We start from the raw sequence: 144,179 nt of genomic DNA on the forward strand, positions 1-144,179 counted from the left end.
TCCTACCAAATTAAGAAAAGTGAGGGAAGTGATGTTAGGAGGGTTGAAAAGACAATTGCATTCATTAACTGCTTTGTTGAATGGCAACTCCTTTGTACAACTACTTAAAGATAATAAAAAAAAAACTAGTAAGTTTTTCAAAAAGAAACATTTAGTATTATATAATAAAAGATGTACCTGAAAAAATTGAATGGTTTGTATGTAGGATTAGTCTAACATAAAGCAGGAAAGCAATAATACATGCACACGTGTGGCCTATTATAGAACAGATGGAGTGGGGGCCATGGGTGGTTGTGAGGGAAGATGGAGTGGGAGCCATGGGTGGTTGTGAGGGAAGATGGAGTGGGAGCCATGAGTGGTTGTGAGGGAAGATGGAGTGGGAGCCATGGGTGGTTGTGAGGGAAGATGGGCGGGGGATGAGGTGAAACCCTTGGAGCCCAATTACCTTTTTATTTGATTTTGCAAGTTTGTATTATCATTGTAACTCGGCAAAAATGCTTTTAAAGAACAAAGCTTTAAAATATAGTCTAAGTTTAGAGCTGATATCATCTGCTGTTTTCACACAATGATTCACTACTCCTTTTGCAAGTTTTCTTTTTGCTATTTGTAGATTAAAATAACTTTACATCCCTGTATTTGGGATCTCAGGTAATTAATTTCTTTATCTCTCTGGAACTCAGTTTCCTTTCCTAAGGACCAGGAATAATGCCTGCTCATTGTGAATAAAGATTACAGTGTTAGGTGACATAAGAGTAATTAGTGACTTCTAAGATCTCAATGAACTGTTTTCGGATAAAAACTAAGTAAATTCGGTTCACACCCTCAAAAAAAATAGATGTAAATCATATTGTGTGCCACTATGGACTGAATTCCATTTTCCCAAAACTGATACATTAACACCCCAGTGCCAGGCTTTTAAAGAAGTAATTAAAGCAAATTGGGCTCCAATCCAGTATTAGTGATGCGCTTGTGGGAAGAAGTTAGAATAACTAGACCAACATATTGATTTCACATGTGAAAAGGTGGCCGGAGATGGCCCTTTAGAAGCCAAGGAGAAAGGTTTGGGATGAATCCTTTCTTCCTGCCCACAGAGAAAGGAATCTACTACCTTGATCTTGAACGTTCATACTCCAGAGCTATGAGAAAATAAATCAGCCTGATATTTTGCTATGGTATCTCTGGAAGATTCATACAAGTGCTCACCTGTGCTTGGTATTCAGAGATGAGAAGAACAGGGTGGAGATGTAGAGGATGGAGAAAGTAGGTGGAGGAACACTGGCTGCAGCTTCCATCCTGCACTGTCCTCCCTGGACTAATTCAGACAACACCATCTCCCCTGTGCCTGAGAGGTGTGTGGATCAGTCAGTGAGCAAGGAACAACAGCCACTTGCAGACAGAGGAGGATCAGACCATCCTCATCTCAATCAAAGTATAGATTCAGCGTGGAAGACTGAGCTGCAGTCTTCCACTGAAAAAGGAGCTCTTACTCCCCCAACTAAAAGAAGTGACTGTTCTTTTTGAATATATGAATCAATGCTGTGTTTTCAAAATGCCTTTTTTTTCTTTTGTAAATGTCTGGCCTTCTCTAGGCAAAGAACTTTAGAGTCCAGAGCAAACCCTGGCAAACCAGAATATTACGTATTAGCATCTTTCCATAGAGACCTAATCAGTGCGATCACTGGATACCATGTCATCCTTAAGACTCACACTAGGTAACAGATGCCATGATATGATTTCTTACAAGAGATCCTGACTGCTAATGTGTGCTTTCCCAGTGGGGTTCAGGAGGTACAGGGAGATCGTGGTCAAAGCTCTCTGTCTTCATCGTATCATCTCAACCAGAGCAGCACTAAAAATTCTACAGAGATCCAACAGTGGATGGCTGCCAATCGCTGGATCTCTTTTCTTGCTCATTGTTCTCTTTCTTTTTTGCTTCCAGCATAGCTTTAAAATCACGTAGTGCAGCTTGTGTTTCAAAGAAACTTGATGGTATCTCTTATGTCCTGAGGCCAGACCCCACCAGTGCATCAGTTAGCACTTGCTGGCCATGGGCTTTGTGTATGTGTATTTTAGTGTGAGGCCATGTTGTCTGAGATCCCACATAACAGGGGGTGTGTTGGCTGTTTTCCAGCTGTGCAGTTGTTTTAAATCAGTTATTAACTGTAGACAGACTGTGTAAAGAAGAGAATCCTAGGATTTTAGATGGTGTCTTTGAAACATTCCAGTCTAAAGGTGACAAATAGGTGTTACTTCAATAACTTCTATTTATCTGTTGTTTCTAACGGTGAATAATGTACCCGAGCCGGGTGTGAGATAAACAAGAAACGGTGCCAAGAGTGTTATTGATGGCTGATGTTGGTATTTATGCAGTCCCAAGATTAGGGAGGGGTTGTAAAGTGTTCTAGATCCTTTCCAATTTCTAAGTCTAAACTTAGATGAGAAAACAGAGTTCCAAAAGTATTCATTCATCTGCCATGTGGTTACATACATCCAGATTCGGTTTTCTGTTAAATGCCTAGGACTTGATTTTGCTTTCTAATGGCAATACTGGTCTTCATTCTTTTTTTGTCAGTCATAGGGTTTGAACTCAGGGCCTGGATACTGTCCCTGAGTTCTTCTGCTCAAGGCTAGTGCTCTACCACTTTGTAGTAATATTGTTAGTTTATTAGAGATACAAATATCAAGGGCTTTCCTGCCTTGTCTGGCTTTGAACTGCTATCCTCAGTCTCAGCCACCTGAGTAGCTAGGATTATAAGTATGAGCCACCAGCTTCCAGCTTGGTCTTTGTTCTTGAGTGAAATTGTCATCCAGAAAGTGGTATTTCCAGCCTTCCCTCCTTTAAATAATGTTCGCAAAGGACCTGTTTCCTTTGGGTCCAGTTAGAGACATTTGCTGCTGAGAAGCTATTCTTGTACGAAGAGTTGCCTCTGTGTTAAGGTTTGCTCTCTGGAGTATTAGAGAGAGTCATAGCTAGAATCTGATTCTGCATGTTGAACTTAAGCCTCAAACCTCTTTGAGTTCTTTTATATAAGACATAACTCAATGAAATTTATTTTCTTAATAGTATGTGAAATACAGGTAAGCAAATATTAATGTACAGACGTAACTATAAAACGTTCCACACCTAAATTGGGCAAAGTATGGAGGAGGATGGGAAGTAAAAATGACATTGAACCTTTTTCAAGGAATATGAGCAAGGAGTTAAATTTTAATTCCTTGTAGCAATTATTTTTCCCCCTGAGGGAAGGACATTAAGAACTTTGGCTGGTAAAGCCATCTATTTTTTATTACACTCATGGAGAAGTACAGCTTTCTAAACTGCCACTTTTCATTGCTTTTAAATAAGAACAGATGAGTTTGAAAAGATATGAAGATTCATTAGTCACAGTTCTAAATATTGTAGCTGAAATTATTCTCATCCACTGCAGCCTACCGCAGACTCTGAGGTCAGGCAAATCATGCCCTTGAATATTTCATTTTCTAAGGATTTGTCCCCATTCAGATAAATATGGAGGCAGCAAGACCCAGACACTCTGCTCATTAACCCAACCTATTGTACGTTCCACCAGACAATGAACAGTATTTAATCTGTACAAGCAAGGTCATTCTCTTTTAAGAAACTAGTACATATTAGCTGTACAAAGCAGTTTCATTACGGTACTTCCATACAAGCACATACAGTACTTGCATCAAATTTGCCCCCTCTATTACCTCTTCCTCACAAGACTCTATATATTGATCATATCCAAAATGCCAGAGGAAAGGAAGTTTACTGCTGATATGGCATATTAAGTGTTCTGTAGTCTGTGAGAGTATTATTAACGTACATATTCTCCCAGGCATAGTAACCTTCAGAAGACAATAACTGAGGTGATATCCACTTTGGGGGGGGGGGAAGGTAGGTGAGGAGTCATGACTTCTGAACCCTCCATTGATGATGTACATCGATTCCCGCATTCATTAGAACAACATTCCAAAAGGGTAATTATCATGAGTTATATGTTACACATGGAAATATAGAGACACTCAGAGTTTATATGTCACTTAGAGGATTAGTGGTCAAGTACTTCAGAACTCTGAAACAGAAATAGGAATTAAATTGTCCCCTCCCTCCTTTCCTCCCTCTCTCCCTTCCTTCCTTCCTTCCCTCTTTCTTTCCTTCCTTCCTTCCTTCCTTCTTTCCTTCCTTCCTTCCTTCCTTCCTTCCTTCCTCCCTTTCCTCTAGTATCCACCTCAAAGGTACTCTTTGCATATTTGGTGGCAAAGTACATCTCCAGCTTCCTACACTCTCCCAAATGGCTACATTGGCATGGTCATCTGGCTACCCTATAATATGCCCAACCCCCAGATGAGAGTCCAGATGGGAATATCTAATCTCCTCCTAACTCTAGAAGGAACTAGATGCAGCTTTCCTTGAGGTGATGTTTGGGGAATGCCTAAAATGTGCACAGAAATTAAGACATAATTGAGGAGATATCACAACACATTTATATATAACATTTGTTTCTCCCAGACACACTTCACCACAAGATTGTTATTTCTATGACCAAAGGCAAATTCTACATCATGTAGTTTGAAGCCTCCATAGCCATGTGTCTCACACATAGTAGGTGCTTTAATGTGTGTTAGTAGAGGGAATTCTTAACTGACTGACTCTACTGTCTCTCTTTTCCTCCAGTAGGGTCACCTTTACCATTTAGTCACTTCCCAAATGAAAGTTCAGCTTCCTGTCTCTCCTTCAGCTCATCTGACATTCACGCTCTCAGCTTTGTCACCCTCTGCTAACTGGTCCTAATGCAAGGAGAATGACTCAGCTCAGCATTGCATCTACATTTCCCACGACCTTTTCTCCTTTGCCATTTACCTCACTGCCAACCTGTGTGACTCAGCTCTGAGCCTAATGGAAGTGATGCTTATAGCCTATCGAATATGCCTTGTTCAAAATCTTCCACAGCCACCGTCCCATTTGATTAACCTAGGACCTTGTGGGGCCGCCAGGAGGATAGAGGATAGGGGCACAGAATGGTGGCTTCACTGATGCCCAATAGCTAATTAGCTAAGTAGTGGCAGAGGCCTGGCCCATGTTTTATTCACAATCTCTTCAAGAGCCCATGACCACCTTTCCACCCTCAGGGCAGAGGCTTCACCCCTGCATGCATTCCAATCAGCAAAGAGAATGCCGGCACACTGGACCAGGCCTTCCCAAGCTGGCTCTGGTGCTTTTCATTTCACAAGGTTAAAGATATTTGTGGAAGTATTTTTGTTATGAACAAAAAACAAAAACAAAAATAAAACTGCTGGAGATGTTCAGTGTTTTCAAAATGGTGTCTCATTGAAATTTCACCAAAAAATGGACTTGCTCGAGATGCACTGCATTCGTAAACTGCTTTGTTGAATGGCAATAAATAAATGGCACATTAAAAAATATGGACATGTTTCCATTAGTTTGTGAGGATTCGGGGAAGGAACATGGCATAAAAATACAAGTATTATAGGAGCTTCAAGGGATCTTGTCCCAGTGAGGGGTCTTAGCACAATCCTGCTTGTGTGTGCTACTGGATTGCATTAGACACAAATGGGCAAGAGGCTAGATTTGAAGACAGGAGGGAGGGTGTCTGGGGGATGCTGACTTGCCAGGGCAAGGACCTTAGATTACCGTGTGTCCCTGTAGGGACCATATGAGCCCAAACCAAAAATGCGTGCTGCTTATTCACATTCACTTTATAGCTGCTTGAAAAGTCATTTCTCTTGAGTCCATTTCTTTGTGTGTTCAAGGGTTAACTAATACTCCTTCCTAATTTATGTGACACTGAGAGATTTTTCTCTAAGCCTCTTCTGATTTTGTGGGACAGGAATGACCTGCTGCTGTACAACATGGTTGTGAAGGTAAATAAGAGCATGCTGGCAACAAAGGAAATTGTTGAGACAATGTCACACAGGAAATTATTTTGAGGTGGGTTTTCACATATTCTGGTCTCTAATACCAAACATACACATTTACAGCTGTCTTGATCTCAACATCTTGATGTCTTAGAAATGATTCTATAGTCATTTCATTCCTGGAAGGCACGATATGTTAAAAGATAGAGGATGGATAGGTGGATACATGCATATGCACAGGTGGAGTACGATTGGTAGAGCAATAGAGATATATGACGGTGGAGAACTGGAGATAGGTCTTGGTTCACTCCATCTTATGAGACATTCATTGAATCTTGCTGAAACTAGAACCTAACTATAAATAATGGATTTAGGAATTTCATGGAAGGTCCTAGTTATTTATATTCCTTTATTGTTTCTGAATAATGAGACCTCACAGGAAAATGGACCCCGCAAATAGGAAAGCAAAGGTCATATGCTACTCAGATACTAACATTCTGATCAAATAAAAACTTGATGGCCAAGGAAGTAGACTTTTCTCTCTAATTGTACATGTTCAAGCCTCTAACTCTCTCATGACTTCAATAAGTGCCTTTCTCCTTCACCCCCACGGTTCCTATTCTATTCCAAAAGTACCCATGACCTCAGCTTTTACCATGTAGCTGGGAGGTAATTTAAATCACTGTTTATTAGAGCCCACCAAAATTTTACTAAGTGAAGCATGAAGAGGCTGCAATGGGTGTGGTTGGTGAAAGGAAGAACCGGACAGGGAAGAGGCATCCAGGCTGCATGTCTAGCAGAATGTGCCCGTCTCATAGACCACAAGCAGCTAAGAGCCGCAGACAAAGACATCCTCACCACCATCACAATGTTCAACGGATGTTACAGTTTGGGATTTGGATGTTCCCCAAAGGTGAGCACTGGGGATGGTGATGGGATCCTGAAGGCTCTGATTTCATCAATGGTAATTCACTGATGAATTCATAGCTTAATACACTATTGGATGTGGTAGAAAATTAAGGAGTTGGGGGGTTAGTTAAAGGAAAGAATCACTGGGGGCCTGCCGTTAAAGGTATATTGTACCACTGGCCTGTGGTACTCTGTCTCTGTCTCGGTCTCTTTGTCTCTGTCCTTCTCACTTTCTCACTCTGCTTATGAGGTGAGCAGCCCTGCTCTACACACATTCCCGCGTAATGATTTTGCCTCATCATAGGTTCAGAAACGTCACATCCAAGAAACCACAAACTGAAGCCTCTGTCACTGTGACTCAAAAGAAACCTTTCTTCCTTTAAGTCGATTTCCCAGGTATTTTGTCACAGTGACGGAAAGCTGACTAACACAGGAGCGCCGTGTATGGAATGCAATCAAGAATTTGGAATGCAGTAGGGCACACATGAACTGCCTTGGGCAGTACCCACAGTTACAGGGCTGATGCCCCCTGGTGAAACTGGCTCAGTTCTTCCCAACCGGGCCCCTAGAAACAAAGTTCCATTCCCAACCTTTTCCAGATTCCAAACACATTTTAACCACAAAATATTTTGGACCTCCTTCATCATGATCATCACCATAACTAACTTTTTCGGAAGACCCAGCTTGCACCAAGCCCTGCTGAGGTACTTGCTAGGGTACTGATTCTGTGAATGATCTTTCCACCCCTGTGATGTGAACAGCTCACAGATGAGAGGCCCAAGGTACAGGAATAGGAGTCTCTTTCCCAAAGTCACACAGCCAGTGGAAAGTCTAGATATGGAGCCAGGCAGTTAGACATTAAAGTTCCTGTCCCTAACAGGTATGCTATGCTTCTTCTTGAAGAATTCACCAAGCATCTATCAGCCATTGCAGGTCAGACTTTCAGTGTCTCATAGTAAGAAATGCTTGCTGAGTAGAAAGAAATCAACAGAAGACACTTGCCCAGCCTGTGGGAGATGTCAGGGTCTGGGTAATAGTAAGTTGCTTCATCTACAGTGCACAAAATCACCCAATGTGAGACTGGCTGGGTATAGAATAGCACTAGATTCATCTATGCTCAATTGAATGAATAAAACAAGACATAGAGCAATGTGAAGTTCAGGGTTATGGATAATGGAAACTACCTGATGGGAGGAAATACTTTTTCCTGGTGCTTTAGAAAACCACCTCATATGATATCTGGTCCAGTATTTATGCCCTGAAATCTGCAACTAATAAGACCCGAAGATCTTGCTAATAAACCACGTTCCACTAAACACAGGTGGAAGGAGCCTTAATGGTTCTAACTGGGAAGAATGAGTACGTTTTGTTTCCTTTGAAGAATGGAACATTGAGCCTGAACAAGTGCTCACACTGACTGATGTTCTGAACACTTCTGGTGTGAGGGCCAGAGAATCTGCCTCATTATTGACCATTTTATTTGTCACTCGCAGTGCTTTCTTTCTCTGCTGTATTCAAAAAGAAATAAACCACTAGGCAAATGCAAGGCAGAAACAATTGGGGAGCTAAAGATAAGGAAACCAGATAGGCAAGACAAATCAAAGATGGAATCTTTTGTGGGGGTTCTAAATGTGGGACCATCTCCCCTCCCCCGCCCTCCCACCACAACTTTCCAGCCATGAGTAAGACTAGAGAGTTATTTTCATCTTAACTCTCTTTTCAGGACTGGAGTGTTCCAAAGAGAGGAAGAGTTTTGCTGAGCATTTTAAACAATTGATTCCAGATGGATTTTCTCTGTATCATTTTGGGAATTGTTTTCTCTAAATGTGTTCTAAAGATAGAATGCACATTCTTGCTAAAGGCTGATGGATGTGGAAAGACTAAGCAACTAGGAAAGCAAATCTTGTTGCATTTTGGTCTCACTAGGATAAATGATGTTAATTTTTACATTAATGTGTGAGTGTGTGTGTGTGTGTGTGTCTCCATCTATGTTATCTAGGTGTGTGACTGTATGTGTTCATAGCCGTGTTTGTGTAAATGTGTGTACATGTGTGCTTGTGTGCCTGTGTGTGAATGTGTCTCCTTGAATCATTATGTGTCTGTGTGTATACTGTGCATTGTGCATATGTCTCTGTTTGTGTGTGTATGCAAGTATATGTGCATCCATGTCTCTATGTATCTGTCCATGTCTGTGTGTATATGTATATGTGTGTAAGTGCGTGAATGGGATGTGTGTGTGTTCATATGAGACACTAACTCTAACAAGCTTAGGGAATACAGATCAATGTGTAGAAGCAATTGTGCTCAGACATAGACTTTGAGAATTTTTTGCAATATTAATGCATGACTTTTATTCCAAATTAGTTCTCAGAGTGATGAAATGAGAAATCTATGCATGTATGTTATACAAATATGAGAGGGAGAGGCTTTGCTGAAGAACCAAGATTAAAGTGAGAATCGGATATGACCTTTATTCTACTGCATTGAATTTTTCTCCTGAGTGGTTGCCATCCAATAATCTCCACACAAAGGTGATATTTAAAACAATTGTTGGATTCCTGGACCGGTGTCCATGTGTCAAGCTGAATATCAGTCACAAACTGATATCCCAGAGACTCCGTTCCCTTCCTTTACCCTTAGCACAGCCTAAGTGTACTTGTTGTCTTGCTCTGTGTCATAAGGAACTGGAGTTTTGGCTATGATTGAATGAATATGAGATCTGCTTCTCTACTAAATCTACATGATAAATCCTATAGCCCAATGGACCACAATGTGGCTAAGTGACAAATAAGTGTCATTCTTATTTGGAAGAACAGCCAACAAGAGCCCTTCTCTGGAGGAGACGCACAAGCAGCGGTAATGGGGATGAATGTGTTACCTTGTATGTATGTATGTATGGGAAGGTCACAATGAAAATCCTTGTACAATTCACATAAAAAGAAATAAAGGGAATAAATATAAACAGGGTAGTCACAGAAAGAACTCAAGAATAGTGGGAGAAATGGCCTAGGATAGAAGCTGAATGCTGAAAATGAGAGGAAAGGACATAGGATATCTTTCAGAGTTACTGTGGATCAGACACTATCTTCCATTTCTTCATGACTCTTGGCAGGATAGTCAAGGAGGTTTCCTGAGCCTCGTTTCCCCAAGTGTTCTTTGTTGAATCTCCATCACCAGGTTGGTCAAAAAACTTGTCTTTTCTCCATAGGACACAAAGTAGTAACAGTAAAATCTACACTGGCAAAATGCTTACTTATAAGCAGAATATTTTAAGTAAATTTAGTTACTTAAAAATCCTATAAATTATAGGTCATGATTATGACATTCATTTTACAAATGAGAAAACAGTGTTTGCGGAGGAAGAACAATGGAAACTTTCTTATGAAACGCAATGCAGGACAATAATCTTGATTTTGAATGCCAGGTGAAATAATGAATTTTCAAAAACTGGGTAATGCATTCCATACCTGAAATGTTACATTGTCTTTAAACCATGCAAAGGACTTTTCTTTCCGAAGAAGGTCTACTTATTGGAATCAATTCAGCACTACTCTTCTGGCAGACACTCTGCATGTTAAGTGTGCTGCATGTGTTCCAGTTTTAGTTCCTTGCATGGGAAACGAACCCAGAGACACATGTCAGACACCTGGTGTGGAAGCGTCCCAGGCGCTCTGTTTTACTGCTCTCTAATCCTCAGAGTTGTTTGTAGTGTAGCTCATTCATTTGGTCTCCTTTCATAGCATTCTGCCAATTTTTGCGTGGGAAAATCATCATTGTTTCGCCATCGGATTTCATCACTAATTTATATTTACTTAAGTGGTATGATGACAACTGATATTACAAGGTTTAAGAGCTAAGACTTAGCTTACCTTAGAACTGTGTGGCCCTACCATAGAGCATTCATATTCTTCAGTGTAAGCGTACTTCCTCGGGGGCTTCCCTCAGTTACGGCTCGAGCCTCTGCTCTTCCTGTGAAGTCTGTAAGGGCCTTGATGGCTGCCTTGGCTGATGATGGTGAAAATGACGCCACATGCCTCCCAAACTTTAGTCCTAAAAACGCTCTTCTGCCTTGTTTTGAAAACCCAGCTACCTGCCGGGAGGAAGCCCAGGAAGACTGAGATGCCCGCATGGACAGGGCATGGAGAGGCATCCCTGAGCGCCCACCACCTGCCATCCTGGCTGGGCCCAGCTGACACCCGCACACTCTTGCCCGCCATGTGAGTGAAGGAACATTAAAGCCAGCGCTCCAGGTCCCAGCCAAGCTCCTCTACCTCAAGGAGGGAGAAACTTCTTACTGCTGGTGTCCTTCTTACTCCACTTGGAGTAAGAGGAGATACCCTGTCAGTTGAGACCTTCACAATTACGCCTTCGTGAGGTAAAAGTAGTCACTTTCTTTTAAACCACCCATTTCTATGATTTTTCATGTAGATAACTAAATGAAGGATCTAAAACATCATTGGACATGTTCCCCAGGCAGACTGGAAAGCAGTATTGATTAGTGGGTATGTTGAGTAAACTTCTACTATGACTTCCCAAGTTTTCAAATCAGAGGTCTGCTAGAATTGCGTTATAACATCACTGAAAAAAAAGGCAAAAGGTCCTTCTAAATGCAGTGGCTCTTGTCACTTGGATGGAAGAAATCTGGAAATTTCTATTCGTGGTCAGCCTGGGCATAGAAGTTCACAAGACTTCATCCCAAGTAATGGCTAAACATGCTAGGCTATGACTACCATCCAAACTATGAAGGACACACACAATCTGGGTTCAGTGGCGCATGCGCTCACCTCCAGTGATGTAGCACAGGTTGAATAGGAGAATCACAGCTCAGGCATAAATAAGACCTTACCTCAAACATAACTAATCTAAAAAGAGATGAGAGATTTTGTATCCAGTGGCAAAGCACCTGACTAGAAAGTTCAAGGCCCCAAATTCAAACCACGGTACTATGAAAAAGAAAAAAAAATTAAAGGATCCCTACAGAGAAATGCAAATTGAGGAATGTATAACAATGTGGTTTAATTTCTTAAGGCCATGGTTATAGATATATTGCTAATGCTTAACAAGACAAGAGTGCAAATTAATACAAGATGACTAACAGCTAAGAGTGAAAGATCAAATTAAAATGAATTAAATAAAATTAGCTTTATCCTCTTTACTTTAAACATACCTTTATAAACTGGAATGCCCAGATCTGCGTTTTGAATATCTGGACTTCAACCAAGAGTCTTTCTACCTTTGTATCCTTCCCGTATGGCCTCCAGCCCTTATGCCTTATGTCTAAGAGTCATTCACCCATCAACTGTTCTTGGCCAGACCCCCGATCCTGTGGAATTCCAGGCTTTGGATAGTGGGCCGCAGACAAGAAACCACACACACTTAGGAGGAAGACTTGAGCCATAGCCATAGAAAATTCTGGGATTGGCTGCCTGAGGAAAGATGAGTGCTGGTAGGGCTCCAGGTAGCTCTAAGCCTCTAACCCGAGTGCCCTGTGTCATCAGAAGAGAGTGGCTGAGAGGGGCGGAGCAGCACCATGGAAGGGGGCCACTGAGGCACCTCTTGTCACTCCTCCCAGCTGAACATTTCCTCCAGATCCTCTCCTCAGCTCTCTTCCAGGGATGTTTGGCACATGAATAGGAATCAATAATAAAATAGTCTGACACAGTCATCATGGGAAAAGAGTAGAGGCTTTTCTAAAAGTAGAGCTATCATGATACAATGATCCTGCTTCAGAGCATCTATCCAAAGGAAATGAATTCAACATATGAGACGCCCACACGCCTATATTGTTGTAGCATAGTTGGAATAAGCAAAATATGGAATCAACCAAGTTGTCCATTGGAAAATAAATGGATGAGAATGTGGTATAACAGAATATTATGGGGCTTCACAAAGAAGACATTTCTTCCCGTTATGATAACATGGATGGAACTGGAGGACATAGTAAGTGAAAAAAGCCAGGCACAGAAACACAAATGCTGCACATCTCCATTTATGGGCAGACGTTTACAATGTTAAGCTCACAGACACTGAGAATAGAATAGAATAATGCTACAGGTTTATAAAGACAGGAAACTGGGGTAAAAGAACAAAAATGCAGTTAGACAGCATCAATAAATTCTAGTGTTCTACCACCCAGCAGACAAAAGATAGCAACGATTTATTATACATTTTATGAAAAACTAGAAGGAGTTTGAAGTCTCCTAATGCAAAGAAGCGATCAATGTTTAAGAAGATGGAAACATTAATTACCCAATCCATCATCGCCTATTACACACACGTATCCAATTAGCACACTATACACCATAAATTGTGTATCATTGTTTATTATGTGTTGTTTAAAATTAATAGCAATGGTAAAGTCTCTTTTCAGTGCTGGCACTGTTGGAGTGTGAGACCACACGCCCTTAATGAGGTCAGAAAGCCAGAGAGGAGTCAGACGTCCAGCTCACCTCTGAGCACAGCTAGAATTAATCCTAAGTGGCTGCAGACAGTAAGCACACTGGATGAGAATTAGATTTGTCTCCATGGCTGGAGGCACACAGCAAACACCAGACCTTTGGAAAAGGAACCTGGAGCACCGCCCCTACCTTTTACCCTGTTGATGACTTTTTTACTGACCTCAACAAACAGTTACAATCTCAGCCCCACTGGCCTGTGCAATCTCCCTGCCCGGTAGCTCAAGTCCTCCAGCCATGACAGTCCCATGAAGGGGAAATGATCCGGGTGAATGATTCCTTTGTCATTCCGTAGAATGTTGAACTTAAACATTTAGGCGAGTTATTTTAAAGGAACTTGATTGTATCATCGGATGAGCCTCTGGGAATTTCCAGAGGCTATGTTCAACACCAAATGTAGGAACTGTCCCTTTGTAATATATGCTATTATTCACTAAAACTTTAAGTCAAGGGCTGTCTAAGTTTGTACCTATTGTAGGTACAGATTGTACTTACTTGGTTTTCATGCTATCTCAAGCATATTCTCTGCTATGTCTAGAAAATCAATGCCCAGGAGAAAGGCATTTTAATATTATGTTAGTCTAGACAGAAAGGACTTGAGTCATAAAATCAGACAGTAAGTGTTCACCTGTCATTTTCATTAAACTTAGCTCTACTAGCTGCAGAAAGAAAAATAAACAGTATTCTTGTAGTCTAAGGAAATGTAAGCAAACGTGAAAGAATAGAAAAAGATTATTGTCATCCTGCCCTTCTGTTGGTAATTTACTTTCATTTGGAAAGGGGTTGAGGCAAATTTTTCAGTCATGATCCTGTGAAGATCCCTGCTGGCCGTATGCTACTGAAGCATTGTTCCCCAGGGGGAAAAGAAGGGAACAGTTGAATTCTGCTTCTCTAAGGCTACCAGATCTAGTCAGCCAACAAAGATTAAACCTGTGATGAATGAAAGCTGCATTCTCTCCCTGCACATTTCCTCCTACCATCCAAAACTCCCCTTAACTCAGAGGATATCTATCTCTTTCTAAATTCATGATGGGTGTTCTGGGCACAGACATGGATGCTAAATTCTATAATTTGATGTTCTGCATGATACTTCTCTCTGGAAACACCTTGAAGAAGGTTATTGAATTTGAGGAAGAAAGAAGGAAAATACAGAAAGATGATTTATTGAGCTATTAATAGTCATCTTGCTCTCTATTTACATGGGAGGCTACAAAAGCCTGGAATATATTGTGTCTACTTATGTGGAAGGCATAAGATTCTCCCTGAAAGCTGCTGCACAATCATAGAGTAGGAAGGAAGCACTGGGAAAGGCTCAATGCTGTCTCTTCCCAATACTATGTCTCTTTGCCGCTGATTCATCTATAACATCAGTGTGGTGGCTAATATTAATATCTGGCAGAATTGATAATATATTATCAATGATTATAGAAATATAATGAATGCATTATAAGAAAGTTATACAAAAATACACAAAATTGGAGGCTTGCTTATACTGAAAGTTCTCAAGATGTATGTCTTAAACTATAGCCATCAATTATTCCCATCGGTATGATTACACAAGGGAACGTTTATGTGGGTGTGGGTGTGTATGTCGGGGAAGGTGTGAGTGGGTAGGTATGTGCTGGTCCTGAGGTTTGAACTCAAGGACTAAGCACTATACCTGAGCTTTTGTGTTCAAGGCTGGTGCTTTACCACTTAAACCACAACCCCACTTCCAGCTTTTTTGGTGGCAACTTGGAGATAAAAGTCTTACAGACTTTTCTGCCTGGGCTGGCTTTGAGCCCCAATCCTCGGGTCTCAGCCTCCTGAGTTGCTAGGATTATAGGCACCCAGCTCTAAGGCAAATATTTTAAAATACTTACTCATAAAAACACTTGTGTAAGAAAGTTGATAACCATTTACTCTGTTATAGCAGATTGTTTATCAAGGAACAATAATAGCTAAGAAAATTATGATGTATTCATAGCATATAAAATATGAAATATGAAAAATAAGTAACTGATACACCCACCTATATGGATGGATCTCAAAAACATTTTGAAGATTGGAAGCTGTTATATATAAATTATCTACTTCAGTGCATGATTTATTCCTATTTCATGAAATGGAATAGGTTCATGAGCAGCCTGAACCAAATCTAGCTCAGCGGACATTGTACAGAGGTTGCTTATGGTTCAGAGACAGAAAACAGATACATATAAAGCAACTATCTAGATAATAAATGCCTTGATTAAAGGTTTTTTTTACACAGATATACACAATTGTCTCATGAATCGAATGATCATGCACTTATTTTTTCACAATGTCCAGTAAAACTCAGTAAAATCAGTTGATAAGAGAAAAATGAATTAAGTAATCTAGCACGGGTATTTATCAGACCTGGTACAAATATACTCCATAAAGACAGACAGTCCAATGCCTGGAGCAAATTGTGGGATGTGAAGAGACCCAAACAATGAGTGTCCTAGTGTGAACCCCGATGGAAAGACACTGGTGGACTGAGGAGGCCAAACTTTCTTGGAGCAATCATCATGCAATCCCAGGAAGAGAAAAAGCACAAAGACAGGAGAGCATGAGCCCTATCTCAGTCCAGATAATAGCAGACAGCCACAATGCATCTCTTCTCCCCTGAGCTGCCAGACACATTTCCCTGTTCTGCCTTTTAAGTGAAAGGAAAGGGAATTTCCTCTGTGTTTTTATTTGCCCAGTTGAGTTTCAGGGGGTATTTTAACTCTGATGGATCCTATCTCCATACTTCATTCTGGATGGACATGGTCTGAGGGATATCTTGGCAATGGAGAGATTAGAAGTACCACGAGCTTCGTGTGAATGTGCCCTTTGAAACAGCTGCTTGCTCCACCTCACCATGAGATTCCTTACCATGCAGTGCGGAAGTGCTCCCCAAGGTGACGAGCAAAGGCCACCACAATGCTCCAAATGCTCCACAATGCTCCTCAGTCTATAGAATGGCATCAAAGAAACTTTTCTCTATACCCCCATTTCTATTACTTCGTGAAAGCCACAGAAAACTCACCAAGATACCGCTTTTGAATTTGAATTTTATCCGAAAGCAAGGAAGAGATGTTAGAAATTTATATAGCACAGAATGACAAGAAAACCATTCTAACATATAATTTTGAGTGAGCCAGGCTAGAAGGTGGAAGAATAGAGAAGAAGCTAGTCAGAAAGCCAGGCAAGATAACTTTTTAAAAAAACTTTATAGCGGGGCTGGGAAGGTGGCTCAGTGGTAGAGCGCTTGCCTTGCATGCATGAGGCCCTGGGTTTGATTCCTGAGCACCACATAAGCAAAAAGGAAAAAGCTGGAAGTGGTGCTGTGGCTCAAGGGCTAAAACACTAGCCTTGAGCTGATGAGCTGAGGGACAGCGCCCAGGCCCAGAGTTCAAGGTCCCACGACCGGACTCCAAAACAAACAAACAAAAAACTACTTCATAGCTTTTAAGTAGTTATTCAAAGAGATTTTAATTCAACATTCTAGTTTATTACTGCAGTGCATGCTGACCACCATCCTTCTTTGTCTCTCCCAAACCCACCCATCCCCTCAATCTTCCTAGCTCCATTTTCACATATACACATTGCATATTATGACTGCATTCACCTATCCTTCCTCTCTTCACTCATCTTCCCCTTCCTCCCACAGACCTCAAGTTCCTCTTCTTGATACCAAGCAAGAAGTCTTGAGGGTGTCTATCAAGATAATGTCCATGGGCTTGGAAGCAATGGATCTATTGATATTAAAGAAGTAAATGCTTAGGGGAGATGAACTATTAACAATGCCTGACTCCTGACTTTTGCAGCTGATCAGATCATGATGTCAGGTACTGCAGAAAGGAAAACAGCACCATTGAATTTGAGGAAAGATGATGACAGGCTTAATTTTTAGTAAGTTACTTTGAGATGCTCATGAAACACCCAGGAGTCATTAAAAGTATGCTTGGATTTTAGGCCTTTGAACTAAGCAGAGTTCTGGCCTGCAGTTTAAAAAAAATAGATTTAAGCCAGGCTCTGGTGGTTCACTCCCATAATCCTAGCTACTCTGGAGGCTGAGATAAATTCCTTTGTTTGGCTATATAGGGACAGGGCAACTGATATAAACAGTTTTATCTTCAGATGACACTAAAACAATTAAGTGGATGGTAGAACTAACATTGACATGATCATGACGGGAACTTCAATAACTTTTAATAGGAATCCAAACTGAGCTAATGGAACTCATTTGAAATGTAGACTTTATCAGCTACAATTACCAAATCCAAACTTCTGGATCATATGCACTGTGGCTTCTAGAAATACATTTAGAGAAAAAGCATTTCACCACCATCTCCCATATGTTTCTAGTGTCAGTATAGCAAGCTGCCTGAGTTTGGGCATAACCTAGCCATTCATCAATGGTGTGGGCTTTTACCTTTCTATTCAAGTTTCATTGATGGTAGAGTTTCTCCATTTACAAAGTCGAATATTCACATCCCCAATTGTACCTAAAGCGGAGCAAGAACTTGTTAGTACTAGCTGCTCGTTTGTTTGTTCAGGTACTGCAACCTAAACTCAGTGGCTGAACACTGTACTTCAGCTTTTTCTCTCAAGGCTATCACTATACCACATGAGCCACAGTTCCATTTGCAGTTTTTTGCACATTAACTAAAGATAACTTTCCTGCCCCATTTGATTTCTAACCATGATCCTCAGATCTCAGCCTCGCAGGCAGCTAGGATTACAGGTGTGAGCCACCAGCAGGCAGAGTTAGCTCTTCTTTTTACTAAATCAAGTACTCTGAGGATATTCAAACAAGTATTATATTTAATTATTATAATGGAAAATTGCAGTTAGGGAGGTAATCATCTGTTTTAAACTCTCAAGCTGTGTCCCCTAAAAAAAATCATTCTTAAAATCATTCTAAAATCAAATATCAATAACAAATAAATAAGTATAAAGCAAATAAAATCTGGAGAGCAGCATGTTTCATTCCCAAGTCTCTCTGGCTCCATTTCTCACTAGTGATTTCCATGAGGCTTCTCAACCCAAAAAGAGATCCCCGGGTTCTCTCTGCCGTGAAGGTGAAGCCAAGAAGCTGAGCAGATTGGGCTGGGAAGGTGGCTCAGTGGTAGAGCGCTTGCCTTGCATGCTCAAGGCCCTGGGTTCGATTCCTCAGCACCACATAAGCAAAAAGAAAAAAGCCGGAAGTGGTGCTGTGGCTCAAGTGGTAGAGCGCTAGCCTTGAGCTGAAGAGCTGAGGGACAGAGCCCAGGCCCAGAGTTCAGGCCCCACGACCGGACCCCAAAAAAAAAAAAAAGAAGCTGAGCAGATTGCTGGCGATGAGGTCCTTGTGTGGTGAGAGCAGGTCAGAATTTGCAACTTGAGCAGGGCTGCAAAGGCCTCCAGCCGACTCAACACTGCCTTCTTTGAAAAAGAAGCAAATTGCACTGCCTATGTTTAAGGCATACAACATTGTTATAAGACATCTGTGTAGTAAAATAGTTACCACAGGGAAGCAATGAGCAGACCCATCATCTCCAACAGTTCTCCACTTCTTTCCTGACCCCTGCAGGTACAGCTATAATCTCATTTTCTTTTCTTTTACAAAAAAAAGTCCAGGCTACAATATACCACTCTTACCTACAGTCTCATTGGAGCTTTCCTTCTGATTCACTCTGCATACTGGCTCATTTCCTCTCCACCACTCTAACCACAGTAACCAGTTTGAGTCTCCATTTCTGTACATTGACTTTTTTCTGCTTTTAGATTCCACTTACAAGGGAGGGAGGCCATGCAGTATATTCCTTTCTGGGTCTGTCTTGTTTCACAGAGTATTCATTTCCTTAGCCCCTCCATGCCGTGACAAAGGGCTTCCTTCTTGGGGGCCGTGGCAGCTCTCAGGCCTGGAGCTGAGCACAGAGCTCTGCCGTCCTTTCCCGCCTCTTCTCTTGCACTAGTTGGTCACCTAGATGCTTCACACTTCTAAGATTTCACTGTAAGTAATTTGGACACAAATGTCGTGGGGACAGTTCCGGAAACCTCTGCGACTTGACTGTGTGCAGTGGCACCCATGCCTACCTGCGTTCCCAGGTAGGAAGAGGCAGATATAGTAACAATTAGACATTCAGAATACCATGCAAGCAAGACTGCAGGACACGGCGGCAGGAGAAAGAATGGCCCTCAGGGACGTCCTGCCGCCCTGGAAACCTGTGAGCTGACGTACATGGCAGAAAGGACCCGGCAGATGTGGGTAAGGGCTTGGGGTGTGGTGTGGAGGCCACCCGGAGTGTCCAGGTGAACCCAATGTAAACATGGTGTCATTGTAACACAAGGCCAGAAGGGCCCAAGAGAAAGAAATGACAGATGTTGAAATGGTTCAACGATGGGCGGGGCAGGGAATGGGGACCGTCCCAAGGTTCCTCTCTTTCTTCTTCTGCTCATGGACAAGATACCCAGACAAAAACAAGGAAACGCGTTGTCCTCTAGACTTGTGCAGGAGTCTGCCCCATTGACACCTTAAGTTTAGCCTCTTAAGATAGATTTTGGGATTTCCAGCTTCTACTCATACAAGGCAATACATTCATGTTACTTATTTGAAGCTACATCAGCAAAAAGGAAGCCAGAACCAGACCTTCTCTTCTCTTTGTTTCAAGGCTCTGTCTCAGTGCCCTCCTCAAGATTCCCTCCATACAGGAGCGTCCAGCTTGGCTTGAATCACGCAAGCTGGCTCTTTCTAGACTCTCACTAGTTTCAAACCTGAAAGCCTTCTATGTAATTTTCTTTAGTTCAGTCTATCACTAATACGTTACCAAAGTCCTTTAGGCATTAATTGCATAGGCATTTTGAAGCCCTTAGAGAGATCTCCAGGAAATGTGTATAATTAGAAATTGATTATTCAATAATCTCAAGACTAATTCTAGATATTTAGGGAGAAGATTGACTGTAGCAATGTATTAAACTAGAAGCTTGTAGACAGCTTATCTTAAGATGTTTCTGAAAGTCTTCCTTTGAGGAGACTTTATTCTAGGCACAAATTACTTTATGATACTTGTAGGGCTTTTCCAGGGAACACAGGATATAACTATTAGAGAGAAAAGCCTATTAAGGACAGGTAAAACGTTTTGTAGTCCTCATATAAATTATGTATCTTGTTTGTATCTGAAGCGATGGCATCCAGGAAGAGGTCTATTACAGTAAAGAAAGAATTGAAGTAATTTATAGCTGCTGGTAATGGTGAAACGGATGACGAAGAAGAGGAAGAAGTGAAAACAAAGGAGGAAAAGGAAATGAACTGGCAAGTATGAGAACTAAAGATGTATATTCAGCAAGTTTCCCGCAGGTGGATGATGGTGCTTGATTTTGCTTTAATAGTTATCACAGTATTTTTTAAAGACAAAGGCTGTCCAGATAATGGCATACCTAGTATTGGCATACACAGCTCTGTGTCTGTGTCTCTAGCCAATTCTATGGACTCTATAAAGACATCAGTTGTGGGATTGAGGCCTTTTCTCATCTATTATGCCCTCATCTTAAATAATTATGCATGCAAAACCCAATGTCCAATGAAGACCATATTATGAAGCTCCAGATTGTCATTACTTTGAGCCAGAGACACCCTTCCACCCAGCACCGCTGTTCTCAGGGAGTATTGTAATAGTCGTTAGTAGAGAGGACCTGAGGTCAGCCAGGGAGGTGGTTCGATTTTAGAAAATTATTAACTGACAAATAGATGGAATCCACTCTTGATTGTGACTATAAGAGAATAAAGGATTGAGGGATGATGTTAATACTTTTGCTCTGAGTGACAAATGACAAGAATGCATTTCCTAGCAGGGGAGTAGTTTTCACAGAAAATAGGGAAATTCTGGTTTGGAAAAATTGGGCTTCCCATACTTTGTCTCCTGTGTTCCTCCTGCTACACACTTATGTTCAAGCATTTCCTCTCTTTCTCTCTTCCCTTCTGATTAAAACTGAAGCTCAAACACTGTACATAGATTCTATGTCTATCTTCTCTGCCCTGCTCGGGGAGCTTGTGTGAAAACCACGTCTCCTAGGTATTTACAGTCACATCCCCCGTTGCACAGCCCCTTCCCAACACCATTTATATATGTGACAGGAGCTCACTTTTTTTTGTCAGTTGTGGGGCTTGAACTCTGGGCCTGGGCACTGTCCCTCAGTTCTTCAGCTCAAGGCGAGCGCTCTACCACTTGAGCCACAGCACCACTTCTGATTTTCTGATGGTTAATTGGAGATAAGAGTCTCACAGACTTTTCTGCCCAGGCTGGCTTTGAACCAGGACCCTCAGATCTCAGCCTCCTGAGTAGCTAAGATTACACGTGTGAGCCACCAGCACCCAGCTAGGAGCTTACATCTTAAAATGAAGAACAGACAGACAAAAACCATGGGACCTATGATTCTTTGGTCCTGGCTTACTTCACTTAAAATAATTCTCTTATTTGCAATAACTAGTATATGTCTGGGACAAGCAGAAATGGCCAAATAAGTTGATGTTAGGTGAAATGAACCCCAAGATAAGGACTCAAAATTTTTTGAGTCCTTTTTTTTTTCTTGCTATTGTTTCTAACATATTTATAAGATGATTTCTTTGTTGCTTTGTATATTCCTCCCCCATGGTATAACCCTGTTTTCACTGTATTTGATGTTGGTATAATTTGGAGGGGGGAAGGGAGAAAACAAATTGTTTAAATAGGGATACAGGTGGACCCATTGCAACAATGAGATGTACAAGATGTTATGTCAAAAAATGAACTTTACAACTTTGGCTGGAGGGTGGGGTGAGGTGGGGAAGAGGGAAGCAGGACAGGGGGAGGGGGAGAGAAAGGGGTGGGAAGATGGGAAGGGATGGGAAGGGGAAACAAAGGAGGCAACAATGCTTGATAAGAAATGTACTCATTACCTTGCCCATGTAATTGTAACCCCTCTGTATGGTATTTTCACAATAAAATAAATAAATAAATAGGAACAAAAGTAGGAAGAAGGAATACCTGGCTCAAGTAAGTACCCAGTTCATACTTTCTACTGTCATTTACTATTAAATCACAGTTTTTCTTCCATCTTTTCTGTGTGTGTGTGTGTGTGTTGTGTGCACGCGTGCACAAGTGTGTGTGTGTGTGTGTGTGTGTGTGTGTGTGTGTGTGTGTGTATGTCAGTCCTGGGTCTTGAACCTGAGGTCTGGGTCCTGTCTCCACGCTTCTTTTTCTCGTTTAGTGCTCTACCACTTTGAGCCACAGCACTACTTCCAGTTTTCTGGTGGTTAATGGAAGATGAGTCTTACAGACTTTCCTGTCCAGGCTGTAATCTGAACTGAAATTCTCAGATCTGATCCTCCTGAGTGGCTAGGATTACAGCTTGAGACACCAGCGCCAGCTTCTCTTCCATCTTAAAAATCACGGGACTTCTTTCCAGAGCACGAAGGCCACCTTGCTGTTGGCTTGGATGCTTCCTGACCCTTGCTTTTCAGCTACATGGGATGCTCTTGCAACCTCCTCTTTGAAGCAGATTTTCTCCTTGGCCTCTGAACAGCTGATATCCTTCATTTTTCTCCCCATTCTACTCACTCCTCTTCTCTTTCTCTCCCCCCACCCTCACGCTGCACTTATCTGGAACAATCCATGGACAGTCCTAACAGCATTCTTCTAACCTTTACACTTACCTCTATTGCCCCTGGGACATCATTCCCAAGAGCCTCATGGGAAGTCTAGCTTAACTAGAGACCCCTTCTACTGTCTTCTTGGTTACAGTGCTTCTGAGCAGATCTCTGTGGTCCAAGGCCCTGTGTGGCTATGAGGAAGACTTTCCCCTCAAAAGGGGAAAACTTCATAAATCAACATGTTGAATTGAATATATATATATATATATATATATATATATATATATGTATATGTATATGTATATATATATATATATATCCATCCAGTTCTGGGGTTGAAGTCAGGGTTTGGACACTGTCTCTGAGCCTCTTTGTGCTCAAGGCTAGCACTCTACCACCTGTGCTACAGCATCACTTCCAGCTTCTTTGGAGTAGTCTACTGGAGAGAAGAGTCTCAAAGACTTTCCTGCCCAGGCTGGCTTTGCTTGTGATCCTCTTGAGTAGCTAGGATTACAGGCATGAGCCACAGGCACCCAGCTCAACTTTAAAGTATTTTTGATTAAGGTTCATAATTAAAAAAAAAAAAAACCTTATGGGAAATTATACATTATTTCATTTTCCCTATAGCTCCCAATGTCCAATGTTTCCTTAGGCAAAGATGTTTAAAATAACGTTGAGCTCAGGACTAACAAGATTAATCTCTAGATACCAGTAGGACACAGAATTTTAAATTTTGTTATAAATTATAACATTGCTGCAGTTCTGTATCATGTACACATGATAGAACTATCTTTCTGAATTGATAAACTGAAACTAATTGTCTAAGATATCCTCACTTTAAGATCTTTAACCAATTATTTCTTAATATATAGAACAAGATCATATTATGCATCCTATATCATGTCATATATATTATGCTACATTATATAGATATATATTATTACAATGAATGTTGTATAGAGAGAAGAAAATCAATTTGTCATACCCTAGTTTGAAAAGGATGAACTTGGGGGGGAAAACAGATACAATATCGTATTTCCACAAGAGGTGGCAAGTAACGATAATCCTAGCACTTGAGAGCCTGAGTTAGGAGAATCATGCATGTGCCTGAACTACATAACGAAATCCTGTCTCCAACAGAAAAACAGGGATTGGTAAACAACTATTATTAAAATGTGTAAGTGCAATAAATAAACTATAAGGGAAAAATTATAACTGCTGTTAAAAATGTGTTTGAAAATTACATATAAATGAATGCATGACAGGTAATTTAATTCCAGATCAGCAAAGACAAATTTCTTTTGCTGTTTAATGAGTGCTTCTCAATAGGAGGCAGGTGCTCAAAAGGGGTGGAGAGGGATTCAGGGGAAAGGGACAGGAATGAAGAGGAGAAGCAGGAGAATGCAGTCAAGAATTCAATGATTATCTTTCAAAATTAAGAAGACAGCATACAAAATGGGATATGATTTTTTTCCAGTGACATATCAGACAATGGCCTACTATCTGGAATATACAGAGAACTTAAAAAAATTAAAACCTCAGTAACACTAAAAACCCAATTAACAAATGGGCTATGGAGCTAGAGTCTTCTCAGAAGAAGTAAAAATGGCCAATAGACACATGAAGAAAAGTTCAACATCTCTGGCCCTAAAAAAAATTCAAATATTGGGATTCCACCTCATCCCAATTAGAAGGGTCGTTATCAAAGAAAACCAATGTGAACAAGATGCTGGTGGAGATAAAGGAGCAAAAGGAAATCCTAAAACACTGTTGGTGGGAAAGTAAACTCATTCAACCACTCTGAAAAGCAATGTGGAGGTTCCTCATAAAACTAAACATCAAACAACCCCATGATTCAGCAATTCCACTCCTGGTCATTCACCCAAAAGATTACAAACCAGGATACAGTAAAGCCACCAGCACAACTTGACAAGGTCAAGTATCATCCCAGATGCTTCCTCAATGGACATATAGATTAAGAAAATGTGGCATACAAAAATTTATCTGTTAGAAAGAATAATGGGGTTTGCATCATTTGTAAAGAAATGGAAAGACCTGGAAAACACTGTTAAATAAGTCAGGCCAGACAGACAAAAGATGGATGTTTACCCTTATCTGTGGAAGCTAGATTTAGCTTATAAACTTACAAGTAAATATGTTGGGTGGTATGCAAGTATATACAAATGTATTAACTAAAATACAGTAGACTCAAGGAAGAACTCGAATAGTGTGATTCCTTAGAAAGCCAATCAGAGTTCGGCAAAATATAACACCAGATATCAGATATTTGAAAGGGGTGGGGAAGGGTCAGGGGGAAAGGAGAAGACAAAGAGTTGAGAAGAGAGGAAGAATGCAGTCAAGAATTCAATGCATATCCTACAAAATTAAGAAGAGTTAAGGAAGGGGTGGGGGAGAAATGGGTGAGAATTTTGAAAGGGGTACCTTTGATCCAGAAATATTGTATTCATAAGCTGCTTTGTTAACTGGTACCTCCTTCTTACAACTAATTAAAGATAATATTTAAAAATCACAAAAACAAAAGTAAAGAAAAGGGTAGGTTGGGAGGGGTGAGTGAGAATGTGGAAAGAGGTTGGTAGGAATCAAGATGCCCGGTATTTGAAAACTGCTTTGGTACATGACAGCTCCTTTGTACCAGTAAAGACAATTTAAAATAAGAAAAGAGGAGGCCAGGCTAACTGTGGAGAAAAGCAGAAAGGAAAAGGGAATCTGTCCTCTGCTGAAGCCGAAGTCATAAGAAGTTTGGTTTACTATGGCATATTTCTGGCTTTTCCTTTTTCCCTTTTTGATGCTGGAGCCTGAAACCAAGGCCTTATGCATGACAGCCAACTTTCTATCCCAGAGCTCCACCCTTCGCAGAGTTCTGGCCTATTGTCAGCTAGTGGGTTGTAGTGAATGCAAAATTCAACAAGAAAATAAGAAAAATCATACGATACGCTTACTTTGGAAAATGTTGGAGACACTTTCAATAGTGGAGAAATGATCTCCTATTTCACAAGAGCTGTGGTATGTTTTCTTCCCCCAAATCATGCTTTTGCCATCTCCTAGGAGAAGAAAAGAGCAACATGCAGATACTGCTCCAGCATTTTGGATGCATTCCTGATTGTGCAACAGTTGACCGAGACCACGCCCATGTCCCAGGCATGAGCTCACCACACCTTCCTGTATACTGCCCCACACCACCTTCACACGGATTCCTGTAGGATCCACTCCCAGTCTCTGGCCAGCTCCACAGGCTAGAGTCCTAGTTACTCCTGGATTCTGTGCTCTCATAAAATCCCTCCTTAGCTGTCCCTTGCCTCCCCACCAACTCCACCCAAGGGTTCATTCATTTATCTGTTTGCAAATGTCCACTCAGGGCCTGCCAAGCTTCTCAGTGACAGCTTCTGCAGATGCTCGAGGGGCAACTCACCATGCAGCTGCAGACTGCTTCTCTGAGTTCCCTCAGCACACCAACACATGTGCGATGCACACTGCAGATTCCACCCAAGTCCCTGCAGACCTGGCTCATCCCACGCTAATAACAGATCCAGGTGTTCCAGAAATGCTTATGTGGCAAAACTAATCATTCAAAAGTGAGCCTGCATGCGGGCTCCATTGTTATCATATTGGAAAAGATTTTATAAATAATAATTTAAAATGTTTCCAGCTCATTTCCTTACTAGAAATGGTTTTTGGGTTTGTTTTTTTTTTTTTTTGGCATTTAAGGCAGCTTGAGTTTTGGCTTCTGTCATTTTCAACTGAAAAGTTATTTCTGTCATCAGAGTTTGTGTAACACAACATCAAAGAATTTTAGTTATCTTAAAGCAGTGAATTCAAGTCTCTAAATATATCACCACTTTTGTTGAGCTCCTTTGCAATTACTTTTTGGGTGGGACATTTTGTTGAGCAGAAATGTATGCCAACATTGTTGTAAATAAATGTGTGTACAGGGGTGTGCACGCACGCACGCGCGCACGTGCGCACACCCACCCACCCACCCACACACCCACACCCACACACACACACACACACACACAGGCCCGTGTTAGGACACAGGGGCTATGCTGATGATAAAGGATACACCGGATTTGACAGAAGTCCCGGCAAAAGGACAAGGTCATTGAAGGATTGTCCAAGGTCCTCTCCTTTCTAGATGCCTTGATCCCCTGCACCCCAGGAAGATTCTAGAAAGAGGCCTTCTAACACTTTCTCCTTTTGATTCCCAAGTGAGTTGACATAAAGATGCATTCTAATTCCAGTGACAGGACTGGTAGGAGTCTGCACTGGGTCTACAGTCTGTGTAGCCCAGCGTTTTTAACACAATACTCCCCCATGTAGTATCAGTAGTAACCGAAAGTATTCTCCTTTAGATGATCCACTATCACGACTCATCTTACAGATTCAACTGTCCATGTTTCTCACCCAGATTATGTCCATTAACACCAGCTTAAAACAAGCCTGAGAAAAGAATACTGAATAGTCTCACTTTCTGCTTAGGCCCCTAAATAATGTCTGAATTTTCCTTTTTTTCATGATGTCATGAGTTTTTCCTCATAGTTTCAAAAACGGTGCATTCCTGTCATTTGTAATTTTTAACTGGGAACATTATTTCAAGTACTGGAACTTGCTAGAGGGGAATCCTAATGCCCACTATAAATTATTCTATTACTTTTCTATTGTTTTCATAAATTAGAGCATTAAGCATTGTATTCCCAGTGATGTTTCAATCTAGTTGATAGTTACTTCTGTGGCCCAGCCTGTTCCAGTCATGCTTCCAAGGAAATCAGGAACACCTGCCTCTTCACGTCCTGTCACTGTCCATCAAAATGCACTGATCACCTCCAGCTGCTGAGTGAAAAAGGCAAAAAAAAAAAATCCCAGGTAACACTAGATAACATGTTTCTTGGGAATCAATAGCTTCATTTCTCTTTTTCCTATTTAATTAAAAAAAAATACCGACCTCTCATCCATCTAGGAAAAGAGAAAGACTTCACTGCTGGTGGAAATATTTCCCAAGGCTTCATTAAACAGAGTAATAAGATTAGTGTTTAAAATGATTAAGAGGGTATCTAAGCTTTTACCCAAAGAAAATCTAATTAAGATGGTGATTATGCAATTTAAAATACTAGTACTTTGCCAAGTTAATTGTGATAGGTCTGTTAGAGAACTATGCAAATATGAGGCAGTTTAACTTTAAAAAAAAATAAGAATATAATATGTACATTGGGCAACATTTGGGTTAAGGATCTGATGAAACCATCTTCCTGTGTTTACGTTGTCTTTTTGGAAGCTCTCGGGATGCTTCTGAGTTTAGACAGTAGGCCATAATACCTACAATTGCCTTCTTAGTATAGGGCACTTTTCATCACTGTAAAAAGCTTCCTTGAGACTGTCAACCAGCATGAAGCAGGAGGGACTCTCCACCCCGCATCCGGGAACATGGGATGTTGTGCCTTGGGCACGCCCTTTCAAGCCTGCCCACAACATTTTCAATTGCCCCATTCAGACTGTCTGAAAAATTACACATGCAGCAAAACATTTGATCAAAAATATATTTAAAATAAGCAAGAAAAAAATATTCGGGGCCTCGGGGGAAACTTCCATCATGGTTAACTATATAGAATTAAACTATATGCATTAGGATTTCAAGGACAAACTTATAAAGGATGTGAGAAGTCAGAAAACAGAACAAGACAACTCTTGGTTTTTTCAGAAAATGTATTTGCAATTCAAATGTTCATATAAAAAGCATAAATTTTAAAAAGTTCATAGGTGTGTGTGTGTGTGTTTTTAGAAGTGCTGTGGCTTTGCCATTCATTGCAATTACATTCCAAATTGTGCGCTGCGTCGCCGCACCTGCCCGTCACACCGAGGTCACCCTCATCACAACCTCCCCGGAGCTGTTGTCCTCCGACAGATCCTCGTGGGGCCTCATCCGGTTGAAAAGATGCAGCAGCACATAGCCGCACTGAAACCTCGGCGAGGTGAGCTGCATTGGGTGGACAGAGTTCCTGTTTCTCAGAGCGGTCAATGGTAACCATAAAGTCCTGCTTGTGGACGACTCTTCTCGGCTACTTTCTTCGATGTCTGTGGCTTTGTCATAATTTAATACATCCCAGTGCAAATTGACAGCTCTCCAGCGTTTAAACACTCTGTAAACTGCAGCTCCTTCGTGGACGATGAGACCTAAATTCAAGGAGAAAAACACTAGTGACCAAAGCTGGGAATGTTATTTTGCATAGCAGCACAACATTCAAGAAGTCGTTTATTCTGTTGTTTATTGACATCAAAGAGTGCAGGATTCAGAGTTCTCAAATGCTCCAGTCAGCTCGGAGGAGTATTTACAGAGGGAAAGTTCCCTAACAGGTAGACAGTTAAGCTGTCTTGAATGTGATTCGCTTGCTCTATCATGGCTCAGACTATCCCTTGGGTATTTTGAAAGATTTATGTATTTCATTCAATTCGCACCACTGCCTTAGGAAGTAAATACTGGCATTTCCCTCACTTTACTAACAAGGAAACCAAGCCACAGGGATGTTAAAGAATTTGCACAAGAATCTACAACCAGGAGCGGTAGGGCAGGAATGTAACCCAGGCAGGCTGGCCCTGAGCTCTTGAATCCGGGCATATGGTTCTCAGTGTCTTAGGAAACCTGGAGAATGCAAAGAGCCAGATCCTAAGTCAGATGTAATACACCGAAGCCCAGGGCCAGCCTCACTGCTCCCTCCACACCCCCACTCATCCTTCGTTTTTTCCTCAGTTTACATTTCAGCATAGAGATCCACTTTTGAAATTGGGACCACTCATAGGATAAAGGAGGCCCATGGGGAAAAAGGTCCTTTTAGGTGTAGACATAAAGATGCTTTCCGCTCTCTACCCAAATTATGAAAAATCAGAGCAGAGTCCTTGTTAAGTGGTGGGGTATGCCAGTTGGTAGAACGATTTGTCCAATGATGAGTTGGGAGAATGACCTATCCTCTACTCCCAGAATTGAGACATTTGGACACAGGGCCTAGACAAACTCTTCTAAGCAAAAGCAGGGGAAACACGTGTGTTTATTGACTAATGAGTTGTACTTGAAGAATATCTCAAGCCATCTCAGCCTCCATCCTCAGAAGAATAGGATAGAAGGGAACACATTGTCATGGGTAAATCTTGCAACCACAGTGAACAATCTCAGACCCACCACAAAAACTTCCGAAAGAAATACATGGAATAAAAAGTACCACACATTTTACTAGGCACACATAGATATGGTAAAGGTATGAGGTGAGAATAATACCCACTGTGTCCGCTATGGTGAGGAGGGGAGGCAGTGACTGAGGGAAGGGACTTCACTTGGTCTTCGCTGTAAAAAATCAAATGTATTTTTTTAACCAGACAATGGGGACGTGAATGTTATGCAGCCAAAATTTCCCAAGTCACCTAATTTATTAGAAAACTTAATCTGAGATGGGATGGGGGAGTTGGGGACAACAATGTGGCAGTGAAACTCAGGAAAATGGGACAGGAACTACAATGAAAGAAGGGGGGCGCTCAGAGTACTTCAGTCAGGATGACTGAAGTACTGGTAGTGATTTCTCATGGGTACAACGAGTAAGGTTTCGAGTGTGATTTTGTTGAGATTGCTTTTATTATATTTTTGCTAGGTAGGTCCCTGAAAATCAGTATTTTTTATCTATTTACATTGTTCCCTTAGCAGGAGATAAAATTTTGATGCATGTAACTTAAAAGCATCCAAAGATATATAGAAGCCTACTAAAAAGTGCATATGGCTTTTCAAGTAACAATGTTCTTGACCTCAACTATTGTACATTGCCAAAATAATGAGGAGAAATGTAAAATTTCAGCTAATCATAACAATGCCAAAATATTGCTTTAGACACTTCTTTTTCCAGAGGAAAAATCCAAGTTAACCCAGCCAACTACATGTCTTCAGGAAGCAGCCAGAATTACAAGCCAAGATCACTAGAGCTTAACTGGTTCCTCATGGCCCATGATTTAACCTTTCTGGTTCTGTATGTTCTCCTTAAAATGCAACTGACACACCCCATTTTTACATTCAGTGGGAGATACGTTGGAATTCATCAACTATAAAGCAATCAAATTTCCTCTGAGATGGTAACGACATAGGAATCAGATTTTTATTAACTAAAAAGTCGATAATAAATATATGAGGTGAGAAACATGCTTTATACTAATCTCCAAGCAACTACAGCCTGCAACAGGGTCACTCGCAGCGAAGTGTGGCCGGGCAGGGAGTGGGCTCACCAGGCCATATTGCTAATTTTGACAAATATTATTCTCTCCTTAAAAAATCAAATGCCTTTGAAAGGCCAGAAATCAGACCTAAAGTCACTTTCTGGAAATACATTCTGTAAATCTTTTGTAAGTACATAAATTTACCAAATGTGAAGAAATGGGAAATTTATTGCTCACTGAAGATTTCAAAAATTCAGTAATAAAATCATCAGTTAAAAATCTAGTCATGTTAGATAGGCATTGGTGGCTACTAAAGGAGGCAAAGACCTGGAGTATTGAGCTCTGAAGATATTTTGAGCTATTTTGGAGATTCTACTAGCAAAATGCCAGTGTGGCTCAAGGAGTAGAGCACTAGACCAGCACGTGAGAGGCTGAGTTCAAACTCTATTACTACGAGTAAACAAATACCTGTTGATTTAGACTTGTAATTCTTGGTGCTTTCTGAACATTATCTAATCAGTTTGGACAACAACTATTCCTTCGGATAAAGGAGTGTACAATGCATTTAAAAATATCTTCAGGACTTTGTAAGCTATAGAGAACTAAATGAAATTCTCATGTAGATACAATCCTGTGAACATACAACTCCAGGTTTAATGACTCCATGTTTAAGACACAACTGGTATTTACATTATGTTTAATTCCCTGTGAGCATTCAAAATTACTCTTCGGCTTCTGGAAGTTTAAAATTTCCATGAAATATAATTAACTCCTTCCCACCCTAACGATGTTTCTTCTCTAAATGTTCTGGAGATGTACCTAAAGCCTTGTTTGCTGGTGGTAATATAAGGATATAGCACCTATGATCTTTAAATCCAGGGGTAATGATTCATTCATATTTGATTTATTGTGCTGAAAACCTAGATTTTAGAAACTGTTCTGCTCTGGTTTCTTACTGATAATCCAACAAATTTGTTACTTGCTTGATATCTCACCACACCTAAGACTTGGCCTGACTTTGTCATCCAAATCAGTAGCCTACAAGGAACAGAAATGACAATGTCTATGACATGTAAACAACATGTGATTTCTGGGAATTTGGTGTTTGGAGGAATGGGTGTGTGGGAATGGTTGCTTCCATCTTTTTTTCTTTGCCAGTAATATTTAATTGGAATGCACCCTCATTGGTATGCAAAGGAACAGTTGTGTTAAAGGATAATTTGAAAAACAAAGCAGACTTAAATAGTTTCTGGTTTTGTTGAAATCAAACTTTATATAAGTAGGATATGTTCCAACTTTTGAAGCAATGTGCCAGTTGAAATTTTTTATGGCAACAAGTATGAGCTCATTACCCAAAGCAATGAAAAAGATGATTTTCCAGGCACATCCAAAGTGTTAAAATTAATGAAGACTTGCAAAATTTATGGTCAAGTAAGAATTTGTAGTTTGATAGTCCTTACCTACAACACAATTAGTCAATTTCATACAAACAACTAAGTATCTTATGTTACCACTTGCAGCTTTGACTTGAATACTTTTGATTGTTTTTACAAAGATTATGAAAAAGTCGTTATGTCAAAAAATAAACTTTACAACTTTGGTGGAGGTGGGGGGTTGGTGTGGGGGTGGGAGAAGGGACGGGATGGGAAGGGGAAACAAAGGAGGAGGCAACAATGCTTGATAAAAAATGTACTCATTACCTTGTCCATGTAATTGTAACCCCTCTGTACAGTATTTTCACAATAAAAAAAGAAAAATTCAACAAAAAAAGATTATGAAAACAACATAAATTAATCTAAACTATCAAAGATCCTAAGAGATTACATGTTCTATTTTCACTTATTTGCACGCATGGTGGAAACACTACAAATAGGTGCTACTATAGAACAAGTGAGGAAATTAAGATCAAGACAGAGAGGTTTAACCATTTCTCTAACATCACAGAGGAGACTAGGACTCCAAGTTATAAATTTTGAATATGACAGTCCTGGTCTTACTATGTTTCCAATGTATGTCAGTCTGTTCTAGCTGTAAAATGCCCTGTTAAAAAGACATTACTGTGGATGAACTATTGGTGACCCCATTAAATTCATGTAGAATGATCAATTCTCAGTAGAGAGAATTGAGAGAGAAGAGATAAATAAGATCATGAGGGTTAGACTATTATGGTGCCATAAACTGCCTTACAAAAAGAAGACACGCTAGCCTTCCTTTCCCCCATACACACCCCATGTAAGGTGATGTGAGGGCATAATGAGAAGACAATTGTCTTCAAACCAGGGGAAAAGGTGTCATCAGACATCAAATGTGTGAACATCCTAGATTTCTGAGCTCTTAGAACCATTAGAAATATTGCTTAAGCCGTCTACTTGCAGTATTTTGTGATGGAAGCCTGTGGTGACTACAGCTGATCTTGTAGATAAACCACAACGCTCTCTCATTTAAACCAGGAGTAAACCCAGTTCTAGAGGCTATGACTGACTTTAGTTATGTAATGAGATGCCATCTTAATATCACTGACACAACACTGTTAAGACTCTTGAAATACTGTGTTCATCAGCCTTTTATCACTATGACAAAGCACCTAAGAAAAGGCTTATTTTGGATGGCAGTCACAGAGGCTTCAGTTGATGGTTATCTGGGGCCATAGCTTTGGGCCTGGCAGCTAGGCAAAACATCACAGGGGGAGGAAAGATGGTAGCAGAGAGCAACAAGAGAACAGGGATGTGGGGGGAGGTCTAACAGCATACTCCTAGGGACTTACTTCTTCCAAATAAGACCTTACCTCCTACGTTCTATCACCTATCAAAGTGCCTTCAAATTATAAATCTATCAATGGATGAATCCATTGACTAGATCTGAGCCCTCATGATCCAATAACTTCCCAAAGCCCCACTTCTGAGCATTGCATTGGGGAACCAAGCCTTCAACATGTGAACTTCTGAAGGAAAGTTCTCATCCAAACACCAGGTGGCCGCAAAGCAGCACCCTCTACCACTGAAGAGGAGAGGGCTGGGAGACCTATTAGAAGACAGCATTAAAACTGTAAGAGATTTTTCCAGTTGTCTGCTAAGTCATGCTTACCATCAGCTTTCCCTTGGAAATGTAGCTTCTGATGACATTACAGAAAACCCTTAGTAAAGCTCCTAATAGTCTTCCATTAAAATGGCACTTGGGAAGGCTGAAGGCATCACAGTAAAGCTAGTGTCTAGCCAGAAAAGTCTCTTGATTGTGAAAATGCCCAAGGTTTCCAACCTAAATTTCTTCTTTCTCCCTTGCCAAAATTTCCCTCTCACACTTCCCTGAGGTGGGGTGTGTGTGTGTGTGTGTGTGTGTGTGTGTGTGTGTGTGTGTGTGTGTGTGTGTGTGTGTGTGTGTGTGTATGTGTGTGTGTATGTGTGTGTGTGTGTGTGTGTATGTGTGTGTGTGTGCGTGTGTGTATCCAAAATCTATAAATGAGTTGTCACTGGGTTCCAGAAGCAGACTGGAGATTTTAATACCTGCTTAATTTGGGATTGTTCAGATCCCATCTCATCAACTGGTTCTACTTGTGACTTCTTAGTTTCTACTGGTATTTAGTGATGGTGAGGACAATGTGTGGTTACTTGGAAGACTGTGGTTCATGAGACTCTTATTTGTGATGTTTGCGAGAATGCAAGAACATGTATTAACTCCCCTTTCCTAGAACCATTTTTTGACTAACCCCAATTTACATACCCAGCAGTTTGCAAACTTCAATTTGAGTTTAGAGGCAATTACTCTAAAGTTGTTTCCAAAGACACTGTTGAGTCTTGTTAATATAAATCTTGAATAAATAATTAGGTATTCAAAGTTATTTCTCTCTGAACTCAATATTGTTTGAGTGAACTATACATGATGTTAGAACACATAAAAATCCAAAATGATAAAAATTTTATGAAAGACAATAAATAATTCATCATATAAATCACTATGTTCATAAAACAAAGCTATCATAAATTGATGTGCTTGAACCCAGGCCTCTGGAAATAATGTCCTAAATATGCATGGAGATTTTTGTATGCATATATCTCCAATGTTGTCCATACAGAAAAAATATATGAATAGCTAGGCCTCATAAAATGTGCTTAGATCCATAAATGATGTGTTGTTTTTCTTTTGTTTAATGTAAGTGATCCTCTCAGAACTGCCTAGAACCAAATGCAATTCACAGGACCATTCTGAGACAGGCAAATTGGTCATAAGCGCTGACAGCTCAAGGGCACAAATGCAGATTCAACATTCCTATTGAAAGCAAAATATTCTGGGTAAGAAATCTGATGAGAACCATGAATGATTCTGAAATCTTGCTATGACCAAAATCCCTTGACAGTAGAGGCTGGCTATTTTCTAAATACTGATGGTCCAAGAAACACCATCACCAAAGTAGGTAACGGTACAAACAAAAAGATGCTTATTACCGTGATATGAATGTAATCTGATTGGAGTGAATAAAATACAGCCTCCCCAAAGGATCTGATGCAACACAAATGTGTTCTTGTCCTATCACCCCTTTCTGTTAAGGGCTATTTCACGCATCAACTAAACCAGAAACCTGAGAGTCCTGAGGATCCCTCTTTCTCTCACTAAATTCTGCTTATTTTGTCTTCTTAAAAGGCCAGAGCTGAAACCATAAAAAAAAGAAGTTTTTGGAATGCCCACTTCTACATTTACACAATGAACTATTAATGCTTCAGATTCATATTTTCTCATATTTTCTCCTTAATCAAATATATACATACACACACACACACACACACACACACATGCATACCACTCATACCATCTCCCCTTCCCACAGGGTGTGCCTGCAGTTTTACTTGCCTCTTCTATAGAAACTTGTTGGCATGCCTGTGATGGCTGTGTGTACCTGATAACTGGAAGCCTGCTCTTTTTGACTTTGGGTGCCTATTGCTACTACAGTGTCTGGGGGGTGGTAAGAATTCAATCAATCAATTTTTGCTCAATGCAAAGCAAAGAGAAGTAGTATTAGTAGAACCTAAGGGATGTTTTATCTAAAGCTTGATTTAATCTAGTGATAATATTTCAATGTAAGAAATCTCAAGTGTTGTTTTTTGAAATGTTCAAAAATAATATAATCAGATACCAAAGTCAAACAGAGACAGGCAATCCAAAATTAGATTTGAAAAGCCTGGGCAAGGAGGAGGAGGAGAGAGAGAGATGTAACTGGGAGAAAATGAGGAAGGGGTTAACACTGTTTAAAAGAAATGTATTCACTGCCTGACTTATATAACTCTGTACATAACCTTTACAACAAAAATTAAACTAAAAAATTAAAGAAAAAGAAAAAGCCAAGGAAAGTCAAGGCTTATATTTCATGAGAGTGAGAGGGAAAAGTATGGCTAGAGGGAGTTGATGGGACCAAAAAGCCAGAAGTGCTCTTTACAAGGATATGTGTCTGTCCCCGGTACATGGCAGCCTCCTCACCTAGTGGCCGGTCAGCCTGCTCAAGCATTTGCCTGGATCAAAGAATCAAACAATCACAGACCAGACACTCACATAACAACCATGCCCATAAACCTGAGTCAGGTGCAAAATCTCTGCTATTTCCAAACAAACACAGAGCACAAAGGAGGCTGACAATCCCTACTACCACTTGTTTTCTGGAAAAAAAACTTACTCCCAATCTATTATTGCTTTATTAGTTTTTGTACTCCCAGTACACATAGGAGACTTTCTTCATCTTTCAATTACTAATCCCAGAGCCCAAGTCTACCATTCTCACAGTCGCAAGATATTCTTCAAAAGGAGATACTAGCTTCAACTACCAGATATAAATCTCTAGTTGCTTAAAGCCAGCTGCTTACTAGCCACAACTATTTACAGTCTCCAGAAATTCTACAAAATGAACAGGGTAAAGGGATCTGTGCTCTTTCTCTCCCTTCTCTGTCTTCTTACATATATATCTGTGGTGTTCATGGACTAACATCGGCTTCTGGTCACCGTTGATGGCCGGTCCCGTCCCTCAGAACACATTCTCACTACCCGTTATCTCCACCACAGCTAACATTATCTTCTATTAATCTCTTAATTCTAGCAGTCCCCCTCCAAGTCTTAAGGAAAGCCTGGCTATTCTCTTGGGTTATTTTCATCTTTCCTGCTTCTCCGCTATGACTCCATCCCCTCCAATCCTTACCACTGTCAAGGACATTTCTTCATTACCAGATGATGAGTCCTAGCTGGGAAATGATCCTTTATGGGCTTTTAGTTTAGTCTTGTCCTCCAGCTCCATTCACAGAATCTTTCCACATGATCAGACCTCATTTCCTCATGGCTACTTCTCTAATAAGATTCTTTTGTTCTTGCCATATCAAACTTAATAGGATTCCTTTAAAAACTGATACATGCCATCACAGACACACTGAAAAGTCCAGCAGCTGCCTATTCCTGAGACCCTTCCTAATTCTTGATCATCTTGAAAACTAAGCTCAAGCTTTTCTTCCTCCCATTATACCTTGCTGTCCCTAAGTATGATTAATCTTCTCCTATCAGTTCTCACACATATTTCTCCCTTGGCTTTCTTCCAGTTATTCTTTTAGTTTCTTCTCTCCCGGCATGGCTCCTAGCAGCACGTAGATAAAGCAAACACATGTTATATTCTGATACCTAGAAAATATTTTAGACTAGTCTGTTATCACTTCTCATAGACAGCCTGTGAGAAGCTATGTTCTTGCCCAAATACAACCTTCCTTGTTAAAGTTTAAATGTGATACAATGTTCACCATGGAATAATATTCTTGTTTTGATGGTTTCTAATCATCTAAAAATGTAAAACTATTCCTAGATCAAGGACAGTTTTCTTTATCCTTGTCCTGATTTTATATTTTAGTAACCATAAACACATAAACTACCTGTGTTGGCTTCGTAGGCAGCTAACATCCTCTTTGGCTAGACTCTCTCCAGTTGAGAGAGATAGCGGCAAGTACCCCATTTCCTATGGAGGAGGAGGAAGTCAACCATAACAAAACACTTAGTCTGCCATTCTGATAATTATGTGACTGATTGTTCCAATGAACGTGAACTTGGCAAGGTCACATAAGAGGAAGGCTGACTTGAGTTAGTGATTTTCATTGTTTTCTTCATATAACACCTTAGGGGTTCATTAGCTTGAAGAAACCATCGCAGCCCAGCCTGAAAGGGCAAGTAGCAAAATAAGTTCACTTCTGTTTTATCTCCTGGGGTTTTAAAAGTAACAATAATGCTAATAACTAACCATGATAGTAATCTTTAGAGAAATTGGTAAACATCAGATGATTAAGGCACAGAAAACCCTGTAATTTGTACCACCCAGGGAAAGAGATAATGACCAACTGCTCAAAGGATAGGAAGGATTACATATTTATTTTCTTAACTATTTCCTATTGCACAGAGCTACTCTGCCCGGGCTCCCAGGGAGGCCTGCTCAAAATGTACTCCAAGTGTACAGCATCCCAGGGGGAGCTGGTGTGAAGGAAGGACTGAACCAGACTCTTTCTAAACTAAGAGGTGCTATTTCCTCATGCTTGAAATGTGCTAACACATTGTGAACTCAAGGAATGAATGATGTGTCCATGTAAAGGAATCCCACTCCACATAAAGAACAACTGAAATGAGTTGGGAGAGCATGCAAGTCTCCTACCACTCAGGACCAGTCCCAACCCCCAACAGTGCTGCCCTGGCCTGCGATGGAACTGGTAAGGAACCCAGAGGGGCTCTGGGCAACAGCAGGAGAATGTTTCCATCCTCCCTACAGAAGCAGCTGGGCAAAGCTCTCTGAAGTAGCCACATTGTGGTGCTGAGGGATGTAGGTCCCCAATCAAATTATAGCTCAGGAAATGGAAACATTTCCTGGAGCAGGATGGCTGATGTGCTTCTTCTGTGCAGAGGGAAAATTACAGTGATGGGAAGATTCAAAGGAAATATTGGGCTAATCAACTTTCCTGGCTATGATGCCAAACTCTGTTTAAAAGTTGGGCTTTTTTTTCCCCACATGCCTTACGACTCATGCAGACTTCTCCATATCGGTGCTTCCTACAAAACTCAGGAGACAAATACAGACGTGACACCTCCCCCACCGCCTTCTACCATAACCCTGTCGGTCCTGGCACGTCAGCAGCCTCCTGCACCCCATTCTGTGGCTGCAAGCTGACTTCTGCTTTGAAAGCCTTCTTTTGCTGCTGGTCCCCGGTGACTGGATTCTAACTGTGGCAGTGACGGTGCTGGAGGGCGGGAGGAGGGCGGTGTGATGAAAGACTAAAGCTGGACTCCAGGGTTGGTGGCCAGAAAGACTACTGTACATGTGTGCGAGGCCTCTGATGGAAACTGTTGACAGGTTTGAATCTGGAAGGCCAGAGCCACCACAGGAGATGTAAGAGGGGGGAGAGAGGTGGGGGACCGGCTTCTGTGTTTGTGTTCTCCACTTCCCACAGGGAAAGGTCTTCGCTGGGGGGGAAGGGGAGGACTGCTGGTGTCAGTCCACACTAGGTGCTGGTGGCCTTGCTTCCAAAGGAGCTGGGTAAAGTCACTCATCCATAGCCTCAAAGAAGGCCGAACAGCGGCCCCACACGATCCACGGTATTTACAGGGAACCATTGATACCATTGATGTAGCCATAAGTGTCAAGTATAAAGAAATGTCCCTATGATGCACGGCCTGAGTGAGGGGAGCAGTGGGGTGCGGGGTGGGGGCAGGGAGCTTGAGGGGGTCTCCCTGGCGCTCTGAATTATGACATGTGTCGACTTCAATGCCAACTCTTTCTGACTCTTCCCCCTTTTCATTAGACATATTCTAGATCAGAAACACTTTAAGAAAATTGGCAACTTCTGAATCCTGCTAGGAGGTGACAGGAAGCATGAGAAACTTTTACAAAGACAAAGGTAGTTTAGTAGTCATTCACATTTTGCTTGGAATATATGCAATTTTTTTACCATAGCAGTAAAGTTATTTCCTGAATTATGCGTTGCTTAGGCTGACTTGTCTATAACTAAGCTGTACCCTTAGCTCCAGGTCAGGCATAAGCTCTGTCATAAACGAAGAAAGCAAACACTGCTGATGCAGAAGCTTACTCATGGGGACTATGTTTGATTACTCTGAAAGACTGAGGGAAATGCTTCATTTTACTCATACGATTTCACAAAGTAAGAAAATGTGCTAAGTTTTTGGTCCATAAAATGTTAAATCATGTTTTACTTCTAGCTTCTCTACCTGTGAAAACGTTAGTAAAATGAAGTCATATCAGAAGCAAGAGATGAAATAAAGCATCAAATATGTATGATATGAAGTATTAAAGAAGTATTTTGTTTGAAATTAAGAGAAAACTATGAGTCCATACTGGGGGACCGAAGCCTGAGGGGTGCATGCCTGGCATCCCAGCAGTCTGGGAAGAGAAGTTAGCGGGATGGTGTCAGCTCAGACAAGGTAAATGAGAGGGACTCTGTCCCAGTAAATAACCCAGGCTAACGCCTGTAATCCCAAGAGCATAGGAGGCAGAGGTAGAAGGATCGTGGTCCAAGGCCAGCCCAAGGTAAAACACAAGATCCTATCTGAAAAAATAAATCCCTTGTTTGCTCAAGCTGTAAACCACCTGGCTAGAAAGTGTGAGGCCCTGAGTTCAAACTCCAGTAAACCCAAAAGGGAAAAAAAAAACAGTAAGAAGAAAATATTTGATCTCATTCAGTATGTCATTTATTTCTAGAATCCTTTCAACTACATAGCTTTCGAAAGCAAGAGAGAACAAACAACCATGGGAAACTTCAAGAGCCTCAAAAGTTTCGGTTCCTGGTGGGCGCTGTGTGTGGGTGCTTAAGGCTTCTGTATTCTGAGTGCTTGGTCTTGAATTTGAGAAACAACAAAATGGGGGACAAAGTAACAGATCAGCATTTTAAACACTGCCATGTGAGAGAGAGAGAGAGAGAGAGAGAGAGAGAGAGAGAGAGAGAGAGAGAGAGAGAGAGAGAGAGAGAGAGAGAGAGAGAGAGGACATTTCTCTTAAAGCAATTTCAGGATGCATATACTCCAGACTGAAAAGAAACAGACTGAGAAGCAAAATCCCTCAGTGTTAGCATATAATAAAAGAATCTGACCCAGAGCCTCGAAGCGCTCGTGTGCGGGGTGTGTGAGAGGCAGCAAGTGCTAGTCTTGGTCACTCGAAGAAAACAGTGGAGGAGTCCCAGCGCTAGCCCAGTCTGTGTCTGCATATTACGGCCTGGGTCTCTCAAAGGACATCAGGCAGGACAAGTTACCACCTGCATGACCTGAAGTGGCCTTTCTTGTTTTTTCTTTTAGAGTTGTCACACCCACCTCAGTGGCTACTGAACTGACTCTAATAAAAATGATTCTAAGAGTGTTAAATATTAGCCAGGAACGGCCGCGTGTGAGACAGTAGGAACTCTTGTTTGCGAAGAGAAGGCCTTTACACAGAGGCAAGTGAAAGGATCCATCACAATTTAACATGTGCAGCTGTGCACTCGTGGCTCACCCCTGCAGTCCAGGATGGGAAGGCTGAGATCTGAGGATCACAGTTCAAAGTCAGCTTGGGCAGGAAAGTCCATGAGACTCTTATCTCCAATTACACAGAAAAAAAGCCTAAAGTGGAGCTGTAGTTCAAAATGGTAAAGTGCCAATCCTCAGCAAAATAGCTAAGGGCTGGTACTCAGGCTCTGAGTTCAAGCCCTAGGATTGGCGCCCACGCGCGTGCGCACACACACACACACACACACACACACACACACACACACACACACACACACACACACACACACACGAAAAAGAAATAAAAAGAAAAAAAAGCGAAAACAAAAAAAACCCACCCAAGTTCTAATTATGCAAGTCTGACTCTACTCCTTGAACCCTTGCCTTCAGAAACAATCACCCAAAACATGTGTCCTTTAAAGCCCTGTGAAAAATAGATTTAGATGTATAAACTTCCACGTTAAACAGGGCTCTCCTTTGTTGCTTCTACATAAAACTAAACTCAATTCCCATCGACTCATCTGATACTGATTGGAAGCCACCTATAATTTTTTTCATGCAAACTAACCTAACAAATCTGTCATCGTGTGACCATTTCCTAGTCTTTCAGACTTTAATGACTGGCAGAAGTATTTCTCCCGCAGCACAAGCACTGAGTCCCATGAGCATGGAGGGGCTCAGGGAAGAGCAGCCATGAGGAAGCCGCTGGACTGGGCAGAAGCACAAGCTTCCTGCCATGCCCCTCCCGGGGTCCTTGGGCTTGTTACCTTTCCCGTCCACTGCACACATCATTTTAGAAGGAGGAGCCAGTGCCAGCCTGACTTTTTCTCCCCTCGGTTACTACTACTGTCTCAAGCAAGCCTCTCTGTGCCTCCTTGGCAGCTGCCATCTTCCTGGACACCTCACGTTGTGTTTGCACTCACCCTCCCTCCCCTTGTCTCTCTTGTCATCTGGCAGCTGCAACCCATTTAACAGACAATGTCAGCATTATTAATACTTATTATTCCATGATCTAGAGACCATGCTGTTTAATACAGTGGCCACTAGCTACATATAGCTACTTAAAATTCAGTTCAAAATTAAATAATAATGTTAATTTTCATTCTCATTAAGTTATATTGCAAGTACTCCGAAGCCAAAGTATCCAGAGTGTATGGTATTGGATAATGCTGATGTGAAACCTGTTCTACTGAGCAAGCTTCATCTTAATAACTCAACTGTAACAGTGGCTACAGGCCCGGGAGCACTGGAAACATTTATAACAACAACGAACCCTACATTTCCTAAAAGAAGATTTATTACGGATGAATCAAAGCAATGAACAAACTCGCCATATCTGGAAACAAATTTCCCCAAGTAAATAAATATTCTGGAACTATTTAAATTTCTGTTTAATAATTCTGGTTTTGTCCTAAGTATTGCATTTTCTGGTTGAATTAAAACATTTTGTGATTTGAAAAAAATCGTCTGCGGGGTTCCTGAGTTCTTTTTTAAAGAATATTCAAAGCTGTCAACCTGTTGTTTCTCATACAGGCATTGAGTTTATAAGAGGAATGTGTCCGGCTGTTTTAAAACCCTCTGAATGGAAACCAGTTTCACATCTTCCAAAGGACATCTCTCTATTTGTCAAGAGGTTCAAACATCAGCCTTTCGGGCTTTTCCTTTCCCATGAAATTAGTCTGGAACTTTCCCCTCACAGAACACTCCAGTCTCATTTCTCCTTGTATTATCCAACTGCTATTTCTTGTTCATACATTCATGACAGCATGTTCTATTCTATTCTATTCTATTCTATTCTATTCTATTCTATTCTATTCTATTCTATTCTATTCTATTCTATTCTATGGTGTTAGAGATTCACAAAAGAATAAAGTTTGTCCCTCCTGGCAATGCAGTGAGAATATATATGTCATGGTAAACTTGGTGTGTATTTTAAGAGACTGAGGCAATAGGAAGTGTTTAAGGTCAAAATGAGGAGGGGAATGTAAAATATGTGAAAACAATAATCCTTGATCACAAGGATTAAAATCAAAGACACTCAAAGATCAATCACAGGGAGTTGTCAGTCGAGAATCAAACAGGCAGTTGTGGATGGACGTCTGTTCCTGCAGAAGTATTTTCTGCGTGAGATTGAGTTGGCTGAGGCTCAGGGTGTGTTTCTGGAAATCTTCTGTGACAGCTCTGGAGCTCAGGAATAGACATTCCTCCATAATCTCCTAACCTTACTTTTTGTTAGGGCTTGAAAATGACTCCACTTTGATTCCAGGACACTTTCACATCCTCGTGATGCCCTGAGTGCCTTAGGAGCAAGAATGTAACTGACTTATTTGAATCCTAGTGGCTAACACTGTGTCCAATGCAGAATATTCCCATTAAATGTTAAGTGCACCTAAGCAAACTTGACTCAAGCTCTTACAGTTAGGTGTTTTTTAAAGTATAACCAATGTAATTTTTGTTGATATCTGTATTTAATTATAACAGACACTTGAATTGCTTTGAAATGTTAGCAAGGGTTAATACTACTGACCACAGCCCAGCTAGCTACTGTTTCCTTTACTATACGAGTTTCTCAATTCCTTGGGAGAAAATTAAAGTGACTTGCACTAAGCCAAAACAGAATATATAATGAGACTGCCAAGTAAACTTACTATTTAAGATATAGACAGACAGACAGACAGACAGACAGACAGACAGACAGACAGACAGATAGATAGACAGATAGATAGATAGAATGATGATCTTTGCTTCGGATCAGCCAACAGATAACAAAAAGTATTGCAAGTGTTTAAATATCTAACAATGACAACTTACTTTCTAAGAAACTTTACTTTACCAAATAGACAAGTGCTCAAGTTTGAAGAGAAACCCAACTGTCATACATTACCAAAAGACTATTGTTCCTTTGTCTAGGCTCCTGAAAGCCAAAGTCTAATGATCTTGAGCAAAATGCTGCTGGGAGCAGTCAAAACCTAAGATATATAATAACACTAAATATCAGTTGTAAATTAAAGAAAATTATTTTCTAACCAGGAAATGTATGGTCCTTCTTAGTGCCAAAATGATACCAAAAAAGTCAACTCAACATTTTTCCCTTCAACTAGAACTGAAATTCTAATGATCTTTCATATTTATCTCTGAATCTCTCCTTTTTACAATTTATTGTAACTGATACATAAAGACACACAATTGAAAATATTCAGACACCATGTAGTGTTTAAATTCAGGTTAACAGTACTTATTTGCTCAAATCCTTTTATTTATGGTGAAATGCTTTCTTCCAGCCTTGGAAGTGTTCCCCTTCTAATAAGAACCAAACACCATGTTTTGTAGCATTTAAAGTGAAAGAATAAATATTATCATTGAGTTGGCTGGGGGCCTCCAGGAGTAAAACACTTTTTTAACTCTTCTTTATACAGAGCTATAACTTAAGAGGTTAAATTTGAATTGAGATTTCCAGGTTCCAAATGCTTACATATGTAATAAATTTGAATTGAGATTTCCAGGTTCCAAATGCTTACATATGTAAGTGGGCATGTATTTCAAAGTATTCTTAGCCCAATTATTCAGTCAAAATCTGCTTGGTTTACCTATCATTACTCATCATTCTCTCCTTTTCTTCTTTCTGACCTGCAAATTGATCATTTTCTTTCTCACTAGTCTTGTATTAGGGACTAGGGAGGAAATAAAGAGCAAGACAGTAAGGCTGACGATATTTTCAATATTTTATAAGATTTTTTAAAATAATGTCTGAGAAAAAATAATAGTGACTGAGGATATTGAAATTGCTAGTTAAATTAAGGTCTCATGCATACAGATTTAAGTGATCTAAAATTATTTCGGTGTTTCTTATTTATTCAATTATGTTCAATTTACCATTTTTAATTAATAATATAATGATTTATCACCGTAGTATCTTTTTTTAGGCCTGCATGGTAAGGATTATTATTCACATTTCTCATGAACCAAAAGAAGTATGGAGAGATGAAGCTGGACTTGCCAGGTAGAGGTGAGGCTTCGAAACCATTCCATCCCAAGCTCAGCCTCCATTCCCTCTAGCCTATGGTACCAAACATCAGAATGGAGGAAAGAAGGCCTGTGTAACACAGATGGCTGGGTCCACCCTGGAGTTTATGATTCAACAGGTCCCAGATGGGGCCTGAGGATGTGGGATTCCACACAGGTGATGTGGAAGCTGCTACTCTACTGCCCACGGTCCAGGGGCCATACTTGAAGAGCTACTGCTGTAAATTACGGCCAGGCCGTTCGACTCAATTCATAACTCATGAGGCTGGGAACCAGCACAGAGCAGGGAGAGTCTCCTGATAGCAGTGTCCCTCTCCAGCACCCTCATTCCGCCCACAGCAGCCGGTCACCATTACTTCCTGGAGCACCTCACATGTGCCACAAAAATGCTGCGTGACTCAGTTTCTGTTTTCCCTTGTGGTATTACGGAGAGGACAGATCCCTTAGATGAAATGCAGCAGTGATCTGTTTTTGTGAAGTCTATTTTAGCTGAAATGTTTGACACATTTTTCTCTGCTATGCCACTGAATTTATTAAGCATAGCAAAGAGAGCCAACAACAACAACAAAAATTGTCCCCAAGTCCCTCGATTACCTCCCCCGCCCCCAGATAATCTGAGCCATAATCATGGAGCGACTCTTTAAGGTGATGGGCCTCTCGCCCAACACGTATCATTGCTCTTGGTACCAGCCCATGTGTCCCCAGCTTTGTAAAAGAAATTGATTTGTTCTCACTCTTTAAAAATACATGATGGTCTTTATATTGTTCATTCCAAATGTCTTCAATCCCACCTCCTTCCTTTGAAAAAAATCACCAAATTATGGCACTCCCCATTGTCCCACCCCAGATAATTAAGTGGAAAATCAAGATAATGTAAACCACCCCCACAATATCCTATAGATATGAGATCTGATTGGTAAAACGCTAATGGCTGAAAGCAATGGAGTACTGACAGTTGGTGAGTGGTCACGTCGGGGTCTTACCTATGCATACTAGATCCATAAAACCATACATTCCATAGCAGATCTGAAAGAGGATGTCCTTCCTCTGCCACACTGCATAGGGGCTGAAGGCTGACCAGAGGAGCCAAGTCACACTCGCTATTAAGAACAGGGATCCTAGGATTACAGCAATCATCTGAACTTTCTCAACCAGTGTTATAGAAATGCTTTGCCACTAAAAGAAAAACAGAGGCATGTAAGAAAAAAAGGTGCTGTGTATAATTTTAAAAGAAAAGAAAAACAGTTTCAATCCTATGGTTCTCTTCATAATTCCCAGACCCCCTATAATCTATTCAATATCCTCAAAATGAATTTTCCACTTTATTCAGACTACAAAAAATAAGACAAGCAGATAAAGATTAATGAATTGCCTTAACTTCATTATTTTTGGTAATTCACCATTCTGTAAGTTTAATCTACTTTTACTCTAGATAACAGTTCTAAGCGTGAATGGCTGAGGAATATTAGTCCCTAGGAATCACATTATTATCTTGCATACACACATGAAATTAAATACGCTCTGATAATAAACTGTGAGAAATTTTGCATCCCATATTTTTGTTCTTGACACATTTGTTTCCTTAAAAAGGGGGGAAATTCTCTATCATATTTTATAGTAAAATGTATTAAAATGTAGTAAGCTCTAAAAGAACATCAATAAAAAGTGTTTAAGATAACAGAATAATCATAAGGGAACTATAAAATTGTACTTGATCTACTACTAGCTCATCTCATATATTCAAATATTAAAATACATTTATTATCTAATAGGTAACCCATGAAGTATTTCTTGTCAAGATTTAAAGCATGTACAGAGAAAGAGTATCTTAGAAACTAATAAACTATATTGACACACTATTCAATGGGGTGAAGAAATTGGTGTCCTAAATATTAATATCTGAGAGAATTTACAGTATAACTAATAGAGTTCCTTTGAGAGTGCACTGAATTTGGGAGGACTTAGTCATGTTCTCATGTTCATATGTTTAAGAGAGAAACAAAAGTAAGATTGTCCTGTTGGCGTGCCACCAACCAGTAAAACAAAACCAAGAGCCTGGGCTACTGCAGCAGACTCTCAATAACTTTAGTAGAAATTATCCAAATCAATCTGTTAAATGAACCTGAAATTTCCTTAAACCCTTACTTACCTTAATTCTGAATATGTGTATTCCCCCAATGACAAGTCCACCGTGGCCTATAATTTCCACCCTCTCAGTTTCTACCAGTGTCTACCATCTTCTCTCCAGACTCTCTCTCACTCTGTCTCTCTTCAGCTTTTACTTTCTCATTGACATACATATCTCTCATAAATAGGGAATTTACATTCATGATATCATAAATCTACATTTGACCTCGTATAGTCATGGATATTATTAAATTCTATATTTGTTTTATTTTTTTTTAATTTTGTCAAGATGATATACAGAGGGTGTACTTACAGCTACATACATAAGGTAGTGAAATTCCACCCAATCCCAGTAAGATTGACCATTACCAAAATAAATTCTATATTTGTTACAGATTAAGTGTGAATATGTATTTGAAATGTTTCATCCTCTATAATCACTTTTATTTCTTTTAAGGCAGACCAAACAATAAAGAGCTGTTTGGTGTAAAACACATTTCTATTCATTTTAATATGAAGACTCGTTTGGGAAGAATAGTTCTTGTTTATATCTGAATGAACAACAATTAACTAGTTGATGTTATTTCATCATTAAAAATAATTCCATGTTGTATTTCCAGCATAGTTTTGAACTTGCTCTTTCCTTAACTTCCTGACACAATTTCCAACACATTAATTCCAAAGTGTCAATTATTTGAACTTTAAGGCATTTAAATCTTGCTGTCACCAAGCCATTGTGAATGTCTCTTCATCTTGTTTAGCTTTCATTTTTATTAAAATTTGTCCTAAATCCACTACCACAGGAAGTATGCATGTATGTATATACATACTAATATATGCACCATCTTACCTTTCATCACTTTTATTAATCACATCAGATAGTTGAAAAGAACTATACCTTTCAGTCCACGAGACTGAAGTATCTTCTGTGTGTGTGTGTGTATATGTGTGTGTGTGTGTGTGAGAGCATGCATGTATGCAAGTGTGAATGAATTTCATTTTCAAGTTGTGATCCGCAAGTTCAATATACATGCTGAATCTTAAGTAATCGAAGGTAACTTGAGAGGAGGATTAATGAACTATGGTCTTCACTAACATGCGCTTTTCTTCTGTCAATAATTCTGGTGATTCTGTAGGCTTATTATGTAACTTTGGTGGAAGTAAACTTGAGCAATTTAGTATCGTATATGACTCTATTTGGTTTTAATTAAACTTGTTATTTAGTGGGTCCAGCCCCACCCACATGCTTGCCATGGGCACAGGTGGCTCAGTCCTACTGGGTGCTTGGGTGCGCGAGCACTGCAGCAGGGCTTGGACATAGCTTTCCACTTTTCCAGGACTCAGGAGGAAGGAAGGCTATGGGAATGTTAGCCGCCTTATTTCCTGAAAGAAAACTGCTACTACACGAGGTGATGGTGAATTAGTGAGGCCACGGTAAACAGGAACAGGAACTGTGGGTGCTTCATTTGGTGATGCTAAATTTAAAGTGGTTTAAGATTCAGTTGCCTTGTCCTTGGGAATTAATATATTCAAAAAAAAAACCAACAGAAAGCTAGGAAGAGAACAACTGTTGATTACAGAATAGCAGGGACCTTAATTATTTATTGCTGTCATAGATGTTATCTATATTATGGATATAGACACAGTTTTAGATTTTTTAAAACTTATTTGAAAAAGTATAAATTATACAAAAACTCTAGCAAAGTCTTGAAATTTTTTGTTATATGGAACTCTGCTAATAATGCAAAATATTTCACAAATAATACAAAGGTGCAAATGTGTTTAAAAAATAAAAGAGGCTCTTCAAATACTGATGAACCTTAAAACAGCATTATTTCAATGAGTACAAACACATTATTGAAATCAAAATCATTAAATCTGATTCTCTATCTAGGGATTTCTCTTTGGGTAGTCATATCATCTTGGTAGTTTTTTGCCCATGATATACAACTCTTTCCTATTTCTATTATGTACCAAAGGGGGACTAGGGGATGGTTTCTTTGTTCCTCTAGGCAAAATAACTCTGCTTTCCATGGCAGGAATTTTAGCCAGTGTCCTTGCTCTCAGAGGGCAGGAATTGTCCACAGGGTCAGCCTCTGGAGGTTGGCTTAATGAATCACTAGCTAGAACAATTCAAGTCTTTTGAGGTATGCTACTGGATTTAGATTTGTAGGATACTTTGAAACTTTAGCAAAAATTTTCAGTAAGTAAACAAATTTTTCTTCTCTAAAAATATATACAAGATTGTGGGATCGTTTTCTGTGTGTGTGTGTTTGTGTGTGTGTGTGTGTTTGTGTGTGTGTGTGTGTGTAGAGAAGGAAAGAGACTTGTTTAACTTTTAACTTTTTTTCAAAGTTTGGGTAGGAAGGCAATAGTACAATACTTGGCTTTGCTCTCAATAGATTCTACTATTTTTTTCTTTAATATTTGAATATATGTGATTCTTATACTCCTACAAAGCTACTTGTATGCAACCAGCTATTTTATCTGCTGTTCCTGGTGAAAGTAGAGCTGATGAGCTCTTCTTGTGGAAAGGTCACCTTCATTTAATAATAATTTCCATTTACATAGTACCAATGCATGCCAGACATTCTTCTAGGAAGTTAGACACATTACCTCATTTAGTTCCCACAGCAACTCTCTGAAGGATTTATTCTCCCCACTTTGAAGAAAAACAAACTGAGGCAGAGAGGGTAAACAGTTTACTGACCCACATTCCACATCTAGTCAGGGGCAGAGCTCAGATAAAAGCTCAGACAGTCTGGCTCCTAGGCTTATACTCTTACCACTGATACTAGAACCTATAATAATTCTACTGAGCTTTGATGACAATTAATTGCACACATCCTTCTTTTTGTGGAATTACAACTTTCTAAAGCTCCAAGTCTGTTTTTCTTTAAATAAGTTTTTTATTGTGAAAATACTGTACAGAGGGGTTACAATCACATGAGCAAGGTAATGAGTACATTTCTTATCAAGCATTGTTGCCTCCTCCTTTGTTTTTCCAAGTCTGTCTTCTCTGGTCAGCTGACATTTGCAGAGGCAAGTCATGCTCCTCAACCTATCCCAGCTCCACACTCCCAGCAGAAGGACAGCTGCCTCTCTAAGCTCCAGTAAGGAAGGCTAAGTACAAGGTCAGCACAAAGCCTGCGTCTGGCACATAATTGTTACAGAAGGATAAAAGAGGAAGAAAGGGAATAAGAGAAGGGAGGGAGGGGACAGCAGGGAAGGGGAGGGGAGGAGAAGGGGAAGACAAGGGAAGAAAGGGAAGGAAGGAAGGAGGGGGGGAGGGAAGGAGGGAGAAACCCTCTCCATTTATCCTCATCTGACTTTTTATCATCTCTGACCAGGGACTGACTCTCCTATCATTCATATTTGACTCTAATGCCCTCTCTTCCCATCTCTCTCTCTCTCTGTCTCTCTGTCTCTCTCTGTCTCTCTCTCTCTCTTTCTCCATATATATGTATATATATATTATTTTTTATTTTATTTTTTGTCAGTTGTGGGGCTTGAACTCTGGCCTGGGTGCTGTCCCTGTGCTCTTCAGCTTAAGGCAAGCACTCTACCGCTTGAGCCACAGCACCATTTCCGTAATGCCCTCTCTTCTAGAAATCCATCCCTTCATGTTCTTTCTCTCCTAAATGGAATCCCTCCCTTTCCTAGACCCCAAATCTACTGTCTATATTTCTGTTTAGTGCAAATTTCTTTCTTGCTCTAATCCCAGACAATCTGTGGTCTCCCAGTCTCCCATGGTTCAAAGGCTGCAGATTTCCCTAGAACACAAGCTGGGCCCCACCCCCCTACTTATCTGCCTCACAGCTGGACACACAGAACAAGGGCTGAAACCCCCTCCCCAAGGCTTCTGATACTAATTTCCATATCCTGTCTGACTGACCTATGAACATTCATTCCATGTCCATTCTATCACTAGGAAGCCCCAGCCACAGTCAAACCACTAGTGCATCTAGAATAAGAATATATACATTCCACAGCCTAATGTCTTTCTACCATGCCCTTCTCTGTCTACTTTGTCAGCACTCACTGTTTCCAAATCTGTATAGACGGACACAGCCTGAGTCTGAAAGCAAAAGCAAAATGGGAACCATTGTAGGATGTGGTTGTGGGAATGGAAAGTCAACATGTTAAACAGCCCAGCAAAGCGCCAATTAAACCTGATCGGTAGCCTCCTAAATGACATCTCCAAGTACTTCCTAAATCTGGAAGTGCCAATTTGTTAATTGAAGACTGCCATTAGGGGACATAATCTCAGAGAGTATTATCTTTTTAATTTGGATGAACACAAGTCAATTCATACGGGGAATTATTTAATATTTTCTTTATATACCAGTGTTTACATCAGTTAGATAATAATACAGACAATGGCCAGAACTGGTTTTATTGTGTGAGCATTCATGTCCGTGAGCACTTCCTTGGGAAATTAGGTAAGCAACTTCCCCAATAATTATCACAGATTGCTGTGGAATCACAACAGATATTGTTGCCCTTACCAAAACCTCTTCACTAAGTAACAAAGGTTTATTTCTTCTTCAGAGAAGAACGGATTCAAGAAAAAGCTCAGAATGTTTAAAGAAATGACAGATCAAGACAAAGCAAGACGCAAACTTTCCCCCATCTGCAAATTTTGTCTAGTCAGTAAGATAAGCACTAAAAAAGATATGCACACCAAAAGGTCCCTAAGCGGCTGCCCAGATGTATCTATTGTCTGAAGGAGTTAAAGACCTTCTTAATTCAGAACCCAATTTTCCCTAGGAAAAACAAGGTAGCATGTGCTCAAACAAAAGCAGGCTGAACTTAGAACAGCAAATCCACTTACTGTGTTTAAGTCATTCGGCCCAACGTTTCATCCTGATTTTTTCAGAGCTGGTCAGATATGAATCATAAGGCAATAGTCCATAGTAAAATCATTTATGCTGAACAGGATGACAGGCAGGATTAATCACCAGCGTCACAGGAGAGAACACCTGCTCTTAAAGAGTACCCTATTTAGAAACATGAATATAACCACAATCTACTTTCAATCATCTTTTGATGGTGTCGTAAGTGCCTGGGATTGGAAATCTGGGCAGAAAACATCTCAGTATTGGAATGAGGATGTCATGAAGTTACAATGTCCCATTAGTGACATGTCCAGTCTCAATAGTCATGTCTATAGGCTACATGATAAGAGTGATTTCATGGTTATACCTCGATCTTCTCTGCCAGAAAAGCAACTCCATATACTGTCACAGCTGAGATAAAATTAGAAGGAACTTGCTTTGTGTGAGAATGATAGAAATCCAAACGACCTTGAAAAATAGATAATTTCTTTTGAAGGAGGAAGAACATGACTTTCCCAAAGAGGAAAAGGGCATACAAAAGTAGTAAAAATAATTTTGTGACAATTCAACACCATAAATGAAATAGATAGGTTCCATGAAAAATGTACTATATAAAAACTGACTCAAGAAGAAACACAACATATAAATGACTTTATACAAAATAAAGTGGACTTGTTAAGCCTCACATGAAGCAGAACAGCAAATTACTGTAAGACCTGATGATCTGGGCATACATGATCAAACATTTCAACCTTACATATTCTCTGATAGAAAACAAAGGCCAGAACACCTTTTGACTTATTTACGAGACTAGCACAACTCCCAATACCAAAATTCAACATAAACATCACAAGACAAAACAGCTCTCATGCTAATATTCTTCATAAAGATAGATGGAAACAATAAAAACTTCTTCCCACAATCTATGAAAACAGTAACACAGCATGAGTGAAGTGAGGGTGATCTTAGGATTCAAGGTTGATATAAAATTCAAATTGTAATTGCCCATATTAACAGTAGCCAAAAAAATTATGAAGACCTTAATGGATGCAGTAAAGTCATTTTATACAAACTCATTTACGACAAGTGTCAAGAAGAAAAGGGAAGGATCTTAACTTAAAAAGTGCATTCAGGGGCTGGGAAGGTAGCTCAGTGGTGGAGTGCTTGCCTTGCATGCATGAGGCCCTGGGTTCAATTCCTCAACACCACATAAGCAAAAAAAGAAAAGAAAGAAAGAAAAAAGCCAGAAGTGGTGCTGTGGCTCAAGTGGTAGAGCCCTAGCCTTAAGCTGAAGAGCTGAGGGACAGCGCCCCGACCCCTAGTTCAGGCCCCACGACACGACAAAAAAAAAAAAAAAAAAGAGTACATTCATCCACAAAACACTTAAAGCTAGGATCACGACTGTAATGTGCTTTCCTCAGATTGGGAACGATGCTAAAACACTCATTACGTGTGTCTAGTTTTGAACTAGACATCCTACTCAATGCAAAAAGGCAAGAGAAATAGAGAAGGATAAACACTGCATAGGAAGAACTATAAAACTGTCTTCATTTGTAGATCATCTATGTAGAAATTCTAGAGAACTTATATGAAAACCTAATAACTAGCCAATTAATTTAGCAAAGCCTCAGAATATACTATCAGTAAAAAAAAAATTATATTTAAATCCTAGCAACAAAAAGTGGGTAAATTTTTATAAAGTAATACTCCAAACAAACATCAAAAATCATAAACTAAAAGTGGTCTCTTTGCTTTTCTATCTTTTCCTTTTATGTATTTATTTTGTTTTTGAGGCTAGTTCTTTATATGTAGCTAGGCTAGTCTTGAACATTAGCCTACTGGTTCAGCCTTCTATGTACTGGAGTTACAAGAACACTGGACTTTGAACTGATGTTGTTTAAGATACAGCCACAGGTTACTCGTAAAAGAAATTAAGGAAAACTCAAATAAATGATTATGAATTTAAAGACTCACCATTCAGATAACTACTCTCCACAATTTTAAATTCAAAGCTAAAATGGAAGTAGAAGAAAAACAGCTTTTTTGATATTGGTCACATTTTTTAAGAAAGAGAGCACTCACTTAACATAGCTTTCAATCAGTCATGTACCAGTGGCTCACAATTGGATCCTACTAGCTAGGAGGCTTAGATCTAAGGATTATGGTTCAAAGCCAGCCTGGGAAGAAAATTATGTGAGATTCTTATCCTCAATAAACTTCCTAAAAGCCAGAAGTGAAGCTGTAGCTCAAATAGTAGCTCACTGGCCTGCCCTGAGTTCAGGCCCTAGAACTAGCAAAAAAAAAAAAAAAAAGTTATGCGTGCGTGCGTGTGTGTGTGTGTGTGTGTGTGTGTGTGTGTGTGTGTGCGCGTGCGTGTGTGTGTGTGTGTGTGTGTGTGTGTGTGTGTGTGTGTGTACACACAGCACTCAATCCAATGAGGCCAATCAATATACTACTTCACACAGATTTAAAAAGACAAACCTCCACAACTGTTAGACACAGTTTTCACAAGAAGTCCAAAGAGAAATTCCTGGGCCCACTTTCTGGTGAGAAGTAATATTTTCTCCTACTCCTTCAGCAATTGGAAATGCTCAACCACTGAACAACAGGGTCTCGTCATGCCCACAATCCTCGTTGTAACCTAAATGTCTGGCCCTGGTCTGTCTAGACACAGGAAAGCAAATGGAGACTTGGAGGCTTCCTAAGAACCCTAGGAGACACTATCAGAGTTCTGTGCTCTTATAACTATGAATGTCAATAAAAATTCATATTCTTCCCAAATCCTGGAAATGCCAGGTAGTGTTCTTCACCTTTGGGACTAGGAAAATGAAGTTCAGAATACCTCAAAGCAAAGGTCAATCTGGCCTAAGCTCATGTGGACCAGCAAAGAAAGCACTCAGCCAGAACTGAGGCCGTGTGGTAAGCCTGGAAATTTTAATTCTAGAAGAGAAAACAGTCAAAAGACAAGGCTTGGTTGGTGGATGGCAATAAAGATGAGTAGAGCCCAAGGACTTGAAACAAAGAGTTGAGTGCTGATGGCTCAGATCTGTAGCTGAGATCTGAGGATCAGGGTTCAAAGCCAGCCTGGGCAGGAAACTCCATGAGGCTTTTATCTCAATTAACCACCGGAAAACCAGACATGATGCTGTGGTTCAAAGTGGTAGAGTAAGTACTAGCCTTGAGCTGAAGAGCTCTGGGACAGCACCAAGGCACTGAGTTCAAGACCCACAACCAGCAGAGAGAGAAAGAGAGAGAGAGAGAGAGGCTAACAATAGTAGAAAAATCTATGAACCAGGACATCTATTGTACAGGTGAAATAACCCTTTCAGAACAGTATCTACCCAGAAAACTGCTATAATGGAAGTTGCCTTTTATGCAGGCAACAGGTCTTTGGAAATACTGGAGCGATTCTATTAGACTCTATAATCCTAACTACTTCCTATTGGATGTTTCCAGATCCATATGCAAAAGACAGAACCAAACATCAGCAAGTATGACATTTCTTTGTAAAGTATGAAAATGGTTAGTTTTGGGGTTGGGTCTGAGAAAAAAAAAACCTGAAGGTGACTGAGTACTAATAGGAGGAACAACTACTGAGCTGACTACAAAGCCTTAACTCAGCAACTACAGAGCACAGAGTGAGTATACATAAAGACTACTGCAAATTCTGATTCCACTTGAGGAAAAGCATATTCATTCCTTCACTATTTTCCTCCTAGCTGCAATGGAGCTATCCATGTCACATCTTTCAACATTATTGCTATCTCTTGCTCAATCACTTCATACATTTTCATACAGTCCAAAGGTTTATCAATACAGATATACCAGCTCGAGTGTGGGAATAAGAATGCATTTATCTCTTCTGTTCTCAAGAGCTTGTCTTGCTTTCTCTCCTTTTAATTGTTTCTCCTGACAAAAGAGGTGCTAATCCTAATTTTAAATCAGAGAAATGTTCCCCAAGTGTCAGATGTCTACTACAGTTAATCTTAGTAACTTGATTTTGCCACGTATGATTTGAAAGTATGTCTCTGTGTATTTTTATTTAATTACTTCCCTCAGTACTTGGATTTGTGTTTAAATACAGCCCTCCCCTTCACCCCAGGGAAATACTGATAGTAGGTGATCAGAGCTAGATTGCTTGTTTGCTCCACAAGGACTTGAAATCTATGTTAGCTAATGGGAGCTTATTAAAATCCTCAAAAGGCTGTTTGCAACCTTGCTTTTGAATAGGATTGTTCATGGAAAGCAAGCAGCACTTCAGTTCACTCAGTTCAAACTTGCTTTGTGGTCAGAAGAGCACCCAGGGTAAGGAGAAACCACTGCATGCAGTAGCTCACCTCTCCTATGGAATTTGTACAGACCTGTGTTTCCTCATTGGCTGTGGGAAGGCAGGCTGAACACTGGAACAGACAGCGAGCTGTGAATTGGTTGTGCTACCAAGTACTTCATCCCCTAAGGTCTTCAGATTGCTATTCTCCATGAAGGACATATGAAGTCAGCTTTTGCTGTGGTGTGGATAGGGTTTGAGTGCTGTGTCCTGCCCCTAAAGTACCAGGTGAAAGACACTTGGTCCTCAGTGTGGCCATGTAAAAAGACGGCTCTTCCTTTTCAGAGATGGGGGCCAGTGTGTGGTAATTAGATTTCTACAGAACTAATGCTTGCCTTGAGGAGTTAACACTCCCCAAAATGAGTTGATATAAGAACAAGCCCTTGCTTTACCCTGGAATATTCTTTTGTCATTTGATTTCTTTCTGCAATTTCTACTAAGTGTTCTACTAAGGAACAATATTTTCCTCAGCAAACTTGGATACATGTTAATAACTGGAAGAACTATTGGAAATGCTTTGCAAAGACTAACATGGGATCATTTCTAACCCCTAAATAATAAACTACCAAATAGCCACAACAGCATTAAATGTGCTACCACTAAAGGAAAGAAGGCTCTATCTCAGCATTCAGAGCCAAGAGCCAAGAGACTGGATGGCCACCGGTTTATGGTAGGTACAGAACTCAGCATACCATTTGTCTTCTGCCAAGAAAAGAAAGGGAATTACTAGGGACACAACTGCTCCTAGGGTGGGGAAAAGAAAGGACACAGAAGGAGGATTATCTGAGTTCAGGCGTGGGGATTGGGGGTGGGAGGGTTGGTCAGAGATGAAGGGCGTTAGGAGAGAGAGGCTGGCTCAGGTGGTCCACAATATGATCTCAGGAATCTACATTCTCCTCACATTACAAGACCACACAAACCAAGGCTAGTGTTTTCCCCAGAGAGCTGAGTCATGTGGGCAAATTCAACTTCTGCCTGGAGTGCATCACTAAGATAGTGTATATGACATCTGTGTGCACTTATGTCTGTCTGTGTGTGCACACATGGGTGGCTCCATTCTGGAGTTTTCCCCTGCTGTTGAGGATGGTCAACATCACAAGAGTTGAAAAAGATGGGACTTCCATGACAGTCCTACTTCCTTTTCCTACTTTACCCCCAAATGTTTGCTTGAGCTTCAGGACTAAGTTTCTTCAAAACTGGCATAATGAAATCTAGCACACACACATGCTGTAAGCATCCGGTACAATGGAGAAATACGGATATTTGGTTTCTGGCTCCATTTCCAAGTATACAGCTTTTAAAGCCACTGTAAAGTCACACTCCTAATGGCCTAACAGCCTACTAGGTCCCACTTTCCAAAACCCCAGGGAACAAACCTTTTCATGGATCTTTGGAGATCATTCAACAACCAAACTATCGCAGAGTCAGAGGAGATAATTTTCACAGTATACTTAATAGTATCCCTGAAACTGAAATAAATTACTGAATGAATCACTGAATGAATAAATCAACACTAAATGACTGAACTCTCAAATTCATCTATCACTTATTTTCTCTAAGATCACTAATGTAAAATCTAAAGAAGTTCCATTTGAAAAGCATACTTTCTTCTTAGTTCCACAAAAACCTTGACTAATTATATTCTGATTTTTTTCAGTTGACTTTTAAATGCTTATAATACATGCAGTCTTAAAAGTCTTTGCTTTCATGCTAATGGCACTGAGATTAAACTCACACAACTCAGTTTATAGATTCAAAGACCTCAAAAGGAAGACTTGGTGAGAGGCTAAAAAACTGCCCAGTCCATTTCCTAAAGTGTTTCTAACTTAAGAGCGATTACATGTGGGTAAGAGCATGAGGGCATAATTATGATAAAACACCACAGCTGATAAATACAGATGTGACTATTTTAACTGCAGCCTCTAATAGGGTGGTACTTAGAAACAACCTTATCCAGACTTGGTTTGTAGAAACTGAGGGCCAAGCTAAGATGACTATCTCTAGCTCACATAAGATAGCTAACAACTAACATAAAAGGAAGCAACCGATGGGGAACATCTAGTTTACTACTCCATTTAACCACCATAATTAATACTCTTAGTAATGACTAAGAATCACTACTTTTCCTAGTGAAAAGTATCCATATTATTGAGCATCCTAAAAGAAACTCAATGTTGTTATTGCTTAAATTTTTTAAAACCCAGAATTTTAGATAAGTAATCTTCCTAGACTGGAGTCCATCTTCTCCAGTTAGATAAAATATTCATAGGTCCAAATGAAGCTATATAAAAGGACATCGTGAAGAAGGACACTTATGAGAATGTCAACAACTGCTGTCTTTTGGAAAGTGTTCACAAAGGATCCATTATCCAATTCCGATATAATTTCTTTTTATCAAAAGTATCTTTATTTTCAAAAGAGGACTATTATCTTACAGTAGCACAGGGCTAGTCTATAATATCAGGATTAAAAATAACAGAAGCCTTAAATTTTTAAGATGAGAACTGAGATTAAACAACTAAGAACAACATAAGAAGGAATCTATAATTTGAAATTTCTTTTGTTTCATCTTGGTGCTGATTATGTTTACGGGACAATTTTCAAAATGCCCTAAGTCTTTAAACTATATCTCTTATTTCTCTCCCAGAAAGTATCACAGTTCTTGGTAAATTCTCAGAACCCACTTATTGGCCTGTATCATAAAGCCTGTATCAATTTTCTGAGGCATTTAACCTTTCTGGCTTCTATAATCATTAAATACACTGTGGTTAAATAAAATGGTCCATTTGTTAAATTTATATTAGTTGGATTTTTGTTGTAAGAATTAAAAGCTTAGCCAGGCGCTGGTGGCTCACACCTGTAATCCCAATTACTCAGGAGGCTGAGATCTGAGGATCGCGGTTCAAAGCCAGCCCAGGCAGGAAAGTCCGTGAAACTCTTATCTCCAATAAACCACCAGAAAAACCGGAAGTGGTGCTGTAGCTCAAGTGGTAGAGTGCTAGCCTTGAGCTGAAGAGCTGATGGACAGCACTCAGGCCCAGAGTTCAAGACCCATGACAGACAAAAAAAAAAAAAAAAAAAAAAAAGAATTAAAAGCTTATGATGAAAAGGATTCATATAAGCATTTCTCCTGGGTAGTATTTCTCTTTGGCCTTTAACTGTCCTTTGTGACTCATGCTGTTGATTATTTTATCCCTTTGCACTGAAAAACAAAGTTTTGCCATCCGTGTGGTTCATGAATAAGATTATGAGTCCTGATTCTCTGAACTAACATTTTTAATGAAAGCAGAGGTGGGGCTCTGCAAAAAAGAATAACTTAAAATAAAAAAAAATTAGCCAAAATTTGTGAATCGCATTAAACAATTATTTTGTAATGAGTTCCCTCTGGTTGCTTAATTTGTTGATTTCCTTCCTAATACTTGCATTAGACATGCACTGGACGCTTCCTCCTGTGCTGCTCTCCTGGCTAGGCTCACATTATGCACTGCCTGCCTCCTCCCCAGCCAAGCAGTACTGTTAAGAGTTCCTGATGGCCCAGACCCTTTCACTTATGGGCAAAGAATGAGCTCAAGGGCGAACCTGAATCCAGAGCCCTGAGGACTGAAGAGAGGACAGAAGCAACAGTACGTGAAGCATATTCAGACGGTCTACAGGTAGTAGGTACCTAGTACTGTTAATACATTGGTCAGCAGAAAGAGAAGAAAAAGATGCAGATCAAATATTTTACTGATTAAATTGAAACTTGGTGACTGTTTTGTGGGGTTTTTGTGGGTTTTTTTTGTCTTGTTTTGTCATCTCTCATGAGAAATAGAGGGCACAGACTAAATATTCCCTACACGGGTGTCTGTCTATACCAGAAGCTGAACCTACTCAGCTTCTCATGTTCACAATTTCGTCAAACCACTTGGGACAATCTCAAAGTATCTGACTCTAGTGTTATCATCAACCTCCAAATTGGAGAGAACTATTATTATAGGTCATTTAGAAAATAGCCTCACTACGACTACATGGACTTCTATTAGAAAGAAAAACTATGTGATTTTGGAAAAACTAATCTCTAAGGCTACCGGGACTTTTAAAGTAGAAACTGATACTTTCCTAGTCTGAGTGATGACATCACATTTTGAAAAACAAAATCTGAAAAGAATTCAAAGGTAAAACATCATACAACAACGAACAGTTGCAGCCAAGTATGTAAAACAACAGAAAAACTGTCTGAGAAGCTGTATTTGGGAAAGAATCCAGAGCTTCTTTGTATCAGCAGCTACTCCCTCTCCAACTGTCCTTCCCTCCATGCTCAGACAATGGCAGGTGGTGGCCTATTTTTCAAGCACAGGAATATGAATTCAAGAAGAGTGAAAGCTGCCAAGTTAGAACAGTTCAGAGAGCTAACTTCAAATGTAAATGTTGCTCTGGCGATTAGAATTTCAGAGCAGTTACTGAAGTCACAAGCTAGACACCCACTGGGAAGGACACATGGGCAAACACTGTGGCAGTAACTGCAGTGGGAACTTGAGAGCACAGGCAATAGCAGCCAAGGAAGGATGGCCCCCTCCCCGCCGCACCCCTTGAGAGGACCCCGCCTCAGCCCTACAGCGGAGCTAAGGGCTGCTCTGGAAATCCTCACCATTGATTTTCTCCAATACAGAGATAAATAAAATATGACTGAATCAGCTGTGCTATATTATGGTTCATTTGGGATGCTGTGAATTATTGATTCCTCGACTACCCATTCGGCATATTTATTCACAAATCTTTAAAAGCTATCTGATAAAATGGCATAGACTTTCTTTAAATTGATTCATTTGAGTAGGCATGTAAAGAACCTGCTTCTATATTTGTGTTCCTCAACCAACTTTGTACCTAGAAAAACAACATATACATAGGCAACATATACCACATATACAGCATATACAAAGCAACGGGGGAACTTGGGCCTGCAGGAAGGCAGAAGGCCAGAGGAATAGTTGGCCTTTCCTCAATGCCTTTCTTTAAATTCCAATGGCTTCCAAAATAAATGAAATTCACTCATACATTCTATGGTAACTTAGTGGTCACTCTGTTCTTATTGGCCACACATTGTTGAAAAGATTGCAAGTGCCTATTTATGTGGTCTCTAGACCAGTGGAAGAGGGAGGTGTTAGACCAAAAATGGCACAAATGAAGTCAGTGTGTAATTGTGAAAGTAATGACAAAGCACAGAACACTCTGAAGAAGGGAAAAAGTAAGAGCTCTCCTGGGTTGGTGGATCGAGAAAGCCTGTGATCAAAAGGCATCTGTGTTAGTTTTCAAGCAGTAGGACAAAACACCTAAGTTAAACAACTTAAAGGATGAAAGATTTGCTTGCTGGGGTTTCAGAGGTTTTGATGGATGAAGTCCTGGCTCTGTTGCTTTGAGCCCTGAAAATGCAGTACAAAATGCTGAGAGCACAAGGTGGAAGAAGGCCATTAACCTCATAGTGTCTAGGAAGCGGAGACACAAGAGGAAGGGAAGAGGGACCCAGGAATCTCCTTTGTTGAGGGCAAGTCTCAAAACCAACCAAACCTCCTGATGATTCTACTACCTCCCAGTAGCACCACAGACTAGTGACACAGCTGGCACTGTGGAGCTTTGAGGGACATTTAAGATCCAAATTATAATCACATTTTATGCTGAGAGCTGAGGGATGGGTAAGAACTCATTAGAGGAGCAGAAGACAGGAGGCAGGTAGAGGGCACAATTCTGAAGCAACAGGGACACTTGGGAGCTGTGGAGGACCACAAGTAGAATATGGAAGGACGAGGGGAGCTCAAAGAAGCAGGAGTCAGGAAGAGCCTGCATCCTCTTAAGGGACTTGAGGTTTGCTCCCAAGTTTGTTGGACAGTAAACCAGTAATAAGCTTTCTTTTGAGGAGAAGGTAATATTTCCTTTACTCTATTATGGACCTTGTGTCTGAGCAGAAGAAGTAGAAACCCCATATAGAAGGTCATTTCACTGATCCAAATAAGAAGGGGTGATGACTTGAACCAGCAGTGCTATAGAAGACAGAGATTAGTAGAGATAAAAAATGAAACAAAGGAGGAGGCAACAATGCTTGATAAGAAATCTACTCACTACCTTGCTCATGTAACTGTAACCCCTCTGTACAGTATTTTCACAATAAAAAACTTACGAAAAAATGAAACATAACAAAATGCTGAAACAAGGATACAGGTTGACCCATTGTAACAATTCGATGTACAAGACACTATGCTGAAAACGAACTTTACAACTTGTGGGGGGGAGGGAGGAGTTGGCGAGATGGAGAGGGAAGGGATGGTAGGGGAAAAACAAAGGAGGGGTAACAATACCTGATAGGAAATATACTCATTACCTTACTCATGTCACTGTAACCCCTCTGTACAGTATCGTTTCAATAAGAAATATGTATTTTAAAAATTGAAACAAAACAAGACACCAGACACTAGGCAAGGAGACCAGCAGAAGGACACTAGGACACATTTAGTTAGACATTCCTGATGAATATGCAAGAGATGTCAAGTTAATGGTTAGGTTTATAAGAATGGAGGAATTACCATATTTGAGAGAGGAAGAACTAATATATAAATACACCCCCGCCCTGCCACTCCTACACCTCCCCCACACACACCCCCACACCCAACCCCCCACACATACACAGCATAAACGTGAGCATACAAAGAGCCCAGGAGAGGAACCGGAAGAATGTGGACATCACCCACTGTGTCACACTCTTGAGACTCCTCCACCAGACTGGCTTCAGCAAGGGGAATTTTTTTTTTAAAGATAGCTTAGGGACACATTGGCTTACAGTGGACTAAATAATGACAAAGAGAGAGCACAAACTTTGGGCACAACTTTTGGAGAGTCTATCTGGGAAAGAGAATTTGGCAGTGGCTTGCTGGAGGGAAGGGTTGGTTGATGGGTTTTAGAACAAATGGGTAGGGCTGTATAAGTCTATGTAACTGCCCTGTAGCCCTGTAGTGGAGAAGGAAGGCAACAAGGATGGGACACAGCCTTGGGCCAGCGGGGCTGAGCCGGGAGCAGAGTGGAAGCCTGGCCCCTGAATGAACTGACTTCTCCCTCTGGTAGCAAAGACAGACAGCTGTCATGCAGGGGGCAGGACCTAAGGTCCTAACGCAGGACCTGGAGAAAATCTGATTTTAAAATTTCCAAATCCCCAGAGCAATAATAATGGGAGGCTTTGAGGCTGTAAAATAATTAGGCATGTCTATTCTGGAACATTACATGTTTGAGGATGCTGAGGTCTTACTGGTCAGCAAACTGATTATGTTTACTGACTTTCTGACCAAAGAAAACCATTTAAGGACTGACACAGGCTCAGTTTATCCCCCCATTATTCCTTTAAAGAAAAAAAATCAAGGCTCTATATCTTATTACTGCTATTTTTAGTAGTAAAAACTCAACTCACAGATTCAAACCAATGATGCAGATGATGAAGTAAAAGGTAGTTGCTTAAAATGCATTAGTAAATAACCCTTCACAGCTGGATTTCCTAGGTTTTATGTCCATACGTGTGCTGCTAAATGCTTAATTCAACGCTTGCATTCCAGCAGACAGTCCAAGGAGAGGCACGGGGCTGTGTTGCGCTGCACCCCACGAGACACTCAGAACTAGGAGGGCACCGGCAGACTTTCTGAGAACGAGGCTCTCTTTAGTCTCTACAAGTTCATCTTAGAAGTTTAAAGTGCCGTTGATTCATCTGCCATTCCACTGAGCCACCGTACACTGAATGTCTGCTATGTGGCATCTGTGACTCAGCTGCAAGAGCACCAATCCTTACCTGCCAGAAGCTTTCACTGAAGGACGCAGGGACAGTGGACAGACAGTGGAGAGAGTTGATGTGTATCTGCGGTGTGGTCACTGCTGCTCCCCAGCATCAGCTCACCCCCACTCTCCTACCTGGGCTTCCCCTTAGCCTCTGGGGTCTTTTCTGCACAGAGCAGCTGGGAGATGGTTTTCAATTACTTAGATCTAACAGGCTAGACCTCTGCTCCAAACTCTCTGGGGACTTTTCAGCTTACACATGCAAATGACATTTGGAAAGACAAACATACAAGGATCTGTGACTCGGCCTTCCCTCACACGAGCGAGCCCAGTCCCTACTAACAAATGAACTCTCTGGCTAAGCCCAGTCAACTTGCTGATAAACAGAATATTGGGCCAAATAAATGGAGGTTGCTTTAAACCATCAAGCTGTGGTTTCCCATGTTGCTAAAGGTAATGGAAACATTCACATTTACTTCCATTACACAAAAACAAGTATACTTTGCATATCAGGGCCTTTGCACATGCCTTTCTTCATTCTGAAAAGCATACCTCCATTGATTATATTTACCATTCTCTTCACTATTTCTGCCCAGCTGCCCTCCAGCAGCATATTATATAGAAGTACACACACACACACACACACACACACACACACACACACACACACACACACACACACACACACACCCCTCTGGCCAAGCATATCTCAGTTTCTGTGCATAGGGCCTGTCATCATCTGATAGAGTATTTTTACTGTACAGGTACTTATTTTTAATTCGTCTTACCCATGAGCATCAGAACTTTCCCTCATTTCATTCATCCTTACATTTCTAGTAACTATCACAGAGGCTGGTACATGATAGGAAATATATATATTATCAAATAAATAAGTGAATAAATGAATAAAGTAAACCAGAAAAATCTAGAGTCAATTAATAAAGAGAGATTTAAAATACCATGAGTGGTGCCTCAGGTCACCAATGTAGGGTAATTAGTATCTTGCAACTGGAACTGAGTTCTGCCTGATATAAATCTGTAGACTTGATAAAACTCTCAGATTTCATAAGACCCTCCCCCAACAAAAAGATTCAAAGCCCACAAAAGAAAGTCTTCAGAATTTGTTTTCTATTATGTCTTTAAAATCTCTCGCTAATTATCCTGAGATTAAGGCTGAAAATCCTTTGACTGAGCATTGGTGACTCGTAGACCAAGGCCAACCAGGGCTTCATAGTGAATGTCTCAGAATATCAAGAAAAAAAAGAATAACAATGGAAGGGGTAACACTTGTCAAGATGCATTACACTCATAACCTGACTAATGGATTGAATGAAACCTTTCTGTACAACTATTTAATAATAATAATAATAAAACCAATGTTAAAGAACCTATAATACGATGTTAACATCAAATGTAGTAAGAAGCAAGGAAGAAAAATATTGCAATAGAATGTTACTTAGTATGTGTGTGGGTTGTTCACCTGAATGGAGAACACTTGTTCACAAGGCAATTCTACAACAAAATTATTTTTGTTGTTTGGTTTTAAAAAATAACAACAACAAAGAGTTGAGGATTCCATATTTTCTCAATTTATAGAGTCCTTAGTGTTACATTATATTTTCTCATAAAACTTAGCCAAAAGACATGGCTTCCAATTTTACATACTGAATACTTAGATCTCTGCAACTCAAGAGTATTTATTTTCTAACAATAAACCTGAGTGTCATTGTTAAATGATTTCATTATCCCTAGGAATGCATGAACCTCTGGGTATGGGACAGCTTCTCAAATGTTGCAAGCAATCAGGTAAGGCATTGATCCTTCAGCCCCAGTTCTAGCTTAATCCTGAGAACACTTGCTTTTAACCAGAAGCTCAATAATCTATCTTCATAAATATAAGATAGCATCAAAAACAGTGTATGAGAGCAGACTTTAAAACCAGGAGCTGCCTTCACTTAACACCTTGTGTTCAAAGATGGCACAGAATTTTCCATGAAAATCGATGACTTCAGCAATATCTGAAAAGCTCCTGTAGTTCTCTCCAAGAAGTCCCAATGTTCAAGTTTCAAAGCCAGGGATTTAGAGGATCATTAGTAGTTTATATATTGACCTCAACACCTTTATGTGCAAGACACATAATAACTAAAGGAGATGTGGATGAATATTCTCAGTCTCACTAATTTCTAGGTTTGGGGCTCATGTTTGTCAGCTCTAATTAAACCATCCTTATTTCTCCAAGAATGGCTGTATTCATTCTAAGAATGCTAGATTTGTTACATTCTTATTGTTTCGTTATTAGCTTCACATTATTTTACTTGCTTCCAGTCAGATGTTTCTATGCAGGAAATGGCTTGTCAATTATGTGATTGTAAAGTGGAGTTTAAAGCCCACATTAAGAGGGGCACCGTCAGTACCACAGGGCAACGGTCTGTGGTGTGTCACACTGAGTTGAATGATGCACCAGGTAATTACTGATAGCATATTCATGATCATTTGACATGGAAATAAGTAGCAAGCACCAAAGCAAATCCACATATTAAGCACTAGTAAGTCTGCTGCTGTGTGGATTGAGAGTAATAGATGCAACTGTTCTAGAACAGGAAAACATATGGCCCATGCTCAAAAAAAACCTATTATCCATTTGCTAGCACTATCCGTGCTACAAAAGGGTCCTCAAAGTTGTCCCATTCAACTTTTAAAGCATGTGACTTCTAATGTGTGGGCTTAACTTCCCAGAAATGCTTCTGAGGCTCATCTCCAGTCTGGGCCCCAGGAATAGATGTGGAGCTTGAAAAAGTAGTCAAGGTCTTAATTCTGATGCTACAGTGTCCAGGGGCCCCTGAATTGCAGGAAACCTACAGCAAATTCCCAATTAGGAGAAAAATCTAACTACAGTTACACTGAGGAGAAAAGGTTCTGTGAGTAAGTCAGAGATTTAACACAAAGCCCTACTGGTAAAGCTATAAACACCACAGCTCTGTGAGAAACCCTACACCACCCAGTGAGAACTCCTACACTTCTGCTTTGCTCCATGAGAAGATTTATGTATCCCAATTATACATTACCTTACATTCCTTCCAGCAAATGTCCAGAAGCAGAATAGCAACATCATATGGTAGCTGCATTTGTTCTTCAGAAACTTCCACACTGGCTCCCGTAGTGGCTGCACTAATTTAGACTCCCACCAACAGCATCTAAAGATTCTTGCCCACACTCATGTCTTTATCAGAGTTTATTTGCTTTCTTGATGATAGCTATTTTGACTGTGATGAGGTATCTAAATGTCATTTTGATTTGCTTTTCTTTTATTACTAAGAATGTTGATTATCTTCATGCATTTGTCAGCCACTCATACTTGAGGATTATCTGTTCAATTTATTTGTTCATTTATTAATTGGATTTTTATTCTTTTGACAGTTACTCTTTGAGCTCTTTATATATTCTGGATATTAATCATACAGAGAATAGCTGGCAAAGATTTCTGCCCATTCTGTATGCTGTATCTAAATTCTGGTTACTAGTTCTTCTTTGTAGAAGCTTTGTAACTTGATACAAGACTGTTTGTTAACCCTTGCTCTTACTTCCTGAGCAGTAGAGTTCTCTATTCAGAAAGTTATCACCTGTGCCTACATGTCCAGAGATTAATTTATGTATTCCTGAAGTAGCTTTCATGTTTCAGGTCTTACGTACATTAAGGTCTTTGATCCATTTTGAATTAACTCTGGTACACAGTGGAGAGACAGAGAGATCTAGGTTCAGTCTTCTACATGTGAATATCCAGTTTTTCAATGCCACTTGTTAAAGTCTTTTCTTTCATGCATGTTAATGACACCTTTATCTAAGATTAGACAGGTTTAGCTGTGGAGGCTCATTTCTGGGTCTTGTATTCTATCACACATGTCCACTTTTGTGCCAGTTCCACATTGTTTTTGCTACTATGATTCTGTCATTAATTCAAAGTCAGAGATTATACTATCTCCAGCATTGTTCTTTTTTGCTCACCAGTTGCTTTGGCTATTCAGTCTTCTGTGTTCCCAAATGAGTTTTACGACTGATTTTTCTATTTTTGTGAAAAATGAAATTTTGTTAAAATATTGCATTCGGTCTGTATATCACTTTTGATAATATACCCACTTTTACAATGTTTTGGTAATGTATCTGTTTTCATGAAGTTAATTCTGGTCATCCACAAACATGAAGAATTACCATTTTGTGATGTTTTTGTCTATTTCTTCAAGGCTTATTAGTTTTCACATATGGGTATTTCATCTTCATTGTTGGTTTATTCCTGGAGATTTTTTTGAGGCAATTTAATATGGAATTGTGTCCTGACATTTTTCTCAGCATGTTTACTATCTGTATAGAAAAGTGAGTGTTTTGCATCCTGGTATTTTGCTGAAAGTCAAATGTGGGAGTAGAGTCTATGGACGGATTTGTAAATAGCTTTGCAAAATGCTAAAGAGCAGCTAGCTGCCATGCCATGTTCAAGCCCTTCATAACTTTGTGGGCACCACGAAGTATATGGGAAAAGGTTTGAGGTTGTTTATGGTCTCATACAAGGAGAAACAGGAGTCAGGAAATAGAATCAAATGTTCTTTATGCACATCTATGGAATTCTAAGCTAGCAAGCCTAGGGAAATACTCCTTATTAGGAGAATGTGGTGTGGGCAAAGTTTCTGAATATATAGTTTGATCTAACAAGGAAATAAAAGAATTCAAATGAATTCACTTCACTGGTCACATACCAAACTCTGTGTGTGTGTGTGTGTGTGTGTGTGTGTGTGTGTGTGTGTGTGTGTGTGTGTGTGTGTGTGTGTGTGTGTGTGTGTGTGTGTGGTATATGCATGCATTTCACTTCAAATGTGTCATTGAAAGTGAGTAAAAAAATTGATTCATGTTCAAAAATTGAGAAAAACAATATGAGCAAGCTTGACCATCTGTTCCTGCCAGTTGATTCACAAAACATCAATTTCAGAATGACACCTGAAGCTTAGACATTTTATTCTGCTCTTTTGTGTCTCCTTCCCATTTTCACAATGATCTTTTATTTTGTATAAATGACCATGCTCCTTTTAATATTTAATTTTCACACAAAGAAGCTCGATTAATCCTTGACTGGCATGGGTCTTTGATGAGCTCACTGCTGGTGTGACTGTAACTTTAGCACTACTGTTCAACCCTTTACTGTGACACACAGAGCTTATCAATTGCTTACATGGGGCACACAGTTTGCATGAAACTGGCATGCACTGGTACTCCGTGGTACATCTTGGTACAACCCAGGTATTGTACAAATAATATTAACTGGACTGTCCAAAAATGTTTGTGAGCACTATGATTATTCAAGGCCTATGAACATATCTCACTATTATCAATGTGCCTTTGGTTTTATAATCGTATTGACATGTCTCAGGCAAGCTTTTTTCTAGAATACATACAGTCTATGTCTTTGATTATTTTTCTATAAAGTAATAGGTTAAAATTTTCAAGTCATGGCTTTCCATGGAAAAAATTTCCTCATTTTAAGTGCTTTATATTGCAATAGTCATGCCAAGTTTAATTTAACGTAATAGGAAGATGTTCACATCAAATATTTATTTTAGTTATTTTATATTCCCATCATACCCTAATTAAGTAAGTTATAGTTCAAGCAACTTGCTGGCTCAGCAATGCTTTATTTCTATGCTGAGCTTCAGCAATTCTAGAAAAGGCTTCACAAAATTTAACCATACAGTTGAGTAAAATAGTTGGAATGCCCTTAAGTTTGTTTTAGTGCTTTCAAAGAGAAAACGTGAATTTCCAACAAGTTAGATATTCTTTTGGCTTGATGCCATGTTCTCATCCTTGCCTTCAACTTACTTTAATCGTTATATGGATCAATAAGAGAAGTTTGAAATGAAAAATAAATGAAAGTGGAAAATATCAGACTATTAAGTTAAAATATTACTCTAAAATCCCAAACAAAAAAATGCATTTCTTTCTTTTTTCTCACATCTCGAGATACATTTCCCAGAACATCAATAGAGGGACTACATCATCAGTTACAAAGAAAATGAGCGATCAGTAATGCTCAGTAAGGTTTTAAGTCACCCCATCAAATAAATATTGGTAAATATCATTTTAACAGGCATGATATTTATAACTGGATTTAAATTTAGAAATTGGGTCTCCTCCCATCTAACAATTTATATTGTTTTGCCAATGTAAGAATCATAAATTCTAGAAATACACAAGCACACATAACATATGTGTTTATGTTTTGTAAACCATTAGTCTATATTACTAACAAATGAATCCACTGAATGCTTCATTAACACTAAGCATGTAGAGGTCAGATGTGGTGGCACATGCCTATAATTCCAGCTAATTAGAAGAAGGAGGAAGGAAGATAGTGAGTTTGATACTGGAGTGAGCAAGTTTATCAAGACTCTGTGTCAAAAAAAAAAAAAGCAAAACAGCAATGATAGGAGGTGTGACTCAAATGGTAGAGCATTTGCCTGGTAAGCAGCCAGGTTCAGTGCCAGTATTTTTTTTAAAAAGGACATGTAAATACATACAGATCTTGAACACATTTTATGCTATACATACTCATAAGCACTTACAAAATAATATGATACTGAATGTTGTATTGATGATACTTGGGATTATATGTATATAACTTTATATATATATATATATATATATATATATATATAAAGTTTACAGACTTTTGTAGAGACTGTCCTGGTGGTTATAGAATATAACTGGCATAGTGATCTACTTACTAAATAGAAAAGACAAAACAATCATTCTTTGGGGAAAAAAGCATTCTTAGCTCTGGTTTAAAAAAATTCTGATCAGTATTTTCACAATAAAAAATGAAAAATAAATAAAAATTTTAAAAAAATAAAAAAATTCTGATGATGGTAAATGTTTAAAAATGCATACATAAAGGAAAAATATAAAATATAGGAAAATATAAAGGAAAAATATAAAAATACATTAAAAATGGGAATTTCATCAAGGAAAAGAAACAAGAAAGCATGAATCACTGAAGAGAGTCAAGAATACTAGAAGGTGCTCCAATATATACTCCACTTACTGGGACAGAAAACATCATCGCCGGTCAACCTTACTCCACTGCCAGAGATCCAGCCCTAACTGGACAGCCAACTCCAAACATCATTCTCACGATGCATTGAATCATTCTCACTAGGAACCACAGTATCCATCCTCACTGAAAAGTTTACTTCCCACCAGACACAATGTGTTTTTAAAGCATATGCTCAATTGAGGGACTGTGTTAATTCACCAGGCAAATATGATCTGATGGCTCGTTGTTGTAAAGAGACACATGCCTCCTCCATAGAAAGCCAGTGTGACTTAAATGCTCCAGTGACCAGAGGGTAGTGTAGGTAAGCCCATGGGGTCCATGAGTGAATTAACACCAGTCAACATGCAGTATTAAGACAAATGCTCAAACACTGAAAAGTCATTCCTCTAAAAAATTCAGAATTCTGACCTCAATAGCTGATATATCTTAATTTTTAGGGAAAAGAGCAAGGTGTATACTGAAAGAAAGTACATAGTAGTACAGTTTTATTCAGTAAGCAGTAGCATTCCACATTAGCATGACTGCCTACAAAGAAACAAGAGTAGATGACAAATCAAAACTCCTTATTCAGAATTTTGTACATAACAAGAAATAGATTCTGAGCCGGGTACCAGTGACTCACGCCTGTAATCCTAGCTACTCAGGAGGCTGAGATCTGAGGATCATAGTTCAAAGCCAGCCTGGGCAGGAAAGTCCATGAGACTCTTATCTCCAATAAACCACCAGAAAACCGGGAGTGGCGCTGTGGCTCAAGAGGTAGAGAGCTTTCCTTAAGCTGAAGAGTGCAGGGACAGTGCCCAAGCCCAGAGTTCAAGCTCCACAACTGACAAAAAACAAAAAAGAAAGAAATAGATTCTGGAAATATTTATGCCACTTTGAAATGTAGCAATATATGATTACTTCACCTTTGTGAAGTAATGTGGACTGTGGTAGTAATAAGAGGGAAAAAATGAACTCTTGCAGATGCTAGTAGATCACACCTGTAATTCTAGCCATTCAGGAGGCTGAGATCTGGGGATCAGAGCCAGATCTGATTCAAAGCCAGCCCCGGCAAGAAAGTCTGAAAGACTCTTATATTCAATTAGCCAGCAAAAAGCTACAAGTGGAGCTGTGGCTTCAGTGCTAGAGGACCGGCCTTGAGAGAAAAAAACTAAAGAACAGTGCTCAGGCTGTGTGTTCAAGCCCCAGTATACACATTCTCTTTCTCTTTCCCTCTCTCTCTCTCCTCCCTCTCTCTCTGTCACACACACACACACACACACACACACACACACACACACACACACAAATGCAATCTACATATGTAATGTTATGAGCAAAGCAGTAGAACTGAGGGCAGAAAGAGAGAGGATTAAAGAGACCAAGGCACAAATCTATCCGTTACCAGCTCTGGGATATAAATGAATCTCTGGGTCCCTCTGGGGCTAAGTTTCTTCCTACATGACAAAGTTGAACTTGATCTCCCAGCTTCAATATTCTGGAACACTAATGTTTAATGGTGGACAGCTTAAATAGAAAGATCACTTTATTCTGTGCCTAAGGTTTGGAATATATGTCTTTTTCCTTAAATACCTATTCACTTCAATGTCTTATCAATTTCTGGTGTCAGATATTAAATAGTAGTTAGGGGCACCATTTAGAAGGGAGACCCCGTGTTAAGCTGCAGACACTGTGTGGTAAGGTAGCAATCACAAGTGCAGAAGGAACAAATGGGGAAACCAGAGAAGGGGCCATCCAGCAGCATTGTTAAGTGTCATCCAGTAGCTGGCTGTAGTGTGCTCATTTCATTCCTGGTACAGCGTCCCACAGCAGGAGCTCAGAGCTTTACCTACCTACTAGGGAGACAGCCCAGGCAATGCAAGATGATGTGTCCTTTGTAGTAAATCTATAGAGCAGACTTAATGCCATGCTCACTACCAAGTGCAAAAATTAGCTTTTCTCCGAGTGTTTAATAGCCTAAGAGCAAAAACAAGAGATCATGGAAAGAGTGCCAGAGTGATGAGTGGCCACCTGATCCATTATGTTTGACCTCGCCTTGTCAGTCTTCAAGGCAGTCACATAGTCCAACATATCACATATTTCAGGGTTCATTCCTTCACATCCACTTCACATCTGTCTTTGGCTTCTTCCTCTTGCTATGTTGGGGCCTGGCACTGGCAATGATGGAAAGCTTGTACATGGAAATAAAGTTATAGGGAGAGAAGTGTTTACAAGATCTTGAGATGAGTGAAGAGTTTGCGTAACAGGCAAATGAGTGGTTGTATTTGGATAGGGATCAGTTTTGCCACTGTTTTTCCCTGAAAACAAACTTTCTAACACATAACAGTAAATGCTTGTAGGGAGCCGAGGCGAGACTCCGCCCACTCCCTTGCAGCTTTGAGGTAACCACCCCAGACGGTGCTTGGCCGGACGCCTGGGCTGTGCGCGTGCACGAGCCAGGTAGAGTCCCCAGCCAATCCCAAGACACCTGGTGACGGTGAAAGGCAGGCGACCAACAATAGAAAGACCCGCGTTCCGATTCTCCTATATAAGCGGCTGTGTTTCGGGTGCACGCTCTCTCGCGCCCAAGCTCTCCTACAACTAAAAGGCTCTCCAATAAAGCGTGATCTGAGAAGACTCCTGGTGTGGTGGTCGTTTTTCCTCGCTGGTCGAGTAGACGGTCACTACAAATGCTGAGTTTGGTATTACAAATGCTGCTGGTGAGAACGTGAAATGGCCCAGCCCTTTTAACAACAGCAGTACTTGAGTTATATTTTTAAAAAAAACTAAAAACAAAACAAAACAAGAAATGGCATAAACATTCTCATGGGCTTTCTCCCATTAACTCTACTGCTTAGACCTTATATTTGAGCATAGCCATCACAAAACAGTATGTAGTAGATACTTAGCAACAAAAGAAAACAAAAGAATACAAAATTTGGGGTATGAAAACATCTAGAAAGACACACACAAACACACATGAACGTATTCACACAGGGGTTTAAATTTCCTACACTAAATGTACATTATAAATAGAAAAATGAAAACAAATTTACTTTTTGAGTGATTGGTTTTCCCTTACAATAACCTCAGAGTTAGGCTCCTGGTCTAACAGGTTTTATAATCTTCTCATCAGGGGTGGTACCATTGCATAGCATATAAGCTTAATAACTTTGGTCTGTTACCAACCCAAGAGACTTTGTGCGTTTAGACCAACATTGTAAATGCTTAAGTGATCAGAAATAAACAGATGAGATTCAAAAGGGGCCTGTGGCAGGCCATTTACAAAGGCTAAACTAATTACACAAAGCTTTGTAGAGCATGAGTCCCAGGGTGTCTGAAACAGATCTAGGAATTAGTGAACCAGACACAATTGGAAAGCTGGTGCAAAAAAACAAGCACATTATTCAAACTCAGAATAAAGAATAAAACCTAAGATGAAGTCGACCCCCCTCTCCCCACCCCGACCCCCAGCACATATTGATACTAGAGAGTTTCGGATTCCAGAACACTTCAGATCTGGGAAGCTGGATAAGGCATGCTCAAACTGGGGAAATGAGTTGCACTCTGCAGAATTGATAAGCTGTAGAGACGTTTGCCTTTTGGTCTGCTTTGCATTACTGCAACGCAATACCAAAGGCAACTAACTTGATAAAGGCAATGGTTTTTTGGCTCCCTGATAAGAGATTGAAGTCCAGGGTTAGGTGCCCCATTGCTTTGACCTCTCCTGAGTTAAGTACACCCTTACTGAGCTCCTGTAGTAGAAAATGACCACATCCCAAAGGCAAGCAGAGGGAAGGGAGGGCAGGAGGACCCCAGAATCCTCATTGAGGATTCCCAATTACCCAAGCACCTCCTACATGTCCATACTCTTAAAGGTCCACAGCACTCATAAACCATCCATCAGACAAAGCTTTCTTAAATATAAATGCACTCTTGGGGACATAACTATTAATCTACACCGAGATCATGGCCCTTGAGTTCAGCAGATGCCAGCAGAACAATGCTTGTTTCTTCTGTGCTAGCAAAAAAATAACTTAAATGTCATGGGAACCAACTGAGGTACGGCCTTTTTATCTCTGACCCAGTGATTGTTTAACCTAATTCTCAATGACCCCGTCTATAAAAGGAGACTAATGGGTAAAGCTATCAGCAAAGATTTTATAAGGCACTATTAAGTCAATACATGAGAAAACACTCAAACAATCAAAATTATTAATATTATTGCAAAGAAAAACTCAGACTGAATTTAGGAAACGTCAAAGTCAAGAATGTTTATGAATACTTCAAATTATCGATGAGATGCCCATTAAATGAGATGCCATTTCACAAACACTTGGAATGCCCAAATCACACACATCCCCTCCCCGAGTCCAGCTGACCTGCATGCACCCCTTCTGCCAGGGCTCCCCTCCCGCTAAGCCATGGCACTCCGACAGCCTCTCTCCCCACTCCTTCCTTCTCTAGCACTGACGGCTAAGCTTGTATTGACTTCTCCACCTTTTCATCCTGTAATCCTACCTCTTGTTTTCTATCAGCCGGTGTGATTGATTTGGAGGCTTTAGGATTTAGTTAAGCCATATATTTCAATTCTTAATTCAGGCAACATATTGCAATGTGTATATAGAGCACACAGAGGAACATGCCCAGATGAGTCATGTGGCTCCACATATAGAAAATGTTATCAAAATGTCATAGCCAAGCGAGGAATTCATGGTGCCAAAGGATATGTGGAACTTCATGCCAAATACTGTGATTAAAAAATAATTTTCAGTTCATTATCAGTGTTTTTAGGCTGTTAGGCAAACATTTAAATTAAGTGGAAACTTGAGGGTTGCAGGCAAACATTTAAATTAAGTGGAAACTTGAGGGTTGCTAACTAGAATTTTCTGTGCTAATCTGGATTTTAGATGTCATGTGCACACTACAGAAAATCATCAAAATTAAAAGTTACAGCTGAGAGAACAGGAAAAGAGATTGTATGTGGAGCTTGCGGGAAAATCCTTAGGGAAAAAGGTCTCATGAGAGTCAGGGTAAGTGTTATAGCCAGGATTCAACTAGTTGTTGTAGGATAGTGGAAAAAACTGATACAGTCGATAGTCAAACATCTTCCACTCTTTTAGTATGGATTGTCCTTACTAATTTGTTTCCTCTAAGAATAGATGATGGAAATGGGCGGGGGGGAGAACAATCTAAAAGACATGATTTCAGCCTAAGTGTTATGTTTTTAAGGCGGCCCTAAAACTGACGTGTTCAATACTTGGTCCCCTCTGTAGCGGCCTTGGTAGGAGAGGCCAAACGGCATCCATGCGCACCATGTGGATGCACGTCAAGTGGGCTCCAGCTCTTGAACTGAGTACTGCTTTAGGGTACTTCTATAAAGGGGGCTGGTGTGAGAGGTTTGCCCTTTTCTTTCTTTTGCCATGAGAGAACATGATGTAACACACACACACACACACACACACACACACACACACACACACACACACACACACACACACACACACACACACACACACACACACACACACACACACACACACACTGGAGGATGCAGCATACACGACACATCCTAGAAACAGAGAGACCAGAGCCCTGCTTGTTCCCTTCATCTGTGGCTTCCATTTATCCTGAACTATGAGAACCAGCTTTTATTCTTTGCGCATAACCAAGTCTGTGTTATTCTTGTTAGAGCAGCATAAAATAGGCTAAGGCACAAACGCTGAAGGTCATCAGTGACAAAACGGGCTGTTATGATGTGATCAGAAAGGTGCTTCACTACTGTCCTCCTCCTCAAAAACCAAAGTCTCATCTGCAAGGAAATCAATCATTAGGAAAAACCAAACAAAAAGCCATCCTACAAGCCACCAGACAAACTCTCCTCCAAACCACCAAGGCCATTGTAAACCATCACAGCTGACAGGAGTGACTAAATGCAATGCGGCACTTCAGATAGAACACTGGAACAGAATAGGGATATTAGGATAAAACTAGTAGAATCCTATTGAATTGTAGAATTTGGTCAAAAATAATGCACCTGCACTTGTTTCTGAGTAGTGACAAGTATGAGACAGTAAGGATGTCACAGATGAGGACATCTGCAAGCCAGGAGAGCTCTCAGTGGTGTCCCCGTAGTATTTCTGCACATTTAAAAGTACCCAAAAATGGCTGGGTGCCAGTGGCTCACGCCTGTAATTTAGCTACTCAGGAGGCTGAGATCTGAGGATTGCAGTTCAAAGCCAGCCTGGGCAGGAAAGTCTGTGAGACTCTTTTTTTTTGGGGGGGGGGGTCCAGTCGTGGGGCCTGAACTCTGGGCCTGGGCGCTGTCCCTCAGCTTTTCAGCTCAAGGCTAGCGCTCTACCACTTGAGCCACAGCATCACTTCTGGCTTTTTTCTTTTTGCTTATGTGGTGCTGAGGAATTGAACCCAGGGCTTCATGCATGCAAGGCAAGCGCTCTACCACTGAGCCACCTTCCTAGCCCCTCTGTGAGACTCTTATCTCCAATAAACCACCAGAAAACTGGAAGTGGCGCTGTGGCTCAAGTGGTACAGTACTAGCCTTGAGCTGAAGAGCTGAGGGACAGCACCCTTACCCAGAGATCAAGTCCTACAACTGACAAAAAAAAAAGTACCCAAAAATGATTCTTTCAAATTCTTAAATATCACTAACATCGATAAACACTAAACAATACCCACACTGCAAGCAACCTGTAAGCTAACTAGAATCACTTTAATTTATATTCTTCTATTCTTTCTGTATCCTCAAACTTCAAATTAGGTCACTCCTTAATCTCTTCCTTGTCTTTATCTCCTTCTTGGTTTCCTCTGTGGCCATTAGACTCCCAATGGCAGGTCTCCATCTCCAGCTAACTCTACCAGCTAGGACCTGTGTGCCTTCTTACCCAGCCCTACGCATTGTCTCCATACTTTCTCCTTCTTTGAGAGGAACTGATCTTTTTAAAACATTATTAAGGAACTAAACCTATTTATTAGAGCCAAGGTATTGACATTCTCAAGTGATCATGGACTATTCAGAATAACATTTAAAGACAAATGAATTCAGTGAATAAGTTTGGATACGATGAGAGGTTTTTCTGGACTGTTCTTTCATACACAGGAAATAATGGATGCCTTTTCTCCACTGAAGAAGCTACATGAAATAAATAAGCTAAAACTCAATGTCCTCTCTAGGTTCCAAATGCCTGAGAAGTCATTGAAATGCTTTAGTTTTGTGGATCCAAATGCAAGTTCTTGATATGGATTGAATTAGCTCTCCAAAATTCTAACGTTGAATCTCTTTCTCCCAAAGGGACTATGTATTTGGAAATAGAGTCTGTGGGCCATAACTGAGGTCAAATGAGGCCATAAATGTGGGTTCCTAGTGTAACAACAGTATTATGGTCTTACCAAAAGAATTCTCTTGCTCCCCTACTCTGTGAGCCATCTGCAAGCTAATCCCCAGGAATCAAGTCAGCTGGCACATCAATCTTGGTTGTACTTCCTCTACTCCAAAACTCAAAATAATTAGATTTCTGTGGTTCGAGCCCTAGTCAATATGTTTCGTCATGGTAACTCAAGCAAACTAATATGAAAAAAAAACACCTTGATTATAGAATAAAAGACCAAACACATGCACATTATATAAGATGATGCTGAGAAGGCTGTTGATATGGATACAAGTGGACTTCTGGAAAGCATACAAGTATTTTGGCCCATGCTTTGTTCCAGATAAATACACAAAGATGTTGGACTATTTTTTCCCAGATACACCCTCCCTACATTTCACTGTCCGCATTACATGACCTCAAATACTGCCCTACAGTAACCTTCCTCCCACTTCTAGGTAGGTTTTGGCTACATCTGTCCAAAGCAAATAATTAGATCAAATTTCTTTTTTTTTTTTATGAACTGAACTTCAAAGATGATTTTCTGTAAAGCATTTCAGATCATGTGTGCCTGGTTCCAATACATTGCTCACAAACATTCCATACATGAAGCATCTAGTTTCACTCAGCTGAGCATTTTAAATCAAATCTTGGAATAGTTTTCAAAGGCAGTAAAGACCAAACCCTCTGCTTTTAGAAATTACAAAAAAAATCAGCCAGAATGTCAATTCCTCATCACAAGTTGGTGAAATTCACAGAGGCCCTTTCTTGTTTCTATTTATTGAAATAAAGAAACAGGTGGCATCCTAATGGCCTCTTGCAGTGATCTTCTCTGTATTTACCAAACCATTCTAGCTCGTGAAAATTGATATTTGTCCTCTATTGGCTCCTGCTAAAATGAAAAACAAACAATGCAAGGTTCAGACTTTCATTTCTTGAAAGCATTCAACTTCCTCTTTCCAGTCCAGTTCTGTTGGTTTCAAACTGAATCTTCCCAGTGAGGAGGTCTTCAGTGCGGTCCGATTTTTTAGGACTTGGAGAAGAGGGAAATGACTTCTAGACACAAGGTCTCAGACTTCATTCCCCAACTCTGTATTCTTGCAGGTTTGGAGTTTATGGTGTCCAGGGTATTTTCAGTTTGAAGACTAGAAACTAGACCAGAACTCAAAGTTCTAATATGAAAGGTTGTGAGAAGCAGAAGAGCATAGGATAAATTGCTTCCAAATTTTCAATTTGTGGCAAAGTTTTTCAATTTATGAGAGGAAAGTCGATAGTGTCCACTTAAACTTCCATCCAGGAAACACCATGAAGGTAGTCTACCAAGTCCAGATAGTGCTTGCTAGTCCAGTGTGAGCAGTACAACACTAGCCTGCAATCCTAGAACTGGGTAGGAAGATAGATATAATTGGAAATAACTGGAGGCTCTAGCTTGGATAAATGCCATGTGCTAACAATTCATGCCTGTAATCCTAACTACTCAGGAGTCTGAGGTTTGGGGTTTGAAGCCAGATCAGGCAGGAAAATTTGTGAGACTCTCTTCAACCAACTACCAAAAAGCCAGAAGGGGAGATGGGATTCAGTGGTAGAGTGCTAGCCTCGGACAAAAAGAAAAAAATGCTAAGGGACAGTGCCTAGGCTTTGAATTCAGGTCCCAGTGTGGATTTTTTAAAAAAGTACCTTAAGACGTCAACTGAGGCAGATGCTAACAGAAATAGAGAGCCCAACAGCCTCTTCAACAAATGAGGCCAAATAAGTGGATATTCTCATGTGGGAGACTCAAACTAGATTCTAGTCTCTCTTCCTGAACTAGTATCAAAATACATCTAAGACATAATGGGAGACCTCAAACTGCAAAACTAAAACAGGAAAATAGGGGAAATACTGGAACATAAGGCATATACCATAACTTCCTGAATAAATGTGCAATAGCTCAGCAAATAAGAGCAAGAATTGAAAACTAGGATTGCATCAAATTAAAAAGCTTCTGCACAATAAAAGTCACTAGACTGAAAACAAAACAGCCTATAGAACATTTTCTTACTATGTATCTGATGATGGATTAATAACCAGGCTATATAGGGAACTCAAAATAAAATTCCCAAAGAATCAACAACCCAGACCTGACAAGCAGAAGTTGCAGGAAATGTACCAAGAATCTTAATATTGTCATTTCCAGGACAGCACGTGATCCAAACAGAATTATGGACAAGTTCCCACAGTGAAGTTCCACACATGTCCCTCGCAATGGGGAGCTATGAAAGACAAAGTGTGGGTGTGGTCTGCCTGTGGTAGAGGAATGAATATGAGTAGAAATCAAAACCAAAATGAAATCAATAGCCCAGTGAGTAAACGGACAAACGAACCAAAGACACAATTCTCAAAGTACTACAAATAGCTAATACATGAAAAAAAAAATGTGTTCAACACTTAAAACAACAACAAGAAGAAAAAAAGATAAAAACCTATAACAGATTCCATTGGTGGGAAGTACCAGTGGGATGGGAGAAGGGAAAAGGAGAAGAATATGATCCAAGTATTTTATGTACACAAATATAGAACAATAAAACATTCTGAAATTGTTTTAAGAGGTAGGGAGGAAACAGAGTGGTAAGTAGATGAATTTGATCAGGAGACATCATGTGCATGTATGGAAATAACACATACTGTATGCAAATAAAAAATCTGCTTCAAAAAAAAAACTGGCCACAGAAACAAAGCATGTAAACTTGAGGAGATTACCAACCTAGTCTGGCAGCTTGTTGAGCCACACCCCCTATGGCAGAACCTCTCTTAAGAAAATAAAAAGGAGGGTGTTTAATTTTTGAACACTAAGTATATTTCCCATATGAGGCCCTTGTCCATTGTACGGCTAGTGAAGATCTTCCCTCAATCCGTGGGCTTTCTATTAATCTTACTAGCTATGTCCTTTGTCATATAGAAGCTCTGCAGTTTCATGCAATCCCATTTGTCCAGCCTTTCTTTGATTCGTTGTGTTTCTGGATTTTTATTTAGGAAGTTTCAACCTGTGCCAAGGAACCCTAGTGTTTCCCCTATTCCCTCCTATAACATTTTCAGGTATCTGCTCTTACCTGGACCACAATAGCCCAATAGCTATGTACACATGACTATGTAAAATTGATGCTAATTGAAATGAACTCCATGATATGGAAACAAGAGGGATTTTGTTGTTGTTGTTTTGTTTTTCTTTTTTGTAGTGTAGTCTTTGCATCTGCTTCTGTCTTTCTTTTTTTTTTTTCTCTTCTGGTTTATTCCCTGTGATACCCTTTGTCTTGTATATAAGTGTATCTGATTTGGAGAAAGAAAGGGGGTACCCTTTGCCTTGTATATAAGTGTATCTGAGTTGGAGAAAGAAAGTGGGGGGCATGGAATCAGTGGGACACAGGGTGAACCAATGCAACAATAATACTCACTAAACATGATGTTGGAAAGGAACCTTATAATTTTGGGGGGAGGGGAGTCAGCTGGAGGGAAAGTGATAGAAATCAAGAGAGGAGTAACATTGTTGGAAAGGAAATGTACTCATTACCTTACTTAGGTAACTGTAACCTTTCTGTACATCACCTTTACGAGAAAATAAAATTTAAGAAAGAAAAGAAAGAAAGGTCTTTGGCTTCCAATTGTCCTGGGAGTTTGAGTAAGTGTCCTCCTTGCTACACTGACAGCCCTGCCCTGAAATTGTCACTATAACAGCAAATAACAATATTTCTATTATACTCCAATAACTTCACACTTATACATATATCTTCCCAGGTGAGCTTTAATTAGCAAGGCCAATATTTTGAATCTTTCTATCTATTTCTCTACACTCACAGAAATATGCAGGTATCTAAGTCTGAAAATAGCAAGTAAGAGGGGACGTATGTGTGTCCCATAGCCCAATACATGAACCTCAAGAACAGGGCATGAAGATCTTTCCAAATTATGCAGTCCAAGTTTCACAGTCTCCACAACAACTCACAGTGCTGAGTGCTACGAGCCAACCTATGCAAACACTCCCCAGCATGTATGATTTATGCATGCATACTCGCATGGTCTCCGCATCTGTCACACACCCAAGACTGAACCCAGTATCCTCCTAAACCAACCCTGCCACATTCATACCATTTTATGGAGTATGCCTGCAAACTAACACAGGGACCATCTACATCCCACTCATCATTATTTCTTCTGTCCTGGCAGGACAAAAGCTGACAACCTGTAGTCTTAGGAGTTTGAGTCAAGAGTGTGTGTGTGTGTGTGTGTGTGTGTGTATATGTGTGTGTGTGTGTGTGTGTGTGTGTCGCGTCTATGCATGCATGCTCCCATTTGCAGCTATTGAAAAGTAACATCAATCAGAATTTTTCCTTCCATGTCTTCCCTTATGATCAAGGATAAATATCACGGAAGTGGTGCTGTAGCTCAAGTGGTAGAGCACTAGCCTTGGGCTGAAGAGCTGAGGGACAGCACTCAGGCCCAGAGTTCAAGCCCCATGACCGACCAAAAAAAAAAAAAAGAATAAATATCTCATATCTTGCCTTAACACTGCCAGAAAACATGTGCAATGAAAACAACCTTTTTATTACCCAATATAACTTGCAAATTTTTTAAAAATTTGTATTGGTGTCATTTTGAGGCAAAGACAATATAGTGATCCCTGCTGATACAAGTATAGAGAAAATGCACTTAGGTGAATACTTTTTTTCTTTCCTAACTAACTAGCACTTCAGAACAATCTCAGATAAATAGTGGAGACAGGGACAATCACACTGTGATTCTAACATTAACAGTTGTGTGTCCCCCATTGCACATGAAGAGGCTTTTAGCTGAGCTTTATATTTTCATTCCTATTTTATCCCCATTCTGTTATGAGTAATAGTGTTACAGTGTAAATGTGAAATGCCCCCTCTGCAGACACATTACTGAAGGCTGCTACCAGATGGTGGAAAGCTCCGGATGATGGGCTGGCTTTAAGAAAGAGGTCACTGGGGGTACACCCTGGGAATTACACCTCGTCCTTCCTGGCCGCCATGAGGTGAGCCTTTGCCACATGCCCCAGCCACCATGACGTTCTGCTCACCTCAGGCAAAAAGCTCCAGGGCCAGCTGACCCTGGGCTGAAGTGAGCTAAACCCAGGCCTTTCTCCTTTTAAACTGCTTCTCTGGAGCTCTAACCACATACACGGTTTGAGTCTATCACAATGCATGTGTAGTAAGGGGTATACATACGATGGTCGTAATACAAACCAGTTCCCAGTGTCCCACCCATCTTTCTAATAACTGCTGCTTCTGCCAAAAGATGAGATTTTTTCCAAGTGTCTGGGCCAAGTTTCAAAAATGTAATTAAAACCTGTTTTCTGCAAACATCTGTGGTTTAAGAATAATAAGTCTTATCAGGATCCATGTCCCAAATCATCTGAAACTCTGCTAATTAATTCACCTTAAATAAGAAAGTAAGCCAACTTTTGTCAGCATCCAGTTTGTCACAAAGAACTAACAGGAAGAACAGGTGTGTGTGATCGACTACCAGCAGTCTTCAGAGCAGACACGCATGTCCAATCCTCTCCCCAATCAGAGGCACAAGCACAGCCAAGATATTTCACCACCCCTCCAAGTTTATGAGTAGAGATCCCCTGGTGGATGCAACTGTAGGAACTGTCATCGTTTCCAAATCCCACTTCCTCTGTTTGGCTGAGAATAAATCTATTAAGTTATTAAGATGTGCTGGTGAGAGGCTCCAGGTGTTTTCCACACACCTGCAGAGAGTGGTGCTGTCTTCACACTGAACACGTCTCTCTACTTATTACTGTGATTAAGCACCATAATGCCATCCGGACCACACACAGTATGAGATGCATGAATGTAATGTCACTTAGGTGGTAAAAGATAAATAGTATGGCAGGAAGAGCCTGGACTCCTCTGATAACACAAAGCACTTCTGAAGCTGACAGCCCCTTACCTAACACAAGAAAGCAAGCAAGCAAGCAAGCAAGCAAGCAAGCAAGCAAGCAAGCAAGCAAGCAAGGAAGGAAGGACGGAAGGAAGGGAAGCGAGCGAGAAAGAAAGAGAGAGAGAGAGAAAGAAAGACTGAGAGGAAGAAAGAAAGAGAGAAAGAAAGAGAGAGAAAGACTGAGAGAGAGAGAAAGACTGAGAGAGAGAAAGAAAGACTGAGAGGAAGGAAGATTGATTGTCAGTCTAGCTTTTTTGAGCTTTCCACCCTGGGGTTCCCATCACTGGCACCTAAACCAAACCCATCTGGTAGGGTCTGGAAAGTGATGCAAGGGGTTTCTGCAGCTATGGCTCCAATAACTATATTCGCCTTACCTTGGGAACTGACGGAATTCTGCAAGAAGCAGAGCAAGCCACCCTTAACACTGAATCTGATGCAACTCCAAAAACTTCCACCAACGCAGTTTGTAGCACATGTGTCATATGTTCAGAAATGATCAAGTTTTAGCAAATATTGGACAGACTGAATTTGCAACAAGTATATTGTCTAATCACAAGCAATTAAGCTACAAATCAATAACCTAAAGGTTTTTAAACGTTTTAAAACTGTGTTAAAACAATCTTGTTTTAAAAATTATACAGTGATTTATTAATGTCTATCTCCCAAGGAGATTGTAAATGGAGTAATAGAAACAGATCAACTGGCCAAGGTTAAAAAAGACAACTTTATAATAATATTAATGTTCATTTAAATTGTAACAAGCCTGACTTCAATTAAAAACAGACAAAAATATGATCACAGAATACACACATAACACATACGCACACACAAATGACAAGCACAGAAAAAAATATCCAACTTCACTAAAGACAAGGAAAATAAAATAAAAATGACCAAAATATTACTTTTTATGCCACATTAATCATTTAATTTATTAAATCACTAATTATTTATGATTTCCACAGCCATGAGGCTATGGAAACTTGAGCGCTATCCAACAATGCTAATGGAAATCCACACTGGCAGTTGTGATGGGGGCATCTATTGAAAGTCTAGTGCATAGATGAAATGAGGGCTATCAGGGGCTTGGGGGTAAGTAGTTGGGGTCATGGGAATTCAGGTAGGAAGAGAAAGCTAAGGGATCCATTGTGAGCACAGAAGCTGTAGTTAGTAATGGTGTCTTGTGTCCTTGAAGATAGCTGATGAGTAGCTTTTAAGTGTCCTCAATACAACAAATGATTAGTCTGTGAGCAGTACATGTGGTGGGGTTAGGTTCACTCAGTCTTTCAACCAAGTAGACGTTATTTCAAAACATCATGTTGTACAGGACAAATATGTAATCCTTATTTGTCCGTCTAGAACAATTAGTTTTAAATGAGTACACAAAAGCACAAAAATGTACTGGGTAATAATAAAATGGAATGGTTTATCTATCTTGAAAAAGCTATATAAGTGAATTCAATTAGTGTAATGCATGGTAAGGACATGCCATCATCAAATGGAAGCTTTCTATTGCTAAAAGGCCTACCTCTACCCAGGCCTCTTGAAAACCATAGAGCTGAAATGCTTTTCTCTGAGAGAGCAAACCTTTCATCTTTTGCTATGCTTTTATGTACTTCTTTATATATGAGTTAGTTAACCAGCAAGGCTGGGACGGTGTTACATGTCCTGCATAGCTACTTGTACCTCATCACCCATTTCCAGTAAGTTATAGGTCACATTTTCTCTCTATATCAAAAAAGAGAGCATGTTTGCCCTCATTGATCTGAAAGCCGTGTGCACGTGTGTCCAGACAAAGAATGGTTGTCTAATACAAGCTATTAATGATTTCTGAAATGTGTTGCAACTGAAAAAATAGAATTTTATTTCTCATTTAGGAAATAAAATCATTCACATTGTCACACACACACACACACACACACACACACACACACACATACACACACACACACACATACACACACACACACACACACACACACACACACACACACACACACACATTAACTTCTTAGTTGTTTCCAGGGGTACAGAGCCATTTCTAGGGATCTACAGTAGTAGAGGAAATGGTTCTCCACACATCCTCTCCCCAGTGGCGGAGCCTCCATGGGATATAGCTTAATTAATGTTCTGCTAGTTGTTAACTAAGAATTTAGTCTTCCTGGAAAAAAATTTCTCCCTCAAGCAAGATGGTTTGCTATTAGTAAGAAAATCGGTAGTAATTAAAAACATCATTTTCAAATATAGCTCATAAGTTTTACATCCTGAAAATGACTTCTCGTCTAATTCTCTTTAAAAATGTTGCCCTAAGCAAAGTAAAAAGCCCTCTTTGAAAAGTTAAAGCCAAACAAAAGAAGCTGACAAATGTGATCACTGTTCCTCGCTCTTTGCCAATGGTCAGCATTTGCTTTTCCATAAATGAGGCCATAATAAGTGACATGTTCAAAGAACTGATTCACAAAAATCTTAAAACATTTCACCATCAATATGTTACAAATATTCTGAAGAGAACAATAGGTGCTAATTATCTTCTATTTAAAAATACTGTATCCAGAAATACAATGGAAAATCAAATTTGAAGGAATTCCTTAAAGTTTAAAAGATCAACATTCTGCTTGAGTTGTTAGGCTTCATCTTCTTAAATTACTTAAAAATCTGCTATTCCAAAACTCTGAGCAGATGAACTCCCTCTCAAATACTGCAAAATGGAACAAAGAAAACAGAAATGGGTTGATTAAATTTTTAAAAAAACTAATCAACTGGAACAAAACTGATACCGTTCTGTAAACAAATGAGCAGGAACAAATGGCAAAGCTTTTTATATAAATGGGGTCTGTGTCAAATTAATTTTTACTATGAAATAAAGGACACAAATATCTCTGCTTCAGTGCAACTCTGCAATCTTAGTCAGAAAAAGTCCAAGAATTTAACTGTAGTTCCTGTGAACACTAGAGGGCGGGGTTGCACAATGAAGGTCTTCTGACTTAGACCAGGAAAGGGGATAGGGATCAGCACATGGGATTCTGGCTCTAAAATCACCATGACTTTCTTTGAAAGGTTTTAAACTTTTATCAGATGTTCTGAACTGTTCCATTAATAAAGCAATCAACCACACACAGGAAAGCCAGATGATTCCATGGGGACGGTTTTTCCTAAGATCTTACTTCCTTCTGCTTGTGTTCATAAATGTAACATCTTATTCCCCAAGAAAAACCAATCACTCTTCCTCTGAATAAAATATTCTTCATAGTCCACTTATGTTTATGGCCCTTGAGAGCTAAAGGTTTTAAGTTGCAGATGAAAAGTTTCTTATTACATTTGGGGAAGTGATTATTCCATTTCCCCTGACTAAACAACCTAAAGCTCCAGCATAATGTCTATTATTAAAAGTTTTCTGAAGGAGAAGAAGAAATGTTCACCCTCAAAACTCCTTTATATTCATGTCTCCTTCAATGGCAGAGATTTTAAAAATATGGTCTTTTCAGTATCCCACTTCCCTGACAAATGAAAGCCATTTATTCCTAAATGTTTGTAAGGCCAAAATCTCAATTTGTATAGCTCCAAGAACAACATAAAAAGCCATTTCCCCTCTTTGTGCCCTCGCATGTCTTTTGTAGTGGCCAATTCTGAAGCAAGCCACTTCAGTGTCTTGCAATTACATTATCTTGAACATCACAAACACAGACAGTCATTCTCCAAACAGCCAAGTTTCTAGATGGTACTCAGTGAGGATGATGGAGCTTCTCTTCAGAACAATCCATCATAGAAACTGTGTGCTTGGAATAAGAAAAATTATACTTGTCCAAGGAGAAAATAGAAGCAAAATTAGTTTTTCACTTCTTTTATTATTGCTACGTTTATCAAAATGAGTATTAAAAAGAATTCAAATGCTAGAGTTAATCTATTACATATAAATTCTTTTATTTAAAACTCTAATCTGGGGCTGGGAAGGTGGCTCAGTGGTAGAGCGCTTGCCTTGCATGCATGAGGCCCTGGGTTCAATTCCTCAGCACCACATAGGCAGAAAAAAAAAAGACTCTAATCCTTTGAGAAGTATGGAGATTGGACTGTTAATGCCAGAACTAAAATTTGTAAATGACTTTGTGAGCATTTGGAGCTCTTAGGCTCCAGAACCAACTTTTAATATTCTTTTTCCCTTGACATCTGTCTCGCTGTATTCTTGCTTCTAAAACTAGTGTTTTGAGTATTCATTATAATACACTGAATGCAAAAGGAGATGAGGAAAACAGAGCCTCTGATAAAATTTTAATATATTGGTATTGTCAATATATAGACATTGACAAATTATAAAATGATAGGTATTAAAGATGGATATTTCCAGTTCACTGAGAGAAAACTAAAACTTCTCACTGAAATATTATGAAGTTAGAAAACTAACTAGCATACCATATTTCTATGAGATTCTATACGTGTCTATACATTTTTCTGTCCATCAAATTAAAGTTTATACATTGGCAGTTTTCCACAGCCACCCTAAAATTTTAGCAACATATATTAATATTTCATGTTCCCTTCTTGCCCAATGTGCCTTTGTTCCCTTATCACCAACTCATTAACCCATTTACTTAATGTAACATAGATATTATCAGTCTTTTGGAATATATGAAAGAAAGGGCCAGGATTTTGTCGTTTGGGGGGTTTATCTTTGTTAATCTCCAGTGCCTACAGTGGTGCCTGGCACTTAATACAACATATGCTCAATGACTAAAGGGATGAAAAAATAAATGGCTAAGCAACCAGCCCACAATCTGACAGACTTGTATATACAGCAAGTCTACTTCTCACAAGGCTAGGAATTAGCAATCAAGAGACTATCAAGTGACAAATACTTTGGAAATATACTTGATTTAAAAACCCAGCAACGTTAGTAAGTTAATACATAAGCATCACTGTTGATCACACAGGTTAGTAAATGACTGAGCTGAAAATCTGGACCCCAGCATGTATACCGCCCTCTCAATTATATTACATTGATCCTTATATAATCTCACCCCTGTAGGCAGGTACATGACAAATTTTTGAAAGGCTTATGTTACAAAGGCTAATTGTGTCATCATGACTTCATCCTTGGGAGGCCCTGGAGATAGGGAAAAAGTTAATGACCAAATAGGAATGGTGATAAGAATCTCTTATTTACTAGAAAAGCTTGGGGGTCCAGTCATACAATCTCTTGTCTTCTTGAGGTCTCAGGTGATAAAAGGACAGAAAACAAGTGAGAAAAAATCAAATTGTTCCTTCACAAATTACGGGAGAGGACAAGTGCATAAATATATTTGGTAACAGAGATTTTGTGGCAGTTTGATTAAGGACCTAAAGTACATTCAGCACATATTCACCATGACAGTAGAATCTTAGGCTCTAGGGACACTGATGTCACAATCCGAAAGCAATCTCTGGAATGTTTGTTAATTTTCACAAGGCTCTATTTCAGAGATAATTTTATGCAGATCCAGACTCCCATAGTTAATATTCCAACCATATGCTGTTTGTAATAGTCCCTCTTTAGATTCAAAGACCAAGTAGGATGAAAGTAAAAAGATAAAAGAATACACTATGCAAACTCTAACCTAAAGGGAATTGGAACAGTTTTACTGACATGAGACAGAACTTGTTGCTAGAGATGGATGGTTTGAGTAATTGGGAGGGGGTGCCTCCACCTGAGAAATCTGCATACTGATATTTAATCTCCAGTGTAGTATTATTACTAAAATTATTATTATATATTATTAGTCAAATTTCTTTTAAGCAATATTATTGCTCAAAAGATGAGTATGCCGGGCTGGGATGTAGGTCAGTGGCAAAGCGCTTGCCTAGCAAGTGCAACATCCTGGGTTCGATCCCCAGTACCAAAAAAAAAAAAAAAAAAAAAAAAGACAAAAAAGATGAGTATGCCGTGGGAATCGAGCCCCCATACAGGGGATGAGGGCACTTTTGTAAGCACTGGAGGAAGCAGATGAGCTCTCCTGTTCTGCCTCATTGAGGGTACAACATTCATCCCTCCCTGTTCCCCTCAGGATGTAGCAGCATGATGCCACCCTGGGCAGAGACAGAGCCTGCATCAGACACCAAGCTAGCCAGGCCTTCATCTTGAATTTCTACCCTCTAAAGTTGTAAGAAATAAATTTCTTGTATTTTTTTTATAAATTAGGCTGAGGTATTTTATAGAAGCATGAATAGACTAAGATATGGAAATAAAAAATGATATTGATAAAACAGTCAATCCACCAACAAGATATAACACTTATAAACATATTTGCACCTAACAACAAAGCCTAAAAATACATGAAGAAAAATGGATAAGGCTGAATGGAAAAATAGACAAATCCACAGTAATAGTTAGAAACCTCAATAATTTAGTTTTAAACTAGGCAGAGGATTAACAAGGAACTAGACATTAACAATGTCAACCAACTCTGCTTAGCATCACACATCAACTATACCAACAGACATCTACAGAATGCATTCAACAAAAGTAGAATGTGTATTCTTCTCAAGTGTACACAGAACATGCTCCAGGATAGACCAAAACATTGTGGGTCAGATGTGACTCAGAACTCCAAACCATATGGAGTTTTAAAATATAACATGGTGACTTTTCAGTATATTAGGGAACACTCACAACATCAGGCCTGGTCCAGGTCAGCAGGCTCACCAAAATAAGATAAAAGCTATAAGTGCCTTCTTCCAGTCAGCTCAGGTACTTTGCTATTGAATAAATTACAAAACAAAGCCTACATTAAAACATCATTGAATAGCCAAACCCTAGTGGCTCACACCTCTGATCCTGCTACTCAGGAAGCTGAGGTCTGAGGATTGCAACTCAAAGCTAGCCTTCCTAGGAAAGTCCATGAGACTCTTATCTCCAATTAACCAGTAAAAAGCAGGAAGTTAGAAGAGCACTTGCCTTGAGGGGAAAAAAAAAAAAAAAAGCTCAGAAACAGCATCCAAGCTCTGAGTTCAGGATCGGCACAAAAAAAGAATAATTGACTCAATTATAAAACAAAAAAAATTAAAAAGTATGAAACATATATTGCTTCTTCTTGGAAAGCACTGTCAAATGCACCGTTTTTGTTTCATCTCTGCTTCCATAATCCTAGCATAGACTGTAAAGTGTTCCCTTTTGTTCATCAAAGCGTATTCTGATGGCATTTGTGCTCTCAGTCTTGCCTCTCCAGTTCAGTATACACAAAGCAATCAGAGGCATTCCGTATTATCATTGTGACCTGCCTAACTCCTTCCAATACCTCCCTATGGCTCTGAAAATGCTGTCCTTCCTAAAATCTCTTTGTAACAGCAGAACAAACCCAAGCAAGCTGGTGTAATTTCCTTGAAATAGTTTCCTGTTCCTTTGAACTGATTTGTAGCTCAGTGTCATGGCACTAAGTGAGTAGGTAGGTGATATCTGAGCACAACTGCAAGACCATATATAACAAAAAGAGTGCACAGAAGGTTCCTGGAATGAGCTAGAAGCTTATGGGGAGGCTCTTGCTGAAATTAAACTCTTGACCACTTGCACATATTTAGCATGCCAAAAAGAGAAGCAAAAGTAAACAGCACATGAAGGCACTGGGCCTCTACTATCCCAATAAAGATATATTCTTCAGGTGTCATCAACAAATGAACTATTTATTTTAAAAAGGACTAACTCAAAAATATAAAAATGCAAAGACATTGGGTTATTTACTATATGGAAATTTCATAGCACATGCACCCAATAGTGGGATGGATCAAGAAATGTCTCTTCTATGAGTTCCCTCATTTGACTTCTCCTAAGCAGAAATACTTCTGGGATATGTCTTCATATATACACAGCTTCCTCTACTTGTGTCAGACTTCATTGATCTAAACCACACAGAATAGCTGGTACATTGTGAGTTTCTGAACACATTGTCAAATATCCAAGGATACAGAAAGTACTCTTGGCTGAGTCCTCGGAGTCTGCTGCCCATTTACTCGTAATTGTAGGTGATTATCTGCTCCTCTGCCATTTGCTGCCCTGCAGGAGGGTCCAATGCACTGAGTTTGTCCTTCAAGTCATTGCCGTTCCATTCATAGGAGGCCCAAGAATAAAAGGAAGCTGAGTTTCCTTGTTCCTTTAGTAAAGTATCAGCCACATCAGAGCAGAGCTACATGCTAAGACTAGGCAAGAAACAGCCTGTTCCCTCTTACATCTCTCTGGGTTGGAGTGTATTCACCAGCAGAAAACCATCTTTGGAGTTATGTTACAACTATACAAATCACCTTGCTTCCTTTAGCCAGTGTCAGATTTCACACCAAAAAAATATATCCAGTAGACATTTGTAGCGGCTCATGCCCATGATCACACAGTGAAATGTCTAAGAAATTCTGCCATTTCCCTCAGCAAACACTATGTGAAACCCTTCAACGAGCGACAACGTCTAGAATGCAAGTACGCCACGTGTGGATAATTCCACACACATTGAGTCTTTCTTCATGACATTTTATCTTTTGAAAAGAACAGATATGTCTCACTGGAAGCTTTTTACAAAAATAATATCTAGGTTTTCAAAAACAGATCACTGTATTACTTTTAAGATTTTTGCTCTGGTCTTAAAACCATATATTTGCCCAAATTCTGAATAACATTATTATAAGATCAACTAAAAAATGAATAGAGCTGGGTACTGGTGATCATGCCTGCAATCCTAGCTACTCAGAAGGCTGACACTTGAGGATCATGGTTCAAAGTCAGCCCAGGCAGGAAAGTCCATTGTCTTATCTTCAATAAACTACCAGAAAAAGCCAGAAGTAGCACAGCAACTCAAGTGGTAGAACGATAGCCTTGAACACAAAGAGGCTCAGGCATGGCTCATGGCCCTGCGTTCCAGCCCTAGGACCAGCAAAAAAAAAAAAAAAAAAAAGAATTGAAAGTTCACAGTGAGTAATGAAGGCAACTTAACTTCCTTAAGATGTATTCTCTCTGAAAATAGGACATGAGCTCCTTGATTCTAGCAATGTTGCTAAAACACTCGTTTATTCATCTGTTCATTCATTCATTCACACCACAAATACTAAAGGCTCAAAACACAACGTTGAACTATGCTACATAATTTGTTCTAAGACCTCCTTCACTTCTTACTATGTTTACATAGCCTGGAAATCCGGAACAAACTACTCTTATTTTAAGACATGCAAAAGGACATGTTCCAAGAACACTTGTGGTTGCAGAAGCCAGGAGGATTGGTTGAGGGTTGAACCTATGAGTGTTCTACATCATGTATTCCAGGACTCACTGAGAGGGGGTGCCTTGTTCCCAAGAGACAGAAAGTATATTCTGTGATAGCCTTGTCCTCTGCTTCTGCCCTAACTAAAGCTACTCCTGGGAATACTGGCTTAGTCTGATACAACCAAGAAACTGTTTGGAAGAAACAATGGCTCAATAGCTAGTATTATGCAATAATATTTTGTTATGGAGCTGAACGAGATAGGATTTAACTCAAGGTTACAAAGAAACATCAAAATTTAGATGCATCTCACTCATGACAAAATTTAAAAGGTCACGAAATTCCTAAATCCGTATCAGTCTCCCCATCTGCTTCATCGACTGCCAGACCAAGTCCTGTTCACTGCTTGCTTTGGCGTAGCCTATGGGTGTTTACATTTTTAGGTGGTAGGAAAAGACTTTTTAAAAGAAAAGCATTCTTTGAATCTTGGGTTTCATTATTGGTTAAAAAAAAAAAAAAGCTGTACTAGACCCAGCCATGTTCATCCATTTATATGGTATCTGTAACTGGTTCCTGGGAAAAAACAAACAAACAAACAAAAACAGTAGCTAAAGTGGCCTCATAGCCTAAAACACTTTAGATCGGGCCACACAGAGGTCTTGTTTAAATAAAAAGATACTGCTATCAAGGGAAGACATGAAGAACCATGCAGAGTTCCTCCACCCAACTACTGACAAATTTTCCTGCCACCCTAATCCGCTTTAACCAAAGGGTCCAACCATTTCTGCTCAGGAAGTTCTTTCTCCTAGAGACAGATGATTGCAGGGGTTAAAGAAGAGAAAAGACGTCAAAAGGGAAATGCTTTAAAAGCTAGAAAGTGTTACAAACCAGGAGTGTGTGGACAAGAACGTTCTAGGCACTAATGCTCATGAATGTATACATTGTCCCAAGCCTCACCTGTACAAGCCAAAAGTGCCAGAAAGCAGAGCCAGCAAAGTTCTCTACCTCCTCTCCCTTCTGTCAGAGAACCATCTGGCTTTGGGACAAATTAGGCAATCAAGGTACACACAGCCAACACAGTTAACAGGGTGGCTAGAGTAGTACACAAAATCTAATTTGCATATTTCATTCAAGAGGAAATCATTAATCTTTCCTAGTGAGTCAAATGCAGATTCATGTACTTTTAGAATGAGTAAGCAAATGGAACAAAAGCTATTTCTAAGGCAAGGAAATTGCCCTACTATATGTTCGTTGTTATTTTTGACATTTTTAGTTACCTTTAAGCTAGGCCAGCATATACACTGAAATATTACATTTGAAAATTGTCTTTCAGCTACTCAGGCACCATCACGAAAAGCCGCCCTCAGCTCATTCGCTACCAAACCTACAAAGAGTGGTTAGCAAGGACGAAGTGGTGGCTTTTGCGTCACAAGGCTGCACGTGGGTGGACACTTCAGGCAATAAAATGCCAATGCCCTGGAGGATTTCAAATCACAGTGTAACACAGCTCCTGCTCCATTTTCTTAGTAAGTTTTCAAAACCTCATCCAACTCAGTAACACAGGTTAGCTCCTCCTAGTGCGTTAGCTTCATCATACCAGCGTTCAGGGAGTGGGAAGATAGAAATACGGCACTCATGCCCAGTTTAGGAAAGAGAGGAGTGCAGGGTCCTTACGAAGGTCTACAAATGCCTTACAAACAGGTCCAGCAGCTGTGCCTTGAGAAAAGGCAGCCAAGACCAGTGCAGTTGGTGCCAAATTCCTCTTTAGTTTAAATCTACTAAGATAAATCTCAGGGTTTTAATGCTATGGATAAAAATTAAAAATAGCCAGGTGCTGGTGGCTCACACCTGTAATCCTAGCTACTAGGAGGCTGAGACCTGAGGATCACAATTCAAAGCCAGCCTGGGCAGGAAAGGCCATGAGACTCTTATCTCCAATAAACCACTCAGAAAACTGGAAATGGAGCATGTGGCAAGAATGCTTGCCTTGAGCTGAAGAGCTGAGGGATAGCGCCCAGGCCCTGAGTTCAAGCCCCACGACCGACCCAAAAAAAATTAAAAATATTCTCTTATCACTTTCTTTCCCAGGAGACTTTCCAGTTATGCTTACTATCCGGAAAGCACCTGTTGCTGACAATTTAACAGAAAAGCAGCAAGAAAAGGGCAATAAAAATATAGTCGTCAGGCGCCAGTGGCTTACACCTGTAATCCTAGTCAGGAGACTGACATCTGAGGATCACAGTTCAAAAGCCAGCCCAGGCATGAAAGTCCATGAGAGAGCTTTACAACTTTGGTGGGGGGGGGGGGGGGGGAATTGGAGGGGAGAATGGGAAGGGATGGGAAGGGGAAACAAAGGAGGAGGCTACAATGCTTGATAAGAAATGTACTCATTATCTTGCCCATGTAATTGTAACCCCTCTCTACAGTACTTTCACAATTTAAAAAAAAGAAAGTCCATGAGACTTTTATCCCTAGGCAAACTACTCATAAAATGCCAGAAGTGGCGCTGTGGCTCAAGTGGTAGAGCACTAGCCTTGAGCAAAGAGAGGCTCAGGGACAGAGAGCAGGCCCTGTGTTCAAGCCCTAGATCTGGAAAAAATAAAATAATAAAATAGGTTACAAACTTGTAAAAATTGCCAGAGACCTAATATGGGCAAAAGTATATGGACAAAATTAAAGTTTCAATCCTTCCCTAGGCAAATAAGACACAAAGATTCTTGCAGTCCTATAAGTAACAAAAGAAGAGGAAGCAACAATGGGAGACATGGCTATGTGCTGTGTAATGCCTATCTGTGAAACCTCCAGGCATCTCTGAGCCTTCTCCAAACCTATAGACAGGTTTCATGTGCTCCACCCCACCAGGGCTGATTCCAGGCATCCAATCAAGTTAACATGATTTCTTGACCTTGAATCTTTCTTTCCTGTGCTTGGCCACATTTAATAGTATCTCATAACTCCAATTATAAAAAGGCTCAGGAAGTACTTAAGACCCACAGTGCAGGACATCCGTACTCAGTGCTCATGGGCACTGAGATTATTATATCACATTACACCTGCTATAAAATACTAACTTATTAATTACTTATGATAAACTAACATAGTCCAAAATGGAGATAAGCTACCCTCAAAAATAAGCAGTTAAAGAAAAACACCTGTAAGCATAAATGACGCTGGTTTTCACAATAGCCAAGATCGAAAACAATCTAAATTTTGACAGTAGGTGAATAAATTTAAAAAGTATGGCATGTGTTTGAAAGAAAACATAAAATATGTTCATTGTGATCATATGGATGCACCTAGGGGACATTACATTAAGTGCAGTATGCTCGGCACAGAGAGACAACGATCATATGATCTCATTTACATGTGGAATCTACAGAAAGCTGAGCTTATGGAAGGAGAAGGTAGTTGGTGATTTTCAGAGGCTAGGGAGGGGGTGCTAGATGAGACAAGAGACATGCTGACCACTGGGAGAAATATCTTGTCTACATCAAGAAGGATGACTATAGCCAACCATAATGTATAATAAAAGTCAAAACAACTTTTTAGAAAAAAGGAGGCTTTTAGATGTTCTTAGCACAAAGATATAATACATCTCTGAGGTGATGGAAATACCAGCAAGCCTGATATAACTATTTCCTAAGTACACATGAATTTGAACAGATTCTTTTGAACTGTAACCATATACAATTATCTGTTATAAGCATGTTAAAAATGATATAGAAATTGGAGTCACTAATTTCACTCTTTACAAATTAACTATAATAAGAGAAAGCTCTTAGCAACTGAAGGTGCTTCTCTTAGCAAACTGAACTAGTACTAATGATCAGAGGAAAAGAAGAAATCAGCACCTACTCTGTACCAGGCACCATTCTAAGCACTTCAGTATACTTACATATACTGGTACCATTATTCTCTCCTTTTTAGAAACTGACAGCTGAGGTTCAAATAGGTCAAGTGACAACTTTTCATCTCCATTTCCATCAGAAGGCAGTAGAAAGATTAAGATTTTCCCCCATAATGTCTTAGTAAACATCTCTATATCTCTACAGCTTGGAAAAATACAGGAAGCATTCACAAACTGATGTGTAGCTTAATCCTTTTATAATCTCACCAACATTTCAGAGTGAATTTGATCTTACTTGTTCTTGCATCTTGCTAATTTTAGAGCAAATACTGTGATTCAAAATTCATCATACTGGATATGCTAATAAATGAAATAGATTCTGCAAGTAAGTAGGAAGGTGGATGCATTTTAATTACTGCAAATGTCTTAATTAACTCCTGCTGCTAATGATATAATAATTAAGATTTAAAAATGTTGTAGGGGATACATCTGTCGTTTTTTACATCAAATGTCATAGGCTAACCATCAGTGAAATCCAGTGAAATACAAAGGTCTAGAATCCAATTTCCAAAGTCCAAACAGGTAAAGCAAAAGTCTCAGACTCTCTGGCAGCATGTTCCTGACATGCACACCTGCTTCCTGACTACTGCTCCTTGTCCTTCACTGTAACTTCTCCCAGGGAGCCTTAGGCATTAGTAGTTAAGTATCTACAATAGTGATATGTATATATATACATATATAGTGACATAAGTATGTATATACACACTTATATAAGTAGTATCATGTATATATATATGTGTGTGTGTGTGTAGTTTAGTGTATATAAAATAGTGATATATGTAAGTAGTATATACAATGTGTAATATTTTTAATATCATATGTTAGTACTTCCAAAGTACTTGAGGTTATACCAAACACGATGGGTGGAGTGAATCCGTCTTTGAGTCAGAGGCAAAGGAGCAGTTATGTCTATAAGTCTGTGAGGACCTGACAGAGCCAATTTCACAGACCAGGGCAGGTTGGAAAATCTAGTCTGAAAGCTATTTCCATTGTGAGTTAAAAATGGCCACCCTCTTTAAAAGAAAGGCTGGAATTTAGAGGTGGAATTAATTTTCCTTTTCACTAAATGGTAATTAGTTCTATGACTTGATTTCAATCAGACAAATGGAGCAAAAGTGAAGTTACATCATTTCCAAGGATAAGCCTTAATGACTAGTAACTTCTACTGCATGCTCCCAAAACACAGATACCACACATGGTTATGGCATAAGACATGAGGCACCAACTGGCAGCTCAGCTGAGTCCCCAGACCAGAACAAGTCAAACCAGCCAGCCATCCTGGATGTTCCAACTCACACCAGCTTTGTATTGGCTTCCTGTGGTGCTGCTTGTGGAAAAGAACTTCCATTTGATCAAAGTCAGTACACAAAATCTTAACAAGTTGCTGCTAACAGGCCAAAGATAGACCCAGGATGAAACCATTCCTATTTGCCTTGAGCTTGAGATTTAACAGTGTAAGTTCTGATGTACCCAGAAACTTCACGATGACTAAAGGGGAAACAACATTCAAATATGGTAGCTAACACCAGTGACCCTGGAGCCAGACTGACTGAGTTTGAATCCTAGCTTTGCCTTCTGCTAGGCATTTCCTTCATAGATTTCCTTCTGTATTTCAATTTCATTTTGTGTCAACAGAGATAATAATATTCCTCACCTTACTGATCCATAACATAGATTAAATATTAGTGTCTATATATGCAAAACACTTAGAACAGTGCCTGGCACAGTGTTTACCACGTTTTCCCTTAATAGTATCATTTATTCTCTATTCTGTTCTTCACCCAAGAAATCACCTGCTTACAGCTGTGGGGACAGTTCTATAGTTACTGTAGTGAAGGGTAGAACCATAATCCGATTTCCTCATTCTGCTCTGTGAAAATGTGGATTGTTACCAGGCCAAAGAAGCAAGAAGATAATAAATTCTAACTCTGGCCTTGTACTCACAATAATGAGAACTAAGAAGCAGAGAGAATGCTCAGGTGTCTGTTGCCCATAATAGAAATGCCAAACAAGCAGCCATACTTTATCTGAGTATGAACTACATCTACATGTAAGAAGCCACTGTTTGGGAATTTTATACCTGACTTCTGTTCATGAACAACACTAAGCTTGGGCTTAGAGAGTACTTAGTTCAGTGGTGGAGCATTTGTCTAACATGGCCCTGGATTCAACACCCAGTACCAAATACCCTGCAAAGTACCAAGCTTCATATATAGAGTTTTGTGCCTTTCATTTCTGGCATATCTTACCTCATTAGCACCACATTCTTAACAACCTTATTTCTAAACATTATTTTGCAGTTCAATGCAATATTCAGATATTTTAGATGATGATAGTATTATATATGTCATAATTAAACACTAGATGACAGTAGAATTGGGTTACTTTTAGGGTTTGGATTATTTCAGAAGGGGAAAACTGAATCATATGATATATATCATTTGGGGCTTTTTTGGTCGGTCATGGGGCTTGAACTCTGGGCCTAGGCACTGTCCCTCAGCTCTTCAGGTCAGGGCAGGCGTTCTACCACTTGAAACAAAGCACCACTTCTGGTTTTCTGGTGGTTAACTGGAGATAAGAGTCTCATGGATGTTCCTGCCTGGGCTGACTTTGAACTGCGATCCTCCAATCTCAGCCTCCTGAGTAGCTAGGATTATAGGCGTGAACCACTGGCGCCTGGCCATATTATATAAATCTTAAGGAATTGCTTTTGCTAAAATAATTACTAAATTTTTAATAAGGCAAAAGACAGTAATGTAGGATTATAATTTGTTTTAGGATCACAACTGACAAATAATGTTTTGGCTGTGTTCTTTCATCCCTATGTTAAAATGTCATATTAATGACCTGCTTATTTGGTTATAAACTAATATCCATAAAGAATTAACATGTGGGACATGTTTAAATGTTTGAACTTCTTAGCATTTTATCTCAGCTCTTGAGCATCTAACCACAGACTTCTTTTTGGACTTGTCACCAAAGTAAGGAAACTGTCCCATCTCTTATTTCGCGTGTATTTCTACTGGTGAAATTATTATATATATTAACCATAACCTGATCTTTGGACCTGGTCCTATGCTTTCTCCAGACAACTGTGATACATCCATACATAAATTGATACCCAAGATGTTCAGCCAATTACTGGTTCTGAAAACTGTGTTGGGACATGTGCTTGCTTCCTATTCCCAAATGATTTACAAGTGTCAGGTCCCCTTGAGAAAGCTCTTGTTTTCATTTTATGCTTGCTAGTCATACCTTAAAATAGTTAACTGTGAGAGATGCAAATGAACTGCAAACTATATCAATGAAAAAGTTAAAACTAAGACATTTAAATTATTAATGTAATAACTCAGTCTCCAGGTATTTATGCAAACATTTCATATATGCTATCTTGCCCAAATGTAACCCAAATTTGGTAATTTAGATAAATAGGGAACATTAGATATAACATTTTTCTCTCTCAAATTTTCAATTCCTTCTTCATTTCCCTTCTATCACATTTCTTGTTTCTGTTTATTCTTTTACATCTGATTAACTGCAGCCTCATTCACCACCAAATCTCTTATTCTGCTTTTCTTTTTAATATTTTACCAGCCTACTCAACTTGAATAAGTTTCATGTGAAAAAAAGATAAAAGAAAACGCCTGTATTTTAGGGCATTTGAAGGCCTTCAAATATCATGATATTGTGTTACTGAATAATTTTATGCAAAAGTTTTAAAAATACATGCAATTTTAGTAATATTATTGAGAATAAGTGTTGGGAATACTTCTGCATCCACAAGGTAGTTGAACTCAAAATGAAAAGGCCTAAAATTCAACTATGAAGAGATCTCATATAAAAAAGAAAGTCTGAATAGGAGTATTCAAAGAAGAGAGTACTCAGACTAGAGCAGATGGGTTCAAGCAAATTTTCCTTACTATACAGTTCCACTCTACTCTCATCTGTTTCCTGTACGTGGAGATCGTCAGAGCTTGTATAAATAAATGGAATATTACTAAATTGTGTAACATTTCTAATTAATAAAATTGATTAAATGCAGTATTTGAAATTTTACCAACTTGCTTTTTAGAAGCAAAAAAGTGGCATAAATTAATCCATTAAGTAACAAATTATTAAACTTTTTGGTTAAAATGTCCTTTGAATTTCACAGATTAAAAAAAAAAATCTTATGGCTTTCTTAAAGCATGGCTTTACAAATCCCAAATCCTGGTTTTACCTCCAGTTTGCATAAAATGTTCTAAAGTAGCCTAAGTAAAATATCCTAAGTCATAACTCAACTGTTAACAAAATTATTTCCAATGAAGTAGATGTTGTGTCTACCTGGCAAGGCTGTTTCATTTTAATGGCGATGACGTGGTATCTGTAGCAGCAGAGTTCACAGGTCCATGAGCCCCTCTCACTGATCCACTTGAGCAGACAGAGCTGATGTGTGTACCGCACAGACCCGTCACAGCGGCAGGGATTTAACAGCTCACCCTGAATAGAAAACAGCTCGGTATGAATATGTGCGTCTGCATCTCCATTTCAGAACACAATGCCCACTTTCTTCTCTTTCAAAGCTATTTATCCAGAAAGATACAAGCATCAAGCTATCCCAACCAAAAAAAAAATCAAATTAAGATTTAATACCTCTGATGGGAATGGAACTAAAGTCTTAAAACCATTCCAAAAATATTGCTTAGAGTTATGACATAAATGTTCTACCAACATACGAAAGGTCTGCAAGATACAGCTCCCAATATCCTTGAGGGGTAGGCTGTACTATTAAATCTCTTTAATAACTTTTAAGTGCATGGTCAGTGTGTTCCCCAGTCTGCAGTTATTCGTAATCATTGCTTAAGACGAAATGCACAGCATCCCGGAAAGAAGCCTGCGATAGCATTATGCTTTCTTCCCCCTAAATATGGCATTATAAATATTGACCTAGGGCCCTATATTTCTGTGAGCTTGCACAATCTTATGCAATGTCCTTACTTTCAAAAATATTAAACCTAATGTGTTCTCCCACCACCAAGACATGCATTACCTTTCCTCCACAGGATGACTTTTGTATAAGCCTCTAGTAGTGTTTATAATGTTAAGGCTTAAAAAAAGCCTTCAAAAAATATCTTCCTCTTCCTTTTGTAAGAGTTGTAAAACAAAAATGCTTTTTACATCGGTGTGAGATTCAATCACTAATATTTGCGATCAGGAAATACCCTGCTTCTTTTTCTTTCTTTCTTTCTTTTGATGTATTCGGGATGCACTAGTGGAACCCCGACTTCACCCGACAGCCCAGGGGCGTGCTTGCGTGCCTAAGCCCAAACCCCTGGCTTGTCCGCCTCGGTGTGGCTCGGGCTGGCCGGGTATTCCGTCTGCTCTGCCTGCAGGGGAGGCAGCCCGGGCGGGGAGGGCGGGCCGGGCGCTGTCCGCGGTGCTGAAGCGGCTCTGGGCGGCGCTCGGCAGCGGCCCGGCCCGGCCCGCGCCCGGCGCCCGGCGGGCCTTACCTGCTCGGCGCCCTGGAAGCAGATCTTGCAGATGGGCTGGTGGTGCTGGTGCTGGTGCCCCGCGCGCCGCTCGCCGCCGCCGCCGCCGCTGCCGCTGCTGCTGCTGCGGCTGCTGCACACCGAGCGCGTCTCGGGCTGATCGCCCGCGCCCCGCCGCTCGCCCTCCCCGCCCGCCGCCGCCGCCTCGGGCTTCCCGGGGCCGCCCTTGCCCGCCGCCTCGGGGGCCGCCGTCTCCGGGGAACCCCGCGGACCTTCCCCGGAGTCGCCAGCCGCGGCCGCCTCCGGGCCGGCGAGCGGCGGCGGCGGCGGCGGGCGCTCGTCGGCCCCTCGGCGCCGCGGGGCCACCTCCCCCGGGGGCCGCACCGGCCCCGCCGCGCACTCGGGGGACGCGGGCGGCGGGGGGCGCGGCGCCGACGGGGGCGGCGGCTCGGGGTCCCCGCTGTCCGCCCCGCGACGCCCGTCGCTGCCGTGGCTGCCCTCCAAGCTCATGGTGCCGCCGGCGTCGCCGCCCGGCTTGGCGGGCCGGGCGCCGACCGCCGCCTGCGGGAGCGCCGGGAGGCCGGAAGGAGAGGGAAGAGGGCGGCTGGTGGGGAACGGGTCTCGGCGCCGGAGCCGGAGGGCGGGACCGGGAGGGGACGCGGAGGGCCGGGCGGCGGAGGCGGCCGCTCGCTGGAGCCGCCGACTCGGCTCTGGTGGAGGGGGCGACGAGTTCGGCTGCGCGCGCCAGGCGCGCGGCGGGAGTGGGCGGGGGCGCGCGGCGGCGGTGGGCGTGGCGCGCGGCGGCGGTGGGCGTGGCGCGCGGCAATGGGCGTGGCGACGGGCGGGGTGCGCCGCGCCAGCTAGGGGTGGGGGCGCCGATCGCCGCGAGGGGCGGAGAGGGCCGGCGGGAATTGCTGGGGGATCCCTCAGCCGCCCCCACAGCCCGGCCCCGGGCGGCTGCGTCGATTCCGGGGCGGATGACCCCTCTTTCCCCCTCCTCCCCCGCCGGCGCGCATTGCGGCTGGAGCGCGGGGGAGCCGCGGGGCCCGGAGCCGTTACCGGGCGGGGGAGCGGGAGGCCGCCGGGTGGGGGGCGCGACGGCGGAGCGGGGAGGCTGCGGGGGTCCTCTGCGCGCCCGAGCCCGCGGAGCCGGGGCGCGGGAAGGGTAACGGCCGCGGCCCCGCGCTGGCTGCTGGAGCTCGGCGTCTTCCCTCCCGGGTCCCGGAACCTCGGTGGTGCCGGGTCGGTCCCCGCCGCCCCGCAGTCCTCCCAGGGTGCCCCTCGTCGCCCGCAGTGCGCGGCCGCCCGGGTTTTCGGTAACTGTCTGCGCGCCTCGGGGCCCCGGGCCCTGTAACTGGCGAAGCCCCGATTCAAACGCTGCGCCTCGCTGGCCACTGGGACCCGTGGCCGCAGCCCTGGGGGGAAGGGTCACCCCAGTCCCCGTCTCTGTGTAAACGTCCTCCACCGCCCCAAAGCCTCTGTGTGGCCGGGTCCTTCCTGAAATCAAACTCCTTTGCTTGCAGAGCCCCGGACCGACGGGCACCTGCGCACGTGCAGGAGGCTGCGAATCCCTGCTGTGTGCGATCACGGCCTGGGGCTCCTGCCGCGGAGCGGCCTCTGCCACTCAGCACGGGTGGGTACTTCAGCGTCCCACACCAGCCTCTGCTTCCAGAGCACTGGTGTGCGGTCTAGTTTATTTTTGTCTTTTTTTCTTCTTCTTCCCGTCACTGCTGAAGACCCAGGATCAGATAGGCAGACTAACTCAAGAGTTTATTAACAAAGAACTTTTGGCTCCTGGACACTCCCCAGATTTCCCCTCCCCCCCCATTCAAACATCAGTGAATGGGGGGGGGGGGGGAGGAAGGGGAGAACCAGAAAAATCAATCCTTTCTTTTTCTTCTTAAAATAGTATTATAGCGTATGTCTTGGTTGATGGCAGTGATTCTCATCAACAAATGTTTTGAAATGGTTAAGGTAAACTTCAGACTTAAGTTTAATTTTTCAGTGATGTATTTTGGCAGTAAGAAATATGTATTTTGCAACAACAAAAAAAGCGGGAGACCCACCTCAAGTATTTCAAGAATGCTTTGTCACAAATTCCCTCAGATGAAATAGGTCCCATGCATGTCCTCTTAACATTTAGATCCCTCAGACTGGATTGTTTTTGGTTAACAGAGTGGCAAGCAGCAAATACATTACAAAATAATAATCCTTGCATGCCCTAGGAACTTGACACATTGAAGAACTGTGAATATAGATACATTTTCAATTTTTGTCTTCACCTGTCAAAATACCATAGCCAAATTTGTTGCCACAGTCTGAAAATCATCATAGGCCTTAAGAGTCTCACAAACCTTGACCATAAACTCTAAAAGTAGAGTTTAAATTTACACAAAATCCTCTGAGTAATTCAATTTATGACTAGTAAATTACAAGTTGTGACAAAATGTATTGTTAAAGGACACAATAAAAGCTATGGGTTCTATATAAACCTTGTTGAATAATTCAGATAGCAAAACTGCTAGCTGAAAAACTACTAGATTGGCTATGTCCTCCTAGTTGACCATTCTAAAAAGTAAGTAATCACGTGGAAATATAAAAAAAAATTTTAACCCAGCTATAATAACCTCCAAAGCAGACCTTACACTCAAAAGACAGGCTTGTTCATATCTCCAGTAACTCTTCAAGGCATATTTTTTGGGGGTCAGTCATGGGGCCTGAACTCTGGGCCTGGGCTCTGTCCCTCAGCTCTTCAGCTCAAGGTGAGCACTCTACCACTTGAGCCACAGCACCACTTCCCGCTTTTTCTGCTTATGTAGTGCTGAGTAATCAAACCCAGGGCCTCATGCATGCAAGGCAAGCTCTGTACCACTGAGCTACCTTCCCAGTTCAAGGCAAATCTTTTTAACTTACAGTGTCCCTCTGTTGTAAAAGTATGGAATAATGGAATCACCAAAAGGATGAATCCTGCTCAGGTGCTGGTACCCAACCATCATCCAGGGATAACAGAGACACAAATACTAGATAAAGAAGGGCCATTGCGATAGCTATCAATATTCCAACCTCATTCTTCAAGGAAATAGAAGAGGCAATCCAAAAATTCATATGGAACAATTAAAGACCCTGAATAGCAAAAACAATCCTTAACAGAAAGAACAGTGCTGGAGGAATATCAATACCAAATTTCAAACTCTGCTACAAAGCCATAGTAATCAAAACAGCTTGGTACTGGCACAAGAACAGACTTCAGCACCAATGGAACAGAATTGAAAATCCAGAAATGAATCCACAGACCTATAGCTATCTAATCTTCGATAAGGGAGCTAAAAAAAATAGAATGGAAAAAAGACAGCCTCTTCAGTAAATGGTGCTGGCAAAATTGGTTAATCAACAGATGCTGGAGGGGATGTGGACAGAAGGGAACTTTACTGCATTGTTGGTGGGAGTATAAACTTGTTCAACCACTTTAGAAAGTAGTATGGAGTTTCCTCAAAAGATTCCACATAGAGCTCCCCTTTGACCCAGCAATCCCACTTTTGGGCATTTACCCAAATGATCAGAAACAAGACCATACTAAAGCTACCAGCACAACTATGTTTATTAAGCAGCATTATTTACCATAGCTAAGATATGGAAACAACCCAGATGCCCCTCAGTAGATGAATGGATCAAGAAAATGTGGTATATATACACAATGGAATTCTAGGCCTCCATCAGAAAGAATGACATCACCCCATTTGTTAGGAAATGGAAAGACTTGGAAAAAATTCTATTAAATGAAGTAAGCCAGGCCCAAAGAAACATAGGTCCCATGGTTTCTCTTATTTGCAATAACTAGTATATGTCTGAGACAAGCAGAAATGGTCAGATAAGTTGATGTTAGGCGAAATGAACCCCAAGATAAGGATTCAAATGTTTTTATCTTTCTTGCGATTGTTTCTAACATATTTATAAGATGATTTCTTTGTTGCTTTGCATGTCCCTCCCCCACGGTATAACTCCTGTTTTCACTGTGTTTGATGTTGGTATAATTTGTGGAGAGGAAGGGAAAAAAACAAATTGTTTAAATAGGGATACAGGTGGATCCATTGCAACAATGAGATGTACAAGACGTTATGTCGAAAAAATGAACTTTAGAACTTTGGAGGGGGGGACGTGGATAGAAAGGAGGAGACAACAACGCTTGATAAGATATGTACTCATTACCTTGCTCATGTAATTGTAACCCCTCTGTACAATACTTTCACAATAAAAAAAAAAAAGTTTTAGTAAAAAAAAGAAGGGCCATTAGCCGGTGGTTCACGCCTGTAATCCTAGCTACTCAGGAGGCTGAGATCTGAGGATCGCGGTTCAAAGGCGGTTCAAAGCCAGCCCGGGCAGGAGAGACCATGAGACTCCTATCTCCAATAAACCACCAGAAAACCGGAAGTGGCGCTGTAGCTCAAGTGGTAGAGCGCTCGCCTTGAGCTGAAGAGCTGAGGGACAGCGCCCAAGCCCAGAGTTCAAGCCCCACGACCGACAAAAAAAAAAAGAAGGGCCATTGAGTCATGTCTCTAATCCAAGCTACTTAGGAGGTTGATAACTAAGATCATATGGTACACACACAAACAAATACAGAGAAAATTATACCCTTAAGTAGATGGAATGTACTTGTAGTGCAAGCCCATTAGATACTGGAATGTTTAGAGCTGAATTCAATCATGGGGGAAAAGTGTTAGTGTGTCCATTTCAATCATGGGGGAAAAGTGTTAGTGTGTCCTCAAAAGCTCTTTAAAACTAGTAACAAATATCTGATGGACATTCTCCTGGAACATCTCTAGAAAGTACATCCTAGAAGTGGCCCCTCGAATCATACTGTAAGATGTGAGACAAGAAATAATGCAGGCCAATGAGAGAGTGTTTCACGATTACCCAGAAGCTGGATGGAGTTGGCTTGGGTGTAATGACCTTGATCTATCTGCAGTGTTTTCCTATAGAACTCTTTAGAGTTGCTTTCCCATTCTTTAAATTTTTATTGTGAAAGTGATGTACAGAGGGGTTACAGTTACATATGTGAGGTAGAGTACCTTTCTTATACTTGTTACCCCTTCCCTACCTCCCTCCCTCCAACTCCTCCCCCCCAAGTTATACAGTCCATTTCTAACATATTGTCTGTGAGTATCGCTGTTGCATTGGTTCCCCCTTTGTCCTTTTGTTGTTCCCCTTCCCTTCCCTAATTCAGATAAATGTACATCCATTCTTTTTTGTTGTTGGTGGTGGTGGTCATGGGGCTTGAACTCTGGGCCTGAATGCTGTCCCTCGGCTCTTCAGCTCAAGGCTAGCTCTCTACCACTTGAGCCCACTTCGCTACTTCTGGTTTTCTGAGTGGTTTATTGGAGATTTCCTGCCCAGGCTGACTTTGAACTGCGATCCTCAGATCTCAGCCTTCTGAGTAGCTAGGATTACAGGAGTGAGCCACCGGCACCCACGTTTATCCTTTCTTTTCTTTTTTTGGGGGGGGGCCCGGTTGTGGGGCCTGAACTCTGGGCCTGGGTGCTGTCCCTCAGCTCTTCAGCTCAAGGTGAGCACTCTACCACTTGAGCCACAGTGCCACTCCCAGCTTTTTTCTTTTTTGCTTATGTGGTGCTGAGGAATCAAACCCAGAGCCTCAGGCATGCAAGGCAAGCGCTCTACTACTGAGCCACCTACCCAGCCCCTATCCTTTCTTTTTAAATGTAGCTCTTTTAGATGTTCCCATATTGTTCAATTGAAACCTTTAGGATACACTTGATTTGTCCCCATGGCCACAGAGCACAAAGCATAGCACCTTCATTTGCCTTCAAATATCTGATAAAAAGACCCTAAGAACTCTTACTCTGGGAAGCATGTTATAGAGCAATGAGACTCCACTGTGTATGTAAGGACAGTAACATGTAACTCCATGTCATTATCAGTACACAGTACAGAGTATAGCTTTGTTAGTCACCACAACTAAAGAAGTGTCCATCAGCACCATGCTGACACAATGCTGTGTAGAGATGAGTCCACTATTTACTTCTACCATCTTAGGCTCTCCACTTAACTCCAGACTCAGGTATCAAATTTACACTTCATACCCAACTAGCCAAGTCCAAAGGCAATCCCTTTTCTGCATCTTCATTATACTAATATGCCACTATTCATTTATCCAGTTGTTCAAGTCCAAATCCTTGAGTCATCCATGGTTTGGTTTTTTCACATAACAGAAAAAACAACTTTCAAATGTATTATCAAGATCTGTACCTTCCTCTTCTGGGCTTCGCCTCTATCTTCAGTTCAAACCACCAAAACGGTGCACCAGGGCTCACCAGGACAATGTAAATGACCTCTTAACTTTACACTTGCTCTTACTCTAAGACCCATCCCCTCAGCAGATGCATGATCCAGCTCAAATGAGAACCCAGTCATGTCAACCCACGTCATCAAAGGCTTGCATCACATTTAGCGTAATGTCAACATTCTCAACGTCTGCCCTGTGAATCCCCAGTCCAGCCACAGGCGCCCTCTCTGAAAACAGTTCCATACCCTCCCTACCACCCATCCTTCTCCCATTAGTGAGTCCTGCCACACTGACCTCTTGGTCCTATTCTTTACTATACCAGTTCTAAAGGCTAACAGTCGCTGGCATCACTCAAAGCCTCTTCATCAAAATTACCTCTTCTAGAATCCTCCATTAACCATGCTTAAGACTAACCTTTATGGCAATAATTAGTATATGTCTAGGATAATCTTATCAGATGAGCAGAATAGCTCAAAAGCTATGTACATATGACCATACAAGATGATGCTAAGTGAAATGAACCCCAAGATATGGGCACAGAGGTTTTTCTTTGTTGTTGTTGTTTTTAATGTACTATCTGATTTTTTTCTTTGTTTCTTTTGTATGTTCCTCCTATGGTATATCCCTGTAGTCTCTGTACTTGATTTTGGTACCTTGCATCTTGTATATACATTTATCTAATTTAGGGAGTGGAAGGGGAATAACACAATGCTGAAACAAGGACACAGGATGACCCACTGCAACAATGAGACTCACAAGACACTATGTGGGAAATGAACCTTACAACTTTGCCGGGGGGGGGGGGGGTGGGGACGGGGAAGGGATAGTGGTAGAAAAACAAAGGAGGGTTAACAATGCCAGGCAAGAAATGTACTCAATACCTTACTGATGTAACTGTAACCTCACTACAGCATCTTTACAAGAAAATAAATTTAAAAAAAAAGACTAACCTTGACCCAGTTTACTATTGCTAATCTCACTACCCAAACATATGTGATGGACACATGCACACACGTATACACACTGCATTTCATGCCTATTTCTTTCCTCACCTAGCATCTTCGACTGGTATTGTGACCCTACTAGAGACTTGTTTGTTCACACGCAGTTCTGGTGACCAGAAGAGTGCCTGAGCAGCGTTGTGCTCAGTCAATATTTACTCAACAAACATATGAATAATCCAGCCTGTCAAGCGAGAAATTATTCATCAGCCTCTGTGTTGAAGGCACAGTGCAGCTGGTTAGGCTGAGGCGCCCAGGTGGGAATGCAATCTGTGGAAATAAGCGCCATGTGATGCAGAGTATTTCCCTCCAATGCCTAACTGAAGTAACTAAAGCTATTCTCTTACTAGATGTAGTTGCTGCCTAACTGTTCATTCATTTGCTACCAATGTAAGGGATGTAGACATGTGAGATGACCTGTTCCCATGTTCACAAAAGACAAATGGTTAGAAAATTGAAAATGTACACACAGCTGGCCTTAAGGGAACAAAATGAAAGAATATGGTGGATAATCTCCACATCTGTAGATCTCACTGCTGACTCTTGCTCCTCTGTGATTTCACAAACATTCCTTTAACATCTATCAATTCGACCCTTAAGCTTTCTACCTTGCTTTCCTGTGATCTTTCCAGCATTTCCTCTTGCATCTCTCCATTATTTTCTATCCCAGTCAGTTCTTCCATTCATAGAAACTTGTAAATCTATGCCATCAAAGCCCCTCTCTGTCCTTACTAGCTCTGTGGGTCTTTATTAACTTACTAAATTTGACCTGACTGGTCTCCAAGGATCTATTATCTCTTCTGATAGCACACTAATACCTAAACTCATATATATATATATATACTTGCATAAATATACATATATATACTTATATATATATATATATACACATATATATACATCCTTTTTTTGTCAGTTGTGGGGCTTGAAATTAGGACCTGGGTGCTGTCTCTGAGCTTTTTTGCTCAAAGCTAGTACTCTACCACTTTAAGTCTGAGCACCACTTCCAGTTTTCTGGTGGTTAATTGAAGATAAGTCTCATGAACTTTCTTGCCTGGACTGATTTTGAACTGCAGTCCTCAGATTTCAGCCTCCTAAGTAGTTAGGATTACAAGCATGAGCCACTGGTGCCTGGCTACATTCTTATCTATATATGCATGTATATATATATATTCCTATATATATTCAGAGCTTATTGGCTGCTACCAAAATCACATATATTTCCCAAAGTATTTTAAGGCCTTTGAGACAATCAGCTAGTATCTTTAAAATGTTTGATTTCTAAAACATCACACTGCATTTTTAAATATTATTTTTCCCTTTAGTTTCCCTTGCCTCAAACCCTAGAAATATGAAACTCCTTTCTCCACCAGAGATGTGAAGCATTAAAACATATGCACATCTGTCATCTGCAGCATAGTTAGATCACTGTGACCTATGGGGCCATCCATGCTTAGCAGGATCTCAAAGCCATCTCGTTTCTTTTAGGGAAGCATATATATTTTCTTACCAAAATCATCCAGTAAATGTGATTTTTATGTTATGCCTTGTGCTGTAGGGACAGGTGTGACTTACCTAGGGTTTTCCCATTGTGCACATGACTAATGATAAGCCATTTGACTTGAGCTTATCTGTATATAAAGGAAGCTTATGTCTGAGGCATATAACTAATATCCTGTTCAGCAGATATAGATTAGTAAATGTTAACTGAAATCTTAATTCATAGAAACTCTTGTTTAAGTTATTGATATAATTCCATAGAAATAACAGGGTAAATAAGATTTTGTATAGAGGATTCATTTGCCATAGAACTTGATCAAGACAAACACTGCTGTCCAGGGGTTAAAAGAACTCAGAAAGAAAGGGAAGAACCAGGTTTCCTGGTTTCACTTTTCCCCAATCCCTGACTGATTTTCCCCATGCTATGATCTCACCCCCTTGGACACCCAACATGTTTGAGAAGAGTAGAGAGCCCACTAGGAGTCTGGCTTTAACCAGCTTCACCTCTGGGTACCGGCCTCAGCCCTGGCTGTAACAGTGGTGTCTTTACCACTTTGAGACCAGGAGAGGAGCCAGCAACAAGTTTACACTGGAACATCAATCTCACATTCCGTCCCATCCCACTTCTTTCCAGACCTTAAAAATTCCAGAGTTTTTGAAGGGGTCACTGAGAACCCCTTCAAGGAACCTGAGCAGCTATTGTCAGTACATAGCAATTCCTCAAAGGGAGAGAAACATTCTTTCCAGAGAAATGACTGCTTGGCAGATAACAAGATGGCATCTGTCCCCCCATATCTTGAAATACGATCTATAACCTGTATGATTTATTCTGACCACCTTCCTCCTGTCTTGCTTCCACATCTGCCCTTCCTCATCCTAGCTAAGTCAACATCATAAAACTTTAAAGCATACTGGTTATTGAAATGCAGAACCAATATTAATAAACTAAATACAAGTCTTTCTAAATGTAGGAAGGCTTGAGTAGGTAAGTAAAATTTAATTTCAAAAGTAATGAGCCCTGAAAAGTTTCTGTGTAGCAAAGGAGGTAGTTAATGAACTAAAAAGACAGTCTACACAATGAGAGAATATCTTTGCCAGCTAGATATCAGACAATGGCCTAATATCCAGAATATACAAGGAGCCCAAGAAACTAAACCCTCAAAGCATCAACAATCCAATTACTAAATGTGAAAATGAGCTAAATGGAGACATTTCGGAAAGATGTAAAAATGGCCAATAGACACATAAAGAAATGTTCCACATCTTCAGCCATAAAGGAAATGCAGATCAAAACAACACTGATGCCAGGTGTAGGTGGCTCATACTTGTAATCTTAGTTTCTCAGAAGGCTGAGATCTGACAATTGTTATTGGAAGCCAGCACAGGCAGAAAAGTTTGTGAAACTCTTGTCTCCAATTTACCAGCAAAAAGTCACAAGTGAAGCTATGGCTCAAGTGATAGAGTTGAGGAAAGAGCCTTGAGAAAAAAAGCTCAGGGACAGTGCCCAGGCTCTGAGTTCAAGCTCCAGTATTGGTGCTTGCAGACACATACTCCCCGCACCAGGAAAAAAATAATCACACTAAGAATCCATTCATTCCAGTTAGAATGGCCATCATTAAGAATATGGACAAGCTGGCATTGGTGGCTCACACCTGTAATCCTAGCTATTCAGGAGGCTGAGGTTTGAGTATCACAGTTCAAAGCCAGCCTGGGCAGGAAAGTCTGTGAGATTCTTATCACCAATTAACCAACCAAAAACCAGAAGTGGTTTTATGGCTCAAGTGGTAAAGCATTCACCTTGAGCTGAAGAGCTCAGGGACAGCATTGAGGCCCAGAGTTCAAGCCCCATGACCAACAACAACAAAAAAAATCTGAACAATAACATATGCTGGCATAGATGTGGGCAAAAGGTAACCCTAAAGTACTGTCAATGGGAATGTAAATTGTTCAACCATTCTGGAAATCAGTGTGGCACTTCCTCAAAGAACTAAACAGAGAATTTCCTATGATCCAGCAATCTCACTCTTGGGCATTTATCCAAAAGGATAAATGTACAAACTATGATACAGTAAAGCCACCAGTACGACCATATTTATTGCAGCACTGTTCACTATAGCTAAGGCATGGAACCAGCCCATATGACCCTTGATGGAAAAATGAATTCAAAATGTGATATATATACAAAATGGAATAAACTCATCCATTAGGAAGGATATTACATCATTTGCAAAGAAATGGAAGGTCACAAAAAGGATCATGTTAAGTGAAATGAGTCAGGCCTACTTTGACTCTCATCCAGAGAGTCAAGGATGCATATTTTTTCTAATATATGGAAGCTAGAATCAATTTATGAATGTATAAATAAACAGTCTGGGGTTGTATGCAGTGTATACTAATGTAGTAACCAAAATATGTACACTCAAGGGAGAACTCAAATGATATATCTTTAGAAAGGCTACCCTTCAAACAAATACCACAAAAAAGGGTACTTGAAGAGTGGGGCAGGGCTAGGAAAGGAGGTAGACAAATCAACAGAGGAAAGGGGGAAGAATGCAGTTATAAAATTCTATGCATACCCTACAAATTAAAAGAAATGAGGGGCAGAGTAGAGTTGAGAGGGATGAGGAAGAATGATGAAAGGTGTATTCATAAACTGCTTTGTTGAATGGCAACTTCCTTGTACAACAACTTAAAGATAAAGTCCAGTTTTCCTGTATGTGTGTCTATGTGTGTGCACACATGCATGTAGATGAGTAGATGGCCGTATCTACCAAAAAAAAAATTGATACTTGATATAGAAAGTACTTGAAAAAACACATTTGCAAGTATCTGGAAAAATTATTAGCAAGTAAAATCTTTTGGGAGTGTACTTTGAAACAAGTTAGACTTGACTTCATAAAATCTACAGGACAACTTTATATAAATATAAATTTATTTAGAACAACTAAATAAATGTTAATAGGTTAAGAGCTAAATTAGAAAGATTAAAAGTATAAAATACAGGGATGAAAACAATCGTTCATGGGAAGCATGATTAATTGTAGGAACGTTTCTAAGAAACGTTTTAAGAATGCAACATTCTGGCTGGGCTTTTTAGGACAGAAATGTTCTTAGCACATGTAGTCTTAGCAATTAACAAAATGGAGAAGATAAGAAACTTTTCTGTGAATCATAAAAAGATATGGGGACTATTGGGGGGAAAGCTGAGGAGATATGACGTAATTACCAAACAAATGAAGATGAGGATTGTGGTAAAAGTATAAATGGTAAAGAGGATAAAACTACTACATATTGAAGTACTGGAAGACAGCATCCTCTGCTGGAAAAAGCTTTACTGCAAAGGTTAGATCATTTGATTACTAAAATGTTACTATCTCATCAAATGAAACCTAGAGCCATCTTGAAAGAAGGAGCAAGCGAATCAGTTTCTAAAAATCACCACAGTGCAATCACATAAAAAGTCTATTTACTGATGTTTCCATGTTCCTGCAGATGAGATGACTAGATCTGATATAGTTTATTTTAAATATGATCTTAAAAAATATGCTGACTTAATTTCCCTAACCACAGCAGATTCTAATTTAGAAATTTGGAAATATAAGCAGGATATCAGTATTAAAAATCCATGGTTTCTATTCTTCCAGTCTTCCCCCCACAGACAGACTCAATAGCATAAAAAAGTCTCAGTAGTAAAACTATAAGAACAACCAACAACCTAATTAACAAATTAGCTAACAAGCTACAGAGAGAAGAAGTAAAACTGGCCAATGAACACACGAAGAAATGCTCAACATCTCTGGTAATGAAGAAAGTAAATCAAAACAACATTGAGATTGCACCTTACCCCCAATTAGAATGGCCGTTATCAAGAATGCAAACAATGACAGATAATAGTGGTAGAGCACCTTTCTAGCAAAGGAAAGGGCTTAATTTCAAACGTCAGTATTTCCAAAGAAAAATTTCCCAGCCAACAGTGCAAGTAGATACGAATGAAACTAAAATTAAAAAAAAGTTTTTAAAGGTAGGAAGAGGAAGAGGAGACACAGAACTGAGAGGGAAGGAGAGTGGGTAAAGGCATCCTCAGAGGTAAACTTAACTTTCATCTACATTTTCTTATCTCTGTGCCTGAAGAAGGCTATGCTGTAGGTAGGGTAAGAGTCCCAAACCTAACCTCTGCAGACTTGATAGCATGACGCACCACAGATACTCTAACAAGTGCTGCTTCATGCCACTGGCAAAGGCAAATGACAGCAGTTGAGGGCCACTGAGTAAGTGTGACATGCCCTAGGCTCTTCCTGTGTTCTGCCTGTTTTCATGTCTCAGAGATTAATTCATTTGTGTAACCTGATTAAAAGTAAAAACACAAACCTAAAATGTACCCTATGCTTTGTATTTCTCCACTTGGAGCATTTACTTGCCTCTACCCAGGCCTACCCACAGGCACATTTGACCAGGTCTAGAAATATTCTTAGTTCTCACATACGGTAGGATGTATAGTCAGGTGGTACTTTGACATCATGATGAGTGGACACAAACAACACTGTTAGATATCCTGCAATGCACAGATGTCTCTCTCTCTCTCCCTCCCTCTCTCCTTCCCTCCCTCCATCCATCCATCCCCCCCACACACACCACAACAGAGCCCTCTGGAGTACCAAGAGGGAGAAACTCCACCCTGAATAATAACAAAACTCTTCCCAAGAGGTGATGTAGGAGAAATCGCCAAACATTTAAACACAACACTGAAAGAGAAATGATGAGCTGCACAAAGAGTCTGAAAGAAAAGTTTAGAAGTTAAAGAAAACGACAATAAACATTACAATTTATCTGTTTTAATTTTTTTCACTTGAAAGAATTAGGAAAGGACAGTGTCCAAACCAAGTTGGTCAGACTATTCCTAATGCAAGAACATATGCTTAAAAACAAACTAATTTCAAGTAGATTATAAGCAACACACACGTAAGTGGTAAGTCATCACAAATGAGAGAATCTTGCTTTCAGCCTATTTTTCATTTTCTTCATTGCTGTGTGAACAGACTTCCCACTGATTTCATGGGCTATTTTGGGTTTAGATTTATGGATGCTAACAGTTAGGTTTTTAAATTATGAACCCTCAGAACCATAGATTTTGAAACACTTACAAGACACAGACACACTTAAACGATTTATGCTGAAACCCATGTACTCAATAGAAACAAAAGTGTTGATAGTCATAGGGAATGAAGTTTGCATTTGGGGAAGGATAAGAATAAAAAGACTAATATGGGAAAACATAATCCTAGTCAAGAAGAATAAATACCCAAAAAATATACAGGCAGAAAAAAAAAAACAACTCAATTGTCAGTGAGAGTCTTTCTTTTCCAGGCCCATCTATTCAGGTCCTTGTGAAAATCCAGTGCTTACAAAGAACCCTGACAGATCACATGAAACACAACTATTACCAATAAGATTGATGTGAGGACCACTGAAGAAATTGTTCTTGACACTTCTGATTTCCTAAGGAACAATTATTAAAGTAGAACTGAGGTACCAAACAAGAAAGTGATCTTTCCAAGAACCATCATAGTGAACCGATGCCACCAACAGCACAAATTTAAATGCAAGCTGCAGTTCCCTTCAAACACCAAAGTGGACCCACAAGTGAATAAAAGAGTTCTCATTTCTGGATGCTTACATAGGATGAAAGGAAAACTCTCACTTTGACCCCTGAGGCATCACTAACAACAAACAAGTGAATAGAAGTCCTAAGAGACTTAGCAATGTGCATAATCATAGGAATCATACACAGTGATACTCAAAGAAGGACCAATTGCTTGAAGCCTCAGGAACATTTTTGCTTGGAATGGTGGCACATGCTTGTAGTGCCAGCTCTCAGAAGGCAGGAGTTCAAGGTCAACTTGGGCTACACAGTAAGACCTGTCTCACAACACAACAACAACAATAAAGCCCTTTTCAAATGAAAGGTGGCAAGGAAGTACAGTTATAAGCAATTTTAGAAGGATGGGTAAGTGAGGATTAGAATAAATAGGCCCAAGAGACAGAAAGTCATGAATAGTTTCTTCAGCATTTGATGAGCTTGGGAAAATGACTTTATGTTCTTTTAATTGTGAAAATACCATACAGAGGGGTTATAATTACATGGGCAAGGTAATGAGTGCATTTCTTATCAAGCATTGTTGCCTCCTCCTTTGTTTCCCCTTCCCGTCCCTTCCCATCCCCCCCCAACCCCACAGATTATGTAGGCATCACTCCCTTTCTTAGTCTTCATTTTTGCAACAGCTGAGACCTCAAGGAGAAGATGGGCCGTAATTGTGTTGTGTTTGTGGGGCTCAATAGTAAAGCGGGTAAGGGAACTGCACAAAAAGATAACTGAGCTTGGAATGGGACAAAGCAGACAAAGCCAGAGAGATATTGATCATAAACAGCATGTTTCAGGTACCATTTTCTGAGCCTCAGTAGTTGCATTTTTAAAAATTCTGTCAATAGGATTTACACTATTGTCATTGTTTTTTCTTCAGGGTTTGGAGTATCTTTTTACTCTTGGCTTGTGACCTGACCGATTCCATGTGCTTAACATTCACAGAGGTCTCATTACTTTGTTAACTAAAGTACTGCATCAATATTTGAGATCCTGAAATTGCTTGATCGTGACTGACTCGAACACTGTGGCCATGGCATGTTTTAATAGCCAATTATCTTAACTTCTGTGTCTGATCTCACATTCTCCTGACTAGCAGATAAACTTCTCCGAATGCGTTACTAAGTTCAACAAAGCTCCGGCCTCTAGCAATCTACAGCTAAGAATGTTGTTAGAGAACATCTGAAACCTATAGATTTCCTCCCACGTTCCTTTGGTCTACTCCTGTGCTGCCAGCGTAACTGGGCTTTGCCTTGATTTGTGACTTCTTTTTTGCTCTGTAACTATAAAAGTTCCTGTAGCCCTTTCCATGTAGGAACACGGCATTGAGGAGGGCTGGAACCTGTGCTCTCAGATTGTGCTCACTCATATTTGGTTTGGAATAATCTATTTGCTTATTTCCTTTAAAGGAGACTGAGTGTTGAACTTCAACTGCATCCTCTTTCCTCTCCTCTTGTGCAATGGCATCTATTTTATTTTTCTGGAAGGTCCCAGACGGCTTGGTCACATAGCTTGAATGTTCAGCAACTGGTGGGCTCCGTTTGCTGAGACAAGTCCTTGATTTCAGCTGGCACTTCATCCTGTGTGGAGGCATGAGAAGTGGAGGTCTGGTGGGCAGCTGGAATTGGGATAACAAGGATGTTTCCATGTTTCCTGGTGGTCCCTGAAACCACTTCTAGAAGCCATATAAAACTGAGTTTAGACATGGTCTCTCCTTCCATTCATGCCCTCAAACTCAATTTCCTTGTCTGGCTTCTGTTTCACTTATTTCTGCCAACGGAACGTATGCGTAGCTGTGGGGAAGCCCGTTCCACCAGTGCCAAAATAGATTCATCAATGTGGCATGCTACTTGAGCACTGTCTTGGCCTGGGCTGTGGCAACTCCTTCTCTGTGGCAGGGGCCTTTGGAAGGCTTCAAGAGCGTTGTACCAGGGGAACACAGTCCAGATGGGGTTACAGAAGATGTAAAGCTTCCGAGATCTTTTTACACCATTGCCAAATGGCATTGAAATTACACATGCCCTGTCCTAAAGCTCCTTGAGTCTTATCTCTTTTAAAGCTATAGATTAATCCATATTATGAATGTGTTTTAATTTACCTAACAGTTTAATTTGCCCATTGTTTCTTTTTTATTAGCATATAGTAGTTGTACAAACAATCTGTTTTCATTATGACATTTTCATACATCTAAATAATGTAGTAAGCACAAACATTTACAAATGGGGTCGCGTTAGATAAGCAACTTCATTGCAGCCAAAGAAAGTTCTTGCCAGTTATTCATCTGACGGGAGATTCACACCCAGAATATATAAAGAACTGGGAAATGCAAAACATAAATAATACTAAATAATCCAACCAATAAATGGCAAATACATTGGACATTTTTCAAATGAAGAAGCACAAGTGGGCAATAAATACATGAAAAAAATGTTCATAATCTTCAGATATCAGAAAAATGTAAATCAAAACTACATTTCAATTCCATCTCTCCCAGATAGAATTTCTTCCAGATGGCTAAAGAAACTAAACAATAAATATTGAAGTCATGTGGAGTTTATGCACACAGATGACTGAATTGCCAAATTGGACCAAGAAAAAAGAGCAATTCTGGAGGTTATGATAATACCTGATTTACAATTATACTACAGAAACATAGTAACAAAAACAGCATGGTACTCACACAAGAACAGACACATATTAATGGAATAGAATAGAAAACACAGAAGTACATCAGTGAACCTACAACCATCTGATTCCTGAGAAAAGTGTCAAAAAACCCACATATACTTGGGAAGAAAAAGTCTTTAACAAGAGTTTCTGAGCAAGTTGGATATCCACAGGAAGAATTCTGAAACAAGATCACCATTTCTCACCCTGGAATAGAATCAAATGAAATGATCAAAGGCTTCAATGTAAGATGTAAAACTTTGAAACTTCTGGAGGAAAACATGCAGAAAACACTTTAAGATCCAGTCATAAGCAATGACTTTCTGTACAGTATACTGTTTTATACACAATATCACTAAGCATTTTCATCTTTAAAAGTTCTTGCTTTGTTCTGGTATACTTTTATTTTATTTTTAATATGTTTTTTGTCTTTAAGTAGTTGTATAGAGAAGTTGCCATTCAACAAAGCAGTTTATGAATGCAATGTATCTGTTAAAGTGTATTTTTTTGTGGCATGGGATATGAACTCATTGAATTTGCTAAGCAAATACTCTATTCCTTGAGCCCTGCTTCCAGTCTTTCTTCAGTCATTTTTCAGATATGATCATATATTTGGGGGGGGGCAGATACAGCCTCAGGCCACCCAAATCCAACTCCTGACTCCTGCATAGCTTGGATTACAGACATGCACCACCATCCAAGGCTTGTTCTTTGTGATAGTTTCATTAATTTTTTGCTTAGGATGCCCTCAAACTGCAGTCTTCCTATCTTTACCTTCAAGTAGCCAGGATTACAGGTGTGAACAACTGTGTGTAGCCTGTACAAAATGCTTCTAAAAGACAAAAAAAATATAATACAAATGATAGGTAATATTTAAATTTTAACAGATGCCAACTCACAATGTTAATTATTTTCCACAGATAATTTCCCCTCCAATTTCACAAGAACAAGATATAGTCAATTTCCGAATTTTTGAAATTGAATGTGGGAGAGAGAACATACAACCAGACACTTAGTTTTAATTTACATAACCTGATGCCCCGTGAGTTTGTATTGCTTTTGGGAGAGAAGAAATAGTAATATCATTTCTACAACAAAGGACAGATTAGCATGACTAATTTTTAAAGTTTTATCCAAAGACTCAAAAGGTCTAGAGAAATGTGTATTTACAGATGTTTTCCATCAGCCAACTGGAAGACAAAGGTAGATCAACTTATTATAAACACTGTTTATTTTTGTCAGTGACGTGTTTTCTTATAGAGAATACATAGGTCTTACTTTTTAAACAATCTTGTGCCATGCACCATTGGTTCACGCCTGTAATCCTAGCTACTCAGGAGGCTGAGATCTGAAGATCACAGTTCAGAGCCAACCTGGGCAGGAACTTCTGTGAAACTCTCATTTCCAATAAACCACTGAGAAAATTGGAAGTGGTGCTGTGGCTCAAGTGGTAGAACTCTAGCCTTGAGCTGAAGAGCTGAGGGACAGCACCCAGGCCAGTGTTCAAGTGCCATGAATGACAAAAACAAAAACAAAAAACAAAATCCACAATCTTTTGTTTGTAGAATTGAGACCATTAATATTCAATGTTAACGAAGATTAATATTCAATGTTAATGAGATGAGTTTCCATTTTGTTGTTTTTGTAGTGTTTTATAATTCCTCACTCTTCAATTTCATATCTACCCTTGGTGAGATTTTTTCTTTCATATTTTCTTGGCTACACTTAAGTTCCTCTTCTGTTTGTAGGATTTTTTTTTGAGTATCTTCTGCAGTGCTTGTTTAGTGGTTCCATGGTAATAAGTTGTTTTAGATTTATCATGGAAGATTTCTCTTTCAGTTACAAATGGTACATTTTTCTGGGCAGAATAACCTAGGCTGTAAGATATTTTCTTTCATAGATTTAAATGCATTAACCAATGAGCTCCTTCCTGTTAAAGTTTCTATAGAGAAATCTACAGATAGGTTTTCCACTTCTTCTGTTGCACCTTTCAGCACTTTCTTTGTTCACTTCACCTAATGTTTTAACTATAATATTCTGTTTTCTGTTCTTGTCTGTTTTATGCCCCTTATATCTGGAGTGGATCTCAAGATTAGTTTGTTCTTACTTCATTGAATATATTAACTTTAGCTAGTTCTTTTTTTATGTCCATAATTTATAAGTTTGGTTTTTAAAATGAAGTCCACAGTACTTGTTCTTGTAATACTCATTTTTCCCCATTGGCTTTTCCTATTATATCTACTGTAATAGTCTGTCTTCCACTTGATCTATTCTGTTAGATAGGCTTGCAATTGTAAGTCAATTTTTTTAAATGACTTGCATGTTTTTTATCTCCAGGACTTGATTTTTTTCAGGATTACTGTGTGTTTGTTCAACTCCCTTTTCATGACTTCTTTATTCCATTTAATTGTTTATTTAATCTTCTTTGAGCTCATTTAGCTGTTTATGTGCTTTGTTCTTAAGTCCATTTGTTTTCATTTGCATTCTCTTTGAATTTGTTTAGTTGTTTGCTTATATTCTCTTCAAATGCTTTGGGGTGTTTACAGATGTCCTCTTTCATCTCAGTGAGCATACTTATCATTTTCTTGAGTTCAGTATTGAAGATTACATCCATTTCAAATCATTCAGATCTTTTGTTATGAATTGTTGATTTTTCAGGTGTTATAGTAGCTTTTTGTTGTTGTTTGGGGTGGTTCTTTTCCTTGCTTCTGTGTTTAGATTTTCTTACTTGAAGTCAACTCATTGATTGGTGGCTTTAATCACCTAAGGTCTTCCTGCTGAGAAAATTCTCTATTCTGAAAAGACTGTGTTACAGTGACACAGAAATGTGGTGTGTATCTATAATTTATCATCTTGCCTTGTCTGTTTTTTGTGTGTTTGAGGCTATTGTGAATAGGAACAGATTCCTGATTTCTTTCTAATTTCTTTATGTAGTAAGATTGTCTAGGATCAAACTTAGTTTTCATCACTTACTGACTATATGATGTGGATAAATTACTCTGCCTCAGTTTCCTCATTGTAAATTGTAGATAACAGTTTCTATACCATAGCAGTCAAGCAAAAGATACTCCACAGACCTGTTGCAACAATGAGTACAAAATGTCATGTCAAAACCAGCTTTACAATGTCGGTGTGGGGGGAGAGGGGGGTATGATTGGGTGGGGGGGAGGGGGGAGGCTGGGAAGGGAGGTGAAGGGTAAACAGAGGAGGAGGCTGCAATGCTTGGTAAGAAATGTATGCATTATCCTGCCCATGTAATTGTAACCCCTCTGTACAGTATGTTCACAAATAAAATTAAATTAAATTAAAAAAAAAAGATACTCCACAGATGCCAGCTGTTTCTTAGATTATGGCTGTTACATATACCATGAAAGTTAACATATTGTAGAAATTTTACGTGCAATCCTGTATGTGCTTTCCAATAATAAAAGCTACACTTACGCAGTATTTTCCATGTACCTTTTAAGCACTGAACATATATTAACCCCTGGTTCAGAAATAAAAATCACAGTGGGCATTAGAAAGTATTTTGAGCCAATAATGAAAATTCAACACAATAAAACTTATGAGGTGCTTTCTTTCCATTATGTTTCCTACTTCACTAATGCAAGTGTCTTAAAAAATATTTTAGCTTCTGTTCATTTATTTTTTGAATTTAGTTCTAATATCGAGCATTGCCTGGGGCAGGGTGCGTATGAGTTATTTTTATTAGGAATTTTCAATCCAGGGTGTAAGAAGGAGATTCAAAAGGAGTGAGACAGGAGAGACAGAGTCAGAGTGAGCCTGTGCTACTGAAATCACTTCTCCTCAATGGGCTTGCTCGGTGCAGTAGACCCACTATGTGGAAATATGTAAACTTCACTTCAGGATGGTCTTCCAGGGATAGCGAGAGCTAGAAAGAGGAATGTTTTATCTACCATCTTCCATTTTCTTCCTTGTCCCTGGGATACTTGGCCCCTCAATCCCTTGTCTTAGAAGAAATCCAACCAAATATGCCTTCTTTCTAGGAACTCTAAAAATACCTATTGGTATTTGTGATATGGAGATTTATGTGATACATCTGTGTGTGCGTGTATGTATACACGTGCGTGCACACATTGTGTCCTCTTCCATGTCACACAACTCCTAAAACCCTTCAATTCACCAGTGACAAATGTCTTTTTTATGTTATAGAGTTGGATGCTGGAGGACAATTACATAATTAACCATGATTCCACAATAAAGCTTCAAGTTTAAACCAGAAAGATCTGGCAGGCTTTAGGATAGCTGAACACATGGAGGTCTGTGGAATGGACTTCTTCCCACATGCCCTGCCCTATGTATATCTTATATCTTGCTGTTCACCTGAATCTTTTATAATACTCTTATAATTAATGGACACATCGAATAAGCATTTTCCTAGGTTCTGTGAGCTGTCCTAAATTAATGAAGGCTGAAAAGGAACTACGAGAACATCAATTTATAATCAACTAGTCAGAATTATATATAACAACCTAATACTTAAATCATGCATCTAAAGTGGGTAGCCTTGTGGACTAAACCTTCAATTTGCAGGACTCGTTGTTATCTCCAGATACACTTTCAGAACTGAACACTTCTTATTCAGGAAAAGTAAATGACTGAGATGGACCAGGGATTCTTTGTTTGACTAGAGGATCTTATCCTTAAACAGTTGTATGAAAAGGATTCTATTCAACGTGTCAGTTTATGAGCACAACGCCTCTTGACTAACATCACTCTTTCCATTGTTTTCGCCCATCTCTTCCCAGCCGAATTATGCAAATGTTCATATATCTATCACATGTCACAATGTTATCCTATAAAAATAGCTCAATATGATATACTTGCCAACCAGTCCCCCATTATTTATTTGAGGATCAACAATTTAAAAATAAAACAAATCTGGGTGCTAGTGGCTCAAGCCTATAATCCTAGCTACTCAGGAGGCTGAGATCTGATGATCACAGTTCAAAGTCAGCCCAGGCAGGAAACTCCATGAGACTCTTATCTCCAATAACCCACAGAAAACTGAAGTGTTGCTATAGATCAAGTGGTAGAGTGCTTGCTTTGAGCTGAGGAGCTGAGAGGCAGCGCCCAGGCCCAGAGTTCAAACCTCATGACCGATAAATAAATAAATAAATAAATAAATAAAACACAACTAAAGTTTTGATTGGGTTGCATTGAAAATTCATATATGTTTGTTTCAACTGTTTTGTTTATATATTTTTTCTTTTCTATATGTTTTTATTGTAGAAATACTGTACAGAGCAGTTATAGTTACACGAGTAATACCTTACTCATGAGTACATTTCCTATCAAGCATTCTTACCTCCTCCTTTGTTTTTCCCCTATTGTTTATATTTTTGTTTTAAGACAGAGTCTTATTATATTCTAGGCTGGCTTAGAATTTGATAGTCTCTGGTCTCAGCCTCCTCTATGCTAGGATCACAGGCATATGACACCCATGCCCAGCCTGTTTAAAGGAATAAACTAAAGCAAGAATAACATTATTCCCTCCTACAATAACACACACACACACACACACACACACACACAAACACACACACACACACACACACACACACACACACACACACACACACACACACACACACACACACGTCTTGACCCTTTGATTTTCAAGCAATTTTATAAGCTGAATAACTGTCTTCACAAATTCCTTGGCAGAAAATTCATTATATAATAAAATAACTTCAAGAATTGTTGTTCCTTTGAAATAAAATTTGATCAATAATATGACCTGATATCACTAAAAGAACTTGCCCTGTCAAAAGGGTGCAACCCCCTTTTTCTATCTATGTGAAATTAGCAATGCACACTTGTGTATTCTTTGACTCCCTCATAAGATGTCAGGTTTTCACTCTTTGTTCCAAAGTAATTTCACTTTGTTGATTATAGGAAATATAAAAATTATCTTGATCCTAGTTATATATTTTCTCTCATTCGCTCCTCTTCATTAGTGAAACTTAATTGAATCATTTCATTCAAGTAGTATCTTTTCCATTATGACTGCTGAACAGAACTCAAAATGTGCAGTTAATCTTTAGCAATGTTCAAAATAATATGCCAAGATTTTGAAAGGATTGGAGTTTTATAGGTAAAAATGGCTGCTTTGCTTATAATATTGTACTTAGGGAAAATTAAAAAGACTAAATCTTTTCTAATAGGCTAAGAATCAGTTGAATTTTCCAAGGGACATTCATATTTCATATCTAATGGAGTGGCTGTGTTAGTTATCCTTTCCTTGTTGTGACAAATACTTGAGTAAAAGACTTTAGAGGAACAAAGATGCATTTGGGTTCATGTTTCTATGGATTTCTGTCCACAGTTTCTTGGCTCCCATACTGCAGACCTAATGTAAGGCAGAACATCATGATGGAGATGAAGTAGTGGAGGACAGGTGCTTATGATATTGTGGTCAAGAAGTATAGACCGGGAAGAGAGGGACACTCTAGCAACCTATTTCCTCCATCTAGACCCCACTTCCTAATTTTTACCACCTCCCAATAATGCCATAAAATCATGAATCCACCCACAGACTAACTCAATAATGAAATAAGAGCCCTCATGACCCATTCAATAAATGTACCTTCAGGTTTGAACATGAAAAAAATGAAAGATAAACTAAATGATATCTTACTAATTTTTAAAAAGGAAATTAATATTCCTTGTTTACCTGTCGGTGCTTAATTAAATTTTTATGATTTACTAGAAAGCAAAGCACTTTATAAACACCTTCATCCTCTCACCCATTTAATGAGAATTTGAGGGTCCACCACTATAGTAAGAATAATGTTGGATCTTAGAGATGCAGGAAAATATGAGGCTTTGAAGCAATGTATCTATGAGGTTTCCTCCATGTTCTCTGAACTAGGAAGTCACTTTTGTGAGTTAATGATCTTCACATAACATTTTCCTTTGCTTTTTTGGCTTTTGATACTATTGAGTCCTCTTCATAGAACTTGTTCTTGACTATCCGATTTCCTAAATCCTGCCCACAATGGGGCAAAGCCCAACATCACTTCATCTAGAAGATCTTATCCTATTCATTAGGCAGAATTATTATTTCATTGATCTTCCTAACATAAATTGGATCATCATGGTGACATGACTCTAGGCCCCTTGAGAGTAAAGTCCGAGCTCCTTAAGCTGGAAGACAGCTGCATGATGGGGGCTCTGCTCTTCTTTCCAGTCTCTTTCCTTCCTGCACCATCACCAGCACAGTGGCCATGCTGAGTGTGTAGATGCTGGAACACACCGACTTTCTCACGTATAAATGACATTGCGTTATACTGCTGTGCTTTTCTTCTTTCTGGTATTTCTTTTTATCCTTCTTTTAATCCTTTCATGATTAATAACTGTGCTCAATCTGCTGATAGTATTTAGAAGTACTGAGCCTGTTTAGACTCACAATTTAGACCTAGGCTACTGGCTCTCATGATGTATTATCTTATGTGGCAAAGGTATCTTGATATCATATTGACTAGAAAGATTAAACGAACATGGAATTGTCAAAAATTAAAATATCAAATACCAAATGTTCAATTTAAGGGAAGCTATAAAGACAGTAATTCCCGTTCCTCTAGAACCCCGCTCTGACACCTGGGAGAGAGTTCTCAGAAGCAAAATCTATGCATAGATATCCCTGGCCATGGGCAACAGGCTCAACAGGGTCCCATTAAGTAGCACATTAACTTTCCCTGGACAATAATATATCTTTCCTCTGAGTCAGATGAGAACTGGGGCTGAACAGCAACAAAACAAGAAAATGTTAGCAACTAGTAAGGGGTGGGGGACCTCAAATTCCATTGCAAAAACCCCTGATTCACCCTAGCCCTCATACAATGAGACCTGGTAGTTGATCTCTCCTTCATTTTCTGTGAGATACCACCACCCTCCATACCTATCTAAGGAAAAGATGCTATAATCAAGTACTATTGACACAGTAGGGTGTTGAGCTAAAATTGCAGGAAACAACTATACACTATTCCACCATTATTGCTCTGTGACTTTGCATATTGAAATCAGCAATGATGGGAGCATTTACACCACAAGAATTGGTAGATGCTACAAATCAGGGTTCTTTAGTCCATAAGTAGCCTCTACAAACATGTACAGTAAGAGCTAATCCTTAAACAACTAACCACACACCACCGACTGTGATCCCCTTTGTATATTCTCCTGGCTTTCAGAAATATTACAGCCATCCGTAGGTGGCTGTAATATTTCTGTTTTCTTTGTTTCTCAGAGATATATTGAGATTTAACTAAGATCTTAAAAAAGCAAACAAAGGTTTAACATTAGTGAAATATTCAATATTTTTGGCATTGTAAATCAAAAAGGTTCAATTCATTTAAATGAGATAATTGTTTATTAATTGGCTCATTGTCTAGAGATTAGTAGTCATATGAGAATAGAACGTAGCTCAGATATAAGTGAACTTGGCTAGCTTACACCTAACTCGAGAAAATAAAAGCAATATAACAATGTTCAGAATGTATCCAGAATATTATGTGAGTAAACACATTTTGTTTAGCAAATTGCACTAAAGAAAATCACAGAGAGGACAAAATCTAAGGTGTATTTTAATATCTTTCTCACTAGGTAGCAAATTTGAACCATTTTCTTTGGAAAGATTAAGACAATCATCTATCCTAAAGGCCCCGTCAGTATAATATACATTGTTACTATACATTTGTACATAACTATATTTTACAAGGCAAATTTGCAGGCCTTATCTTCTTCAATTCTATTAACACCTATTTTTATTTTAGACTCTCAGCACAATTCTCACCTTGCTTTTTTCCCCCTTACTTCCATATAAAATAGACATAAGATAAAATATGGCTTGTATTTCAAGTTCAGGTGAAGAATAAAGATGTACAACTACTCCATTTAGATCCATATCTCAGGTTTTGTGCTCTCTGCTCTGAACAATTGAATTAACATCAGCTCTATGTCCCTCATCAAAACCACAAGTTGAATCGGGAGACTGTGGATATTTATCATTGCAAGAAAAAAAAATATGTGTAAGGTAAGCACTACAGATAGCATTAGAAAACTACAGCAAGCTAGGTTTTCTTATTATTTATAGCATGCTTTTGAGAACATAAAAAAGGAACAGCCCTTGTCTACTGGGACTGTGGTTTAAGGACATCAAGAGGAAACAGACCAAACGAGCCAATCAGAAATGAGAGGTGGGAAGAAGGTAAGTTTCACAAATGAGATATTACTGGCTTGAACTCTCACTTGTCTTACTTTGAGCTGGCTTTCTGGCTTTCTCATGGGGAGGGGGGAATTTTATTGGGGGAACTGCATTCAAAAGATTTGGTGAAAAAAAATGATAATTCTGGAAACAAATTTTCAAGAGCAAGATTTTGCTGAGAAAAGCCTAAGAGAAATATGTTCCTCACATAAAGAAGCAGCCTAAGAAAATTTATAGGGAGAAGGGGAGTATCAAAACCTAGAGAAAATGAGAAGAAAAATATATATGAGCAAGAAAGGAAAGAAATTTTACCAAGACATGGGAAAGGAGGGACCTGAGACAGTCATGATGCATAACATACTATTATGTCTTTATTTGCTAACAAATCATAATCACACAAGTCTCATAACCAGAGCTTTCCCTTGCATGCTAGAATAAAAACTGTAAAAGCAGCCCTGAGCAGTAACTGGTTCCCTTTGTCCTGCGAGGTGCTTTCCTTCCCCCAGCCTCTTCTTCAGGTACCAAATACATGCTTACCCACCAAGACCCTCCTAGTGCTTTTTTATCTTTAAACGTCATCTCTGATTTAGAATGAAAAACTTTGCTCAGGCAAAGCAATTTCAGGCACTATTGAGCAAGAGGGTTTTTTTTTTGCCTGAGTCCATGGAATCTATCATATCCTATCAATTTTATCTACACCATATTTAATTATCTTTTAGCTTTTGAAGCAGGCTGTGTGTGTGTGTGTGTGTGTGTGTGTGTGTGTGTGTGTGTGTGTGTGTGTAAAACTTCACATAGCAGATAACTTACCCATATTAGAATTAAACAAGTAGAATATTTAAGGTAATAAAAATTTAAGCATGGTCAAGAATTGGATTGTGTAATATCCACTGGCAAATCTGAGGGTCACAGGAGAGCTCCTTAGTATAAAGGACAGTTTTCAGGTGATTTGGTGGTCTTTGGGAATGTACAGAAATACATGTTGGCAATATTTTATTCAGGCCTTTACTCACAAGTCATCTGACAAACTTTTACAGAGCAGCTATTCTATGTCAAGCCAAGATTCCAGAATTTGTTCTCTATGGAGAACAATACGGAAAAGATAAGCTCCAATGGACATTACATTACAGTGTGAAAGAAGCAGGCAAACACACAAGAAACATGCCAGATGGTAAGACAGTGCTATACAAAAAAAAGCAAAGAGTAAAAGCAGACATAATTCCAACTACATGGAGGTAGAGATGAGGGACTCAAGGTTCAATATAATACCTGGTAGAAAATAAATAGTAAGACACATCCCAGTAATAAGCTAGGCATGGGGGTGTATACCCTGTAATGTCAGCCACTCAGGAGGAGAAGATAAGAAGATACTAGTCTGGGCTGGCATTGGACAAAATGTGCAAGACTCTTCCTAATAAAGAAAAAAGGATAAAGGCACAGTTTGTGTGATAAAGCATTTGCCTGGCAAAACAAGACCCTGAGTTCAAACCCATGTGTTAAAACAAAAAGAAAGACAAAGGAGTGATAGCAGAGAGACAAGTTCAGGTTTCACAAAGGCCAGTGTGAATGCTGATTATGGAGTGGATGAGGACAACAAGAAGAGAAGTTTTCAGGTTTAGGGTCTGGTTTAGCATACTGTAAACAGGTGCTGCTTATGCACTGGATAGAATGGTACTGAGAGGAGAAATGAAATGTTGGCTGGAGTAACTGAGCGGATGAGGGAGCCTTAGCTGGAATGGAGATTCATAAAAGAACCGGATTGTGGAGAGAACAGAGAGATGTGAGTTCCCTTTGGCCAATGAAGTTTGAAATACTTATTATAGATCCATAAGAATATAAGTAGACAAGCTCACCTGGAACTTAAGAACATGGAAGAGCAGAGACAAATCTGTGAGTCCTTGTCTTACAGACATGAAACCCAAAGAGTAGACAGAGATTCATAATAGCATCTGCAGAAAACAGGGGAAGAGCTTCCCTGACAAACTCTGCAAGTGCTTTTGCCTGAGAAGAGGTGTGTGTGGCAGAGCTCAAGGTGGGAGACAAGGGTGGCCAGAAGCCAAGGGGGGAAAGAGGTGAGTTGACTCTCAGAGTTGACAAGCAGCAGTCCTAGGACCTCATCAGAACGAATGTGAGGGTGAGGATGATGGAGATGGCATGCAATAAACACAGAAGACAAAGTGTAAACACCAAGAGACACCCATTTAAGATGGGCGTCCCTGGGAGAAAGGGTCACTGGAGATGGCTATGATGGAAACTACTAGAACTTATTTGTATGTTGGTGGCAATTATCCAACAGGGAATGGGAAGTGGATGTGAGAGTTGAGTGTGGGTGATGACAGGTGCAACCTTCCTGAGAACCCCGAAAGTGTGAGGAGCCAGAGCCTAGGTAAAAGCCAGTGGCAACGGGGAGCAATAGGAACCCTTAGTCTAGAGCAGTGGGAGAGGGCGCGAGGAAATACAGGTATAGATTTTAATACAATGCTGACTTGATTATGGATAGAGTTCCCACCTTTGTCAATGAACTATGAGAAAAAGCGATGTGCTGAGAGGCAGTGAAGAGCTTCTGAAGAGAACAAATGGCATAATTGGACAGAGCTGAGTACTAGTGGCTCATATCTATAATCCTAACTTCTCAAGAGATTGAGATTTGAGGATTGTGGTTCATGAGACTCTTATTAACTAGAAAAAAGCAGATGTGGAGCTACAACTCACGTGGTAGAGCACCAGACTGGGGAAAAAATGTTAAGAGACAACACCCAGGCCCTGAGTTCAAGCCCTAGTATTGGCATCAAAAAAAGTGTACAATAAGAAACTGAACATGCTAGGGAAAGGCACTGAGATTATTGCCTATTATTCATCTGAAATTTGTTGAGTGATTAACTAAATCATTTAAAGGCTGACTAATCAGTAGCAATACTTGGAGGTATCCTCTCTTTTTTTCTCTCTCTCTCTCTCTCATCCTCTCTCCCTCACTTGTTCACTCTCTCCCTCTCCCCAGCAATGTTATATTCTTGAGTTTAGCATGGAAAATGTAAACAGGTTGGCTCTCCTGTAGAGAACTCTGCATAGAGCAACGTAGGGAAGTAAGGTTTTCAGGGGGGTGGGAGGGGAAACAATGATGGATCTGGACTCAAAGGTAGATCAGAAGGAAAGAGATGGCATCTGCTTTATAGTTGTTCAATAAAATGTACAAGAATTGACCAGGTGCCATTGGCTCACGCCTGTAATCCTCGCTACTCAGGCAGTTGAGATCTGAAGATCACAGTGCAAAGCCAGCCCAGACACAAAAGTCCATGAGACTCTTATTTCAAATAAACTACTCATAAAAAGCCAGAAATGGTGTTAAAGCTCATGTGGTAGAGCTGTAGCCTTGAGCAAAAGAAATTCATGGACAGTGTCCAAGCCCTGAGCTCAAGCCCCAGGATCAGAAAAAAAAAATAGCAGGGGGAATCATAGAGAGAAAAATTGAAACAGAATTGCTTCAATAGAAGAATAGAAGGGCTAAAAAGATGAGGTGGGGGTCAGAGATGATGCTAAGTGAAATGAACTCTAAGACATGGACACAAGAAGTTTTTCTTTGTTGTTGTTTTTAAGGTACTACGTGATTTCTTGTTTCTTTTGTAGTTCCCCTGTTGTCACTGTATTTGATTTTGGTACCCTGGGTATTGTATATATACATTTATCTGAATTAGGGAAGGGAAGGGAAACAACAGAATAGTGAAACAAAGGACAAAGGGGGAACCAATGCAACAGCGATATTCATAAGACAATATGTTGGGAATGATCTGTATAAGCAGGGTTGGAGAGGTTAGGGGGAAAGATAAGGGAGGGGGTAACAAGTTCAACAAGAAATGTACTCACTACTTACATAACTGTAACCCCTCTGCACATCACCTTGTCAATAAAAAATTTCCATTGGATACCAAGATTATTAGGTGATTGCCAAGGACATAGTCATGAGGTATAGTATATGGCTAGAGTGGATAGAGAGAAATGTACTGGAGATGAAAGTAATAGAGAAACTGAGAAAGCAAGATGTGAGATCATCTTGTATGTGGATCAGCAAGTGTTATGGGGAGTGGAAACAGAGGGAGAGTCTGGTGCTCTATTCACACACTTCAGGTGAGTGGTTGTTAGTGAGAGGCAGGAGGGGAGGGCATAGAAGTGGCACAGACCAATAGCAGGGCAGGAATGAGTGTGGGCTCAGCAGACAAGGCAAGAGCCATGGCTTAGAAGTGGCACTGGAGAAAAGCAAATGGTGGGTTCTAAAGTCTTGTTTTGATGTGGGTGGGTGCTAATAATCTTTTATTTGAGATGGCTTCCGAAAAGCTCTATTGTGAAATAAGGAAGGGGTTAAGGAGAACAAAAGATCTTTAATAACAGATATACATCATGTTAAAGGAGGTATGAATTCATGCAAATAGTGATACGAACAGAGTCTGCGTGTTATATGTAGAAACAACAATGAATTAAGACAGCTGTGGCCTCTGGTTTCCTGGAACTTGCACTCTGCTGAAGGAAGAAATCAACACATATGAAGTGTGAAATTCGCTATAAAGTGAATTGAGATAGTGTGGTTGTGATCTGATCAGGTGAGATCATGAGATCAGGTAACTGAAGAGTCTGTAGAGAGAGGCTTCAGAGCAGGACCCAACAGAAGGGTAGAGGCAGACAGACTAGAAAGACATTTATGTAAGTGGCCTCCAGGGCAGGTGGACTACAGAGTCTGGGGCATCTGAGTCACCTGGGGTTGAGAATCAGGTGAACCCAGATGAGATGTGTTCAGAAGGACTGAAGCTCTGGGTAGCACAGCATCTGTGTTCATTTCCAGCTGCTGCTGTAACAAAAATGCCACGAGCCAGGCTAACTTGAAAGAGCAGAAGAGTAGCATCTCATTGCTCTTCAGGCCAGACATGTGATAGCAAGGTACCAGCAGGATTCAATCCCTCTTGGAACGAAACCCAGTTCCATGCCTGTCTCCTGGACAGGAGCAATCCTTGGCTTTTTTTGTTTCTTTTGGAGGTGAAACGTTTTAGCGTATTTTTAATTTATTTTATTGTCAAGGTGATGTTCGGCGGGGTTAGTTACATGCATAAGGTAATGAGGATACTACACGTGCTGCCTCCACCATCACACAGCTGTTTGTGCTCCGTGCATGCGTGTGACTCCGCTTCTGTGACTCCATCTCTCTTCCCTTCTACAGACACAGGTCATAATTTGGAGCCCAGAACAACCCACTATGACCTCATCGGAATTTGATTGGATCACAAGCTCTGGGGTGAGACATTATTTTGAGGGGCACTATTCAAGCCAATAAGCCAGTGTCAGATGACTGTCTCTTAAGCAATCGGAAGCACTAAACATCAACCTGGGCAGCATCACCCTGAACTCGTGATGCTAAAAACCACCTCACATCTCCAGAAGCAAGGGATTGCAATGTGATAATAAGGGGCCCCTAACAACATGGGGTGCAAGGTGGGACTTTCAGTAACTGCAAGAGGCAAGTGAAAAGGGACATGGAGCACACCTTAATGGGGGTACACCTCCACTGTGGAGGGGACAGGCAGCACCACAAGTATCATGTATTGCTAAAATTCATCTGTTAAAAGCCTAACCTCCAATGGGACGGTATTTGGAGACAGGAGGAAATTGAGGTCCTACAAGGTCCCAAGGGTGGAATCCTAATCAATAAAACGGACATTGTCATGAAAAGAAGAGGCCCCTAGAAAGTTCTGGCTCTCCAAACAGAGGAAAGACCCTGCGGGACCCAGAGAGATAGTGACTGTCTGCAGTCCAGGAGCAGATACGTCACCTAGCTCTTCACATAGCATCTAGCCTCCAGAACCATCACACCATTCAAGTCTATTCCTTAAGTCATCCACTCACTCAATGGCAGCCCAAGCTCACTAAGACAGCAAGGTTTCACTCAGGATCTAATTAATTAGACTCAAGGGGCAAAAGGAAATGAAAAATAAAGTAATCATTTGGATAGTGTAACGTTATCTTGGCAGTCTTTATGACAAGGGTCCTGATTTGATCATGAAGGGTTTTTATTAAATGAATATTTATTGTGTATTCCACATGTACAATCCACCCAGTTATATCACTAATGTCCAGACTCCAGGCAAGATGTGAACTTTGATGCACTGCCAAAGAGACAGAAGGTGACTTTGTGAGGCCCCTGTGAACTTCACCACCCTGAGGCATTGCAGGAAGCAATGTTCAACTCTGGTCATTGTTTCGAAGAGAAGAAAATACACTTTTGCTGTGAGGGTAATATGATAATAGCTATTTCTTAAGGTGCTGAAAACGTAATTGTTCTTTTTTAAAAAAACTAGAAACCTCAGGAGGCTGAGATCTGAGAATTTTGGTTCAAAGCCAGCAGGGGCAGGAAAGTCCATGAGACTCTTATCTCCAATTAATAAGCAAACAGCTGGAAATGGAGCTGTGGCTCAAGTGGTAGAGCACTAACGTTGAGCAAAAAAGCTCAGAGTCCAGGCCCTGAGTTCAAGACCCAGGACCAAGACAGACAGACAGACAGACAGACAGACAGACACACACACACACACACACACACACACACACACACACACACACACACACACACACACACACACACACTAGAAACAATATTCAGACAGTATCGATTTTCTTCCTCTCCTCTCTAGCAACAAGAACTGAAATTATTCCACCCTCTTCTCTCTGTCTTCCAGCTCTTACTTCATGTTTTATTCCTGCTATCACAGAGCATTTCTATTTGATTGCCACGAGGGAAATTATTTTGACCCTTGATAACAAGTTTAGGAGCCTCCTGCAAACTAATTTTACAGTTTGTATTCATTTGAAGTTGGCCCTGGAAGAGCATAGAAATAGAAAGCAGGGGGTCACTCTGAAGGACTGGTCAGGTTTAATGTTTTTATTAACAACCGAGAACACAAAAACACTGCAGGCATGCAATCTGATCCTGAGTTGGGAATTGGAGCAATGACAGGAATGAATAGAGGAGAAACACACAAAATGAGTGAAAGTTGGCAAGTGATAATCTAATATGTCTTAGAACTGGAAAAGCCTTTCAGAGGATGTCTGTCAGAGGATGAGTGCAGTGAGTCAAATATTAACGCCCTGAAAGCCTGGGGGTGGCGGCAACATTAATGGCGCACACTGGCAGTGCCAAGGCGGCTTAGACAATGACCAAAGCTATTTTGCACAGCAGATGAAGAAGCACTGTGGGGAAAGGAAAATGTGAAAGACTTCAGAGATGGCATCTTGAATTCGCCATGGTGTTGGATGTGTTATTACTCAGCAACTCCCTCGATCTCAGAGACATTAGAGGCATAGATCAAGGAAAGAATGAAGGGGGAAGACTGACATGGGCAGAAAAACAAGTTGGGGAGAAGCCTCAAAGCGATAATCTGACCTGACGGCTCCAGCCATCATTGAAGGTTACCGAAAGTAGTGCCACACCTTCCATAAAAGCAGTGAAGTCTCACAACCTCCCAGTCCCCATTCTGCCCATGTTTAGTAACTTGAGCTTGGGGAGGGGAGAGGCTTAGAACTCAATCTAAGTGACGGTCTGGAACTGTGCAGTGGTGGGAATGCTTATTTCTTAGGATTGTTTAAATAATGACAGACCATGGTCAGGCTAATCTGTATAGTGTGTCTCTGATGCAGACATTTTCAGCAAATGCTGACTAGGACAAACAATGATAAAAGTAACAATCCACACGTAACTGGGAAGGGATGTTTTTACATGAATACAGATGCATTTTTGTCAAAAGTTTTATTTTACTTAGTGATGATTTGGGCAGAGGAGTTTTTCCTAGACAATGACATTCATCTTGTAGTTTCTCCACAGCTACTCAACAGTCCTTCTGGTAGGGAGTATTCATTGTAAGTAGTTCACAGTCCTCATCAGTTTCTCCACCATCTGTCCTCCTGCTCTCCTTAATCAGAATAGCCCTAATAGGCAGTCCTGGATCTAGTGTTTTTATCAACCAAGAGAAGATGGAATGAATGCCAGATGGTAAATTTGTGCGTATCTAGGACAATCACTTTATTTAGCTACAAAAACAAACAAACAAAATTGAAACGGTAGCTTCTCCTTTTGCTACGTTGGCTTTCCTGGCTAGATATCTCCTTGAACTTTTTTTGGATGACAAAAAAATAATTCCCATCCACTCTTCGCTCAGCACAGACAAGCTCACACTGAGATGTTCCAAAGTTTTACAGAATATTCCAGTTGTGCTGGGGGTTTTGTTGTTGTTTTTTAAAATCTCAGTCCTTGGGTCATTGTCTCCTATTGTCCACATGAGATCTTTTTTTCTGTGTGGGGGGTTTTTTTTTGGCTAAAGAATAAGTGGGTGGTTTCTTTTTGAGAAGGTAGATATTTGAAGGGAATTTCATATGAACTAAAAGATGTAGGCATTTGCAAAGTGCATGCATGCTCTGAGGAGAAAGAGGTAAAATACGCAGTTAAATAGAATTTCTTCCTTCCCTAAGTGTGCTTGCTGATTTACACATCTCACAGAGACAGGGGAGGTAATGAACAGGTATCCACAAAGCGTTTTGCTGAGGTTAGAGGACAGCCCGGCCCAAGGTAACCTAGAGTTGGCTGTGCTAATTAACAACACCAGACCACATTCCATTTTCAATTGAAAACTTGTGCTCCAATGGCTTGATCAATCAGATAACACTACAGAAAGACTTTTTTCTGAAAAAAAGAAATGAATAACAGAAGACATCTAGATGCTGTCCAGACATGTCAATTTCTTTTTCCAAATTGAACATTTTTTTTTTCAGAGTCAGTACAAACTATCAAGAAGATGGCTGATGGAGATACTACATTAAGATGATAGATCCATTGTCTCCAGTCTCTATCATCTTGATGTGAGATATTATAAATAACTGCTTCACTTTATGATATGATTATCTCAACAACTACCATTCATTAACACTGGGACAAGGTAGCAACAGAGACAATGATATCTTAATATTTACAGAATTTTCTCCCAAATCATTCAACTTTACCCAAAAGAAACAACTTTCTTGAGGTGGGAAAAGTGCTCTACTTTTTTGTACTCTCATTTTCTAACATATGACAAAAAATAGGCAAAATTAAACCAACAACAGTGCTCTGTTTAGAAATTGTCACACTGAAGAAATTGCCCTTGGGGGGCTGAGGAAGGAGATTTCTGAGTTTGAAGCGAAGTGTATGTAGGAAAATCCAATAACTTTTTTAAAAAGACAATTTAGTATCAAAAAATGAAAACTTTCCAATAGACAAGTTGCTAGAATATGCTGCAAACATCACCTTACCATCCAACTCACAGCCTGCAGCAGAAAGCTATCTTACTTTAGTTCTGTTTCAAATTCATGCTTTCCTAGCCTGTTGACATTGAAATGACAGAAAGCCTGCTATATGTAAGAATCAAAAGCAGCTACACAGGGTATATTGAAATCTTTTCCACTTGTAACATGCAGTTTACGGGTCTCTGGCTTAATGTAGGATAGCAGGTTCCATGCCCCATAAGCCCGTCCTGAGACTTAAACTCAGGGCCTGGGCACTATCCCTGAGCTTTGTAACCTAAAGCTAGTGCTCTACCACTGAGCCACAAATCCATTTCAGGACTTTTTGGTACTTAATTGGAGACAAGAGTCTCACAGACGTTTTTGCCCAGGCTGGCTTCGATCTCAGCCTCCTGAGTAGCTAGCAGGACAAGCGTGAGCCACTGGTGTTCAGCTTCCAGCTTTTTATGACGGCATTCTGCCCATCTCCAGGTAAGGCAAGGCCTCTCATATTTTGGCTATTTTATGTTGATCCAGATAAAAATATGTTTCCTTTGGGAATTTGCTGATAAATTTAGGTTAGTAGTTTGGGCTAAGAGAAGTAATTAAAAAGTGAATTATTTTTCTTTATGTGGTTACTCTTCTAGGGTCTATATTTCTATTTATTAGCATATATGAACTGTGTGTGTGTGTTGGGGGGGGTTATGGTAACATTTGCTTAGGGGCATACAATGTATCTACCACACTCCCTTTCTCCCTCTCCCAACTCCCAGCTTCTGAAAACATTTCCAACAGTTCTCATTGTTCTATCTCATTACATGTAAGCAAACAACTTCAACCATATTCATCCTTATTCACCCTTTTATTAGCCTTCCCCGCTCCCAGGGTGCCTATCACCCTCATTGGACAAACTCCACTTCCTGTCCTTCACTTTTCCATTTGAAGCGCACTTTTTATACAGCACTTTAATGGAGAGAACTAATCTTTGATTTTTTATAAGAGTTGATACAAAAATATTCTGCTCTTAAAGTGTTATTTGGACTTCATCTGTCCAAAAAAAAATACTACCAAAGCTGGGCACTGGTGGTTCACATTTATAATCCTAGCTACTCAAGAGGCTGAGTTGTGAGGATGGCAGTTCAAAGCCAGCCAAGGCAGGAAAGTCCATGAGACTCTCATCTGCAATTAACCACCAAATAAATAATTTTAAAAAAAAACATGGCAGAAGTGGAGCTATAGCTCCAGTGGTAGAGCACTAGCTTTGAGCCAAAAGAACTCAGGGACAGTGCACACTCCCAGACTTCAAGCTCCAGGACTCACACACAGACACAGACACACACACAGACACACACACACACACAGACACACACACACACACACACACACACACACACACACACACACACACACACACACACACTTACTTCTTGGAAGAAAAAAAAATAGCCATCTTCTAGTGCCTGGGCTTGGCTACTGTCTCCATAATGACTTGGATGATTTCATCCCCACTGCCTCTCTGTGATCTGGCCTGGGACAGTGTGGAACTGTTACCAACCTTCGCTCACTCCGATATGAGTTATTATGCCTTCTGTGATTGAATCACACATTTCCTGCTGCACCAAGGTTATCTAGCTATCTGGAGCAAATTCCATTTTGTTGCAGGTAAAAGCAAGCTGTCCTACATTAGGTCTGATAGTGCAGCATTAAACGTCTGCTACCTTGGGGGTTTTCGTCACTGTTCAGATTAAAATGCCTGATAGAGACATTTGTATATTATCATTTACTAGTTATTGCCTCAAAATGTTCTCTCAAATGTGTTCTCTCAAAATGTCTTGGCTATGGAGAGAAAGGATGGAGATGGTGTCTCTGTTATTTGCTAGAGGAAATATGTCCTTTATTTACACCATTAAGCCATTTCTCTCTAAATTGCTTTGCTTATAATTGATATAATGTCCTTTAAATTCTTTTACAATGTGAGTACTACTCTGTCACCTCGAGTACTATCTTGCACCTGGAATATTGTTCCATACGAAGGGAAATTAAAAGAGAAAAAGAGAGAAGCTTTAAGGTTTACAGCTTAACAGCGGGGGGTGAGGAGAGAGCATGAGATGAACAAAAAGAAAGTGAAGACAAACATGTTTAATAAATGTGGTTTGTCAACATACAGAGTAAACCCACACACAGATTAAAAAAATAATAATAACAGGGAGCTGGAAATTCTTCCAGGTCAAAGTTCAGGAGGTGTTAGAGTCCCTACACTTCCTCTGGGTACTTCCGGCAATACAGATGACAGGGGCGCCTCACGACTGGGACTTCCTCTGAAGACCTAAAGAGAAACCCCAACATTTCCATGTAACTACATCTCCAGGATTTCATACGCACAAGCAAATCTGACACCTGCTTATACAGACCTGAAAGGAACATGGCCCTAGCTGTTTTGATTTGCCAAGGAACCAACCCAAATATATTTCTCCTCTATCTCATCCAATTATCAAAAGAGTTGGAGGGACTGGGTGCTGGCGGCTCACGCGTGTAATCCTAGCTACTCGGGAGGCTGAGATCTGAGGATCACAATTCGAAGGCAGCCAGGCCAGGAAAGTCTGTGAGACTCTTATCTCCAATAAACAACTCAGAAAAGGCCAGAAGTGGCACTGTGGCTCTAGTGGTACAGCAGTAGTAGTCTTGAGCACAAAGAGGCTCAGGGACAGCACCCAGATCCTGAGTTCAAGCCCCAGGACTGGGGAAAAAAAGAAAAGATTGAACCCCCTGCCTTGTAGTATCCTCCTGGATCTCGATTGTTCTACCAACCTTCCACAGACCTGCCTGCTGCCCCTCTGTCACCTCCAACCCTTCCTCAAAAACTAGCCGGGCCTTATTCTCAAATCAGAATACAATCCCATTCGTTGCTTCCTAAGTCTGTCCTGTGGCTTTCTAAAACAGAATGGTGTGCGGAATGTTTCTCTCAGGCTGCAAAGCAACACAGGCTTTCCTCTCAGCTCTGGCCTTGCCCCCACCCCAGCTCATCCCAGCCCACCCTCCCGGCCTCTGCTCCTGAGATTCCTGCACAGAAACCTTCTTCAGAACCTCACACATCATGGGCCCGGCCCTCCCTCGTCTTTTTCTCCTATACCTGGTTTGTTGAGTGGGCTAAATTTGAGAAGAGATAAATAGAAGAGTTTGACTCTTTTTCCCACCCCTGTTCTGCAAAGGCTCTATTGAGCCTCTCTTCCTTAACTCCAACAGGGCTCGAAGCTTTCAGCTCGTGTTCTTAAAAGTAAAATGAAATATGGAATCATTCCCAATCGCCAGGGTAAAGTCTTCTCTCCTGTTCCTCTCTGGCCCTGGCCCTATGTTCAGGAATCAGCATAAGCAGGAGACCGCAGTTCTCAGATACTTTTCTTTACCTCCTTGCTTCGCCTCTGCTGTCCAGCACCTGGCTCCTTGAAGTTGCAGATGGAGTGAAGAGAGATTAGCAAGAACTTAAATCAATAAAATAAAAATCCCATGACTGGTGAAGGTCCGTGAGCTGTCTCCGGCTGCCATGGCACATGCCCACATGCTAGCTCTGCCTTGAAGAAAGTGTCGAGCAAGTCACAGTCGCCCCCTCACTGCCACCATTACTACCACACCGTGGTAGTAATGCACCGTGATTGGTGCATTCTCTCAAGAGCTATTCAGCCACCTCCCATGTGCATCATCCGGGCATCCTGCTTCTTCTGAGAAGTCTTCCAAGGAATCTCCGTGGCCTCCATCTGTGGCTTTAGGGAACATCCATGTCCCTCCCAACACCCAAAGATGCCAGAACCTTTCACTGTCATTTTTCTTCCTCATCCTACCATTACCTGTTTCTCCAGCCAGCGCTCTATCTTTAGGATTCTCAAAAGACAGGCAAGAACCTACTTGCCTCCCAAATCTCAAATTCTCCCAAAGCTGCTCTTCCTTACATTATAAATACATTAAAAACAACAGCAAGAAAGAAAAAAAACATTTGTGTCCCTGTCTTGGGGCTCATTTCACTTAACATCATCTTATATGGTCATATGTACATAGCTTTTGACCTTTCCTGCTTGTCCTAGACATATACTAGTTATCCCAAATAAGGGATACCATGGGACCTATGTTTCTTTGGGCCTGGCTTACTTCACTTAATATAATTTTAAAAGTCTTTCCATTTTCTAACAAATTGGGCAATGTCATTCTTTCTGATAGAGGCCTAGAATTCCATTGTGTATATATACCACATTTTCTTGATCCATTCATCTACTGAGGGGCATCTGGGTTGGTTCCATATCTTTGCTATGGTAAATAATGCTGCAATAAACATTATGATACATTAAATGCTACTCTAAAATCTATTTTAGATGATATTCTTCAATGCTATGTAAATATGTTTTAATTCCCCCAGTTGGGATCAAATACTTACGGTTTTTCATACTGCTACCCCATGAAACCAGCAAACTAATATATTTGGAAATATGTCCATTCAGTGATTGCTGTTTGATACCCATAGCTTAGCTGGCTGTTCAATGTTGAAAAGTCTAGTCTCAACAGTATTGTTCATTTAATTGATGACTACTGTCTTCATCACACAGCTGTTAGCCCGTCAAAAGACTGTTAATGAACTTGAAAATATATGTTGCATTAACTTTTCTGCCCTAAGGTTAATCATGGGAAATATTTTTAAATGTGCTTTTGATGTGCTAAGTTTTTCCAATTAACATTAAGTAAAGTAAGTTGAGAGGGAGACCATCAACTCAAAAGATGGCTTAACATTCCCATCTGGCAATGGAGTCATATAGGAGTAAAAGAAATTACTGTCTGTACTTTCTCAGGAAGACTTTGGCTGACCTCAAGGTGGTGCTGAATTCTACATTACCTGAGCAAAGCCAGAGGAACCATTGATCGATCTATCAAGAAAATGATCTTCAAAAGAGTACATTATAGG

At 40.2% G+C, this 144,179-nt stretch overlaps 1 protein-coding gene across 1 annotated transcript; it reads right to left on the minus strand.

The window, feature by feature from the left end:
* Positions 1-28,434: 28,434 nt before the first annotated feature.
* Marchf11 (membrane associated ring-CH-type finger 11) lies at positions 28,435-104,354 on the minus strand. Its single transcript, XM_070042079.1, has 4 exons — positions 103,641-104,354; positions 102,475-102,630; positions 46,542-46,734; positions 28,435-29,031 (listed from the first exon to the last, which is right to left on the minus strand). The coding sequence occupies exons 1-4, from the start codon at positions 104,127-104,129 to the stop codon at positions 28,709-28,711; spliced, it is 1,161 nt and encodes a 386-aa protein (XP_069898180.1). The 5' UTR covers positions 104,130-104,354; the 3' UTR covers positions 28,435-28,708.
* Positions 104,355-144,179: the final 39,825 nt, after the last annotated feature.

The sequence above is a fragment of the Dipodomys merriami genome, unplaced genomic scaffold (assembly GCF_024711535.1).
Source record: "Dipodomys merriami isolate MVZ:Mamm:240054 unplaced genomic scaffold, mDipMer1.0.p SCAF_32, whole genome shotgun sequence".
Taxonomy (NCBI): Eukaryota; Metazoa; Chordata; class Mammalia; order Rodentia; family Heteromyidae; genus Dipodomys; species Dipodomys merriami.

Excerpts from the sequence above, each read along its gene's own strand:
- Marchf11 (XM_070042079.1), bottom strand. The coding sequence starts at position 104,129 with ATGAGCTTGGAGGGCAGCCACGGCAGCGACGGGCGTCGCGGGGCGGAC. Across the intron at positions 102,631-103,640 it reads GCTTCCAGGGCGCCGAGCAG|GGTGAGCTGTTAAATCCCTG; the intron begins GTAAGGCCCGCC and ends TTTTCTATTCAG. Across the intron at positions 29,032-46,541 it reads TATGGATCTAGTATGCATAG|GTCTCATCGTCCACGAAGGA; the intron begins GTAAGACCCCGA and ends CCTTGAATTTAG.